Source organism: Camelus ferus, chromosome 7 (assembly GCF_009834535.1).
Source record: "Camelus ferus isolate YT-003-E chromosome 7, BCGSAC_Cfer_1.0, whole genome shotgun sequence".
Taxonomy (NCBI): Eukaryota; Metazoa; Chordata; class Mammalia; order Artiodactyla; family Camelidae; genus Camelus; species Camelus ferus.
Window position 1 is genome coordinate 76,866,395 of NC_045702.1, and position 111,772 is coordinate 76,978,166.

The 111,772-nt window shown below is 38.7% G+C and overlaps 1 protein-coding gene and 2 long non-coding RNA genes across 4 annotated transcripts; 1 reads left to right on the forward strand and 2 right to left on the reverse strand.

Moving 5' to 3' along the window:
* The first annotated feature begins 339 nt into the window (after positions 1-339).
* LOC116665040 lies at positions 340-33,233 on the forward strand. Of its 2 annotated transcripts, XR_004321627.1 has the most exons (4): positions 340-440; positions 20,786-20,836; positions 24,199-24,373; positions 29,428-33,233. It is a non-coding gene; the product is annotated as an uncharacterized LOC116665040 (long non-coding RNA). The 2 variants fall into 2 exon arrangements; XR_004321626.1 differs by lacking the exon at positions 340-440 and having other exon boundaries at positions 20,649-20,836.
* Positions 7,587-45,684, reverse strand: NAMPT (nicotinamide phosphoribosyltransferase). Its single transcript, XM_032484208.1, has 11 exons — positions 45,287-45,684; positions 37,046-37,202; positions 35,453-35,556; positions 33,155-33,283; positions 27,876-28,034; positions 27,193-27,329; positions 22,844-23,069; positions 21,032-21,151; positions 19,265-19,405; positions 18,150-18,284; positions 7,587-10,539 (listed from the first exon to the last, which is right to left on the reverse strand). Exons 1-11 carry the CDS (start codon positions 45,341-45,343, stop codon positions 10,429-10,431), a joined length of 1,476 nt encoding a protein of 491 aa, XP_032340099.1. The 5' UTR covers positions 45,344-45,684; the 3' UTR covers positions 7,587-10,428.
* Positions 45,685-53,392: 7,708 nt separating this feature from the next.
* LOC116665042 lies at positions 53,393-71,752 on the reverse strand. The gene is made up of 3 exons (XR_004321629.1): positions 71,741-71,752; positions 68,523-68,524; positions 53,393-53,474 (listed from the first exon to the last, which is right to left on the reverse strand). It is a non-coding gene; the product is annotated as an uncharacterized LOC116665042 (long non-coding RNA).
* Between the last annotated feature and the right edge of the window lie 40,020 nt (positions 71,753-111,772).

Below are 111,772 nucleotides of genomic sequence, written 5' to 3' on the forward strand. Positions count from 1 at the left end.
ATACAGAGAATGGAGGTGAAAAATATAAACGTTGGCAGCTAAAGGGTTCAGTCAAAAAATGAACAGCAGGCATTGTTTCTCAGAGGCATCTTTTCCTGCACAGAAGTGTCCCCTGATGTTCCCAAATGTGGCTTCCCGGGCATCACCACAATCTGAGAGGAGACAGAGCTCTTTGCCAGGGGCTCATACTGTCCCCCAAGCTTGGTAAATAAAGCTCCGAGCCCGGAGCTGGAAGGCTCTGTTCCCTGTGAGAGCCACACTTTGTTGGCACTGCTCTGGAGCCCAGTGATGCAATGTGCATTTTCAGCCTGCCTTGGTCAGAAACCCCAAGCAAACGAGTCCTCTGATTTAAAGGAAAATAGCAGCAAGTATTTTTAGTAAAGTGTTACTTTTAAAAATATTTTCAACTTTTGGCAGCTTATAATTTAGATGTGTCTCTTGTAAGTAGTAAACAGTTGGCTTAAAAATATCATTCTGTCTTTTGATTCTGCGTGTAGAGGATATATTTATGTATTATTCATATATGTCATATATACTGAATGTCACGCATGTTATTATTTTGCTGTTTGTCCCACTTGTTTTTGTTTCCTTTTCTCTCATTTTTGGCCACCTTTTGAAAAATTTTAACCTTTTCTTGTTAGTTTGAAAGTAACATACTTTGTTCCTATTCCTGTTAATTCAACAAACATACTTAAACCAAAGTCTAAAATTGCTCAGTAAGTTTAACCTCCTCCTGACAACTCAAGTGCCTTAGAACACTTTGACATCCATGCACCTTGCTCCTGACTTACGTCATACCTGGAGGTTTTAAATATTGTTTAATTTAAACCTACAGGACATCATCATAGCTGTTTCATGGAGTCAGTTTCCCCTGATGTATTTACGACTTCTGTTCTCTTCATGTTTCATTTCTTAGAATTTTCTCTAGTGGAGGTAGGCTAGTGGCAAACGTACAGTGTTTGGTGATCGGAAAATATCTTTATTTTCCTTCTTGAAAAATATTTTTTGTGGGAATAGGGTTCTTTGTTGGCAGTTGCTTCCCTTTAGGATGTTGTGTTGTCTCCTGGCTTCTGTTGCTAAGTTCAGCTGTCAGTCTCTTTCCTTAGAATGCAGTCTTTTTCTCTGGCTGCTTTTAAGACACTTTCTGTGTTGTGGTTGATTTGCGGTTTCACCGTATCATGTCTGGGTGTGGATTTAAAAAAAAATTATCTTGCTTGAGAGTCACTGAGCTTCTTTACTTGTCCACTTGTTGCTTCTTACCAGTTCAGGTATATTGTGAGCCCTTCTCTTTTGAAATCCAGCCTCTTCCCTATTTTTGTTCCTCTTCTTCTATAGCTCTGAGGCCCATCCCCCCTTCCATGTTGCTTCACTTCTTTTTGATTTTGTCCCTTTGCTTTGTGCTGCGTCCTGAATGAGTCCTCCCCACCCGCCTTCCCTTTGGTTCCCTCTGTGTCTCATCTGATTGTTAACCTCAGTTTCTGTACTTTTTGTTTTCACAAATTCTACTAATCCCTTTTTCAAATCTCTTAGGTCATTAAAGCGTTTCCTCTTCCCTACAGGTATTTTCAACTTGTTTTACTTTAAAAAGACATATTGAGCATGTTCTAGAATGTCCCAGAATTTCAATATCTGAAACTTTTATGGACTCTTTTTTTTCCTGCCACTCTTATTCATGGTGCCCTGTTTCCTTGTATGATTACTTTGTGAGTTGCTCATTTTCCTAAGAACATTATTTTGGGAATTCTTTGAGGTTTAGGATGAAACAGTATCCTTTCACAGAGGATTTGCATTCTGTCAGGCATTTAGGGAACTCTGCCAGTCCAGTTTTATAATCTAAATTTGTATCTTGAGGAGTTTGCAACATGTAGAGGGTGTGGGTTTGGACTGCAGTGAGGTGCATGGGCTAGCTTGCAGTGACAGCTTTTTAGAGAGTTTTCTTGAGCTGGTCTGCCCGGAGCTAAAGCATCTTTTCTCACAGCGCCCTGGTGGAGCAGGGGTTGGTCTACCACTGGGTCCTCCTCATCCTTAAGTCCAAAGCCTTAACCTCTCAACCATTCTGGAACCTCTCTGGTTCCTCCTCAACCTGAAGTAGCCTTTGCAGGGCCTGCTTTATGGAGGGTCTTGGATTTCTATTCACATGTCCTGTCAGGACCTGAAAAGTGAAGCTCATACTCCCCAGGTTTGGTAAATACCCCAGAACAAAAGTACCTTCAGTGCTTGGTTCTCAACCCTGGGTCCCATTTTCACTTGGATTTTGACCTAGTAATTTCTTACTGTCCTGTTAGTGCAATACTTTAAAAAAAAAAAAAGTTAACCATTAGTTTTTGTTGTTTTCAGTGGGAAGGTGGTCAGAATTACCTAGTCTGTTTACATTTCTGGAAATAGAGTTGTCTAATTATAAAAACAAAGAAAGCTTTTGTTAAAAGTTTAGTGTTGCTGGTTTACATAGAAGATTCTGTTACTCCATCTGTAAAAAAGGCATTTAAATAGCCATCAGTTTTGGAATCTGCATCAGTAAAGTCTGTAGAAACCCTTGCGGGCTGAATTAAAATGATACTTATTTACTTTGCCTTGTTCCAGAAACAATTTAAGGTGATTAAAATCTTAAAATTTCTAAGATCACCACTTAGAAAGTAAAGAGGGAAGGGCATTTGGTGGCGCACGCCCTGAATGCTAATCTCTGCTCTGTAATGACATGCGAACCTCATTTTACTGCACTTTGCTTTGTTGAGCTTTGTAGATATTTTGTTTGTATAAAGTGAAGGTTTGTAGCAACTCTGCATTGTCAGATGATGGTTAGCAGTAAAGTTTTTTTTTTAAATTAAGGTACATACATTTTTTAAAAAGACAATGCTATTTATTGCATTCTTAATTGACTACAGGATAGTGTGAACATAACTTTTGTTGTAGGCACTGGGAAAGCAAAGAATTCATGCGACTCGCTCTGTTGAGAAGGTCACTTTATTGAGGAGGTCTGGAACTGAACCTCGGTACATCTCCCAGGTCAGCCAGTAACTAGAGGAGTTCTTTCTCAGAGTTGATTCTCTGACAACTCCCTTAAGTTATATGCAAATGGTTTTACTTGCAAATGAGAGTTTTTCTGTAACACGGTCCATAGCTTGAAGCAAATTCTCAGGAGGTTTAAGACCCAAGGAAGGTTATGAACTACTGAAGTCTGTACAAGGACATCTTAGGTAAATAATTTATCCCCTGTATGTTAGTTTTCTAATCTGTATTTTGATGAAACACCATACTTCATGGATTTACTGTAAGGATTTTTCAAAAAGGCAGTAATATGTGAACATGTCTTGAAAAAGTTATCCATCTTTTAGAAAAAACTTAGTAAAATGTTCTAGCTTTTTGTTAACACTGATTAAACTGTTCAGGCTATTAGTGTGACAGAGGGTACCAAAACACTGTAGAAAAGTGTTTATCTTAATGACATTTATTCAACAAACAGTCGAATGCCTACTATGTGCCAAGTGCAGGAGGTCCAGTGAATAAAACACTGTCCTGTACTGCCTCGTACAGGACACAGGTCCAGGGATTCTCTGTGCTGTTTTCAAAATGCACTCGGTGCCTGTGGAGGCCGGAGGAAGGGCACGAGGGTGGGAGGCAGGTGAGCGAGCTGTTCCGTGACTCTTGGAGGTGTTACCACCGAACACCAAAGTCAGCCAAAGGCAGCCTAAGCAGCAGTGATGAGGAAACAGTGTGATGTGTGTACTGCACGGGTGTGTAAAGGCAGAGCAAGTCGGTGGTGATGCTGGCACAGAGAACAAAGGGCAGGGCCTAAGGCTATCTGTGTGGCAGGGGCCAGATCAGGGAGGGTTTTGTGGGTTGGGCTGGATTCTGGGCATTATCAGCGAAAGAGGACATCAGATGCTTTAAGCAGAGGATCGAAACTATTAGATTTCATTAGAACACTTTGGTAGCAGACTGGGAGCGGGAGAGGGCTGAGAGGATAGGAAATCTAGTTAGGTATTTTTTGGTATTGTTTCAAAAGAGATTTGTGTGCCTGAAATGGGAGTTGGAGAAAAGATAGATTATAACATTGCTTAGTAGGTAAATCAACATGATTGTCAAGTTGAGTACATGGGTAGGGTGATGGAGAGGGAAGTCTCACTTGGGTGGTGGGCTGAACCCCCAAATGACATACAAAACCAGGAGGAATATGACGAGTTTGGGCTTGTTGCAACTGAGTGGATATCTGGGTGGAAATGCATCATAGGTAGAAAGGTCTGGGCTAGAGATTAAATGCATGGAGGCTCTGGTAAATAGATGATTGCTGAGACCATGTGAGTGGCTGAGATCAGCCAAGACAAATATGGAGATGAGTAGGGCATGTCAGCATTTGAAAGGTAAGTGTGTGAAGAGCCCCAGAGAGAGAAGGCACCCACGATGTTACAACACAGGAGATGAAGTAGTTTCAAGGAATCAATTATTAACCCTGGCAAATACAGAGAGATCCTCTGATAAGATAAGACCTAAACATATTTGTTGGACAATCAGGAGGCCTCTTTTTTATTTAATGAGGGATGGGAACCAGATGGGAGATGAACAGGAAGGGAGGCAGTAAATGGAGAGGAAGTGCACACAGCTTGAGAAGTCTGGGTACGAAGGGGAAAAGGGAGATAGGGCTGGTATTAATTATCAAAGGAGTTACTATTTTTTCAAAAGGACAGGAGAAAAAGGAACGTTTGTTTATAGGCTGAGGAGGAAGGAATAGAAAGGGAGAGGTTGAAGATCAGAGTTGTTTTTTTCCCAGGATCAGAAATCTGGTAGAAATCTTTAGGCTGTTCAGGAAGACCTAACGAGAATTTAACTTGTAGCCAGTTCCTCAAGAGAGCTCTACACAATCGCTGATCCATCAATAAAAACTAGAGAACTTCCCTAGAGAAGTCAAAGAAGTAACAGCTCAGTAGGCAATTACAGAATTATTTAAAAAAATAAAGCAGGTCAGGATAATTGTATTGTTAATTGTAGTTTGTTGCCAACCGAAGAAGCTTCTTTTCTCTGGGATGAACATAAATCAATGTAATCCAAAATTGTATTTTTCTGCAGAGATTATGTTACAAACTGGTAGGAAAGTCAACTGGTGGTTTACTCTACTCACCACAAGAGCAGCATGAGCTCCGGAAAGTGGTGAAAGCTTTCGGTCCCTTGTGCATATGCCAGTCAAGTCACCAAGAGTCCTGTGTACCAGTAAGGCCAGGGGTCAGCCAGCCCACGTGACGGCAAGCAGGCAAATTCCTGATTACCAAGGACCTATTTTTATATTCGTTAAAAAAAAATTTGGTTAAGTTGATAATTTGAATGATTCTAAAATTCCATTCAAGAATATATATATACATACATACATATATATATATATATATATATATATATATATATATGTGTGTGTGTGTGTGTATATATATATATGCAATTTTTTTTTTTGCAAGGGGTAGGTAAATAGGTTTATTTATTTATTTGATTTTTCAGAGGAGGCACTGGGGATTGAACCCAGGACCTCACGCATGCTAGGCATGTGCTATACCACTGAGCCATAACCTCCCCCCTAAAAACGTATTTATTTCTCCTTGCTGGAATAACTTAAATTTTAATAAGTAAGTTTTAATGCAGTGAAGAACTGTGAATCAAATAAAGACAGAGTCATCTCTGGGGAAACATAATAATTAGAGAAACTTTTGAATAAAATAATAATTTAAGGTAGGGTAGGAAGAACCTGAATACCCGAATAAGAGGTGACTACTTTTAAATGGCTGCAGAATGCTCTGGCTGGTTTCTTTAAAAAATAAAGTGTAAATCTTAAAACATTAAAAATAAAACAAAAATTCAAAAATGTATTTAAAGGCTTGAACCCTTGGGACTTTGTCAGTGAAAGCGATATCTGTAGCAAGCTAATAAAGCCAAGAAAATTTAAATCTAGATTATTCCTTCATTCCATCCATTCACTAAGTCAACAAACGCTGCTTGAGCACCTGGTAAAAGATCTCAAACCTGGCAACACACAGAGCACTTTTTAATCGGTTGCTTGTCCACTCATGCTTGGACTCTTCCAAGAGGCTGTGCTCCTCCTGCCACAGGCTCGCCTGGGCAGTGGTCCTCACCGCCTCATCCCTCTTAGGCTTGTGTCACCCTCCCCTGTTGCTGCCTCTGGCTGACCTCCTGGTCCCTTTCCTTCATTCACCGACTGCTTTGGCACCTTAGTTTTCCTCTCCGCTACAACTCTGGATGATTTTAATGTCCGCCTGTCCAACTCAACTTGTCTCTTCAGGTTTCTTGATCGTTTGGTTGCCAATGACATTCTTTACTTCACTTAGCAAGGTCACGCCTTGGGTCATCCTACACCATTGCTCTTCTGAGATCACTGATCCAAGCATCCTGGTCTCAGGCGAGCACTTCTGTCCTTCCAAACCTGCTTGTTCAACAACTCCCAGCAGATCAGAGCTGTTGTCGGACAGTCCATCGGGCTCTCTGCTGTCTTCTCAACACTTTGTGTTGCCTTCATGTCCTTACCTATTCGGTTTAGATACTGCAGGACCACTTTCCAGTAACTCAATTTCAATAATTATTCAATTATTGTCCTTTGTTCTATCAGACTTATCTGGCCAAACCCCAAGTATCTCCATTTCTCCATGTCTGTACCTAGGCACCAGTGTTAGGAGAGGGGAACAAAAATAAAACCACAGAGGGAGACACACTATTGCCTCATTCCCTTTTCCACAGCCAACAGTTGTGTCAGGTAGCTTCTGACATCTTCCTCCTCCACTACCTGGAAGGGAACGCCTCCAAGCAGTCAGTTACTCCCCGGAGGTCGGATCCCATCCGTGCCTTTGCGTCCCTGGCTCTACTGGATCTCTCAGCGGCGTTCAGCACCTGTGCCAAAAGAATGCCCTTCCCTGGGCTTTCATGACTTTCCTCCTGGTCTTCCTTTCGTTTCTTTAGCTACTGCTTGTCAGTCTCCTTTGCCTGCTCATCTTCTGCCACTTGACTTTTGAGAGCCCCCATGGCCTTGCCTTAGGCCATCTTTTCTTTATAGTAGAGATCGGCACTTTTCTTCTTCTTTAAAGGGCCATGTAGTAAATTATTTTAGGCCTTGTAGGCCCTAAGGCCCATCACACCTGCGCAACTCTGCCACTGCAGCACGAAAGCAGCCATGGACGATAATGAATGAGCTGCGTTCCAATAAAACTTTATTTACAAAAACAGTGGGCTGGATTGGGCCTATGGTATGCCACACTCTGTACTCTCCCTAGAGAAGTATCCTCTCTTGTGTCTCCAATGACCATCTACACACCAAATTCACACACAAATCTGTATATCCAACTACCTAAAGTTCACATTTATATGTCTGAAAGACATCTCAAATCTTAACTGAGGAATTGAACTCTTTGCCCCCAAATCTGGTCTCCCGCCAGTGTTCTCTCTTGGTAAGAGGCACCACCATTCACACAGTTGCACAAGGCGGAGAGGAAGAGCCATCCTTGATGTTTCTCCCTCTCTCATTCTTTAATTCTTCGAACTGGAAGAATACCTAAAAAAGGTAACTCTGGAAATGCCATTATTTGAAGCACACAGTCAAATTTAACATTTCACTAATAGAGCTAAACTTTATTTCCATGTTTATTACATGTGTATCTTTGATGTTGAATACATATTAGAATTGATTTAACATACAGCTTGGGAGAAAAGCTGACATTCTCCACTGAATGGGTTAAAAAGGAATGTAAAACTATAAAATACTTAGTTTAAGTGTTGAATTCTAAATTATGGCAAACAGAACAATAATTACCTTGCCATTTTTTTCTTTCTAGTTTTCCAAGATGGATTTCATTATAAAATATTTTCATAACAATTTATCTCAAGAAAGGAAATAAGGGATAATCGTTAAAATCATTTTAAGTATAGAGTACAAATAAAGAGTCTTAACACAAAAATCTTATCTCCTATTTAAAATACAAATACTTCATGATATTATGAACTGAGGGAGATTAACTGATGTCAACTGCAAATCTAATGAGTTAATAAGCCATTTGCTTTCGTCTGGAAGAGTCAGGCTGGCTGAAGGGAGACAGCACAGTTCTATTTGTTATCTGTGTTAACCAGCTGCTGCTCAGAATGGGGATGGCCACATACTAAGTGCTTAAGTGATGGAAATTCAGGATTAATCAGTTCCAAATGGCTAAGAACTAACAGAATTAGTCATTCCATTCCCCCAATCTATGGCCATGTACAAATGTACAGATTTCAGCATTCACTGAAAGTTTTAAAATAAAACTGCTAGATACTCTGAAGCTGCTGAAATTCACAGTGCACAAAGAATACTGTCTGTAGTATAATTCCAATGTTTAAACAAAATCATTTGAGTGGTTATCAAAGTTATTACTGGTAATAGTCTCTTTTACTTCTCTATAAGCCCCTTAGCACATTTTGTGAAGAAAGGTGTGTAATAACTATTCTTTACTTAGATACATTAACAAAAATCAGCTTAAAATTATTTTCTACCAGAGACTGCAGGGTGAAAACTTCTCCAACTATGAATGATGCTTCTTGTTCTCATTAAACAAGTACTCAGAATCATCTGCAAAAACCTATATTCTTTTTAATGATGCTCACAAAAGATGTTTAATAAAGATAACTCACCTCTAACTAGGTTACTCTAGTGACAAAATTCTTTTTTATTTAACTGTTTAGGACAGATGATTTATGGCTTTTCAATTTTTAAAATTTCACATGTAATGTCACATTGTTTAAGCTTTTAAGTCTTCCAATGTCAGATTCTTAAGAGAATCTTAATGAGAAAAGAAAGGACAAAAGTGAGACAAACTCTGTATGAAGGCACACTCCTTTTCCTACAACAGGGGTCAACAAACCTTCCTGTAAAGGGCCAGATAGCAAACACGTCAGGCCCCGTGGGCCGTATGGACACTTCTGCAGCAACTCAATTTCTGCTGTTGTGAGAAAGCAGCCATAGACAGTATGTATTTACAAAAAAAGAGTATTTGGAATTTGGCCTGCAGGCCATCGCTGGCCAATCCTTGCCTTAGGACAGACTGAAATATAAAAGATCATCTTAAAAACAAAAACCAAAACCTGGTCTCTAGTTGGATGTGATGACTGACTCAGGATGTAGCAGTGTAATCAATCTAGAACATGTTGATGCTGAACACTCTGAATTTAGCCCAATTCCTGCTTTTGGTTAAGATTCTTCTATTCAAACTCATTCCATCATGCTTTTCATTGGGCATAATTTATCTTCATTTAAGAACTTGAGTATTATTCATTGAGGGATTCAGTTTAAAATTAATAATGATGTCCATACAATTTAATATCCAATTTAATATTTGAAAAACTTAATGAAAAATATAACAGAATCAAAACATTTAAAATTAGTACACTCACTACCCATTCCAGTAATTCATTTAAGTCATATCAACTATAGAATAGGAAAAATAAATTCAGAAGTGTAATTACTTTAAAATACACTACTTCCATTTCTGTCAATATTTTACATTTATGTATATATTCTATAGTGTAAGCAGAAGTCCTTTCTAAAAATCTTAAAACCTTGAGGTGTGTATTAGAGCCACAGGCAATATCTGATATATAAAATTGCAGTACAGGCCTTTCAAATTTGGCATTTCACTGGTACATACAATGACCAACATACATAATCACTGTACAGTCCTAGACATTCCAGTAAGAACCATTATTTCCTTTAATGTAGAATGATTAATACATGGTCTACAAGGGGCAGTGAGGTTTAGTAATTCTATTGGGTATGTCCTGACATAATTTTCAAATTGTACAATAACACAAACATCTTTGTTAAGGCCATGTTTTATTTGCTGATTAATGGACAAAAGGCAATGTAATTTATTTTCAAGTATTTTCTTGAAGTCTGTGCTCATAAAAATCATGAAAAGTTGGAAAGACTGTTAAATCACTGAAACTTTAAATATATCTTACACAATCTTGTTTGTACAAAAATACAAGTTAAATATAAACACAAAGCAATCATGATAATTTTATGCAAATCTGTTTTATGTGATCTTCAGTTACATATAAAAGTTTCTCAGTTCTGTTTGTGAAAAGATCAATACCAGATTGAATTACTATCTATTGGCAAAGGGCCCTAAAAAGCTTACTTTAGCAATTATCTTTTACATGGTTAAGTGCATTTCCTAATTTGAGATCACCTAAACACTGCAAAAAGAAAAAATGAAAGGGCAGTATGTCCATAAACCAACAAATAATTTGGCTGTAATGTATCATAAAACACAAAGAAACCCCACACATCTGTACAATAAACATTATGCGTTACATTCTCACACACACAGCATGTGCACACACGTGTGTGCATGCACGTAAACACACGCGCGCGCGCACACACAGGCACACATACATCCAGTCATAAAATAAAGCCTAATGAGGTGCTGTTTCCAGTTCGATATTCAGCTGTGCATTTTTTCTTACTTCATCAAATGAATAGCTTTTTGTCACTTTCCCATTCTTGAAGACAGTATGGAGAAGATCCTGCACAAATATACCAATAATAAAATTTAACGATTATATTAGACTATCAAAGCAACATTCTTAAGTAATGCTTCGATGAACTATGTTGACTAGTCAAATCCACAGAGATGGTGATAGTGTTCAAATTCTGAGATGATTTTACGTAGAACACTGGTGCAGCAGGCAGAGAACGAGGCACAATCTAAATCTGGGATGTAGAGATATTTAACTTCTTTTTTTTAAAGGAATGATCTAAATATTACACTCTTGAAACAGTTCTCCTTAAAGGAAAAACTGACCCATCTCTGACCCATCATCAGACCAACAAGGAAAGCCTGGCCAGACCTTCCCTTGGTCCCAGCCAAAAGACTCAACACTGATCAAACTTATAAATCTGGAACTTAATAAACTTGCTAATCATGAGTTCTGGCCTTAAAACAAACCAACCAGTCAACTCTGAAAACTAGAAACTAAATCCAAAACAGAAACATAAACAGATAATTGATTTCTTGACTAATGCATAGTCACTAATTTAAAGATTGAAAGTGTGTATTCCAGAAGTCACTGATACATGTAATCCATTTGATCCATGTAAGAATAACAAAGATAAATGAAGAGAATTAGGCCTGAAGTCCCTTTTGGGTCAGGTACAGCCTTTCCTCTCTCACTAAGGAATTATCTGCCTCTAGTTTCTCTTGAAAAATCCACAGAAGTGATCTACTGTGCCTAAGTTTTCCATCTCATCTGAAAGTAAGGCGCATATAACATTATCTAATTTTTTTCATTATATTGTTCCCTTTTTCCCCTACATTAAAAAAAATTGAGGTATAGTTGATTTACAGAATTAGTTTCAAGTACACAACACAATGACTTAGTATTTTGTACATTATGTTCCATTTAAAGTTATTATAAAAAACTGCCTACATTCCCTGTGCTGCAGGTTATTTTCTACACAGCAGTTTGCACCTCTTACCCCCTGCCCCTTGCCATCTTGTTTCTCCCCACTTTGGTGACCACCAATTTGTTGTCTGTATCTGTAAGTCTGTTTTGTTATATTCACATTTGTTTTATTTTTTTGATTCCACATATAAGTTATAACATACAGTATTTGTCTTTCTCTGACTTATTTCACATAGCACAACCCTCCACGGTCCACCCATGTTTTGCAAATGGCGAATTTCCATTATTATTTTAAGGCTGAGTAATAGTCGTGTGTGTGTGTGTGTGTGTGTGTGTGCGTGCGTGCATGCGTGTGCGTGCACATACTTTTTTACACACTCACACACCCCTATATTTATCCACTCATCTGTTGATGGACACTTGGGTTGTTTCCCTATTTCTGCATCTTGGCTACTGTAAATCATGCTGTTATGGACACTCGAGTGCGTATGTTTCAAATTAGTGTATTTATTTTCTTCGGATATATACCCAGCAGTGGGACTGCTGGATAAATAGGGTAACTCTATTTTTAGTTTTTTGAGGGCCCTCCATACTGTTCTCCACAGTGGCTGCATCAATTTACATTTCCACCAACAGTGTTACAAGGATTCCCTTTTCTCCACATCTTCGTAAATATTTGGTATCTGTGGTCTTTTTGATGACAGCCATTCTGACAGGTGTGAAGTGATATTCATTGTCATTGTGATTGGCATTTATTTCTCTGATGATTAACGATGCTGAGCATCTTTTTGTGTGCCTGTTGGTCACCTGTATGTCTTCTTTGGAAAAATGTCTACTCAGGTCTTCTGCCCTTTTTTTAATCAGGCTTTTGGGTTTCTTTTTGATACCTACTTGTATGAGCTGTTTATATATTTTGGATATTAACCTCTTCTCTGTCATATCATTTACAAATATTTTCTCACATTCAGTAGTCTGTCTTTTTGTTTTGTTGATAGTTGTGCAAAAGCTTTAAGTTTAATTAGGTCCTACTTGTTTACATTTTTGCTTTTGTTTCCTTTCCTTAGGAGACAGATGCAAAAAAAAAAAAAAAAAACATTGCTATGACTTATCTCAAGAGCCTGTTTTTGGTTTTTGGTTTTACATTTATGTCAACCCATTTTGAGTTCATTTTTGTAAAAGGTTTAGAAAATGTTCTAATTTCATTCTTTTACATGTAGCTCTTCAGTTTTCCCAGCACCACTTATTGGAGACTGTCTTTACCTTTTGTATATTCTTGCCTCCTTTTTCATAGATTAATGGATTATAAGTGCATGGGTTTATCTCTGTTCTAATGATCTATGTGTCTGTTTCTGTGCCAGTTTTAAGTACTGTAGCTTTGTAGTATAGTCTGAAGTCAAGGAGTGTGGTAAACACTTGATTTGTTCCTCTTAAGACTGTTTTCACTATTTGCAGTCTTTTGTGTTTCCAGACAAATTTTAAAATTATTCTAGTTCTCTGAAAAATGCCATTGGTGTTTTGATAGGGATTGCACTGAATGTGTAGATTGCCTTGGGGAGTATGGTCATTTTAGCATTTATTCTTTCAATCTATGAACACAGTATATCTTTCTACCTGTTTGTGTCATCTTCAGTTTATTACATCAATGTCTTATTGTTTCCAAGTACAGGTCTTTTCCCTCCTTAATTAGATTTATTCCTAGGTAATTTTAATCTTTGTGATGCAGTTGTAAATGGGATTGTTTCCTTACTTTCTCTTTGTGACTGTGCTTTTGGTGTACAGAAATGCAACCAATCTCTGTATATCAATTTTGTTTTCTGCACCTTTACCAACTTCATTGATGAGATCTAGTTTTTGGTGGTATATTTAGGATTTTCTATGGGATTGTATGTCACCTGCAAACAGTGACAATTTTACTTCTTTTTCAATCTGGATTTCTTTTCTTTTGTCTTACTGCTCTAAGACTTCCAATACAATGTTGAATGAAAGTGGTGAGAGTGGGCGTTGTCTTGTTTCTGATCTTAGAAGTGCTTTTAGTTTGAGGTATCCACTTTGTTAACAGTTTCTATCATAAATGAATGTTGAATTCTGCCAAAAGCTTTTTCTGCATCTATTAAGATAATCATATGATTTTTAGTCTTCGTTTTGTTATCATGGTGTATTACACTGATTGATTCGCAGGTATTGAATTATCCTTGCATCCTTGGGATATCTCTCGCTAAGTCACGGTGTATGATCCTTTTAATGTATTTTTGGATTTAGCTTGTTGTTGAGTGTTTTTGCATCTAATGTTCAGCAGCGATACTGGCCTGTACCTTTTTGTGTGTGATATCCTTGTGTTTGGCATCAGGGTGAGGTGGGTCCCAGTAGTTGTTGCTTATCTGTTTTATATATAGTAGTTTGTTAACCCCATATCCCTAACTTTCCACCCCCATTCCCACCTTTGGTAACCAGTTTGTTTTCTATTTCTGTGAGTCTATTCCCATTTTGTATATAGATTCTTTTAATTATTTTTAAGATTCCACATATCTTTCTGATTCATTTCCCATAGCATAATATTCTCGAGGTCCCTCCATGTTGCTGCAAATGGCAATACTTCTTTTTTATGGCTGAGTAACACTCCATTGTGTATGTATCTATCTACACACTGCATCTCCTAAGGTCATCTGTCCATGGGCACTTGGGTTGCTTCCATGTCTTGGCTACTGTAAACGGTGCTGCTGTGAACACTGTCATACATGGATCTCTTTAAATTAGTGTTTTCATATTTTCTCTGGATATAGCCTCAGGAGTGGGACTGCAGGATCCTATGGTAGCTCTACTTTCAGTTTTTAAAGTAATCGCCATACTGTTTTCCATAGTGGCTGCACCAATTTACATTCCCACCAACAGTGTAGGAGGGCCCACTGTTCTCCACACCCTCTCTAGCATTTAACATTTGTACTTTTTGATGATGGCCATTCTGACTGGTGTGAGGTGGTATCTCATGGTGGTTTCGATTTGCATCTCTCTAATAATTAGCAATGTTGAGCACTTTTTCATGGCTAAATGTCTATTCAGGTTTTCTGCCCATTTTTTGATTGATTGGATTTTTTTTGATGTTGAGTTATATGAGCTGTTTGTATAGTTTGGATATTAACCCCTTGTTGGTCACATACTTGCAAATACTTTCTCCCATTCTGTAAGCTGCCTTTTTGTTTTGTGGATGGTTTCCTTTGCTGTGCAAAACCTTTAAAGTTTAATTACATCCCATTTGTTTATTTTTGCTTTTTATTTTTTTTTTGCCTTGGGAGAGTGAGCTAAGAAAGTATTGCTACAATTTATGTCAAAGAGTGTTTCATCTATGTTCCAAGAGTTTTATGGTATGTCTTACATTTAGCTCATTACTGTTTTTGACATATTTTGTATCTTTTTGTTTTGTACATCTGCTTATTGTGGATATAGGTAATTTTACTACTTGTCTTTTAAAATTTCTACTAACTTAGTATGTGGTTGATTTACTACCTTTACTGTATGTTTGCCTTTACCGATGAGGTTTTCCTTTTATAATTATTATATTTCTAGTTATGGCCTTTTCCCCCCTGTTTAGATTACTCCCATTAACATTTCTTGTAAAGCTGGTTTGATGGTGCTGAACTCTTTGTTTTTCCTTGTCTGGAAAACTTTTGATCTCTCCATCAAATCTGAATGGAAGCCAGGTAGAGTATTCTTGGTTGTAGGTGTTACTCTTTTATCACTTTAAATATATTATGCCATCCCTCTGGCCACCAAGTTCTGCTGACAATCAAATTACAGCCTTATGGCTGGGGGTCCCTTGTACAGGACTTGCTGCTTTTCCCTGGCTGCTTTTGTTACTCTCTTTATCTTTAATTTCTGCCGTTCCAATTACAATGTGTCTTGGTGTGGTCCTCTGTGGGTTGATGATCATTTTGGGATTCTCTGTGCTCCGTGGACCTGGATATTTGTTTCCTTTCCCAGTTTAAGGAAGTTTTCAGTTACTGTGGTTTCTAATATGTTCTCTGCTCCTTTCTCTTCATCTTTTCCTTCTGGGTCCCCTAGAATGCAAATGTTAGTATGCATGATGTACTAGAGGTGTCTTAAACGTCTCATTTCTTTTTATGCTTTTCAGCCTCACTGATTTCCATTACTCTGCCTTCCACTGATCCATTCCTTTGTATCATTCAATCTTTTGATTCCTCCTAGTGTATTTTTAGTTTCAGGCATTGTATTCTTCATCTCTGGTTCTTTATATTTTTCTAACTCTTTGCTAAAAACTTCTAACTTCTTATTGTCTGTGTCAAGATCATTATCTTGAACTCATAGATAGTCTATCTCCACTTCACTTAGTTCTTCTGAGGTTTTATCTTATTCCTTTGTTTGGAACATGTTCCTCTGTTGCCTCATTTTGCCTAATTTGCTGCTTTTATTTCTATGTATCTTATCTGGTAGGTTGGTTATGTCTTCTGATTTTGGAAAGGTGGCCTTTTATTGGAGACATCCCATGCAGCCCAACAGCACATCCCCTCCGGTCACCAGAGCTATGTGCTCTTGGGCTCCCCTACGTGGGTCCTCCTGCTGTGGCTGACTGACTACTGTTGGTGGTCTGGAAGACATGGCTGGCCCCCAGTCCGGTTGTCTCCTGTCACTAATTTGCAGGGCTGAGTCACGAGGCTGCTGGCTGCAGCATTCAGGATTCCTGGGGCTAGTGACAGCCCACTGGTAGGCAGAACCATGTCCTGGGGTCTCAGGACTCAAGCGTCCCAGAGCTGATAACAGACCACAGGTAGGTGGGGCCAGTCCCTAGCTGGCTGTGGGGTCCAGCATGTCCTCAAGCTTGTGTTGGCTTGCTGTTGAGTGAGGCTGGATCCCACGGCAGTAGGCTGAGAGGCCAAAGGTGTCTCCAAGGTCAATGAGTGGGTCTGATCCAGGCTCCTTTGAAATTAATTACTGCTTCGGCCCTGGGTCCAAAGCATGCGTTAGTGTGTGCCCTTTAAGAGTAGGGTCTCCTACAGCCCTCTGCGTCTCCTGAAAGTAAGCTCTGCTGGTCTTCAGAGCCAAACATTCTGGGGGCTCATCTTCCTGGTGCAGGACCCCTGGGCTGGAGAGCCCAAGACAGAGCTCAGACTGCTTGCTTCTGTGGGAGAACTGCTGTCACTGTAATTACTCTCCTGCTTGTGGGCTGCCAACTGGGTCTGGGTCTTGACTATACCTGTGACTGTGCCCCTGCCACCCATCTCATCATGGTTCCTTCTTTTTATCTTCAGTTGCAGAAGATCTCTTCTAGTAGATTTTGGTCTTTCTCATCAATACTTGTTCTGTAAAAGGCTGTAATTCTGGTATGCCCATGAAAGGAGGTGAGCTTAGGGTCTTCCTATTCCGCCATCTGGAAACAATCTTCTCTGTCATTGTGTTGTTTCAAATCACCCTGCTCTTGCTGTGGCATTTTCTTTTATGAATTCAGCTTTATGAAAATGTAAACATAATCTATTGAGGAATGGTGGTTCCTCTTCTTAAATCAAAATGTCTAGATGATCATACATTGATTACTGACTCAAATGTTCTAGGATGTTCATATACTCTTAAAATCAATGCTGTTTTGAAGTCTTAGTTATGACCATGTCTAAAGTGACTTCAGTCCATTCGGCTTAAACCAATTCAGCAGGTCTAGGTAGCTACAAGAGTTAAGCAAAGGCTACTCAAAGAATGGCGTAACAGGCTATGTAAAGGGATCTAATTCTTAATGTTTAGGAACTTACGTATATTTTTCATTAAAGACAATACAATAAGGTTAATTCTGGCTCAAAGTATAAAAGTAAAATAAGCAGAATATTTGATGTGTTATTAAGAATTTAAAGTTAAATACACCACTTTATTACTTTATATTTTTTATGTTTAGTATAAACTTTGCTAAGAGTATGAATATTCATGAGTAATTTCCCTCTAAAAATGAACCTGTATATTTTTTTCAACTCAATAGCTTAAAAAACAAATTTTGTAACTTTTGAGTTCAGGAATATAAGTGTACTTTTGTATGTTAATGACCAGACTACTTGCACATACTATAAATGTTTCCAGTTTGGCTGACTTACAGCATGAATCAAGTCACATTTTTTTCTCCAAATCTTATACTAAGATAATTTACCTTTTTTAGCCCGTAGAGTTGCTGCAAGAATCAAATGAGACTAAAGAAAACCACCTGAACTGGATTCTATTAAGTTTTGAAAAATGGAATTAACAATATTTTAGAATTTAGATAGCCCTTCTTTTATCTGTGAAAATTACCAAAGTTTTACTATAAATAGCTCTAAGAAGCCTAAGAATAGCATCCTTTCAGTATTCTTAACTATTCCTGGTCAGAAACGTACCATTGCTAATAGGAGTAAGATCAAAAATACACGAGCTTGTTAAAGTTCATCGGTCACCACCCTGCTGGTCACTAAATGGGAAACTTTTTTTTTTTGGAATGTTGCAAAATATTTCACCCCATGTACACATCTCCCATTTATTATCAAGCCACTTCTTGTTTTTCATCTTATTTTGGTAGGTAAGGGTCAGCAATTGTAAACATTGTACAATAAAACTTTGTCCTCCAAGAAAAAATTTTTTCTGAAAATAGTTGAAGAATATAATACCCCATAAAGCCTCGTTCCTTAATTTGAAGAGCCAACCTACTGCTGTTTAAAAAACCAAACATACAAACAACAACAAAAAACAGTCAGCATAGATATACATACCTGACCATATTCCTCAAGGTCTCCTTTTCCTTCCTCGAGTGTAACAAAATTCCCTGCTGGTGTCCTATGTAAAGATAATCGGCCCTTTTTGGACCTTTTGTTGGGATCAGCAACTGGGTCCTTGAAGACATTAACCTGGAATCCAAATTAAGAAAGTTAGAGAAATAGAAGACTGTCAGAACTGTTCACTCAACTGGTAAGGTATCTCCTTTTCTTGTTTAGTTTAAAGGCCATTGCCTTTAAACATATCTAGGTAGAGCACATGCCTGTTATTGAAAAATAAATCTATGTCAACTCTGATATATAATCTGTGGCAAGGGACCTAGGATTTACTAAGGTAAAGGCTTTCCTACTTCATAACTTTTCCATTTTGTGACTTTTTACTCTATTACCTTGTTACTGCCATAAGCAAAAAAGACCCAGAAAACCTGAAAAGAGCAGAATGTTTCAGGATCAGAAAGGAAGGAGGCAAACAGTGATGACGGTAATAGGAAAAGCAGATGCGTCAGTACCAGAGCTCACCCAGGAAAGATGGAGATGAAGTAAGGGAGGGAAGCAGCGCAGGTGTTCCCAGGATCCCCTACGCCCACCCTTTGATACAGACTCTCACGAGCCTATGAAGAGCTAGGGGGATTGTCAGTCAGCTGCCTACCAGCTTAGGGTCCCCTGCTTTAAGGTTACCAGAACATGATTCTAGTATCACAACTTCAACCTCATAGTCCACCTTCCTAAAACATGTTTGACAGTGTTTATATACTTGCTTACTTTCAGACATGTTGGCTAGGTTAGCTGACATTCCTGCTCAAATATGGTCAACTTTTTGATTCAAGAGTATATACTGAAGTAGTGAGAAATGAATTGACTTGCATTGTGTCTTAAATAATCCCTCATCTTATTTTTTCCTCCTTTTCCCAAGTCTCCCTTTTTCTCCAATCAAGTTATTTGTCACCTCCTGTCTTTTCTTTCCTTGTTTCTGAGTCAGGGTCTCTGGTACCTGACAACAGAGTAACATTCAGGACCATATTATCCTTTGACTATTACTTTCAGTAACTTCACTCCACCTAGATACATAAAGAAGGTAGTAACAACACAGGAGTAAAAGCTGAAGCACCTACCCCAAGGCCATTGGTTACAACATAACTACATTTAAATGAACAGTTCAAGAGATCTCTCGTTAACTTCTGCAGCAAAGCTCCACCAGAACCGAAGGAAACATTTTCAATACTCCACTTTTTTTGCTTCATGCCTTCTACAATCTAGATTAAAAATAAAAAGAAAATAAACTAATAGTTTGGAAGAGGAAGGAGGTAACTTTCCATGGGCCATATGATAAGTAAACCATCCAAAGCTGTTTTAGAACATAGTAAATAATGAGGTAAGAATAATGTCTATTACTATTTCATTCTCTCACAATTCTGTTTAAAGTTTCACCAATGCCAGAGACTGTCTGACCACTGAACTTCTTGTTCATGGCGTTAAAAAACAGATTTGTTTTGAACTGATTCTCAACTTTGAAAATGCACAAGTTCTCAAAGTTTATTTAAAAAAATAAATAAATAAAAGAAAAAGGAAAGCCAAATAGCTTCAGTTTTTAAAGGGAAGTTCAAATACCTGATTGAACAACCCAACTTAGAGCTGCCCACGGGACCAAGGAAGGGCAGGTACAAGCAAGGGGAAGAGCACTGGGCTAATGTGCATCCTGAAATCGGCACTGTGCCCACCCATGTTTCTTCATCTGAAAGGGGTGTGTGAGGGTACCTGCTAAAATGGACGTATGGGTACTAGTTCTTAACTGATACCAGGTCAAACCTTCAATGCAGCTGAGCTAAAAGACAACAGCAATTAAATATGCCAGCTGAGATTCCTATGCCTAGATCCTCCTCACTGCAGACTTTCCTTCTATTTCTTCCTTTTCACATCAAAGCCCCTAATGTCCCAACACCAAGTATCTTGGAAGAGCTGGGAAAGCTTCCACTTTTCTTAGGCAAGGCAGTTTGGGAGAGTAGGGGGAAGAAACATCATTTCTGTTATTGCAAGAGGTCTATTCTAGACAACTGATTTTGGAACTCTACCTGCATTATCACCACAGAAGTACTGTTAGTTATATGCAGTAGTTCTTCTTAAGTAAATCTTCAGAAAACAAATTAGTAATTTGAGTACAGACCTTACTCTAACCACACCAAACTCTTTCAAATAGAAAATTATTTTGGTTACTAGGTTACAAGTGGATACCATCTGAAACTAGTACACATTAAAATATCAGTAATTTATAAATAGTAGACAGTCTACATCATGATATTGGTGATGGCTTTAATTTTTATGATTTTAGATATTAAAATTGTAGCTCCTTAGAAGCTTATATGGGAAATGAAGAGGCAAAAGCTTTAAGATAATACCAAACATGCTATTTGGCTGAATCTAATAGTAAGAGTGATGAATCAATGCTTAATTTAAAACAGGTAACAAAACCATTCTATAATTTTTTGATAAAGCAAAGATTAATACCATTTGAGCTTCATATTCTTAAGAGTATGTGCAAGCTCCATTCTGTTAAAATTGAGACCTATTTGTGCAGTGTCAAGACTTTGTTTTATACCCAAAGAATATTCCTTGACTGGCATTTTCTTGTTTCACAGTGATGCTTCTTTGGGTTCATCATCCAGAGTGGCCCATGAGGACTGGGAGCAGTAAGTGTGGTTTAGGTGGTACTTCTATATCTTAAGTTGCTAATATTTATAAATTTTAAGCAATTAAAAGAAAAGACACATACCATCTTAAACACTTATGAAAAGAATCACGACTGTACTTAAGTTATTAATGTAGTAAGAAGGAGCTTAATTATAAGGATTGCCTTATTAGAACTTTAAATATAAAACACATACCTCTTGTAAGGTATTAATATCTACTCCATCCCCCTGAATAACTCTAAGATAAGGTGGCAGCAACTTGTAGCCCTTTGAGTTCTCAGTAACCGGGAACTTCTTACCTAAGATATCCAAAACCTGTATGGAAAAATACACACCCAAGACAAAATAACTAAAACTGAAAAGAAGTGTAAAAAAGTTTTCCAAAGTTAATCAAATTACTTAAATTTTAGAATACCACGTGTAAGCCTTCTAAAATTCAGTCTCAAGTGCTTTTGATTCTGTTAGAAACAGGCACATAATTTTCTGTCAAGTCAATTTATAATGTAAAGTGGCTCAAGACACAAGTTTACTTTCCCTCACATCTTTCAAATTCAATTCAGGAAAAAACCTTTAACATTAGGAGCTTACAAAGGTAAATACAGTATTTTTAATGTACATAAAACATCATGTAACAAATTCATGAGTATGCTTTTGATTTTTTTCTGCTCACGCATAACAGTTTTGTTTGGCTTAACTTGTCTGGTATAACTTAAATATGAATCCACTTGAATTACAAAGTTCAGAGAAATTATGATATGCAGATGAAGCTGGAAATGAAGCATATAGAGCCCATAGTTTCTCTGATCCCTGAGGTTCTTCTCACTTAAAGATGACACCCATTTTTTTAAGCCAAATTGCTTAATATGCAAGTTGTCCCACTCGTTCATTAACTACTAAAAAGTTTTGTAGCAGTGGAAATATCTAAACATTAATTCAAAATTTCTCAGAGAGGTTGGTCAGAGATTCAGAAGATCTACCAGACATATTCCCCACCCAGCACTCACTCTCTTTTCTTATAACAACGAGAAAATTCCATATTGATGACTCAGTTTATTCTTAAAGCTAGGTTTGTATACTTTTTAAGTTAGGTAACATGAAAAATATGAAACTTACTAAGTTTGCTAAAACCAAATCTGTTGATATTTCAGACGAAGATAAGGCCTTCAGATTAGCCTATTGCTTAATAGGACAGAAAAAGACCTTGGTTCTACATCCCCCTTTAGGGGTAACTCATTATCCAGTCATCAGCTGGGAAACAGTGTGGTAAAGAGGGAAGGTGATACCCAGAAAGATCTACACTGGACACTGGCTTATGTTACGTGCTGTGTGACCTTGAGCAAGTTTCCTTTAACCTCTCTAAGCTGGCTTCTTGTCTGTACATCATAAGGTTTTCATAGAGATTAAATAACAGCTGCTAAAGCACAGCACAGAGCACAATATTTTTCTAGTAATAAGCACCAAATAACTTGCTCGGATTAGTAATTTTCTAAGAAGGCAAACCAAATCCTAAACACTAAAAAAAATGCAACAAGGCTACACTGAGAATCAATAGTATCTCTAAAGAATCACTACTTGAAAAATCTTCAGATTATTTTTATTCCCCATTACCTTGCACTTATTTCTTTTGCACTAAAAAATTCAAAGGTACGGCAATGACTTGTGATAAAGGAAAAGAAACAAACCACAGACTTGGTACCAAATCACAGGACTGGTTAAAATAGTAATGCTATTAAATAATTTCGAAAGCAAGTAGAAAGGGAAGTATCCTATTCCACAGTTCTCAACTGCCCACTTGACAGTATATACACAACCCCTGACTTGCGGTGTCCTTTCTGTTATTCATGTGTGACCTTGGGCAAATCTATTACTCTCTCTGGGCTGCAACTCTAAAACAAGGGGACTGATCCAGGCAGCTCTGAAATGGAGTGCGCACATCGTAATTTAAAATGGCATTGATGCAGCTGGTCTATAGGCATTTTAATAATCAAGTTACATATTAAAATTTACCTTTAATACAGTGTCAAGAGGATTTCCAGAATCAGGTCTGATTATTAGTGGTGCCTCTGTACTTCTTGATACTATTAAATGTCTTAGATCTTCACCCCATATTTTCTCACACGCATTATAAATGTCATAGCTATCGCTGACCACAGATACAGGCACTGATGAAAACTGTGTTACTATATGTTCAAAAGCATCTTTTTCATGGTCCTTCCCCCAAGCTGTTATGGTACTAGAAAACAAAATGAAAATACAGATTTACTCAGGCAGACACATTATCTATTCCTGAATCACATCCATGTTCACTATACTACACCGTCAACACTGCAGAAGTTTAATGGCCATCAAAAGGTTAGTTAAATATTTGAGCCAAACCGCTCCTTGGCCCATTTTTAAGACTAAGTAATCTCATCCCTCTCCAATAGGTATTTTCTCTTAAGTCACATTCAACCAATTATAAGCTACGTTATTATTTCTGGCATTCCTGAGTCCACTCATTCAAAACGAGTGAGGTGAAAAGCACCTGCTGAGCACACTCTGTACACTATGCGAGACGTGAGAAAGAGTAAACACACTATTTTGCAGGGCACTGCAAGCACTTGGCTCCCTTCTGTGAATTTTCGAAACCATGTACCAATAATAGCAGGAACATACACTGTGTCTTTTTTACCTTTCAGAATCTTACAGTTAGAGGCAATTATTTATACTATGACATGCATATGTATAGTCAACTAACTCTTTACCTGTTGTATCTTCCACTGGCCGGTAACAGGTAGTCATTTGTTTCACTTATAGATCATCCACTATTAATTAATACATACCCAGGGATTAAGAACTGTAATATTTAGTTTGAGCAACTCATAATTAAGATGGGAAATCAAGTGTGAGATATGTAATGTAATAATATGTAACCTAAGTACTTGGTGGTTAACTAATATAAAGAATTTTAAAAATTCTTAAATAGAATTTAAGAACGAACTTTAGAATTGTCACCATTTTCTTGTGCCAAGCAATTTTTCTTTCTAACTTGCTAGTCTTCGCCTCTACCCCGTTTTCCCAAATAATGGAAAGTAAAACCCATTTATTTATTATGTAACCCCATGCAGATATAAGTTCATCTCATAACTGTCTGAAGAGCCATTCTAATTAACAGTTGTTTTATTCTTAGAAAAAAAATAAGAGAATGGAGTAAACAACTTTGGTCATGCTGTCAATGGTCATGCTAGCAGTCATGCTAGCAGAGCATGTACACTTCAGAGACATAAAGACTTAGCTACCCAGACTACTCCTGTCTGAAATGGAGAGGTAGCATATTTATATAAATACTTATTTATACTGAATATCCTTTCTAACAACTGCAGGGGCTGCTGGTAGCTATGATGCCAATGCTTCACTTCATGCAAGCCTCTGCAGGTGAAAGGAAAAATTAAAAGACGTGGACAAAGAGAAGCACCTTCATCCCAAGAACTGCTACCGTCCTCTTTATAAGGGAGAGAATTAAGCTCAAAGAGTACCAACACGGGAGAGCTGTGCAATGTAAGCAAACTCTTAAAGGTCATTGTTTATGCAGCTGTTTTTCACTAGCATTGTATCAGTACAGTCACCTAACTCTGCTATTTGTATCATGTCTAGCAAATATGATTGTTCATTTTCAGTCTTTCTCTTGCTTGCTTTCTCTATGCCATCTGAACTTCTCTGAAGCTTCCTTTCCCATGACGTCAGTGACATCTCCCACACCCTGACTTTTCCCCCTACCTCTATGGCTTCTCTTCAGGCTCCCCCCGATGCTGGGCCTGCCTTCTTCAATCTGACCTGCGCACTTGTCTCTCTCTGTACGTCTATGTGAAAAACACTCAAAGTTTTTAAAAACTACCCAGGTTTTTTCCTGGACTCCAGATCCATTGTTATGGAGGAAAATGAACACCTTCATCTCAGCATCTCACGGACATTTCTCGTAGCCCCCTCCACACAATCCAGCCCTAACACCTATGCTTCCAGTGCAGTACTTGATATACAGAGACCATAAATACTTGTTCAATGAATTCTACTTAAGCTATTATTTAAATTTCCAGCATCATATTAAATTTGATATCCTTTCCAAAGTCGGAGGGAAAAGTTATGTAATTGACTATTTCTAAGTCCAAATTCATACATTAAGAAAATACGACAATGGCAGTGTTCTAAATTTTAGAGTTTTCTTATTTTAAAGCTATTTTAGCTGTGAGCTCATTTTCACTCAATGACCTTCTGATATTAAAGACGTGAAATTTTAGCTCCTCCTTTTGTTGGGTTGAAGAGCAGAGCTGGAGAGCAGAGAGATAAATGACTTGCCCAAGGCCACCCAGTGTGTCGGCTGTAAGGTCACTTAGATTTTTCCCAACTTTCAGTCTACAGCTCTTTACACTATGTTATTGCTTAAGAGTCGTCTACTTAAGAACATCTGATATATTAACTGAGTCAAATTGCAAAAGCAGTAAATATTACAAGACTATAAAAATACAACAGACTTTCAACCTGTTTTATCATGAAAGTCCTAACGATATTATCCTTGTTCTCAGATTTACAGTATCATACTCATGTTATTACTTTGAAACAAAACCATCAATGAAGAATCTAATATATGAATACTACAGTAAATTTTTAAAAGATGTAAATACATCTAAGTCCAAAATAAAAATACTGCAATGCAAAAATCTTGATCTGTTAGCGACACTTATTTTCCCAGTTTCACTAGTCTTGAAACTTTTTTGTAAAAGTATTCAACACAGCCCTATTAATGAAGCACCGCTAATAAATGTTAGTTGAATCTACTCTCTACTGAGCCCCAATTCGAAACATCAAGTACAAGCTATTTCATCTCCCAAGCTACTGCTCATGTTTACCCACTTCCTTCCACTCATTCAGCCACTTGGTTCCGAACCTTGTCATCTCTCAAAATTACTGCAATAGCTTACAGCCTCCAAACTTCTCGTTTCTCTATTTTTCAATTCATAAGATGGCTCACTATCAAAATAACCTTTCTACAGTATTTCTGATGACATAGCTTCTTTGTTCAAAAACTTCAATGCCCACTCCTGTTTGAAAACGGAATTAGAATAACCTAGCATGATGGGCACACAGTTAATATTCAACGTCAAAATAAATCTGAGGGCCTTTACTTTGTCTTCACAGACTAGCCTACGCTCCCTACAACATACCTTTCAGCCCTTATTCCTAAACATATCCACACTCTCCTCTTTCACTCTTGCTCTTTCAGGACAATGCTGGATGCAATAAATACCTGCTCAAGAGAATTAATAATCCCCCGATGACTGCCATTAAATTATACCATTCCTTCAAGAAGTCAAGATTTAGGTAACATCTCTATAAAACCTTTCTTGATCCTACCAGTAGAGTATGACCCACCTCTCCTTCTCTTGAACCCCCTAAAGCACTTTAATTGTGCCTCTTTAAAAATACTTAACAGAGCAGAATGTTGCTACTGGACTATTTTTATCCAGAAGATAGGATTAATTACACACACACACATACATACATATATATATATATCTATGTATATATATGTCTTTTTATCCCTTGTAGTACCCAATAGATTGCCTGAGATCAAAGCTCAGCTTTATGCTAAACTCACTGCTGGTTTTAGCACCCTGCAATATTCAAGTATGAGCAGAATTTAAGAAACCTCTCCAAACTGATTGCAGTAAATAATTTTCATTATAAGATCCAGAAATAAGTTTTGGTACATTTTAAAAACTCCACTGACATTCAATAAAATTAACTCTCAGACAGAGCAGCTGCAGCCTAGACAATAAGAGTCTTCTAGTTTAACTCAAGATGGTTTAGTACAATCAGATAAGGGAGTGCAAGAGGAATCTGAACACCCTTCCTTTCATCAGAAGGGCTAACTTGCTCATCTACAGTTGAGAGTACTGGGGTTCACAAGGCAAGTTCCAGGGCAAAGAAAGTGAAGTCTTGTAGAAGAGCAGGGAAAGGGACAACGGTGACCAGTTTTACAGTGAGTGCTTCTAGACTTAATGAATACAACTTATCTGCATATGGCAATAGAGCAGCTGGAAAAAAATCCTTAAGATAAAACCCATAGAGCAATGTAAGACTTGAAGAAAAGCTCTTAAGTTGTTTCTATTAAGATGAGTAAAAGTTCTCTACCTCCCTGATACCAAGCTTTATACAGAGTATAAACACTGAACTTGTATTGTTTAAATTCATGAAGATTTACTATGATATCTGGCTCTGGAGTTAAACAAAACATCACTGAATTGCAAATATAAGAATGAAAAAACTTAAGTTATAGGAAACAAATGTTGGATAATGGGAGGATAAAAACAGAATTTTACCTGTGTTCTGCTGCTGGAACAGAATAGCCTGGAACAGGATCTTTTGTTCCATAGTATTTTTTAATTAAAGCAATTCCTGCTACTGTATCTGTTCCTTTGAAGTTAACCAAATGAGCAGACGCTCCTATGCCAGCAGTCTGGAAAATAAACCATAAACCAAAATCCAAAAAAGAAAAAGACAGACCCATACTTGAGGTATAGAGCACAGTTCCCAAAGGACTACTGTCTTCAGCTACCCTTGAAGTTATTTAACTATTATCAGAGATAACAGATTCTTATGGCAAAGATCCAGTTTTTCCTAAATATTTAAGGATTTAACTGTTACTCTTCAAAGAGATCTATTTAATAGTGATCCGCCCCAGCATTACATCACCCTCTTTCCCCTTACTCTGCCTTGTGCATTACCTGCTATCTGCTATATTTATTTTGTCTGTCTATCCATCTGTCCATCCACTCAGCAAATATTTAAAGAACAGGGACATTTACTGAAGGCTGTATTTCATGTATTTTGAACAGAAGCTGACACACGTTAGGTACGTAATATGTATCTTTGAATCTCTGAAATTTCAAAATGCGGCCTTCTTAGAACCAAGATAAATCCCAATTACTTCCCAAAAAGTTTATAGTAGTAATCTACCTGACAATCCACATTTTATTAATTGAGGTTCACTTCAGTTTCTTACCTCTTGGGAAGAGACTCCTCTGTAGCCAAAATCATGTAACTTGTATTCCAGACCATCTAAGTTACCAGCTGTTTCTAGCAAATATTTGGCCAATATTTTCTTCTGCTCTCTAGAATTTGTGGCCACTGTGATTGGATACCAGGACTGAACAAGAATAGTCTGTAGTAATAAAATTAACCACAAATATTAATACATAAAAAATTGGGTTCTTTCTGAGGAAAATCCTAGCCTTCTCTGGAGGTATGTCCTGGACTTCCATACTACTAGAAATACCAACTGGTCATTTCAACTATACAGCAGGATGCCTACCACATGCATTCCAGATACAGTGCAGAGCTCAGCTCTCAAATCCGCAACACACAGGATAAGCACGCCCAGCCCTTAAGAGCAGAGGATGTCAAAGTCAAACCACTTATTTTCTATCCAAAGCTCCGAAGAAGCAAATAATGCTTAGAAAGATTATTTGTGATGAAGAACCAGTGTATTTTTCATTTTCAATCTATCATGGACCAATAGTTTTATACTCACTCTTGGATGCTGAGGCAATTATCATAAAAGTTTCTAAATGCTTATGCTTGATTTTCTGTATTTAATGTGGACCTGCATCAAAAGTTCATGGACCAACACTGGTCCATGGACTATACCTTGAACAGTATACATCTAAAGAAGTTAGCTCTAGGTAGTACTGGATCTAACTGTCCCTTGGATCTAGTATGACTACTGGTAAGTTATACACTTGAGATACTTTTGCTTATCACTAAGGCAGCTCTATTCATTGAGTTATGCTTTATGTCCTTGGCTTTTACCAAAAGTCATCACAAAAAAGCCACATGAAACATTTCTGTATATGCTGGAAAATTATGAGGTCACTGTCTATTTTGTAACTCAGTTCCTATTACGTAAGTTACCAAATGAGGAAATGAAAGAATTGCTAGGTTCCTACCTTCCGATAAGACTGTCCCTTGGTTCCCGTTCCCCCTTTTTCCTTGGCTGCCAGGTAACTCCAAAAAGTTTGATGCTTAATTAGAGCAACTAATTAATTATTAAGAGCAACTACATTAATTATTATGGCTTAGGAATTCACTCCTTCATTGTAGAATCACAATTTTCTATTTTTATTTTGTAAAGCAGAAAGCCTGCTATTACAAGCAGCTTCAAATTTATTTTAGAAACAGCTGCTAAGATGATAATGTCTGAGCTCACTCAAAGAACTATTTACTTTCTCAATTTTACAAAACAAGCTTTTACTGAATACCAGCTAAGTGATCAATAAATAAGTAAAAACAAACAAAAAGATTATTTAACCTTGGACTTCCCAGCCCAATTACCTAAAAAGAAAAAAACTGCAGCATTACACTCCTGTGATTGATTAACTATGGCTCCAAATTCTCTGCAGCTCTTCCCATCAAGAGATGGAATCGATCTCTTCATCCTTTGATTCTGAGCTGTACTTATGATTTGCTATTGACCAACAGAATGTGGCGGAAGCCATATTTATGACTTAACAAGCTTCTGTTTTAAGAGGTTTTGCAGCTTCTACTCTTTTTTCTAGAACCTCGAGACTGCTGTGTTGTGAAGAAGCCTAAGACATGAAAAGAGGTCCAGCAGTTCCAGTTGCCCGAGCTGAGGCCCAGACATCGGAGTGAGGCCCTTTTAGACTGTTTGATCCTAGCTGAACCCAGACTCAGTAAGTCCAAGCAAGACCAAGTGGAGCACCATCCAGGCGACCACAGAATCATGAAAAATAACTGCTGTTTTCCTTTGGGGTGGTTTGTTATACAACAAGGGAAAACTGATAGAACTCCTCACTTGAACTCTACGACCTCTAACCGTTCTGCTTCTAAAATGATTCTTTTCTAAGTTCCGGTGATTCCATTGCCAGTGCCTGTGATTACCCTGCTTCTAGTTTTTGGCTGTTCTGACTTAGTCTTCACACTGCCACCAGTTATCATTCTAAAGCAAGTTTTATTCAGGTTGCCTCATTCCTTAAAATCCTTTAATGGCTGTCTGTTGTCCACAGGGGAAGGCGGCCAGTTCATGTTGACATTTGAGGCCTCCTATAATCTTGCCTTGTTGCCTTGTTTACCATCTAAGGGTCTCTCCCCTACGGTATTTTCCATTTTTATGCTGCAGTCCCCCTAGGGCTACTTGCCATTCTAAGAATACCTCAGCTCTTCCTGTCCCTTATTAAAAAGCTTATTTAGTTTTCATTTCATGATTTCTTAGACAGAATTACCTAAAAAAAAAAAATTTGCTACCGATTCAGCATTCTTACTTATATTATTGGTTAGTTAAGAATCAACTGCTCCTCTTCAAAAGGCCCTTAAATAATAAGACATATCTTACTCTAATTTCTGGGCCCAGTATTTTTTTGTACATAGCCAGTACTCAAATGATATTCATTTGTTGAATTTAATTTGATCAACTGTCACATTTTTTGTTTAACTTAGAGTGATATTATCTAGGAGTATGAGATAGAGAACAATGCAAAAAACTCTAGTTGAGTTATAAAGGTAGAAGATTGACCTTACCCCTCGAAAAATGCCAGGGAAGGAGAGAAATAACTATGAGACACAGTGATCCTTCACATCACCATTTCCTTTCCATAGTCCAACAAAATCAGCTTAAATTATACTCTTAATAAAATCACTCCCCTTTAAAAAAGATCACTGTAGGTGTAAGCAAGGGAAAAAAAGGCAAGTTAGTTTGGGTTAATCCAAGGTCTAATAAAGTAGGCCTTGTTGGAAACTTCCAAAACAGCAATTTGCCCACATAAAGCAAGATAAAATTTTTAGCTGAAAACTAAGACTAGAGTAAATCAACCTGCAAAATTCATTTAAGAAGTATTCATTATAATGTTACTGTGAAGGATAAGGAATTTAAAGATTAAGAAATGGTGTGGTATAGTAGAAAGGGGACTGGACCTAGTCTGACTAGTCCATTCACCTGTCAAGGCTCAATTTCCTCATCTGTGAAATGAGGGCATTTGATCAATGTAATAGTTTTTAAAGTCACCTTTTCTTTTCAACAGCAAAAAAAATTTGTTTCATTTTTTTGGTAGGAAGAGATGGTTAAGTTTAGCCCAGTATGCTCACTCCTCAGCCTCTCCTAAGTCGGACACCTCTGCAGAACCCTTAGGCCCGTTTACGCAAGTTCTGAAACCTGGGATTAAGGCTTCTTCTAGCATCTATATTGAAACTGATAAAGTAATTCAATAATTTTAGTGGATTTTAAAATTCGTGCATGGTGAATAACAATCAAAGAATGTAACTAACAACTCTAAACATACAGTGAGAGAAGGAATTGGAAGGAATACTATTTAGTACTATTATTTAAAAATTTTTAAATCAAAGATTTCCTGAAGAAAATCTTCAACATTTAAAAAAACAAGCTTGGTGTATTTGGTAACAGATCCTAGTTACAAAGTGGTAAACCTGAGTTGGAGATGGATATGAGTAATATGAACCTCCTCTAACCCCACACAAGCCCACCAAAGAGGCAAAGTGACTGAAAGAAGTGTCTTCTGCAGACCTGGTATTTAAAGTAAACACAATTTTTTATACAAGATCTATCTGAAAGGAGTTGTTTCAGAACATACGTTTTTATGCCTTACATAAAAATTCCTACCTAGGACTGAAATTATTTATTATAATACATATTATAACAGAAGGTAATTTCAATAAGCAAATGAAAAATAAGGAACTATGTACTTTTTCTTTAAAATCTGTCTCATATTGGATTTTTTATGCTTAATACTTTTTAAATTAAAAAATTTGATAACTGCTAAGATGTCCATATATAAATTTCTTTTACTTTATGATTTTTTTAGTGAAATACACCAAAATATGATTATTAAAATAGATACTTAAAAGAAATTTTTTTACAGCTAGTGTTTTTTACTTTCTGAAGATAAAAACATACATAAAAAGCAAGGTAGATCTGGAACTAGTTCTCCATGTCCACAAATATCTTTTTTATGAAAGTTCAATTCAACACAAGGGAAGAGTACTTACTGGCTAAATTCCTCAAACAGAAAATTAAAAAGAAAAAATGTAACATAAGGTTATTTATAGATGATGATTTTCAAAATTAAGATTTATCTGTTTGTGATCTTTTGGCCCTGGAGGTAAAGGATACATTAGATGATGTGGTTAAGAACTCTTCTACTCTTTTCATAATATCATCCTCTCAAAATAAAATATTTGCCAGTAAAATGCTATGATGATTGTTAATAATATGTTTTCTTTTACTTTGAGTTCACAGTTAATTCAAAGTTTTAAGACATAGCAATAAACTATTTACAATCTTTATTTTGGGTAACTACATTTTCTTCAGAGCCTGTCAGGCTATTAGTTGATGGCTCATCAAAAGTCTAAAAAGAAAGTTTTAAATTTCCAATAGACTTAGCAAAAATGTATTTCATTTTCTTGACCTCTTACTTTTTCTAAACATTTTCCAGTCTTTATAAATGAACCTCTAATGTATTATTTTATAATACAACAACAAATTAGTTTAACCAACAAACTAATAAGATAAAGAGTACTAATCACAGAGTAGACACCTGTCAGATGGGGGTGACATTTCTATAGCCACTTACTAGAATATTTCTCCTTAAGGATAAAAATCTAATTAAACTGTTGATAAGCTAAATAAACTATTAATATCAAAACTATGAGGATGTGAAAACATGACTGGTTAAGTATAGATACAAGGAAAACAAACAAAAGCCTTGCAATATAAACTCAGAGCTATAAGGTACCTTCCTTTTAGGCTTAGACATTAAACAAAATGATCAATGAATCAATGCTGAATGTATTAAGATGAGAAATACCAGGTGGTAGAGTCTAGGCCATAAACTGATTAGATAAGAATGAAGAAAATAGTTATTAAAAATTTGAACAAACTTCCTTTAGTCTAAATGGAATAGAATATCCATAAAATGTTTTAAAGTTATTACAAATGTACCTGTGCTGTTTTATAATGTTTCTCTATGACAGTATTTAGGATTGCAACAAGTAAGATGGAGGCCAACTGAGCTTTCACAGTAATAATTTTTAATAATTTGATTTAAAAATCTCAGAAGATTAGATTTTACTGGAAGAAAATTTAAAGATTACGTAGTCCAACTGTCATTTTACAGGTGAGGAAATTGAGGCCTGGAAAGGTTTCGTGAATTGTAGATTGTTAGTATTAATTTTTAAAATAAAATCCTAGTTGAATGGTTTTAACATCTACAATTAGTGTTAAATAAGAAGTAAAAGCAAAAGAAAGCAATTCACCTCAATCCAATTTGTAAGCCAGTAACACTCTGGATCTGTGTTTTCCACTGTGAAGAGAACATTTCCTCTGGGAATGACAGAGCCCTCAGGAACAGCTTTTACTTCTATTGGAAGATGCCCATCATATTTCTGGTAAGAAACAATAAGGAAATTATTCATTCAACAGATGGTATGCCATTACCTGTTTAAATAAGGTTCTTTGTATTTTACAGAAGCTAAACTTACTGTCACAGAAATGTCAATTGTAGATCTTATTACATTGCTAGTAATCTGGTCAGAATATCCTTATCCTCCTGAAATAAAATTAGCTAAAATGATTAATAGTTTAGTACCGGTATTAATTTTTAAATTTTATGCTATCAAAGTACTTCTGCTAAAAACATTTATCACTAGAAGATACAGATAATTTCAAGCTGATCAAAACAAAAAGTTATTTTCCTATTCTTTCAAAGAAAAAGTTTATTCCAACATATTTCAAGTGCACTATCTTTTTTTTAAATAGGTCATTTTCATAAAAGAAGGGCTAAAGACTGAGAAGTAAAATAAGGGACTGCTATAAGACAGCAAAGTAAAACAAACCATAAAGAAAAGAGAGAGAAGAATCTTAAATAGGTTTTCTCTCTATACTGGTAGTAGAACTGAAGTCCATTTTGGTAGTGAGATAGACCAATCATAAGTGTACCTTCTAGAGCTCTGGCAATCAGTACCTACGTGCAACAATTCTCTCCGAAATTAGGCTGACGATATAGTGACTACACGGTACGTTACTAGAAATTTAATTATGCCTCCCCTCTTTTAAAGTTAAAAGCTGTGGCTGACTTTTGGCTGGAAAGGTAGCTTTTTTCAGAAATCCTAAGAGTTTACTTGTATGACTTGGGAAAAGGTAATCAGATAAAAGAAAATCCATGATACAAATCCATGATACAGCACAAATTATACTGCCTTAAAATCCTAACCTTGGATGCAAAAACAGGTAGTGGACTGTTGGCAAGTCATTTTGAATCTCTAGGTCTCAGACTCTATGTCTGTAAAATGGAGTTATACAAGATTATCTCTAGAGAATCTATGAATCTCTAAGATTCTCTGAATATAAAATGAAAAGATTTACCACCCTTACCACTGAGAATTGTATTAATGAGAAAGGATCTAACTTATCTTTAACTATTACCCTCATAGCAAACCAAACGGATTAAGTGCAGGAGTTAGCTAACAGATTTTAGTGACCTTACTTAAAGATGAGGGAAAAATACAGCAGAGTGCTTACTCAACTTTGTCAAAGACTCATAATTACCAAATAATAAAATTCAATAATACAATATAGGCATGAAAGTTAAAGTATTTCTAATTATTTTGTGTTTGATAGTCTACAATGAAAAAGACATTCATTTTTAAGACATAAATTAATTAACACTTAACATGCCAAGATGCTAATAGATCCCATTTCCAACTCATCTTTATAATAAAGAAAAACACGATGGGACATTCAACTCTTATAACTCAATTCCCATGTCTTTGGATGCCCCAATCTTGAGTAATGAATCCGAACATGTCACACAGGAATATTACAGTACAATAAAGAATGAAAATGAACTTCATGGATCTGCACCAAACCATTCTAACGATTCACTAAGGGAAATTTCCTGCAATTACTGTCTAGTGATAGACTCACAACATCTATTTTCTTACATAATCTACAGTCAAGAAAACAGACTTAAATTTTGAAACTGCCAAATAACCATCCTTTCTTAATTACATTTTCAAAGAAAGGATTAAATCACCTTTCTGAAAAATGCTAGTTATTCAATTATACATATACATATATGTTGTATATACATATACAACAAATTACTTAGACATGATATATACAGACTCTGGATACCAGAAATGATTTGTCACCAGAAAAAAAAAATTAAACATAACTTTTCATGAGAATGTCTCAACAGCCATTATACTTGGGTCACAGACAGAAAAAAGTTGTAATTACAGCTGACCCTTGGACAATGCAGGGGTGAGGGGCGCCCATCCTGCACGCAGTCGAAAATCCATGTATAAGCCACAGTCAGCCCTCTGGAACTGCGGCTCCTCTGTGCCAGTGTTTCGGCAGCTGCGGATTCCACCAGCTGCAGAGCACGGAGCAGCAGTATTTACTACTGAAAAAACCCATATGTAAGTGGACCTGCACAGTTCAAATCTGTGCTGTTCAAGGATCAACTGTACAGTCCACTCTTCTAGTCAAATTCCATTGCAAGAAGTTTTGAACTAAGTATGTAGATCAAAACATGAAACCATTTTTTTTACCTCAAGAATGTAGTTCCACCCCTTTTCATTAAAGACATCATCTTGGAAATGCTCTCTGTACACCTCTTTGGCTTCTTGGATCTTCTCTTTGGTCACTACTTTACCTAAAAGGATAAACATCTCCTGTTTACATTTCTAAAGGCATTCTGTGAACTGTTGTCCTAGGACTAACGTTTCTAGCTATTTCACTCATTCTATGGTTTAAAAACAAGAACTGAGAGGTTAAATGATTTCACCCAGAGTCAACAGCAGAGCCATAAAAGGAATCTGCACTTACAACCACTCACACAAACGTAAATTTCTTATTTGAAAAGCAGATGTGCAATAGAAATTATTACATTTACAGTATTTTTAAGAAATCATAGTGATAAGTTAACTTCTAGGAAGATTTTTTTTTAATCTCTATTAATTTATATAGTCTTCAGATTTGAAAAAGTAAGCCTTTGATAGGCGATTTTCCAGGTGGACCTCTCACTTTAATCATAAAGGATGTCTTCAGGGATGATAATCCATACTTTTCCTAAGTTTTTGCCCCCCCCAAATACACTTTAAGTTATCTTAATATGTAAAATGAGGCTAACAGTAGAGTGCCTATTTACAGAGTGGTTGTGAGAACTAAATGATTAAGACAAGTGGACTGAAGCACTTAGAATAATGCCGGCCTATAACAACCAATATATTTTAGTTATAATTAATAACAAATAACACTGTATAAAATTTTTAAGCTGTAGGAAACTGAAAAGTGATACCAGTCTTGGGTAACTTTCTCTACATAAGATCTCTAGTAAACTCCCTTAAATATCTTAGGTAATCTTGTTGCAAAGAAGCACTTTTGATATTCAAGTAGATTTTCAATAGTATAATGTATCTGAACTATCTGATCTTAAAATTGCCAAGGTTATAAAAAAAGGTTATTATCTGCATAAAATTCAACTTATCTGTATTCAATTCTGAGATTATGTTTATTTGAAAAGGTTAGAAGTGAAATTTTCCAAAATGTATAAAAACCTTAGGAACTCTTTTTTTCCCCAAAAATGCCATTATAAAATAGACTAGAAATGGACTTTCAAATAAGCATAGAAATTATTTTGGGGATTTTTTTCTTCTTTAAAATTCATTTGAGGGTAAGTCCACAGTAACAGGTAGTTTAGAAAAATAGGCCTTTAAGGTAAAACCGACTAGCATAAGCATAATTCTAAATATAATTGCTACCATAATTCAAAATGAGTTCCCAGGTCAATAAAAAATCCTTTATTTTGAATTAGTCACTATAGTCTACTAACAAACCAGATTAGTCTCAGAATATGATTCACTTTTCTAAATTGATTCCAAACTTATTTGTTTTAGAAAATCTTTCTCATGTCAAACACCAACCACATACAACAAATTGTAAGATTTAATGCTTTCAAATCAACAGATTTCTAAAAATTCAAATTTTAGAACCCCTCAAGTAATTAAAATAATTAAATATATATCAGAATTAGACTATTCAAAAAGTTACTTCAAATAATAGAACACAGTAATATAGGAGAAAAACTATGACAAGCACAAACTATTTAAAAGCACTGTTAAATGTATCAGTAAAAGTAATACCTTTTAAGTACTTATTAAGAATGTACTGCAACCCATAAAATACTGTTTCCTCATATTTCACCTTCCTTATTTTGGAGTTTTCTGTCTTCTTCTCCCGACATTCAAAGTAGGAATAAACTTTGCTTGTGTTGGGTGGGTATTGTTTATAGTGAGTAACCTACATAAAAGAAACACTTGAGTTGGAAAATACCAGGACATAATGTAAATTACAATAAAAATTATTTAAAACCAGAAATTATTTAAAACCAAAGAAACTATACTTATTTGCTATTGATCAGCTTCTTTTCCTGGCTATAACAAATAAAAAATAAGTATCATACTTTTTTAAGGTAAATTTTAATAGTTCAGTATCTTAAGTTCAAAACTGCAGTAGTATTAAATTTTATAAACAAACAGACTGAACTTAAGGAAGTACAAGGCCTCTAAACTGGACACTTGGACTAAAAATACAAAGAAAGGATCTCAATTTGCTCTTGGGGAACAGTGTTCATTCGGGGGAGAGAGAAGCAGCTGCCTGGGAAGCAGCGCACACATGATACAAAAGAATGAACTGAAAGCAGAAACTGTTACTATCTAAAAACAGAACGTTGGACAAGCCAATAGGCAATGACTTCCCATGACTCCCTTCATCTGTACAATGAGGTACTGCAATGCCCCCTCTAGTCTTCACAGTGACTCTGGGAAAACCTGGATGAAAGCAACAGCAGAAGCAGCAGCAGTGAGAAAAAAAATCCTATTTTGTAATCTTTCTTTTTCTCAATTTACCTCTGAATTGGGAATAAATGCCTATACAATGCAACATCAAATCCTAATGAATTTAAAAATATGATGAGGTATTATTACAAATTTCTTTTCAAGAATTTGGGTAAGAGCCACTGTTGAAAATTTATCTGTTTTTGTTTTAAGAAAAAAATGTTCATTATAATTTGAATTTTATTATATTTAAATATGGTTACAACATTTTACCAATAAAAAATAACTGGAAGAATAATGTGTATTTGCCCACTTGAAAGAACATAACTAATAATGCCTTAAAGCTTAAGAATAGGGTGGTGAATCAGGGTAATGGAGAAATAAATCTTTACAGACCAAGTTTCATGGATGACCACTGTGAACATAGCCATTTTTCATGTTTAGCTCTGTTCTCTAGTTTAGGAAAACCAATGTTTTCCCTCTTTGGCTGCATAATCTCAATTCCAGTAAAACCTGGCTTTAACCTAAAGAATCTCTGTGGCTTAGCACAAACATTCTAAAATGAATACAGAGCAAAAAAAAAAAAATTACAAATATTTAAAATATGTTTCCCTTCCAACAGAAGCAACTTGCAATTCTATAAAAAATAGTACCCTTATGCTACTTAATCTTGGAGATGAATCTTTTTGTTAATATGTGGTCTGATTATGTAAGTCAGGTAAGAGCCTGAACTTCGTTTTGCTCAGCTACAACAGGTATGTATACTACAAGGTATACGGAGGCCTCATCAAAACCTAGAGGCATATGTCAGTTTTTTTTAAGTTGGAACCCAGGGTCTGATACCACTGCAAGTTTAAGAAGATTTAAGAAGTAGCTAAGTGAAATAGCTAATACAGATTCCAGAGTAATTAAATCTATTAGCCAATTCACTAAAATGCAAAAACAATGTAAATATATACGAATGATTCTATAGTAATAAATGATTACTACCTTAACTACTTAAGAAATAGATTAGAAAAAGGTATCACTACCTAGAAATGTACCCAAGATGTACAGAAAAATGAAAATGTCTAGTTTATAATCTAAATAACTCTACCTCCTTTAGTGGAAATAAGCACTGATGTGGAAGAAAAGTCAATTAAGATGAAGTAAAATTTGAATAAAGAAATTCAGATTCATAGTTGTGACTCTCAATATTTCGTCTGACCTTCTTCACAGTCCAAGTACTTAATGGTGCATCTTTATAAATTTACTTTTTCTATATCAGATTTAAAAGTATTAGACAGCAAATAAAGTCTTTTCATGTTCTAAGTAGACCAGGCAGTCAAAGCTGAATGGAAATATCCCTAAGCTAATTAACTCCATCTTGGTGTAAAAGTGTACTAAAAATTTTCCCTCATATAAATACAGTTCCAGTTCTGGACAATAATTAAATGTTTATAATTTTAAAGCTTTACTTCACCTATGTTCTTTAATTATGGTACTTAAAACCTTTGCTTAAATATTCAGGATGCTTCCTCTGAACACAAATGTCATTAAAAACACAAAATTGTCTAGGCTTAATTAGAAATGAAGTATGAATCTTCTTTACAGAAATGTAAGAGAATTGCTTTAGAATGTAATTACAGAATCTAAGTCATCTAAGACAAACTCTCAGGCAACTAACCATGAAACGTAACTTACTATTAACCACCTACTAACACCCAATATGTTTATAGAAGAAAAAAATAATATATTCAGATCTATCTATGTTGGTATATACACATTGTTTCAATGGGAAAAAAAAGTTTAAACAAAACTTCTTAGTAAATCTTATGCTAAGAACATAGCCAATAGATAATTCTAGTTTTGCTAGGTTTACTGTCCCTTCATTTTACTTTCTGCTAAACTGGTCACTCTGAACCCCTTCAAACTTTCACCAGAAAATGAGAGGATATAGCAGAAATTCAAATCAATAAATTGCTATTTTATAAACAGCTCATTCATTCACAAATATATATACTCTGTACCTACTGTGTATCAGGCACTGTTTCAGACGGTGAGGATGAGAAAGCAAATAGGCTGACATGGTCCCTATTCTCATAGGGCTAATGAGGGCTGAAAGGTCAGAGAGAAACAATACATAAACAAAATAATTTCAGATCCAGAAGGATGCTGTGAAAATTTAAAAGACGATGGACTAGACGAAGCCTGGGAGGCTACTTTAAATAGGAGGCCAGGAAAGCTTCTCTGAGATAGTGACGGGTGAGCAAGATCTAAAGGACAAGGAGACAGGAAATTTCTAGACTTTAGCGACAGAACAGAATGAAGGCCAGTGTGCCTGGTACTCAGAGAACGGGGAGGAGGAGGTACACTGTAAAGTCAGAGGCAGATGCAAGGACAAGATCATGCGAGGCTCACCGGCTACCCAGAAGCCTGAATCTTATGTCAAGTGCAATGCGAAGCTGTTAGTATGTTTTAAGCTGGAGCAAACATGATCTGACTCACATCTTACACGGATCACCCTGGCAGTGAGGTGGGAAACAGATTACGGGGTGACCAGAGTGGAAGCAGAAGCCTTAGTTAAGAGGCTACTGCCAAAGACTAGGTTAGGTGAGAGACTGGCTCAGTATCTGTGGACAGCTAGGCTGACAGATTAGATCTGAGGGATAAAGAGGGGAGGAATTAAGGATGTCTCCCAGATTTCTGGCTGGGGCAACTGGGTGAATAATGGTGCCATTTATTGACATGGGGAAGGCCACTGAAGGAATGAGTAGAGAAATGAAGAACTTAAACATGTTAAGTAATACAAAAAGTCTCAGAACATTCAAAATTAAAATGAACTACAGCAAAGGAGCTCTTAAATCATGGTAACTGTTTTTCAGCACTGCTTTGACTTCATCACTATAGAAAATGGTTGTACAATAAATTTAAAATTATTCATAAGATGAAGAGAAAATAACAGATTTTTCATAACATACTCAGCAAACATTATCCCTAAAAATGTTTCCTAAACTGGTGTAGCCTTCCTGCAACTGACAGAGCACCGCCAGTGCATAAATATGTGTGTATTAAAGAACAGAGGCACCCGGGAAAATGTAGTTCTTCTAATATAACTTAATTTCACAGTTATGCGATTGATTTACTTCATGAAAAAAATAAAGATCTAAACACTGTAATCCCAAGGTTAAATATCCTTGCATAACAGTTAAAGAGAAGTATAGAAGTACTTAAGTTGCATAGAATCTCTCTGTGAGAGCAAAGTCTAATTTTCCCCTGAGCTACTCTAGATTTCCCATAAGGTTGACTTGGTGCTTTTCCAAGAGCTTTCCTCCCACAATGGGATCACATGACCAAAGGCAACTACTACTAACCTACTTTTTACACTTATAATCTTATTTTCACCTGCTAAGAAATAATCACAAGCCAACATCTTACCACCACCACATGTATGTAACAGCACATAGAGTAACAGACTGAAGGTCACAGACTAAGCAATTTCCCTATATTATACCTAACAGCACTCAGAAGAGGGTCCATTCAGCCTTACATTGACTGAGACCCTCTGCCTTTTCAAAGACAATGTGCTAGAAACAGCACAAATCGCAACTGATTTCTTCTACCTTGCGGTATTAAGATTTCTCAAGCCCTGGACTTCTGTTGCCCCAGAAAATAGTCCATTGCTATTTAGCTTTTGAAGCAATAGTAACGTCAAAATATAACTTAAAGATATTTGGATTATATTACTTTGGAGAAGAGGAGAAATCGTAAAACTAGCCATAATCATTATGCCGCCTTTCCTTAAACCTCCTGGTAAAGAGTTCCTGACAACTTGTACTTTTTAGCCACACCTTTAAGAGACATTTCATCAACTGATAAAAAGATACCAGCTTGTTTTGCAAGATACAATGTATTACTGACCTAAATAAATCTTCCTATGAGGTATATTCATAATTTATATATAGGATTTTACTTCTCTTGCCTGAGTTTTTCCTGTAATTTATAATATAAAACTTACTGGAAGAATTGCATCATAAGAATGCACAGGTGCTCTCTGACACACACAGTGCAGCTGTATCACACGTCTCACAAGGCTCAGGCTGCCATGGGAGCCACTGTGACCATACCTAAGTGTCCATGAAGAAGCAGTGAAAGAGAGGCAACTATGAAAAACAGAAACAGCTCAGAGAAGACACTGGGTAGCTAAAGACTCAGGCAGGACTAACTTGCCCATGATTCTCATCTCTCCCCAAATCTTCCCCTCCAAAAAGCCCAAACTTATGATTTGTTATTCTGCCATTAATGAGGAAGCAAACTTTTTTTTTTAAAGCTGCTTTTGGTGCTTAATCCCCATACATAAATTACACAGCCTTTTGTAACTTCTCTAAAATCAACTTTTACCCATCCTAGATTGTAAGGGACATCTTTTATCTTTTACAATACCTAATAGGCCTCCAAAATTTATTAAATTAATGGGCGAAAATGTGCTGAGTTCTATACAACCAGTTTACAAATGACTTTGTGAGAAGCAACCCACACTGGACAGCACATTTCATAATTAACGTGTGATGTGGATTAAACTGTAAATTACTTAGGGATTACTTTTGTATGTGATATGTTGTATTTTCCAACTAGGGCTCAATTGACAACATCTTCCATTTTAATCTGCTAATAGGTAAAATGTTCAGAAATGTTAAAACTGTTCTGTTACAGTTTGTTACAAATATTATCTATATACAAGGGGAAGGAAGAATGGAACAGAGATGAATCTTCCAATGATCCAGTTATTTGGAAACTGATCAATGGCTATCTCAGAGATAAGAGGGAAAAAAATGACAAAAAATGTTTCAAATGCTTTTTAAGCACTGCAACGGCTAAGGCCAGCCCAAATGCACCTTTCCCTAGCTGGTTTGGCACTATGTAAATATAACCCAATATATTATTTTGCTTTAAGCCATTTTGAAAATACAAATGATTAACACTTAAGATTAAGTGTCCTTTTTATTTGTAACAAGAACCCAGGATGAAAATAGAAGAAACTACCACACTTCCCTATTTTTTTAGGTCATCTTTATGCATAAAAAAAAATGAGATTACAGAAATGAACATTTATTTTAAACACCCCTCCTTTAGTCCAAACTGTCCTGAAACCCCTGGAGAGGATACAAGTAAAAACAAAATTCCCACGTATGTTGTCATGTACTTGGACACTACCCCATCTACTTGCAAAACATCTTTCTGTAGTGCCTAAACAGCCAATTGCCCTTTCTTCAGTTCTAGAAAAAAGAAACAAACAATATTCTGCTCTCTTCCAGGAACATATCTAAAGCTACACACTCCCTGCTTTAACTGGCAAATAGTATGTAAGTACTGATAAGGATATAGGTATGTAACATTCTCAAGTAACTTCTAGACGTAAGATTACCATTTGTCTCTTTTTCACTGAAGAAGACAAAAAGGCAAAAATGGAGCTGTAAGGACCACTAAAAATGTAAGGAAAATGAAACTTACAGACTAAATTGTGAGTGTGGAACACAAAACCTATTCTACTCTACTGCTGTAAATCACTGACATAAAATCCTCCTGAGGGGATTTGGGGTGGGGTAGGAAGTGAGAAATCTTACTAAGATGAAAATCTTCTAAAAAGGTTTTATATTAGAAAGGAAATAAAATATATCAGTCTGACTTGAAAAAGGACAAGAAAGAATAAACTTTATTAAATAGAAGCAAATCCTAATAGTGCAGTTAACTTTCAGGTAATCACTCTAATTAAAAAGCATCCCAGAAAACTGATGTTGAAGCAATTTTACATTCCTTACATATTATGGCTAGAGGAACTACAAACTAAAAGAGCCTTCATGTCATTTTAAAAAGTTGGACAAATCAACCTCCGTTTACATTCCCCAATTTCAATAAAATCGTAAGTTACTACATTAGAAAATTTTAAGTTATTTTAAAGATTTAGTTAAGAAAAAATTCTTATGAATATGAATAAGACTATGAATAAGACCACTCTTGAATCACTATTAAAAATACTCAAAACACTATGACTGAACTAAGGGACCACAGGAGGAGAATAAGTAAATCACCCCTGGTAGTACTATGATCTCCTTGCAATTGTGTAGATCTCCACTTTAAAATTCCATTTAAAAGACCACTTGTTAAAGAAACTTGATTCTACTTTAAATAACAACCCATCTACATTAACATAAGTAGACTCTTAAAACAGCTGGGAAGAAAAGGACAACATAGAACTTAAGTAAAATGGGATTCTCTGAAATACTTTTATGGAATATTTTTTAAAAAGCAAAAAAAAAAAAAAAAAAAACAAAAAGCCCCCCAAAACCCCACAACAAAAATAAAAAACTTAAAACATTATGCTTTATCATTATATTGCAAACCATCATGCAGCTCAAGTGAAAACTAAAATTTATTTTGCCTAAGTGGTGTTTCTGGTCTGACATGTCATCTTTTAGGTGTTTTGGCTAACAAAGCTTATTAGCAAAGTACAGTCCAGTTTACTTCAAATATTCTGGAAACTAGGGGAAGGAACATTTGCCAGATTTTTCTCTAATCACTCTTTACTACTGTGTGTGAGTTTCAAATAAAATGAACGGGGCAGCTACACATGCAAATGTCTAATAAGCGTATTAACACAATATTGTGCCACTTCTCTCTCAACAAATTCTCCAAGATTAACTACAGTTCATTTAACTCCTCGTGTTTCACTTTCTCTTTCACAGAAATCCTGTACTAGTCGTAACGGAGTTAAGGGCAGATTGGCCTTTGCAACTAGGGATGAGGAGTAAGAGAGAGTACCAGGAGCAAAGGAGTTTGAAAAGGGGCCCAAAGGAGTGGGACGGGAGAATCCAGCAGGGCTACCAGGGGCAGACAGCTAAGTGTCCTCAGAGCCACAGGCAGAGAGGAACGTGGCTGGCCCCTCCGGCACCCCTGCTAGACCTTGCCCACTCCTTCCTGGGGAAGGGGCGTACCTGCCCAGTAAGGGGTGAGCGCACCCGACTCAGCCCAGCGGGGAAACCCGACTTCTCAAACCCCGCTCCCTCTATCCACCGCGGAACCCCAGGGGCCGTTACTTAACTGACCCACTCCTCTGACGAGCCCTCACTCAGGCCCGCCCTGCGCAACCCGGCCCCGGGCCAAAAGGCCGCGCTCCTGGCGAAGGCGTGCGCTCGGCCAGTGACGCCCCAGCCACCCGGCCGCGGGCCCGCTGAGCCGCCCCGAGCCCGGAGCCCCGGGCGGCCGCAACACCCGAGGGCAGGAGGCATCGCCTCGGGCCCGCCTCAGCTCCACGCCGCGCCCCCCCACCACGCGCCCCCAGGCCCCGCCTCCTGCCGTCCATCCCTCCATCCCTCCTCCATCTACCTCTTCCCCACTGCGGCGCCAGCCTCACCTGCCCCAAGCCGCCGCCGCCGCCGCCGCCGCCCGCGCCTTCCCTCGGGGCCGCCTCGCGCCACGACCCCGACCGGCCGCCCCCCGCCCCGCAGCCTCGCGCTCGTGCCCGACGCGCCCTCTTTTCCTCGGGCACCTGCCTCCGCCCCGAGCCTCTACCTTGTACGAGTCGGTGGCCAGGAGGATGTTGAACTCGGCTTCTGCCGCAGCATTCATCTCGAGCCGGAGCGTGGGGGCCGCGCGCCGCGGGCTGCCCGGCGCGGCTGCGAGGACGAGAAAAATGGGCTTCACCGCGCTCCGTTGCTTAAGTCACCGCTCGGTCGGAGGGGGAGGGGGAAAGGAGGGGGAAACGGAGAGGGGAGGAGTGGCCAAAGAAGGGCGGGCCCGGGAGCCGTGACGCGGCGGGGGTGGTGGCAGTGGTGGAGCGGCGGCGGCGGTGGCGGCGGCGGCTCGCGCGCTCGCAGGCTAGGGACTCCAGCGGCCTCCTCACCCCGGCTCCCCGCCCCCGGCCCATCACCCCGGTGGGGACGCGAGGGGCGGGGCGCGGCCGCGCGTGCGCAGAGCGCAGGGGGCGGGGCTGGGCGGGGAGGACGTGAGGCACGCGCTATTTCGCAGAGACGCCCACCCCGGGAAGCCAGAGGCTGCTGGGCCGCACCGGCCCGTGACCCCGGCGCCCGCTTGGCTTTCGTTTCCCGGCCCGGCGCAGCGGGGCGTGGCCGGGAGGGGGCGTTCCCAGCCTTGCCACTCCTGCGATTTGCCGGTTCGCCCGCCCCGCTGGCACCTTCCTATCCTACCCAGTCCTGGCCCGTTTTCTGAGTCCTCCAGAAGTCACGCCACTCGGCTGGGGGCCGAGGAGCCTCCCTCTGCCCGTCTTCCTGGCCCCCTCGCGCAGCTACTCACCTTTGTCTCCGGCTTGGATTAAGGATCGAGCCTTTCGCCTCCATCTGTGGTGTCCCTCCTGGTCCTCCTAACTCTCTTTAAAATCTGAAGAGCTGCGGTTAGGAATAAGGTCGGAGGGTCCCCTTTAATCTGACGCATCGACTCCGCTTTCCTCGGGCTCTGTAGCTGAGCTCTTTGCTCCTTTGAGGGATGTTTTGGCTTCCCCCGAGAAAAGAGCCTGCGCCCAAAGTCGGGGGTTGAGTTAGTTCAGTCCTCACAATTAATGAGAGAACAAGACCTAGTTGAGTCTAAAAATTGCTGAGAAGTAAATGACAACGGGCCAGGTCTTTGACAGAGTGCGATACTGATTCATATCACTGTGTTAATCAATCAGTCTTTGGGAAACGGGTTGGCAATCTGGAAAGAAAAAAACAAGTGAAACGACGTCACATGACTTCAACGAAATGCAGATCATCCATTTGCGCAGCTCTCCTACGAGGTTGTATTTTTGCATAATACTAACATTCCCTTTGTCCCCATGGTCAATAGCTTTTTTTTTTTTTAATTTTAAGATTTAGGTTTTAGAAGATACAAGCAGCTGGGAAAAGGCGGTTTAATTAACTGGTACAGGAACTTTATAAATTGCGCTTCAAGTAAGCGGAAGTTTCATTTTATGGGGGTGGGAGGCAGGAATTAAGAGACATCACAAGAAAACTGAGACCTTTTCAACTATAAGCCACTTTAGTTCAATTTCTTGGAGTCAGTACAGATGCTTGACAATCGCCTCCGTCCATAGATAGATTCAGAGCAGGCAAACATTAAAGAAGCGGCACTCACCAAGGTAGTAAATAATACTATTTCTAGAATTATTTTCAGCAACAAGGTTTAAGACAAACGGGGCTTTTTTGGTTGACCTTATCTGTGTTTCCTGGGTAAAATTACTTTTAAAATATTTAAATAATTAAAATATTTTTAAAAATTTATTGGGAGCGATTTTATTAGTTCAAGCAGTACAATTCAAAGAAAAAAAATTGACCCTTTTTGTCTCCTAATTTGGTGCTTTTTGTCTTCATGTAAAATTTCATAACCTACTTTACTTAAATGGCAAATGCTTTTTGCTTAGCTTCCTGGAATCCATGTATGCATAACTGACATTGTTCTATGCTGCTTTATGCAGGGAAAAAAATAGGATTCTGATAACAAAGTGGGCTTTGTTTATGGTAGCATTTTTTTAAGCAGAATAAAATTGAACTTGCCATCTTCGAGTTGAATTTACAATTTTAAGGTGAAAAGGCTTAATATCAGTGCAAATAAAATTTTTAATACTACACTGACATTGCCTGTTAAAGGCAGAGATAGTCATAAAGGCCTGCACTCACATTAGCAACTTAAACCCTCACAGCAGTCTCCAGAGGACAAGAGGGAAATGAAGTCGTGTTACCAATAGAAAAATCACTATTTGCCTAAGATAGAATCAGGCCCACCATTGTATGCAACTACATGGTTTAGCAGGACCAATTTTGAATTAATCAGGTTTTTGAACTATGAAATTGTCACCAGAGAGTCAAGATTTCATTTTGAAATGGCCTCCCTTGAAAGACAATTTAACAGCTACCACTGAGTATGTTTATCTGTAGCATGTAAAAAAAAGATCTGAGAAACTGTCTCATAGGTCCCCACAACATGACAAATAATGACTAACACAAAGACTCAATGGGCCTCCCACTTTATCCAAAGCCCTGGATTAATCTGCCATGCCCACCACATAGCCAGTCAGGCAGGGTGACTTTGGCATCCAGCTCCTTGTTGATTTCCCTCAGAGCGCTATGAAAGGTCTGAGACGTGTATGTTTGATCAAAGTGGGTGTTACTCCACCACTCCTATTTCCACACATCCTTCCAGACAGCCTTCGGTACACTTTTGTATTTCAAAGTTGCCTCAGATATTCCAATCAGACCTGAGTTCACCGCAGTAAAAACACTAGAGAAGAAGGTGTGGGACTCACCCACCTGAAACTCCTAACAGCGGCTCTGTCTGTCACCCTTCCTAACTTTCTCTAGTCTTAGCAAGCAGCAACAGTTGCCACAAAGACAAATACAAAAAAAAAACCTTTTCAATTAAACCTTTTTCCTATTCAAACTTCCACGGCACTTTGGGGACTCCCCAGACTTCTAATTTCCCAAGGACAAAGCCTCATCTACAGAAAGACATGGATCTTCAGGAATCTGATTATCAGGGCTGCCAACCCCTAAGCACTCTTTAATGACTCAATTTGCTGGGTTCTCTAAATACACAGACGCAGGGAAAGCTACTGAGTCTTAGTTTGAAAGTACACAAGTGATAGAATAAGTGTAACCCACATACAGGAATAATGAGCACACACGCATGGGCTGCTCATAGACGTCCCGTTACAAAATGTTCTTGCACACATTCTGTGGTGTCCTTGTGGTCTGTGCTACACCCTCCTAACCAACTATTTGTCTGGGCAAAGTAAGGTTAATGTGTGCATGTCATGATGCTGTGTGTGGGGATTTGGGTGTCATTATTATAAATTTTGCTGATGGTCACTTTGACTCAAGGGCCAACATTAGAGACTGAGAGAATGAGATTGTTAGAATAATAAAAGATTGTCCAGATCTTTTCATGTGGTGTTTTCCTAAGAGAGGTTTGCTTATCACTACTGGTAATATGGGATATATATCAGTGGTACTCAGATAAACATTTTTAACTTCAATTATTACTTTTAATGAGTTTTAGAAAAATATAAGTAGCACATAAAACATTTATTTTCTTGGGAATTTTTACTTAGAATGAAGTTGCTCAGATGGGCACTTAGACTGGTGAACCTTATTATTTCCCTTGCTTTTCCTAACCTATAAGCTGCTTTCATACCCTCAACACAAGACTGGTTTTTTGCAGGGGGCGGGGGGTGTGTTTTAACGGAGGTACTAGGACCCAGGACTTCGTGCTTGCTAAGCATGTGCTCTACCACTGAGCTATACCCAATCCCAAAGACTCGTTTTCTTGAAGAAGCTAAGCATGATAGACTACATACTGTATGATTTCATTTATGTGAAATTCCAGAAAGGCAAAACTATACGGAAAGAAAACAGATCCATGATCGTCAGAGGCTGGAATTTAGGGAGGCAGATTGACTGCAAGGGGGAATGAGGAAACTTTTGGGGGTAAAGGAAATAATATATGTAGTAGTGATTATACAACTAAATACATATGCTAGAATTACTTGAATTCTATACTTAAAATTGCTGCATTTTATTGTGTATAGATTATATCTCAATAAAACTAAAGACTGGTTTTCTTGAAATCATTTGACATATTTCTTCCCTCTCTTCCCATTCTGTTTTCTTATGTTTCCATTTCTTATTGTTCTCATCTTGAAATGATTTGGAGATAAGCACCATTTTGCTCTCCTCAGAAAAAGGATAGCTGTTGAAGTTGCTGAGCATTTTAAGAAACCCAATGTCAACAGGAGTTTCCTGCTACGGAGGAGGAAGCAGGAAAAGGAATCAATCCTAATATGATTCAGTTTAATAGGAATGTATAAACACCTAGTATAGACATAGTCATGTACAAAGAAGCATTGGAGACTTCAAAAAGAAATGTCATATTTATCCTCCATCCTTCCAAAGCAGCTATGAAGTGACTGGGATCTGAAGCGGGGGGAACCAAAGCATTATAGGTAGTTAATTCATTACCCCTGGTATATTCAGTGTTGGATTATGAAATCAAGATCAGATTGTGTGTGGATATGACCTTTAAGTGCAAGAACAACTGAGGAACAATCAAGGACTGAATAAAGATCAGCCCCCACCCAGTGTCCACACCCTGGCCTTTTTCTGTACCAAGAACTGCTCCACCTGTGAAATCTTAAAATTGCAGCCTTACATTCTCTGGTCATTATATCCTGCCTTTCTAGTTCATTCAGTCTCCTCACAACCTCAGCTCTCAAGACCTTTTTCTGCAGCCCAGCAATTGCCCACGTGACTTTACTTTCCTCCTCATCTGGTCCTAGCCTCCTTCCTTCCTATTGTCCACATCAGCGCTGGCTCCCTTATCTCCTAGCTGGTCCTCAGACCTCATCTTTTTTGCTCTTAGAGTGGCCAGGCTGCTGAGCACTGATCGGAGACATCACACAGCCAGGAATCTGCCATCCAGAGCGGGACGATGTGGTGCTGCCTGGCAATTCTTTTATTTCCCCATTCAGCATTCTTTCCCATTTTGCTCAGCAGTTTTTTGAAATGTTTACCTCCTCAAACTCCTTACCCACAGAGACTCCCTCCCTCTTAGCAGATGCCAGAGTCCTCCATGTCAGTAAGAAAAACCAAGGCCATCAGTTGGAACTCCTTAAACTACATCGGCTGTGATAGCAGAGGTCTGTCTTATTTAGAGGCCTAGTCTCAGAGCCAAGTGTCATGCCAGGCAAATAGCAGCAGCTTAGGAAATACTAACTGAATGAATGGAGCTATTTCTATCACCAACAAAAGCGGGATGGGCCTTGCAGTAGACTGTATCGCTTGCCCATATTCAGAGCCTCTCTATTGTACTGTTCACACGTATTCATAGCCCCTCTTCCAGGTCCCTGTTCTGTCGAACTCAGGGGTGACCACGGGAGTTGCCTTAGCCACGCCACGTGGACTGCACTGATGTGCATCACTTCCTGCACGAGCTTTAAGGACTCAGGCACGGTCGCCATTCTCTCTCTTTCTGCCACCAAGACTGCAGTGTTTCAAATGTGAGTTGAACCCTGAGCCTAAACCCTGAAATATAGGTGACACAAAACTGATCAGAGCTGACTGACACTGGACATGTAGTGTGAGTGAGAAATCAACCTTTCTTGCTGTAAACTGTAATGATTTTGGAGGTTGTTACCACAGCATAACCAGGTCTATCCTGAGAGATAAAGTCCTCCATGCGCAGGGAAAGAGGTGCCTCTCCTGCAGCCCCAGGTAAATCTCTCACCTGTGCTCTGGATCCCCTCCATCTCCTTGGGTCCCGTTCCATTAGTCATCATCCCTTCTCTCTTCTGAACCTTCAAAGCCCCCTTTCTGCTGACTTCTCCTTGGCATACAAACATAATTCAATCCCTCCCATCTTCAAACAAGACCAAAAAAAGACAAATGTCCTTTTTCCAGTGGTCACAATATCCTTCTGGAAAAATGCCTGCACCTCCCATCTCTACTGTCTTTCCTCAGTCTGTGTGGCAGTGACACTTTGGCCATGGAAGCTGGAAGACCCAGAGGTTATATTTCACAGATACTGCTTAGTAACACCAGTGAGAACAAAAAAGTCTTCCTCTCTTCATGTAATCACTATGCCTCCTGTTTTTCCCTCTGACACCAAAGTGAGAGCATTTTCTCCGAAGGAAGTCTGCATCTGTTATTTCAAAGTTCCATCTGCCATGGAACAGGAAGAAACTACCTGTTATCTTAAAATTTATCCGAACCTGGGCTAGTTACCTCTTTTTTCCCCCAGCAGTGAATTTCCCATTCACTTACAGTTGTTAATCAGAGGCTGGGGAACATTTGAATCCTATCTTTGTCCAGGGGTGCTAATCAGTTAATCATACTATCCTGGGGCCAGCTATCAGTCCCAAAGAGCTTTTCTTAATTTTTCATTGTGGCCTGCTCTGAAATTCAGAATTCTGGAGTTTGCACATGGACTGAATTCCCCACAAATATTTCACACTATAAGGTGCATATAAGGAAATTGATCTGCTCTTCAAATTCAAATTCATCCAGGCTCAGTAAGAGTGAACAGGAGTCACTACCCTGAAATCTGAGCAGCATATCTCTTTATACTATTTAATTAAAGTAACCCAATTTCATTAAAGCCTATGGCTCTTGCCAAGGCTTTTTAAACGTTCTATTCTGTTGAACCACACCTACAATATAATAGACACTCGTATAGTAAGTCATCGTTCTAGATTTCCTTTTGTTTCTCCAGGTCACACCAGCATTATGGGAAACAAAAAAAAATGGTTTAGCATTTACAGTCTTCTCTTCCGCTTCCAAATTATCCCAGCTCCTCCCTTCCCAAGGTTTCTAAGAGACTCATTTCAATGCACTGATCACACTTGGATTTTGGAGGCATTCTCTCCGCTCTGGGCTCTGAAGCATGGTAGCCTCTTCTAGCCTAATTGTCATCCTCCTGCAGCCACATGTCCTGCAGTTGTTCTCAAATGGTAGCTTTGACCTTCTGTAAAACTGTAGTGCTGAGCAAGGTGATTGGCCCACCGGTGATTACAGCTCATAATACTCCTTTAAAATGAATTCTGGCTTTCACAGTCCTCTCATTTCAGATGCTTAGAACAACTTTTCAAGGGCTTATCCAGGGGATGCTGAAATAGTAACGCTGTTTTAATAAAAAGATCTCCCCTCACTTTTGTCAGATAGGACACTTTTTGTTGCACATGATACAGCTGCCGTTCAAGGTGGCTTAAGGAATAGCAGTTTAATTTCAGCTACAACAGACAGTCTTGGGGTAGGTTTTTCTAGGGTGGGTTCAGTGATTCAAAAACATCAGGATTTTTGGCTCTTTTCTTTCTTTCCCCCCCCTGTTATCCTCAATGTATTGAAGAAATGTCTTTGTCACCCAAGTCACCAGATGACTGCTACAGTTCTAAGTATCCTGACCTCACACAAAAACATGCAGAAGTAAGAAGAGAAAGTGGGGTTTTGTTTTGCGTGCGTCTATTTTTATTAGATGGGAAAACCTTTCTCAGAAGCCTCCAGCAGACTTCCCTTGGGCCCTACTGGCCAGAGGTGTGTGTATGCCATGCCCTAGCTGCAACGGAGAATAAAAAGGTGAGAATGTGGGCCTATTCAGTTTCTAGAATGGGAGGAAATTTGCACCATCAAAGAAAGTATTAGAAAGGGCTGTTGCATGGATAACAATAATCACCACATCACTACCAGCTAGGAGCCCAGGTGCCTCAGGGGTCTCCTGTCTCAGAGTGAATTCCTTCTGTCTGCATGAAGCAATCTGCACCTAGACTTGGCCTCTTCTGTCTCTTCCTTTATTAGGGGGTAACACTCACCATTCCAAGTAGTTCCATCATCCCTAAGGTTCTCTTCATAATTTCTTCCAACAGCCCAAGGCAGTTTTAATGTAAATAGAACTCCTTGTGGCCCTCCTGGTACTCCAGAATCAACCTGAGCAAGATAGGGAGGTTAAAGTTCTATCTATGCCACCTACGTCCCTATCCTCACCCACCTCCGGCCCACTCCCCTTTGCTACTTTAAAGCAATAGGAAGCCGTGTTTACTCCCTACACAAGCTCAGAAAAATGTACGCGGGCTCACAAAAAATTTTTTTCTTTTAATCTTTTGTTTTTCCTTTACGGGGAGGTAATTAGGTTTTTATTTATTTATTTTAATGGAGGTACTGGGGATTGAACCCAGGACCCCGTGCATGCTAGGCATTCTCTACCGCTGAGTTATATCTTCCCCCTCAAATTGGATATTTATTATCGATATTTTCTTATTTTGAGAATAAATATCTACTGCCAATGAAGACAGAAGCAAAGGAGAAGCCACTATATTCTTAATGTAAAAAATAGCTTAAGGGTATCTCCACGGTCCTAGAGCAGGTCCACAAATAGTTCCATCAGGCCACTTACAGCTGATCAATCCATAGAGGGTTGTGAAACACTAATCAAACTGAGAAACAACAGATTGGTCTCTCAAGGGAAAATTTAATACATTGCAACGTGAAATAAACCTGACTTGACAATGGAATCCTGCTTACCTGTACACCAGATTCCCTGTGAAAACCAGTTTACCTATCAATAATTTGCGTGGCAGATACAGAATAGGACATAAAGTGTTAGATGCTCTCAGGAGATATCTCCATTAAGTCATCTAAGTCCAGGAAATCAGCTTTCTTTATTCTGGGGATATTTTTATTCAGATTAGGGCTGTTGGTCTTCAACAATCAAAGCACCTTCCTCTTGGAGAGTATCAGAAAGCAGTGACAAGTTCCACAGGTACCATTTCAATGTGCCAGGTAAGTTACAATGCAGTTGGAGAGAAGGAACACTTTCATTTTATAATAGCGGCATTTGAGCCGTGTCTTCCTGACACGGGGATTGGTCACTTTCCAACTCTACCAACAACACATTGGTAAGCTGTCTCTTCAGTGACTGGTGTGCTGATTACAGTCCATTTTCACTTTCAGAGGATGACTTTTTCCTCATTCTATTCCCACATTCTGGATGCTCTAGAGTAGCCCTTCTTGTGCCAGCAATATCCGAGTTTTAAGAATGGCTGTAAAGCTGTGTGCCAGAACCATTACATTTACTAAGAATTCACAAAGCTTCTTCCCAATGAAATTATTCAAACTAATTATTGATGTGTGTTAATCTACTGAAACATGTTGAGTTACATAATTTGGGAGGGCATACATGCCCCACAGGCCCTGAATCCCAATTAGTATATGGATATGTGTTAAAAATCAAAGAGGAAATACATTTATACAGATCATATTTATTGTAGTCATTTTTGCCCATTTAGAATAAGTTTGTACTATTTTTGATCTTGTGACGAAGGCTGTGCTGCTAGGGATATAGCAGCGGAGAGCTGGAAAATGAGGCCATAAATTTGATCCTACAACTTGTTGATCTTTTGTGCATGACTTACTCTTTTTAAACTAAATGAGTATTGAACACATAAATATCTTAAACATTTATAGAATTCAGAAGTATCGGGGGGAGGTGGGTGGGAAGGGACAGGCTGGGAGTTTGAGATTGGTAGATACTGACAGGTACATATAGAATAGATAAACAAGTTCATACTGTATAGCACAGGGAAATATATACTAGATCTTGTGGTAGCTCATGGGGAAAATGAATATGAAAATGAATATATGTATGTTCATGTATGACTGAAAAATTGTGCTATATGCCAGAAATTGACACAGCATTGTAAACTGACTATAACTCAATTGAAAAAAAAAGGAAGTATATAGGGTAAGAAGTGTAAGTTGATTATTATGTTCTGGTTTGCTATAAATTTCTGTTTTTCAAACACAAATGAGCACTGACTTTTCCAAAATACTATTTTCTCCTTTAACCTTTCAGTGCAGTAAATTACATAGAGTGATTTACCAATCTTAAACCAACCGTGTTTACCTAGAGTAAACCCTTCCTTATTCATGTTGTATTATCCTTTAATATACTGCTATACTCAATTTATTACTATTATACTTAGGACTTTCACAGTGTGTTCAAGAATGATATTCACCTAGAGTTTTCTTTTCTTTTTTAATACTATGTCCTTGTCTGCTTTAATATTAGTTATACTAGTCTCCAAGGATGAGTTGAGAAGCTTTGCCTCTTTCCCTATGTTCTAGAAAATTTATGCAGTTTCTTGTCAGAATTCTTCCATAAAAGGACTTGGCCTGGTGCATTTTTGTCGTCTGTTTCTTTTTTTAATAGCTTTTTTATTATTGAGAATTTCAAATATATACCAAGGTAGAGAGGATGACATAATAAAACTTGATGTACTCATTACACAGCTTCAACAATTGTCAACTCAGGGTCAGTCTTGTTAAATCTAGTACAGGCATAAGTTACGGATACTGTGGGTTCAGTTCCAGACCACTGCAATAAAGTAAGTCACGTGAATTTACCTGGTTTTCCAGTGCATATAAAAGTTATGTTTTTACTATACAGTAGTTCCTGAAGTAGGCAATAGCATTATATCTAAAAAACAATGTACATGCCTTAATTTAAAAATATTTAATTGCTAAAAAATGCTAACCTTTATTTGACAACACAGGGCTATCATGAACCTTTGATTTGTAAAAAAATGCAGTATCTGCAAAGAGCAATAAAGCAAAGCACAAAAAAATGAGGTGTGCTTGAATTTTAAAATTTCAAAGCAAATCCTAGACACCACATGATTTCATGTGTAGATATTCCAATATGGACCTCTAAGAAATAAAAGAACTTTATTAAAACATATCACTGTATCTTTATCAAACAAAATATAACAATAATTTCTTGAATATATTCCCTGAATATTATTCCTCGAATATTGCAAGGAATATTATTCTTTGAATAACAATAATTCCTTGACTATTTGAATATACTCCTGAATATAATCAACTCAGTGCTCAAATTTCCAGTTGTCTCATAAATCATATTCACAAATAAAGTCCACGTATTGCAACTGTCTGATATATTTTTGAAGTCTGTTTTAATCTCGTTTTTTTTTAAATGTCTATTTTTCCTTGCAATTTACTTGTTGAGGAAATCAAGTTGTCATGTAGTTTCCTGTGATGTGAATCAGTGTGATCTAGTAGAGATAAAACCAGAGCCACATGTGTGACTTTCAAATTTCCAGTACCCACAATAAGAAATGGAAAGAGACAGGTAAAATGTATATAAATAACAAATTATCATTTCATCTTATAATCAATATAAAAATTATTAATGAGATATTTTACATTCTTTTTGGGACACAAACCCAATGTGTATTTTACACTTACATCACTTCTTAATTCTAAACAGTCATATTTCAGGGGCTCAACCACCACAGGTGACTTGTGACAACAGCATTAGACACCACAGGTCTGGATTTTGCTGAATGCATCCCTATGTTGTAGGTACACATCTTCCTCTAGACTCTGCAGTTCCTGTAACTTGGTGGCTCCTTTAAATCTAGAGGCTTGATCCTTAGATGTTTTATTTAGTGTCTTGGCAAGGCTACCGCATAGGTGGTATGTTCTTCCATCAGGAGGGACATATGTCCTGTCCTCAATCCTTTGGTGATGTTGGCAGCGATTGATGCATAATGTTTACATCTATTAATTCACTTGGGGCTCATACAATGCTGATGTTTTATCACTCTTTTCCATCTATTAGCAGAACTATGTCTATAAAGGGAAACTTTTTCTCCCATATTTGGGTATCTGGATATATTGTTCATATCAGAAAAGCAGAACACATGTTTGATTCTTTTTTATTTACTAGTTTTCCAAATAATGAATTGATATTCTAATCCCTCCAATTTAGATCAATGTTTGATTATTATTGTCTTCTGAATAAATTATTATTAAATTCATTGTTGTATTTTAAAAATCACTCTTGAGCTTTAAAAATGTTCTCTCTTTCACTTTCTGTAGGTCAGTAATTCAGGAAGGACTTAGTTCTGAGTTCTTGGCCGAGGATCTCAGATGGAGGCTGGAGTGGAATCAGTGGAAGGAAGCAGCGCTACTGAGGGTTGGCTGGGCACTTCCTGCTCTTCTGTATCTCAGGGCCTTTTCATGTGGTTACTCCCCATGAGCTAATTTGAGCAACACACAACGTGTCCACCTTAAGGCAGCCAGACTGCCTAGATTGTGGCTTCCAGAGCGAGTATTTCAGTGAGCAAGGTGAAAAGCTACATTGTTTTTTATGATCCAGACTTCGAAGTCAATGTCATCACTTCCACCATCCTTTCCCTCAGGACAGCCACATTAGTCTTCTGGTCATGTATGATTTATCTATTGCATAATGATATTACCACACGTTTACCAGCTGAAAACAACATGTATCTATTAGCTCACAATTTTTGTGGGTCAGAATTCTGGACGTGGCTTAGCCAGATCCTCAGCCTCGTGGTCTCATGATGCTGTGATTAAGGAATTGGCCAGGGTTTCAGTCTCATACGAGGCTCGGTTGAGGAAGGACCCAATTTCAAGCTCATGGACTCAATTTTCATGGACTGACTATTGAACTGATTGATGATTTCAGTTTCTTTTTTTCCCCTCCAGTTAGGACAGCACTCAATTTTCATGGACTGACTATTGAACTGATTGATGATTTCAGTTTCTTTTTTTCCCCTCCAGTTAGGACAATTTTTAAATCAAAATTATTTATTCATGTAGAAAAATCTTCTACATACTTTTTTTTTTTGCATGTGAGTTCTTCAGTGAGCACCTTTCTTCCCCCATGTAGATTCTGCAGTATCAGTTGTTAAGTAAACAACTGGTGAAATTAGGTCCAAACAACAGAAATTTAATGAGTAATTTTACAATTACAGAGTATACATGTCATACAATTAGAAAATTCTTTTGGAGGAAAACAATTTGTTTTGAGACCTGGATTAGTAACTTAAGCTGTCTACACTGATCAAATCAATCTGGTCGTGTTCTTTTTTTTTAATTCAAGTATAGTCAGTTTACAATGTTGTGTCAATTTAAAAAAAAATACATAAATGAACTTATTTACAAAACAGAAACAGACTCACACACATAGAAAACAAACTTATGGTTACCAGGGGGAAAAGGGGCAGGAAGGGATAAATTGGGTTGTGTTAATTTTAATTCTCCTCTTCACCTTATACTGTGCAGAGAGAGAAAAAAAGCTGATAAACTAAAGCAGTGAGTTTAATTAAACTATAAAGACTCATATTTTTAATGCCAAGTTTTTTTTTAATTGAAGTGTAATTGACTTATAGTATTTTGTTACTTTCAGGTGTACAACATGATTCAGTATTTTTATACATTATCACCATGATAAGCCTAGTTATCATCTGTCACCACACAAAGTTATTACAATATCGTTGACTATATTCCCTATGCTGTACATTATATTTCCACAACTTACTTTATAACTGGAAGTTTGTACCTCTTAATCATCTTCCCTTATTCCATCCTCTCACCCCTCCCCTGTGGTGACCTCCACTTTGTTCTCTAGGATTCCAGTTTCTTGCTGGCTATTGGCTGGGAGCTACCCTTACTCTTGGTCACATGGGCCTCCCCACTATGGCTACTTGGCTTCCTCAAAGCCAGCAGGGAGAGAGTCTCCTAACAAGATGGGTTGCAGTCTTATGGAATGGAGTCACGTCCGTCTTTGTCACCTTTGCCATATTGTATTAGTTGGAAGCAAGCCCAGTTCCCACCCACGTTCAGGGGATGGGGATCACACAGGGCATTTTGGCTTTCTTTCAATTCCCAGTATATGGCATGATCTGTCTGTCTCAGGGCATTTGCATAAATTATCCCTCTTCCCCAGTTGCCCTGTTCTTCTCCCCAAGTTTACCTAGTTAACTCCTCCTCCTCCAGCAGATGTCAAGTCTATCCTAGTTGCTATCTCTGATTCATGGGAGGGATTAAGGGAGATTTAAAACTAGGCGGCCACTGTCATCTTCCGCCAGAGCATTTTTTTTAAATAGATTTTTTTGATACCTTTTAACTTTTTTCTGTGTTTTTTCATCTATGCTCTTTCTGTCTCTGTCTCTCTTTAAAAGTTTTGTTATGTATATTTTCCAACAGATCATTCACTTCATAGAGTGATCTTCACTTAGTAATCTTCAAAAGTTAAACACATCTCCTCCATCTCTCTAGTTGTCTTCCTTCCTGATGTGGTTTATTTGGTGTTTTGCTTTTACCATCATCACATTTGCCGAAGATCTATTTCATTGCTCTTTCAAGGAAATAACTTGTAATCTTACTGAACAAGTTACATTATCTATTTAACAAGTTTTTGATAGTAGTGTTTTATTAATTGCTTGCTTTTTGCTTTTACTTTGAGTTTTTTTTTTTTTAATTTTTGTTTTTGGGAGGGAGGTAATTAGGTTTATTTCTTTTTTCCTAGAGGAGGTAGTGGGGATTGAACCTAGGACCTTGTGTATCCTAAGCATGTGCTCTACCACTTGAGCTATACCCTCCCCTCTGAGTTATTTTGTTTTTCTTTTTCTAGTTTCTTTTTTTTTTTTCTTGCTGTGGATTAGGTTTAATCAAAAGTATTGACTATACTTCAGTAAAAAAAAGAGTATTTTCTCTATCGAAGTAGATATTATTAAGTTTTTAAACCAGACGAAAGTACTAGTGATCATACCATACTGTAGTAGCTTCTCCTAATAAATTTTCCATATAAAACTATTTGTTGAAATCATCAAAAGGATGTTGTTAATCCTACTTTGATATTGCTGCAAATTTTTTTCTTTTTTTTTTTTTAATTGAGTATAGTCAGTTTACAATGTGTGTCAGTTTCTGGTCTACAGCATAAAGTTTCAGTCATACATGTACATATGTATATTCATTTTCATATTCTTTTTCATTATAGTTTACTACAAGATACTGAATATAGCTCCCTGTGCTATACAGTATAAACTTGTTGTTTACCTATTTTATATATAGTAGTTAGTATCTGCAAATCTTGAACTCCCAATTTATCCCTTCTCACGCCCTTCCCCCAGGTAAGGGGAAGTCTGTTTGTCTGTGAGTCTGTTTCTGTTTTGTAAGTAAGTTCATTTGTGTCTATTTTTTTAGATTCCACATAAGTGATATCATATGGTATTTTTCTTTCTTCTGGCTTACTTCACTTAGAATGACGATCTCTAGGTCCATCCATGTTGCAGTAAATGGCATTATTTTATTCTTTTTTATAGATGAGTAGTATTCCGTTGTGTAAATATACCACAACTTTTTTAACCAGTCATCTGTTGATGGACATTTAGGTTGTTTCCATATTTTGACTATTGTATATAGTGCTGCTATGAACATTGGGGTGCACGTACATTTTCAAATTAGAGTTCCTGCCATATATATGCCCAGGAGTGGGACTGTCAGATCATATAGTAAGTCTGTTTTTAGTTTTTTAAGGAATCTCCATACTGTTTTCCATAATGGCTGCACCAGTTCACATTCTCACCAACAGTGTAGGAGGGTTCCCTTTTCTCTGCACCCTCTCCAAAATTGATCATTTGTGGACTTTTGAATGATGGCCATTCTGACTGGTATGAGGTGATACCTCATTGTAGTACTGATTTGTATTTCTCTGATAAAGATATTGAACATTTTTTCATTTGCCTATTAGCCATTTGTATGTCTTCACTTGGAGAATTACTTGTTTAGGTTTTCTGCTCATTTTTGAATTGGGTTGTTTGTTTTTTGTTATTAAGTTGTATGAGCTGTTTATATATTTTGAAGATAAGCCCTTTCAGTTGCATTGTTTGTAAATGTTCTTTCCCATTCTGCAGGTTGTCTTTTTGTTTATAGTTTCCTTTGCTGTGCAAAAGCTTGTAAGTTTAATTAGGCCCCATTTGTTTGTTTTTGTTTTTATTTCTATTGCCTGGGTTCTTTTTCTAGTTTATTGAGTTAATTTACTTTTAACTGTTCTTGACTTTTTTAATGTATAATTTAAGTTGATACACTATCCCCTAAGTATTACTTTGGATATATTACTTATTTTTATATAATTTTTTCTCATTTTCAGTTTATTTAAAAACAGTTTGTAATTTTAGTTTTAATTTCCTCTTTAAGAGTTAGAAACATTTTCAAGCATATTTATTTTTTTAATTTCTAATTTTATTTAATTGATATCAGAGAATCCAGATTATAATTTCTGTTTTCAAGAGTTTCTTAGAATTTGAGATATTTCTCTTTAACTTGGTTTATGTTCAATTTTTATAGCTATTCTATTGGTGTTTGAAAACAATGTGCATGCTCTTTTTTTGTTTTTAGGGGAGTTAAACAGATTTTTGATCAACTTTGTTAATTATATTATTACAATTCTTTACATTCTTTAAGTTCTGTCTACCCGATCTACTAATTTCTGATATATATGAGCCTCCCACTGTTTTGGGCATTTGTCAATTTCTTTTTGTATTAATATTTTTATTTTATATTTTAGAAGTTATGTCACATAAAAGTTCTGACTGTTCTGTTTTTGTAGCTTGTTCTTTTCATCAATATAAAATAGTCTTCTTCCAAATCAAAGATTTTTCATCTTGAAATTTATTGCATGTGAAATTAATGTCACCATATTTGCTTTCTTATTATTAGCATTTACCTTGGATACTTTTTTTCAAAAACTATTTCAATTGTTTGGAGTCATTTTGTTTTAGATATGTCTCTTATAAAAAGCATATGACTGGACTTTAAAAAAATTTTTTTTTTCTGTCTATTGATAGAGGAACTTAATCCATTCATATGATTGGATCCTGTCCTGATATTTCCTTTTACGTGTCCTAGCCACTATTCTTTCTTGTGGATTTGTCTCTTAGGAGAAAATCCTAAAAGTTCCCAGAGTAAAAAAGAGAGGATACTTACAAAAAATTATGAAGCAGAATGCCCATGGATTTTCTATCAGCAATACAAGATAGTAGAAGACAATACAAAGTGTCTCTGGTTCTGAGAAAAGAGTATTTTTACACCAGAATTCTATAATCAGCCAAATGTGACTGCATTCAAATGTGAGAGAAAACAGAAAAGACATTTTTGAACATGTCATGATTCTACAGGACTCGGGAAATGCTGCTGCTGCTGCACTGCTCAGTATGGGTGGGGAAAACCATGCTGAAAGGGAGGATCTCCTCTGGTCCAGCTCTTTTTACTGCAGTCTTCTGTATTCTTGCCCAGTTTTGTTCCTTGTATTTGTGGGTCCTGAGCTTGGGGCAGGGGTCAGCAAACTATGGCCCTCAGGCGAAACCCACCCTGCCAACTGTTCTTGTCAATAAAATTTTATTAGAACACAGCCATGTTCATTCATTCACATATCCATGGCTGCTTCTGCAATGGCAGAGTTGAGAAATCGTTACATATACTGAATGACCTCCAAAGCCTAAAATCAGAGCTGGGACTAAGGTGAGGAAAGAAAGGTGCTTAGGGCGCAGGATTAAGTAGGCTCACCTTTTTAAGGCTGACACTGCACCTGATCTTGAGCGTTTTAAGTTTTGCTCAATCACAACTTCTCCAGCCTCACTCTGTTCCCCATCCCACCAAAAACATTTACTATGTGGCCCTTAACAGCAATGGTTCTCCTGGCTTAGAGTATCTCTGAAGTTGCATTTCTGGCATAATCTCCTGTACGTGATATCGATCAAGTTTTTTTAACTTTCTACTGTCTCTGTCAATCATATGATACATGCTTTTTATTTTATGATTCATTATTTTTTTAAATATATTTTTTCTAGGTATTTTAGGTAGTATAGGAGGGGAAGTAGATTTTACAGAGATTTTAATGGCAATTGAGTTGAAACTACAACATTTTAACTGCTATTCTTCTCTTGTTCCTTAAAAATTTTTTTTTTTTTTTTTAGTTTTCCCATAGAATCTATTATTGGGAAGTTTACCTTTTCAGGTTAAACCTGACAGCACTGCAGAGGATATGGCATAGAGTTATAGATCCTTTCCCAACCACCTTTTGGTCCAGTTCCTAAAAGGCTCATAAATATGTCACTGGAAATTTTATTCATATTGATTTTTTTCCTCCTCTGAGTCCTTTTATATTTATTACATGAGGCACAGAATTAATCCTTCTTTACTTTTCTCACCTACCTTGCACAGCAAAACACCATTACTGACTTGTTTATTCAGCCTCTACTTGTGCCTCCTGCTGTCCTAGGTGCCCGGGTACAGTGCTGATGGAAAAACTGATACTGTTTCTGCTCTCATGGAGTTTACAGTTTAGTTGAGGAGACAGAGATTAATCAAAAATTGAATTAAATATCAAAGTATGCTGTGAAAGAAAGAAACAAGAGGCTGTAATAATGTCTAAGAGATGGTCCTGACCTGGTTTGGTAGTTCTGGGAATGGTTCCCTGAGAAAGTGATGCTTGAGGTGAAAAGCTGCAGGAGGAATAGGAATTAACTAGGTAAACTAGGGGAGAAGAAAGGAGTATTTAGGGGAGAAAGAACACTTGATGCAAATGCCTTGAGGCAGGACTGAAGATAGTATGCTCTGGGGATTGGAAGAAGGCCAAAGTGACCAGAGGTCTGACAGTCACACTCATGAAGGAGAGTAATGAAAAATGAGGCTGGAAAAGAGGGCCAGGGGTCACATTCTATATATGAGAATTCTGCTCCTAAACTTTAAGCTGGGAAATGACATGATCATATTTAGGTCAAACAATCCGTTTGCCAACAGAACAGAAAACTGGATGGAGGAGATAAGGTGATCAGTTAAGAGGCTGTTATGGTGGTCCAGGTGAGAGTTGGGAGTAGATTGGACTATGGTGGTAAGAGATGAGATAAAAGGAAATTGACTTGATTCAAGGGATAGTCAGAAGGTAACATGAATAACTCTGTGATGGTCTGAATGATGGAGGATGACTAAGTGGTGAATGGCAAGGACAGTTCCCAAGCTTCTGGCTTGCTCAGTTGAATGGATTTTGGTGCCATTTACTAAAATAAAAAACATCCTAGATGAACTAAGTTGGAGGGACAGATCACGTGTTTAATTTGGAACTCTCTGAGCTTTCTGGACCTGAGGTGTCTATTTCCTTCCCCAGCTTAGGGAAGTTTTCACTTAATATTTCTTGATAATGTTTTCTTCCCTCTTCTCTCTCTCTTCTCCTTCTGGGACTCCTGTAATGTGAGTTTTAGTCCATTTGTTGTTGCATAAGTCTCTTGAGTTGTTTTCCCTTTGTTTCTTATTTCTTTTTTGCTGCTCTGATTGGGTGAGTTCCTCTGCCCTGTCTTCAAGCTCACTGATCCTTTCTTCACTTCATCTAGTACGCTCTTGAATGCCTCTAGTATATTTTTCAGTTCAGTTATTGTGTTTCTTTAGCCCTGTGACTTCTGTTTGATATTTTTTATCTCTTGAAGTTCTTACTGTGTTCGTCCATTCTTCTCCCGAGTCCAGCAAGGATCTTTATGATCATTACTTGAACTCTAATGTCAGGCAAATTACTTATCTCCATTTCATTAAGATTTTTTTTTCTGACGTTTTATTTTGTTCTTTCATTTGGAACATATTCCTCTGTTTCTTCATTTTGCTTGACTCTCTGTATTGGTTTCTATGCATTATGTGGAACAGCCACCTCTCCCAGTTTTGAAGGGTTGGCCTAGAGTAGGAGATGAACTTTATCATTCAATCCTGCCCTAGCTCTTGGTTGTCTTTCAAACCTTTGTGATTGCTCAAGCAGCGTATTTTATTTTCAATAACTCCCAGTGATGGAAAAACTGGGAGGGTGGGCCAAAACCAGTCAGTGTCTCAAAGGTGATGATCTCAATTAGCACCTAGATTCAGGCTGACTGGCAGCTAGACCCTCAAGCAGTGTCTTTTGAAAAATGCAAATATATACAGTCTAATGGGACCACCAGCACAAGCTCCATTGGCCACTAGAGCCAGGTGATCTGGAGGTGTCCCCAGGCAGCAGTCACAAAAATCAGGGCTCCAGATAAATGTATAAGTTCCTTTCTGGGAGATACTGGTAGGCTGTAGTTAGACAGAGGGAGCACACAAAGATAGGGTCCCCCAGTCTTTGTTCCCTGAGGGCAGCTCCATAGCCCCTAGATATGTGCTAAACCTGAAGCCTGCCCCTAATGTCAAAGCTCCAGGACAAGCAGTAAGAAAGACTGGATATGTGTCTCAGTTTGCTGTCTGTGCAAAGCCTTGGAAGTGGTCGCCTGCCAAGAACTGTCTCTCCAATTGTGATAGTTCCATGGCACTCAGAAACACAACCCTCCCCCAGTCCAGCTTTAGAGCCAGGTGATCAAGGAGTGTCCCCTGGGTGGCAGTCACAGAATTGGATCACCAGAAGTTTGTAGATGCTTGCCTCTGGGAGATGCTAGAGCTCTGGGGTGTGGGAGAGGGAAGCACAAAGATGGCTCCCACTGGCTGAAGAGGCAGAGGGGGAGGGCAAAAATGGCACCTGCCAAAAAGAGAAAGAGAAACGAAGAAAGAAAAGAAAAAGAAGAGGAAAGAAACATGGAAAAGAAAAATAATAGGAAAAAAAGTTGCTGCCTACCAGCTTTAGCAAGGCAGAGGGAGAGCAGGAAGATGGTGCCCACCATTCTCCATCCCTGGAGAGTATCCCAGCGGGCACCTGTTCCTCAGACCAGTGCTTTAAAACTAGCAAATGAGTCTGTTTCACATACAGTCTGGACACTTTTCAAAGGGCTGCTTCTGCTCTGGGGCCTGGGAAGGATTAGTCTGTGTGCAAGCCCGTAAGAGCTGTTTCTCAGTTTGCCACAGCCTCAAGTGTCTTGTGGACGTGAGCCTCATTGATCTTCAAAGTCAGATGTTTTGTGGCCTCATCTGTTAGGTGCTGGTCTTAAAAGTTAGGGTGCCTGATGTGGGGTCTAAACCCTTCACTTCTCAGGGAAAACTATGTGTTTTGAGTTTCCTCCTGATTGTTGGTCACCATGCTAGGGGTGGGATTTATGGTGAGATTTTGTCTTGGCCTTTCCTGCCCACTTTGATATCATTTCCCTCTTGTTTGCCTAATGTGAAGGGGTTGCTCTGCCAGTTTTTACATTTTTTTAAAGGAAGTTATTTTATATATAGCTGTACATTTAGTGTGTCCATGGGAGGAGCTGACTTCAAGATCTTCCTACATCGCCATCTTGAACTGGAATTCCATGTGTTCGATTTGGGGTGTCTGAGTGAGAAATGCCTCTGAAATATGCAAACAAATATTCCACACAGGCATTTTGGTCCAGAGCTCAAAGGAAAGGTTCAGGATAGATACACATTAAAGGTATCTTCTATTTAAGTGTGGGTATATTTGAGATTGCCTAAAGAGGTAGTACACAGAGGCTAAAACTGAACTTTGAGGAACTTACAGGCAGCATAAAAGAGGATGAGCCAAAAAAGAGGATGAAGAAATAGCAGTCACAAATGAAGGAGAAAAACCAGAAGAGCATGATCTCATGATAAGGCCAAAGGATAAGACTGTATCAAAAAGGGACTGGCCATCAGTGTGGCTACTGAATGAAGATGAGGACTAAAATATTTATTCAATCTGGTGATGAGAAAATTATTAGTGATCTTTATAAAAATGGTTGCATAGTTTGGTAAGGGAAGACTCTAGATGGGAATACATTTGAGAAACTGGTGGCAGGTAAGGAAACAGTGTTGGCAGATGTAAAGGATTTCTTTGATGGTAAAGGGGAGTCTCCGGAAATGGGATAGTTTATTTACCTTTTCCTTTTCTTTCCCTTCCCTGCTTTTATTCTTTATTTTTTATGTGAGAAAATTAAGTATGTTTAAAAGAGACACACCGATTCAGAAGAGACCAATAAGTAAAGATTCTGGTGGAAAACAAATAATGAAAAACATAAGGTTCCTTCTTAATTCAAAAAGATACATGCACCCCAATGTTCATAGCAGCACTACATACAATAGCCAAGACATGGAAACAACCTAAATGTCCATCGACAGATGACAGGATAAAGAAGTTATGGTATATTTATACAATGGAATACCACTCAGCCATAAAAAGAATAAAGTAATGCCATTTGCAGCAACATGGATGGACCTGGAGAATGTCATTCTAAGTGAAGTAAGCCAGAAAGAGAAAGAAAAATACCTTATGATATCACTTACGTGGAATCTAAAAAAATGAACTTATTTACAAAACAGAAACAGACTCACAGACATAGAAAACAAACTTACGGTTACCCAGGGGGCTGGGGGAAGGAGGATAAATTGGGTTAGAGATTTACAGATACTAACTACTATATATAAAAATAGATGAACAACAAGTTCATATTGCATAGGACAGGGAACTATATTCAATATCTTGTAGTAACTTATGGTGAAAAAGAATATGAAAGCGAATATATGTATGCACATGTATGACTGAAGTATTGTGCTGCACACCAGAAATGACACAACATTATAAGCTGACTACAATTCAATTAAAAAATATATGTATATAAACCAAAAGAAACCCCCAAAAACCAAAAAAAGTAAGGTTTCTAAAACAGATAGAAGAGTGTGGAATCCAGAACACAGTGCGCCTTGGAGGCCCTGGAAAGTCATTGACCTCTCAGTCTCAAATCTTCTCACGCTTAGGGTGGTTACATCTTCTGAAGTACTGCTCAGGTGGATGGATGTGGATTGTTTTCTGTTTATTGTGTTTGGCTCAGTGAATGACGATGAAATGGAACAGGACCATTTAGGTCATTCTCTCTTGACATCATTATTCTAACATTATGTATACAACCCTTCTCTTTTAAAAATGCATTTGTGGCATGTGCTTTCTTAGATGAGGTCCTTCTTATCAAGGACTCCTTGCCAAAATTGTTAGTATCACATGGAAACATCTGACAAGTCCCTTACTCATAACCCAACATGGGAAGGCCAGATTGATTGGGAAGGTTAAGCTGTGGTTTGGAGGCCATTTAAGGTTCAGACCCACATCCACCAGGGCACCTTTTCCCTCACTTGCCCAGCGCCAGTGCCCTTCCATGTCTGCTTCTCTCCGTTGCCCAGAGGCAACCACACTGTTTCTCCCACTCTGTTCCCAAACGCCCATGGGAATGGTGATTCAGTTGTGAAATCAACAAGGTGGCCTGGGACTCCTCCCATGCTGGGTTCCTTTCTCCTTCCTTGGTGCCCCCTTCTTCCATCTCAAGGTTCCAAGATCTTTTGGCTGGAGGCAAAATCACTCACCCCAAAGGATTTTTTTCCGATTATTTATATTTGATCTTAATCTCTGTTCTAATAATGACAAATTTTTGCATAAAATACTCAGGGCTTGCTTTGTGGTACTTTGATGTGGTAATCGTGGTATCATATGTTTATTATTTTTAACCAGTGTGGGTGTGGCCAGACTCCACTGCTGGGTGTTGACAGAGCACGATCACCTTTCCCAATTTAGAGCAATGCAAAAGCCCATTTCTACCCAGCATTAACCTGGTGCGTGTTGTTATGTACATGCATGGATCATACGCCAGGCATCGCGTAGGGTACTTTGTATGTGCTGTTGCATTTAACGTTCACAGCCACTTTGGTGTCTTTATTAGCCCCGCTTTAAAATAAGAGACTAAGCCAGTTCTTTCCTCTGGGGCTACTCAGTGTTCATTTCCTTCCTCCTCTTTTGAACATGGGTTTTCCGTTTATCTGTTTTTAAGACAAGGATTGTTCCCAACAACAAGAACTATAATGGCTATTTACTGAGCACTTACTACATACATGGCATTCTAGCAAATATCCTATAGAAATTACCTAATGTACTCTTTATACCAATCCTTTGAGGTGGGGATTGCCTTAAAACAGAAAGATGAGAGATTTTGCCCTGAATTACCCATCTAGCAAGTGATAGAGTAAGGTTTGAACCTAGAGCCATCTCACTCCAGCTCCTCCACATCACACTCTCCCTAGTTTCTATGTGGACCAATCAATACAATGAGGAATGAATTCACTGAACCTTCAATTTAAAAAAATAACGTAGAAAATAAAGCATGCCATGAAAATCACTTCATGTTGGCTAACTGCATAACAGAACATCTGAGGAACTGGAAAAGAACAATTTAAAGTATTGCAGACAGTACCTAGTAAGAAAATTGCAAACAGCACTGATGATTTTATCTGAATTGAAAACACACACAAAAATCCAGCAGTGTCTTGGGTCTGGTTGCATCCCTTCCTGACTGGTCACTTCCCTCAGGGAAATATTAACAAAGTCTCCTACAGTATCTCCTTAAAAAGTGGTTTATCCAGTTGATTCTTGAAATTCTACATAAGAACACTGAAGGCTAATTAACTGGCTGCTTGCCTTATTCGACTCTTTTCCTCCCTGCCAGGCACAACACTGATGTTTATAAATCTAACTTTGTGCAACCTCCACCAGAGATAGGTGGCCTCATATACTTGGGAAATAGGACGTCTTAAATTGAATGGGCCTCTTGTTCTGTATGTTTTATGCTTTTCTTTTCTTTCGGTTTCTCTTTCTCCAAAGTTTCTTTTCTCTTCTTCAAAAGTTCCTTAAATTTGTTACTCAATTCTTCTTTTCTGCTTCTTCTCAAATCCTTGTTCACTTCCTCAAAAATAAAATTAGAGCCATTCCCCAAGTGTTCTTCCTTGGTTCTGGGTCGGTAATTCCATTTTAAGTCAGTGGTCTCTTGAGTAAATTCCCAGATCCTGACTCTGACTCCCTAGAACAAGATCTTCACTCTCTTTTCTCTCTCTGTCTCCCTTTTTTCTTATTTTTCATGTCATCAGTTCTTTCTGTACATGTTCATTTGTATTTTTCAACTTTTTTACTCCACTCTTATGATACTTTCATTGCTTCTGCCCTTTTGGTTGGCAAGACTCAGTAGCTCAACTATCACATGACCCAGCAATTCCTCTCCTGGATATATGTCCAAAAAAACCAAAACACTAATTGAAAAAGATACACACACTCCAATGTTCATGCCAGCATTATTTACAATTGCCAAGATGTGGAAACAACCTAAATGCCCATCAACAGGTGAATAGATAAGGAAGACGGTGTGTGTGTGTTTGTATGTATGTGTATGTATACACACACACACACACACACACACACACACACACACACAATGGAATACTATTCAGCCATAAAAAGAACAAAATTTTGCCATTTGCAGCAACATGGATGGACTTGGAGGTCATTATGCTAAGTAAAATAAGTCAGATCCAGGGAAAGACAAATACTGTATGATATCACTTATACGTGGAATCTAAAAAATACAACTAGTGAATATGACAAAAAAGCAGCAGACACCAATACAGAGAACAAATAAATGGTTACCAGTGGGTGAGGGGAGGGCAATACAAGGGCAGAGGAGTGGGAGGTACAAACTGTTGTGTATAAGATAGGCAAGAAAGGTGTATTGTACAACATGGAGAATATAGCCAATATTTTATAAGAACTGTAGATGGAGTGTAACATTTAAAAATTGTATGCAAAATAAAGAAGCTCTTAACAAGAGGAGCGAATAGGCCATTTCTGCTTCTTATTTTCTGTCTGACCTGAAAAAAGAAAGTATTGATTATAAGCTCAGTCCCCTTTCCTTCTCTCTCTTCTTCCCCCAAGGTTGGAGCTTGGCTCCTGTTGGCTTACAAAACCTTTGTTTCTTCCTGCATGACTGTAGAATAGTGGTTATCAGACTGACCCAGGAAATTTTCACAGATAAATATATCTGACTCTTCCCATTTTTTTTTACCCTTATCCTGATATTCCAGGAGGTGGGTAGCAGGGGAAATAGAGAGCCAACACATGTTTGGACAATGCTCTACATGTGGTTTTCTTGCTGTGATCGTCTACTCTTCTGTCCTGCTGCTGATTGAGAGCCTCCATTCTAGAAGGTTCCACTTCCTGGGTCAGAAATAGAGACATTTCTTTCAGGCAGTATCCTGTCAGTTGACGAATGGGCCATCATTTTAGTAAGCAGTGAGTGGAGTGCTTCTAGGGGCAAGATGTGAGTGGCATGGAAAGGATCAAAAGCTTCTTTGATCTGCTGCAGAGTAATTCTACGTGCTGCAAGAAACCTACTTGTATCTTGATTGAAGACTTAAAATAAATTTCTGTTTTGAGTTCATATCAGACCAGGTCTCTGATTCACATATAGTGTTTGCCCTAAATTTTCCAAGAATTGGAAGTCTACTGAGTTCAAAGAAGAATACTGAAACAAAGAATCTTTAAGCAATGTCTAGAGGTTATTTACTGGTTAGGACTCAAAGCCATGGGTAGAAGTGAAAAAAGGGACCTTGTCCATCCCCAGTGAAATTGAAGGAATCAGTGTCTGTACCTGATGAGGCATCAAATCAACTGTGTCCTCCAGAAGAACAAGAATAACATTTGGTTTTTTAGTTGAAGAGATGCAACAAATAGAAAGATGAAAAAACACACTTACTGCAACTTACAGACTGGGAGAAAACACTTGTAAATGATGCAACTGACAAGAGCTTAATTCCCAGAGTATATAAACAGCTCCTGCAAAGCAATAATAATAATAATAATAAAAAAAACCAAAAGAAAGTTGGCAGAAGACCTAAACAGAGGTTTCTCCAGTGAAGACATACAGATGACCAATAGGGACATGAAAGATGCTCAAAATCACTAATTATCAGAGAAAAGCAAATTGAAACTACACTAAGGTATCACCTCACACTGCTCAGAATCACCATCATCAAAAAGTCTACAAATAACAAATATAGAGAGGGTGTGGAGAAAAGGGAACCCTCCTACACTGTTGGCGGGAATGTAATTTGGTACACAGCCACTGTGGAAAACAGTATGAAGGTTCCTTAAATAATAAAAATAAAAATTGACTTATCATACAATCCAACAATCCCACTCCTGGGTATGCATCTGGAGGGAACTCTAATTCAAAAAGATACATGCACCCCAATGTTCATAACAGCACTATTTACAATAGCCAAGACATGGAAACAACCTAAATGTCCATCAACAGATGACTGGATAAAGAAGTTGTGGTATATATGTACAATGGAATATTACTCAGCCATAAAAAAATGAAATAATGCCATTTGCAGCAACATGGATGGACCTGGAGATTGTCATACTAAGTGAAGTAAGTCAGACAGAGAAAGACATATATCATATGATACCACTTATATGTGGAATCTAAAATAAATGACACAAATGAACTTATTTATAAAACAGAAAGAGACTTACAGGCATAGAAAACAAACTTATGGTTACCAAAGGGGAAAGTGGGTAGGGGAGGGATAAATTAGGAATTTGAGATTAGCAGATACAAACTACTATATATGAAATAGATAAATAACAAAGTCTTCCTGTATAGCACAGGGAACTATATTCAGTATCTTGTAATAACTTACAATGAAAAAGAATATGAAAATGAATAAATATATATATAAACATATACATATACATAAACATATAAACTGAATCACTATGCTGTACACCAGAAGTTAACACAACATTGTAAGCCAACTATATTTCAACTAAAAAACCCCCACACATTTACTGATTGGTCTGATAATGATTCAAATTGTAAAATTGATGACCAAAATTTAAATAAGATTTTGATTATGAGTGAGACACCACTTTTCCTGAGAAAACATCCTGGATGAGATCAAACAGGCAACCACAAATCTTGGGCAAAAATTCATCTGAACTTGCTAAAGTTATCATTGATGGTCTGTATTATAATTAACAGGATTTATGCATGGAAATAGATGGAAACAAACACACAGCCATAAAAAAAATTGATAAGATGATCTGAAGTTCATAGGAAATTCAAGGAACTCAGAATACCCAAAATAATCTTGGAAAAGAAGAATAAATTTGAAGGATTCACATTTCCTCATTTTAAAACTTACCACAAAACTACAGTAATCAAGACAGTGGTACTGGCATAAGAAGAGACATTTAGATCAATGGAATAGAATTATAAGTCCAGAAATAAATCATGTGCTAAGTTGACTTTCGAAAAGGGTGCCAAGACCATTCAATGGGAAAGTAGTCTTTTCGACAAATAATTATAAGAAAACTGGATAGCCATGAGCAAAAGAATGAAGTTGAACCATTATCTTACACCGTACACAAAAATTAACTCAAAATGGATTGAACTCTGCGATATTATGATTCATAATAAGAAATATATATTAGCCTTCACCTCATATTCTGGCACAGAGCTCTAAAACCCCTGAAATTTCCTAAGTGATTAAAACAATAAAGGCATTTTTTGTTACGTGAATGAGGTGAATTTCTGACCTCATCTAAGGGTGGGACCTGTTTGCCATGGAGACCAACCATGTGATTAGAGGGCTGAAACTTTTAGTCCCACTCTCTGACCTCTGGGGAGGGGACAGAGCCTGGATGGTGAATCAGTCACCACTGGTCGGTGATTTAATCAATCCGAATATGTAATGAGCCTCTGTAGAAATCCAAACAGGACAGGGTTTGGGGAGCCTCCTTGTTGGTGAATACATGGAGGTGCTTGGAGAGGGCATGGAAGTGCTGAGCCTCTTCCTGCATGCTTTGCCCTAAGCATCTTTTCCATCTGGCTGTTCCTGAGATATGTATTTTTATAATAAACCAGTGATCTAGTAAGTTATAACGTTTCTCTGAGTTTTGTGAGCCCTTCTAGCATATTAATCAAACCTGACGAGGAGGAGGCTGTGGGAACCTCTAATTTATAGCTAGCCAGTCAGAAGTACAGGTAATAATTATCTAGGCTTGAGACTGGCATCTGAAGTGGGGGGCTGGGCAGTCTTCAGCCCTCAACCTGTAGGATATGATGCTGTCTCTGGATAGAGAGTGTCAGAATTGAGCTCAATTCAGTTGAATTTTTGGACACCTTGCTGGTTACAACATAAAAACATGCTAAGTGAATGAAGCCAGTCACAAGGATTACATTATTGTATGAAACCACTTGTATGAAATGTCCAGAATAAGGAAAGCTGTAAAGACAGAGGACTGGTGAGATAGGGGAGGGGATGGTAAGTAGCTCCTAACTGGTACCAGGATTCATCTTATGGTGATGAAATATTCTAAAATTGATGGTGGTGATGGTTGCATAGCTCTGTCTGTCTATCAAAAACCATTGAATTGTACACTTTAAATGGGTGAATTGTACACAAATGAATTATACTTTGATAAAGCTGTTATAAAAAAGAAAAAATAGTATTCTGTTTGTATAGAATAAATTCCTTAAAAAGGGAACTATGTTCAATACCAGTATCTTGTAGTAACCTTTAATTAAAAAAATATTTGAAAATGAACATATGTCTGTATATGCCTGACTGGGACATTGTGCTGTACACCAGAAATTGACACATTGTAATTGACTGTACTTCAAATAAAATTAAAAAATCAAGTTCTGAAGACATTTTTCTGCATAGAATCTCAAGTCAATGCTCATGACAGGAGGCTGACAGTGAAATACTGGGGGTGTTACACTAGAAAGATGGTGGAAGTTTAAGGAAAAGGGTAAACAGAGTATAATTGAAAACGACCTCTCTCTGATGTCACAAGAAGTTTCTATTCTCAACAGCAAGATTTCCTTTCTCAATTTTCTTACTTATGCTTCATGAAGTATAAGAAATCAGAAGAATAGAGAGGAGAGTAGAAGAGCTATTCCATCATAGTTTGGGGCAAAGAAACTTTTGCATCAGACACACTTGTGTTCAAATCCAAACTCAGCTCATTGCGGGGCAACAAATGACAAAGTTATTCATCTAATTGTAGGGCTATAGCTGAGGAACACTGGTGAAATCTGTTTTCTCCTACATAGTCAGGGAATAACTGGGTATTTGTGTTTTAGCTAGCTAGTATTCATTGACCTTTCTTTTGACACCAGGATCCAGAAATTTCTTTGGGGGAAATAGTCTCCTCAATTCCTGTACTTTTGGTGTATTTGAACAAATTTCTGGTTTTCCATCTATGTTCCTCTAGTCTGGCTGATCAGCACGTTTCATGGGTCAGGGATGGGGACAAATCAAATTCAGCCACTGGGATTAAGCTTATGACCTTTGTCTGAATTGTTGAAGTGGAGTTCCCTTCGCTGCTGCTGAACTGAATCTGACAGTGTAAATATCTGGAGCTGCCCGAACTTTTTGCACGTTCATAGCCTGAAAGAGTGGGCAGCATGGAGACAAGCGGGTGGAGAGAGGCAGAGGGTCTGGGCCTTGGGGAGATCATACATGGCCCTTGTTAAAAGCATATGAACATCAGCCCTGGGCTTTTCAGTTGTATAAGCTGATACATTTGTCTTTAAGTTTAACCAAGTATAAATTAACTTTTCAATTACCCAAATGAATCCTAGAAGTAGCATTATCTGTTGTCTAGTTACTACAGCTGTGTAACAAATGACCCCCAAATTTCATGGTTTAAAAGAAGAAAATGTTTATTTTGCAGAGTCTGGGCAAGGGATTGGAGGGGGTAGTTTATTTCTTCTCTATTCAGCATCAGCTGTGGTGATTTGAAAACTGAAGGCTGGGATCATTTAAAGGCTTGTTCACTTGCATGTCTGGTGCCTGAGCTGGGAAGACTCAAACAGTTGGGACTGGAGAAGCAGGGGATACTTTCTCTTTCTCTCTCTCTAATTCTCCTTCCCTCTCTCTCCTCTCTCTATGTGATCTCTACAGCATGGCAATGTCAGGAGAGATGAAGTTCTTACATGTCAGCCTCAGAAGTCATGCAGAGTCACATCCACCAGAGACCAAGGCCCACTCAGATGCAAGAGGAGCAAACACAGAAGGAGGACTGTCAACATTGTACTGTAAGAAGAACATACAAGGTGGATATATTGGTGTGGCCAACTTTGAAAATATCATTGGCCACACTTTGTGGGATATTTGTAAGGATTAATTGAGAAATTTTCGAAAGGCTACATTACAAAGATGTAATATAGAACTGAAGACCTGAATGGACTGAGGGACCCTAAGGAGACAGGTGTCAACTGGACATAATTCTCTGGCCAAGCCAGGAAAAGGCTAGTGAGAAGAGATCAAAGAGGAAGACGAGTGGAGAAAAGAATGACCCGAGTTTTACCATGTTGAGCTTTCAGGGCAATACCCAGAGATATGCGATAAAGGAAATGTGAAAATAATATTTATGTCATACATCTGTTGTTGTTCCTACATATGCTGTTTTTTTTTTTTTTACATATGATAGATTTTTTACTAAAAATTGTTTATTTACTTATTTTGCAGTCATGCTTGAGTCATGAGAGAGGGTGGGAAATTGGGCAGCTTCTTCTCTTGGTTCAATATTCCTGAGACTGAAATTTTACTCCACTAATCCCATGGCTGGAGCCAACCACTGACATCAATGTTCCTAAAATGTATCTTCAATGCTTTTTTGAGAAGTCATGTAAGTATTCTGGAAATCAAAAATACATAAAATTAAAGTTACAAAGTGTGAGCCAATGTTATATGAAATATGAATCAGACTGTTGTTCATTCTGTTGTTAGAACAGAATGATAAAATGGATAAGACCACAGCAAACATAAAATTCACTGATGAGGCACCTGTAATTAAACTGACTGACTAAGCTATAGTAATAGAAAAAAACCTACTTTTAGGTATGAAGTCTAAAATATTCCAAAGGAATTAGCTCTCCAAGTTTGTAAAAGCCATTTTGCCTCCTTTAAATTTCAGTTTCTTCATGGACAGAATGAGAGGGTTGGATGAGAGGTTCCTGACTCTTGAGGGGAGGCTTTCAGACTTCTTTCATAATCAGACAAAAGTTCTAACCTTCTTCCCAGAGAAAATGCAGACACAGACATTTTCCATATGATCTCAGGGGTATGGCCTCTGAGTCCAGGTTTTAGAACCCCTGGACTCCTCATGTTCTTTGTCTTCTTTTAAATTCTGTGATTGAGGATAGTTGATTCTGGCACAACTTTCATACCTTCCCAGCTTTGGAAGGACTCTAAGGCCTTCGTTGAGCTTGTCAATTCTGTGACCCAGGGCCACCTCCGTGAGCTGTTACCTGTGCAGTTACATATGGCCCCAGAAGAGCCTCACGCTTAGTTTAATGCTCTACTGTTGCCATCTTGACATCCTTTTACTTTTTTGACGAGACCCCATATTTTCATTTAGCACTGGGTGCCACCAATGATGGAATGGTCCTGCTCTGGTCACCCTCTGAGTCTTAACCCTCCATCTTCATATTCCTGAGATGTGGTCATCCAGTCTCTCTGTGGACTCATAGACCAAGGAGGAACTCCACATTTTTCAAGGCAGCCTGTGTCAGTCCTAGGCAAACCAAAGGGTTAGACATTTGTGTCCACGTTGTGCTGACATCTGCCTCTCCATAGCTGTGTCCGCTGACTGCAGTCTTCCGTGTCTTGTGTGATAAGTTTGTTTCAACATAAAAATGCTTTACATCTTTTAAGACAGCCACCATTCCCTACTACCTTAGAAGAAATCTAATACATTAATGAATCTTTCCTGGTTTGAATGATCTGTGGAAAAAGAAAGGCTGCAGAAATCTCACATGAGATAGAAGAGCATCCAAAAGGGCCAAACACTAAAAGGAAGTAAAACGAGTAGGACTGACGCTTTAGGATGAAAAAGCACCCTAAGAAAATTAAAGAGGAACAGCAGGGTTTGTGCTTCTGAAAAGGAAACGAGTCTTAGGTTTTTTGTTTTTGTTTTTTGCATCATAAAAAAATCCCCAAAGAATGAACTATGCTAATGCAATTTGCTCTCATTTTGAAATTGCTAGTGTTAAGGAACAGATCTCTCTCTGTGTCTTTTTGTTTTTTTTCGTAAGGAGATGACTGAGCTTCAGTTTTTCGTAAGACTTTTCTTTTTAAGTAAGTACCTTGAACAAGCAAATAATATGAATAAATATGTTTTTAGCATCACTGTGCCAAAATATGGGTATTTATTATGTGCCTTGGCAGAGTATGACCTTCTTAGGGGGAGACATATATGTTATTCACTTGTGTTTTGTTCATCTGTGTGCTCTGGTATATAGGATCATGCCTGGCCCACAGAAGGCTGTCAGTAAATCTTTGATTCTGTGGTGTATGTTTCTGTGTCTGTGGTATGGGTGGGAAAAATGATTCTCCTTTTTGAGGGGATAGAGAGGACTGTCCTGACGACCACACACCTAATGTCCCCCTTTCCCTGGGCATCAGTTCTGACCACATGCGAGGCAGGAAGGGTGCAGAAGCTGGAAGGCATTAGAGATGACGTTTTCCTTTTGACATGGTCCTCATTACAAAGAGAAAGGCAGAACCTACTTTTTTTTTTTCCCGTATAAGGGCATGGCTTTATCACCACAGACACAAAGGCGATCTGCAAACAGCTAAAATCGGAAATTTGGCATCCAAAGGACAGTTAGCAGCAACTCTGCAAAGCCCAATGGATTGGCCTATATAACACCATCCAACAAGCCAATTCACTTGGTTGTCAGGGAGGACAATGTGCAGCTCACCTTTTCTGGGGCCCCAACCAGAGGACCAGCTTGCATAAAACCACACATTTGGCAGAAGTTGTGTTCTTTTGTGGTACCGGCGACTGGCAACACCTGCCCTGGAATGGTCCAGGTCAAAATCATTCCACAGGAGTCTTTCTCAAATGTCAGTAAGGCACTTGTCCAGGCCTAGAGACAGTGAGCCAGTCAGCATGTGAGAAATGCAGTCTTGGGTACGAGTCAGCTGTTGCTAAGTTGTGGTACCAGGCAGCCCCCAGCAGCTCAGGGACTTTCAACAGCACAGCTTTCCTTCTTGCTTGTCCTCTGAGGGTCCACTGCTCCTCTGATCCTCATTTGATTCATTCCAGGCCCCAGGGTGAAGATGTGGACCCTCTCTGGACATAATGATCTTATTGCAGAAGTAAAAGAACAGCGGCTGAACCTTGCAGTGCTCTTTACAGGCTCTGCTGGATACAGATACAGCATTTCTGCTCATATTCCAGTGTCTGTGACACAGAATCGACTGCTAACATGCCTCCTGAAAGTGTTTCTGGGAACATAAATCTGGACTATTATTTAATTAATTAATTTTAATTAATTAAAAAATTTTAGTTTATATATTTTTGTTCTTGCTTTTTTTGTTTGTTTGGGTTTGGGGGCGGGTAATTAGATTTACTTATTTATTTATTTTTTTAATGCAGATACTGAGGATCGAACCCAGGACCTTATGCATGCTAGGTGCGCACTCTACCACTGAGCTATACTCTCCACCCTGGACTATTATTTTAAATTGCACCATCCTCATATCCAAATTCTGCATTTTCAAAATAACCTCTTTAATTATAAAACTTATACATAAAATCTGACCAGAAATTTGTTCCTTGTTCTTTTTTTTCCCAGCTATCTATGAATGATTTTACTATTAAAAAAATTTAATTAATTAATTATTTGTTTATTTTTGCAGGGGGACGGTAATTAGGTTTATTTATTTAGTTGGTTCTTCAGTGGAGACACTGGGGATTGAACCCAGGACCTTGTGCATGCTAAGCGTGTGCTCTGCCACTTGAGCTAAACCCTCCCCTCGATTTTACCATTTTAAATGTTTTAATGAATTTGAGTTTTTATTAGGTGTAATATGGGCCAAAATTTTAAAAATGTAAGAATATACAGTAAAAAGTCTCCTCCTCCCCACTGCCCCCTGGTCATCCAATTTCCCCCATAGGCAACCAGTGTGGGAGCCCATGATTGGGTTAACAAATTGTAACAATCCCAGCCACTTATCTCCGTAAAGAAGATGTGCTTAGTAACTGCCTTGAAGTTTTAGCAATGACCCAGGCCCCCCGGCTATAAACACTGGGCGTGCCTGCTGTTAGTCTTCTATCCCCAAAACAGCCTTGGGCTGGAATGGTAAAAAGCTGCAGACTCAGAGGTGAGAAGGCTGGTTAGCCAATGAGGGGGCAGCCTAAGACAGGCACAGTGGCCTGAGTCCAGGAAAATCTTGTCAAGCAGCTGATTCTCATACGTTCCGCCCTGATAAGCTGAAAGGCTCAACACGATTATGATTTACCAAAAAGGGTCTTCTGACCTTGAGCCGAACACCAACGATAAACAAAGCCTTTGTACTCATTGTGATCCCACCCTGTCCTTCCCTAAATTCCTGCTTCAACTGTACTCAATAAATATGAGAGATTTGAGAGGCTCGTGGAGTTGGCTCCCGACTCCCTCTCGCTCTCTTGACTTTTCCCCAGAGTCTTGAGTAATTCATTCCGTCTCGGTGGGACTTCTGCTGGCCAGAACCCACAACTGGTGACGAACCCACAAACCAGCATGCTTAGTTTCTCCTCTATCTTGTTGTAATCTTTTGTGTGAGCATGAACAATTAAATCTCAACTCATTTTCATTTTACTAAGAAGGTGGTGATGATCAACATGGTTGTGTGTGTGTGTGTGTGTGTGTGTGTGTGTGTGTGTGTGTGTGTGTAGGGGGGCGGATCTTAGCCTTGTCTTCCTTTTTGTGATTTTCTGCTTCAATCTCCCATCCTCAGACTTGCACAGCCAGTCCTGAGCAGCCAGTGGTCCATCGCCACTGCGTTCTTTATCCCTCTGTCCCAAGAGAGCGTAGCTCACCATGCAACTAAGTCTTTTCATGAAGCCACAATAAAACAAATATTACTGTACTGGGGCAGGACCTCTCCAAGTTATTTTCCATCCCTTTCTCAAATACTATTAATCTTCAAAGTCACCATGGCAAGAATTCTTTCTGGCAAGATATCAAGAATTGAAAATTGTAGTTTGTCCCTTACTCAAATTAGTGGGATCTGTCTCTTTCTTGTTTCCCTCTCTTCTCTGTAATGGGAGAGAATGTTGCTTTTTAAAAAGTTCACTACCAAACAATGATTCAGATCTTCTCAACTTTCTTGTGAAGAGCGTTTTCTATTTTTCATGTCTCCCCACACTTGTCCTCACCAGGGATGGAAGAAAGTCCTTGAGTGGATTTGAGGGTGGGTTGGACTTCGAGAAGGATTTTACCACTGGGTTGCTGACTGGATTCTACTATTTTGCAGGCCCAGAACTCATCCACCTCCTTTTCTGTGTATTGCCTTTTCCTTCTAGAAACTATCCCTGCTTCCCGATTATTCACATGGTTGATTTTGGAGTGGCCATGTTAGTTCAAATGTAGTTTAGACCCTGGCCACAACTGACTGGTTCAGAGGTGGACACCAGACCCAGCCTGGACCAACAGAGTTTTTTCCCCAGGGAATTTAGACTTTGGTTTGAGACTCACATCTGTCTCTTTCCAGATCGCTGAGCCTACCAGTGACATGTAAAATTCAGGATCTTTGGGTTATTTTTACTGTCGTGAGGATGGAAGAAATAAAGGTAGATGGTCTAAAAAGAGGGAGAAAAGATAGAAGCAGAGATGAGATGGAGAGCTACCGACAGCCTTCCTGTCCCTAGCTCCAGCTGTTTCTGTCCTTGTTTTCCAGGAGACAACTTAGTCTTCTTTTGGGATAAGCTATTTCAGCTTGGTTTTCTGTTATGTGTAACCAGAGTCTAACAAATACAGAGGGGTACAGCAACAACCAGCCCTACTTTCTACTGGGTAAGGCGTTGACATGGACCACCATTCCCTCCAGCATTTTATCCCCTCTGCCAGCTAAAAGTTTATATGCTTTTGAAAGCTTACCTCAGATCATGTTTCTAATGGAAATATTTCGCTGAAATAATTTTTTTTTCATAAATGTTAAATTTCAGTAGACTATCATTGATGTGTTGTCTCTGTGGCAGGAAAAGTGTTTTTTGGGATTTTTTTTTTTTTTTGAAATCTAAGTATTTCTCCTTTTCCTACTCAAGCAAAACCTCAGTAACATAAAGACAAAAGCTACACTCAGACAAATGAGTCTTACATATGCAAAAACCTGAGCCCCATAAAGGAAGTGGTAGTGAGAACTTTTGGGGAAATTTATTGACGCTAAGTAGGCATGTTCAACCCTACTGCAAGGGATCCACAAACGGGAAACTTTATCAGGCAGAGCCCCTGGGAGATGGTAAGACCCCAGGAGAAACATGCCCAGAATGGTCTGGCTGGGAAGACAGGCAGCTATGACATCTTTGCTAAGATTTGCATGCCCCAGAGAGGCAAGGAAATAACAAAAGATGCCCACACCCCAACTCATGTCAGGAAGTAGAAAAGAGGGCTGGATATAAAGGGGCTATGAAGACAGGAATGGGGCATCTCACCCCCGATCTGTGAAGGCTATGCCCAAGACCACAACTCTGTGGACATGTGTGGAGACAGAGGGCAAGATGCCACCACCTCCACCAGCCCACCCAATGCCTTAGCTCCACTGAAGGCTCCTGGAATTTAGGACAAACCTAGGGAAAAATGGAGACTCTGATAAGAAAGCTTCCACCACCCTAGCAGAAGGTAAGCCAGAAAGAGAAATTAAATGGAATGATAGAAAAATAAAAGTATGTTTTGTGCTCACTTGAGTTTCTGGACTGAGATTTGCTCATGGCTACCTGTTATTACATTGCTTTACTTTATATTTAGGGCAAACAATGTATTCCCAAACAACTATATTCAGTTAAAATCCGCAATGAAAATCTAAGAAACTGCTGTTAGTTCTTTTCATAGTAAATCTTGAGCACTTCCACTGTGTCAAGCATTGCATTAAGGACTTTAAATGCATCACTATATTCAACATTTATAATAATTTTAAAGGGTAGAAGTTCTTTGTTAGTATTTCATAGATGAGAAAAGTGAGTCCTTGAGAGGATAAAAACCTTGCTCATTCAGGACTTATAAAGGATTCCATCCCATTTGTAGTGATGACTTCTTTCAAGAGACTATTTAGATGGGATATCTATGCCAGAATCAGAGTTCTGCAGGGGTTCCAAAGTAACTACACAGTACATGAAGCCAAGATCACCATTAAGTAGCTTTTGTAAATTGCTCATGAGCAGAGAGAGGCATTTGGAGAGGGCCGATCTGAACTAGAAGTTGTGCCAGGAACTTGAGTTAACCATGGCATCTTTTCCTTCAGACAAACCTGGCCGGGGTGAAGTCGTTAAAAGGCTTGTCAGGAGACAATCTACATTTAATTTCTTGAGCACACTAGCCATTAAGTCAGAAAAACATAGTTTTCAGAACTTAAAAGGACCAGCAAAAATCACTTCAGCAAGTCAGTCTCAGACGAGCAAGGTACCACGGTAATATTTCTGCTGGTGGCACCTGTCAAGGCCCTGAGTGATTAAGGGGCACAAGGGTGCTGAGTATCTTGTCTTTTAAGATGGTCCTCGTTCCGCCTGCCACATGGTTCCCCATTTCCTCCAGGAGAGAATTAATTCTTTCACAAAAACTTTTGGGAGGGTTCAGATTACATGAGAAAACAAAAAGCAGAGAATGGATTTATACTACTCTATAAAGGTATTGGGTTCAATCACAAGACAATGCCAGTGTATTAGGGTTCTTCAGAGAAACAGATATAATAGGAATGTGTATATGGAAATAAACACACACACACACATATATATAGAGAGAGGGACAGAGAGAGAAGGAGAGAGAAACTAATTGATTGATGGGTTGATTTTAAGGAATCAGTGCACAGTAATTGTAGGAGATGGCAAGCCTGAAATCCATAGAGCAGGATGGCAGCCTGGAAATTCAGGTAGGAGCTGATACAATTTCAAATACAAAAGACACAGAGAAGGCCACTGAGGCTGGAAACTCAGACAAGGCTTCTATTGGCAGCCTTGAGGCTAAATCCCTTCTGGAAACCTCAGCCTTTCTTTTATGCCCTTCAACTGATTGGATGAGGCTCACCCACACTGTGGGAAGGTAGTCTGCTGTACTCAAAGTCTACTGGTTTAAATGTTAATCACATCTGAAAAATAACTTCACAGTAACATCAAGACTGATGTTTGACCAGGCCAACTACAATTACAGGCCCATAAAACAGAAAAGCTACAGGTTCCGTCAAAGACAGACTATATGGAATTTTTAGTAACTATTCCAACCCCAAAGTTACCATGCTCAGCATTTCTTGTTTTAAACAACATTGAACACTTTTATTTATTGATGAAAGTCTTTATTATGCTTAATATACTAGGAATCCCCCAAGTAGGGGCTATAGTTTGCAGTGATCACTGGTTTATATAATTATATAATCTTTTCTTGTATGTGGAAGTCATATCTAAACCAGTGTTTCTTTTTTTTTAATTGAAGTATAATTGACTTATAATATTGTATTAATTTCAGGTGTAAAACTGATTTGACATTTTAAGATATTCTGAAATGATCACCAAGATGTATCTAGATACTATCTGTCAACATATAAAGTTATTAAAATATTATTAAATATATTCCCTATGCTATGCATTATGTCCTTATGACACTTATTTTATAACTGGAAGTTTGTATCTCTTAATCTTTCACTTATCTCACCCATCCCTCCCTGCTTCTCCTGGTGACCACCAGTTTGTTCTCTGTATCTGTGAGGCTGTTCTGTTTTTGCTATGTTTATTTGTTTTGTTATTTTAGGTTCTGTTTTTAAGAGAAATCATATGATATTTGTCTTTCTCTGTCCGATTTATTTTACTTAGCACAATACCTTCTAGGTCTATCCATGTCGTCAAAAATGGCAAGATTGCATACTTTTTAAAATATTCTTTTGTGTATGTACACACACACAAAATACCTATATATTATTTTGTGTGTGTGTGTGTGTGTGTGTGTGTATACATATATACATATGGCATCTTCTTTATCCATTCATCTATCAGTGAGCACTTAGGTTGCTTCCATATCTTAGTTATTGTAAATAAAGCTGCAGTGAATCTAGGGGTGCATATATCTTTTCCAACTAGTATTTCTGTCTTTTTGGAAAAATAAGAAGTGGAATTGCTAGACTGTAAGTTTTATTTTTAATTTTTTGAGGGAACTCCATACTGTTTTCCACAGTGGCTGCACCAATGTACATTTTGACCAACAATGCATGAGGGTTCCCTTTTCTTCACATTTTCACCAACATTTGCTATTTCTTTTTTTTTTTTTTAAATAATTGCCATTCTAACAGCATGAGATGATACTGTAGTTTTGATTTGCATTTCCCTGATGTTGAGTAATGTTGAGCATCTTTTTATATGCCTGTTGGCCACGTCTTCTTTGGGAAAATGTCTATTCAGCTCCTCTGCCCATGTTTTAATGGGTTGTTTGACATCTGTAGATTGCTTGGGAGAGCATGGCTATTGTAACAATTCTTCCAACCCAGTAGCACGGTTTATCTTTACATTTATTTGTATCATCTTCCATTTCTTTCATCAATATTTTACAGTTTTCAGAGTACAGTCTTTTTTCTTCTTGGTTGAATTTATTCCTAGGTATTTTATTCTAGGTATTTGATGCAATTGTAAATGGTACTATTTTTATTAATTTCTCTTTTTGATAGGGTGTTAGTAGTGTATAGAAATGCAAAGTATTTCTGCATATTAATTTTGTATCCTGTGATTTTACTGAGTTCATTTATTAGTTCTAACAGGGTTTTGGTGGTGTCTTGGTGTAGATCTCTTTGGGTTCATCTTGTCTGGGACTCTCTGTAATTCCTGGATCTGGGTATCTGTTTCCATACCCAGGTTAGGGAATTTTTCAGCCATTATTTCTTCAAGTAACTTTTCTTCCCCTTTGTCTCTTTCTTCACCTTCTGGGACTGCTATAATGCAAATGTTAATATGCTTGATGTTGTCTCAGTGGTCCCTTAAACTATTCTCACTTTTAAAAACTCTTTTCTTATTTGTTTATCTGATTGTATGACTTCCACTATTCTGTCTTCCATATTGTTGATTCATTTTCTGTATTATCTAATCTGCTGTTGATTCCCTTAGTGTACTTTTTATTTCATTTATTGTATTCTTTATCTTTGCTACATTGTCTTCTTTTTCTAAGTCTTTGTTGAAACTTTCATTGTATTCCTCCATTCTTCTCCTGAGTTCAGTGACCATTACTTTGAACTTTGTATCAGGTAAATTATTTATCTGTTTCATTAGTGTTTTTTTCCCTCCTGGGGTTCTATCTTGTTCTTTTGTTTAGAATATATCCTTCCATATGAAAATGAATATATGTATGTATATGTATGACTAAAATATTATGCTGTATACCAGAAATTGACACATTGTAAACTGAGTATACTTCAATTAAAAAAATCCAAAAAAAAAAAGAATATATTCTTCTGTCTCCTCATTCTGTTTTACGTTCTGTGTTTGTTTCTATAAAGTAGGTGGAAAAGTTACCTCTCCCAATCTTAAAGCCATGGCTTTGTGTTGGAGTGTCCCCTGTCTAGACTGTGCATGCGGGGCAGCTTTGGTAGGCTCGCTGGAGCAGGAGTAGGCTTGGGCTGCGGGGATCCTGGGGCATGCCATATTTGGGCCACCATGGCAAGATGGTATGTTACTCAAAGAGGAGGCTATCAAAGTTAAAAATTAATAGAGAAATATCTCCCAAAGCTCTTTCCCAAGAGAGTAAACCCTTCTTCTATTCTTTTCCCCTGGCTATTGGCTTGGGCAGAGGATTTAAAAGCTATGATTTCAGATTTGATATATTCTCCTCCAGGAATAGACATCCTCCCAATGTGTGAATTTCTTAGATTCACTTTAATCTTTACATTATAGCTTCCTGGGAACACTTTGGTGATCCCATGTCAGATAACATTATCTAATAACCCTGTTTATATTGTCTTTTATGATAGAATCATCGAACATAGGTGTCAGCATCTATTTGATTATATAGTGTGCCTCAATGATCTAAAAAACTGTGATAGGACTGAACCATATACTAAAACCATAAAATTACCCCTTAGGGCCAGACTAGGAATACAAACAGATCAACATTTTGCTTGAAAATGGTTTGTGGTAGTCTTTCAGAAACTAATCTTTAAAGTTAGGAGATAATCACTGTTGTACCCCGTTTCTCTTTATAACTGTTATGGACTTGCTCCCAAATCCTCCTACGTCTCTTAAATTTATCTCTTAGGGTTAAGAGAATCTACATATTTAATATGCACAGTATAAATCCATTCTTGGTGGGGTTCTTCCTCCTGCTTTCTACCTAAGGCCATCATGGTTTCTGAAAAGTGCAGCACAATAGATGCTACAGCCATATGCGCGTTCTTTAACCTGGTGTCGCAGGTTGGGTTTCCTCCCAGCAGAGCCTGCAGCAGTGGTTCTTGCACAAGTGATTTACTGAGGAAGTGATCTCTGGTGAAACTTGTATGGGAGTGAGGGCGGCAGAATAGCACACAGAGGGATGCTTAGTAAGGTGTAGTTTCAGCTGAAGTCTAGCTTCAGTCTGATCTGATGGGGAGGTCTAAAGCAAGAACTGTCAAACATTGAGGCTGGGGGGCTTTTGCATCCCTCTGTCTTTCAGGTAATGGCTGCAGATCACCCTGAGGGAACAAGTAAACTCTCAGTCAGTGCTGGATAGGGAGGTACCACAGCAGTTCTCTGAAGAAGGATGCAGCAGCTGGAGGAATTCTGTACTGGTCCAGTAAGCTGGATCTAAGTAGGTTACCAAGAACAGCTATCATTTCTAAGCAGACTTACTGTCCTGAATCTCTGCTTCTGTTCTTATTCTGCTGGCCTTAGCTTAACAACCCAGAATGAACATTCAAGACATCATATGCTGAAAAAGCCAGTTCTTGGCAGTCAGCTCCCTCCTGCACCTTGAACCATGTAACCCAAATATCAACTGGATTTCCTAACTCTGAATCCCAAAATTTACCCTCATATCTTCAAGACTTGAAACCCTTTGATATTCTCAATTTTATCAACTCTTTACTCAACAGACAGGAGTTGAGTTTCTACTCACTACCCAGACTTGTTCCTGGTAGGGAAGTGTATCTGTTATCTATTACTGTGTAACAAATTACCCTAAAACTTAGTGGTTTAAAACAGCAATAGACATTTATTGTCTTATAGTTTCAGTGGGCTTGGCAAAGTGTTTTTTTTTTTTTTTTTTTTTTTTTGGCTTAAGATTTTGTTTTGTTTTGTTTTTATTTTGATGAGTTTTATGTAGATGTTGACTGGGGCTGCAAGCTTGACTGGGGATGGAGAATGCCTTCAAAGGTAGCCTAGTCACATGGCTAGCAAGTTGGTGCTGGCTGTTGGTGAGAGGCCTCTATTTCTCCCATGTGGTCCTCTTCACAGAGCTGCTTGAGTGTCCTCATGGCATGACCACTAACTTGATCCAAGAGAACAAGGCAAATGCCCCAATTGACTTTTATGACCTATCCTAAGAAGTTGCATATAGTCATTTTCATCAGTTGGCCATACAATCCAGCTCTGATTCAGTGTGGCAGGAGACTGCACCAGGTGTCCACAGAAGAAGCAGGGATCACTGAGGGTCATCCTGGAGGCTGGCTCCACGGGGTAGTATATTCCTATATTCCTTCTCAGTATGATCCTGCCTTCCCACTCTGCCTGCTTGGCAAGGACATGTTGACTCCTTACCTTTCTATCCATAGTTTCTTTATTTCATATCCTTGATATTTCTCAAGACTCCTACTTTAATCGGGTCATGTAGAATGTGATACCAAAAGCCTATTTATATTAATATATTTGCAGCAGTTTCTAAGCTTTCAGAGATGTCTACTAGCATTTCAGGAGTTGGTGGCCAAGCCCATGCTCTCCTCATTTCTAATCATCATGATTATATAGTCTTCAATTATGCCTACTACCTGGCTTCACCTTTCCCTGCAGTGCCCTCTTTTATAAAACCTATTGTCCTCCTATAGCTACACTCTGTTCTCTCCTTGGCTCTTCAGCCATTTGTTCTGGTGCTTTATCTGCTCAACTACAAAGATTCCAAAAGGAAATTTCCTTCCCTCAAGGTGGCAACCCTGAGGCATGGTTATTTAACCTGAGTTGGAATTGCAAAATTAAACAGCTTGACAGAGGAAAGCTAGAACCAGACACCAGAGGGGCCCAATCTCTAAAGAAACCAAAGCCTTTTGACTAAATACTACCTTTTGTGATGTTAGATGTCAAGGATTTTTGCTTACATATCATAGAGTTTTTCCATTCGGACTGTACAGAAACACCACACAAAGGTTACACAAAGCTCTCTGCTTCTCCATATGGGGTTTGAGATTTTAATGAAAATTTGGCTAAGCCTGACCACTCTGCCATCTGTGGGCCCCATTTCTTCTTCACTTCTGTTATGCTCTTCATTTGTTCGGAGACAGAAAAGCTCTGTTCCACTGATACAGAAAATACTCTGACCTTGCCAGCTGTCTTTAAAAATCATTGGTCATTAGAGTAAATGAAGGAAGCATATATACTTCTACTACAGTTCAAAACAAATCTCAACTAGAGATAGTAAATATTTCAGGTTTTGCAGGCCACACATGACCTCTGTCACATACTCTTCTTTGTTTCTGTTGATTTGTTTACAACTCTTTAAAATCTTAGCTCTGAGGACCGTACAAACACAAGCCTCTGGTGAGATCTGGCCCATGGACTGTTGTTTGCCAACTACATCCAACAACTTAAAAATACAGAAGTAGCACCAACAAAATTGAAAAAAAATTTAAAAAGCACTTAAATACAAGTCACAGCCATCTGAGAAGCAAAGGTGCTGATTAAACAGTTATTAGAGTCTCAAAATAAACATTAAATGTCTTGCTAAATAAAAGTAGGCACATTCAATGAAAAGGACCAGAGATGAGTTATTTAGTAGCAGAACCTACCGCCCCAAACAGGAAGCCACAAGACTGGTAGGATCCTAGTAATGTGATCAGGTACAGTTATTGTAAGTAAAATGCTAGGACAAGATGCAGCACAAGAAACTGAAAAGTTTCTACATTCTCAAACAGTGTGATAAGTTGAAGTACAGTCATCCCTTGGTATCCAGAGGGGACTGGTTCCAGGACCACCTGCCCACCTCCTGTGGATACCAAAATCCACAGATGCTCAAGTCCCTTACATAAAATGATGTAATATTTGCATACAGCCTAGGCACACCCTTCCATATACTTTATATCATCTCTTGATTACTTATATTACCAATATAATATAAATTCTATGTTAATAGTTATAAATACAATGTAGATACTATGTAAATAGCTGCTGGCATGTGGCAGAGTCAAGTTTTGCTTTTTGGAACTGTCTGGAATTTTTTCCAAATATTTTTTATGTGTGCTTGGTTGAATCCACGGATGTGGAACCCACAGATGTGCAAGGCTGACTGTATTGATGACATGTTACATGAACCTGAAGAGGTTTTGTGAAACAAACTGAAAGACCACACAGCTTCTTTATCTAGATTGAGTCAGCGGATTTCACCAGTAAACATGACACCGCAACATTGGTGAGACTTTCAAGTGACTGTGAAATCAAGAACACAAAGAACTGCCCACAACAAGCAAAGGCCAAAACATAATTAATGTTTGGCCTTCATACCTATGAACAAAAGGTGTGTCTTGGAAGAACTGTGTTCATTTCCAAACTCCTAGTACCTTGGCAATAGTTGGTTTTATGAGAGCTTTGGTATCTTGTTAAAATTAAAACTTCCTCACACATTGTCACAACACTGCCTTCTTCATACAGAAGTGCTGTTGTCAAACACACCTAGAGATAAAATGAGAGAAAGTTTCGCGTGATGCTACAAGATGGCCAACTCTGATATACAAAGACTAATTAACTTTAGAAAATTTAAAACTGTAAGAAAACCTGGACAAAGACTACATAAATATTCTGCTATACACAGAAATTCCATGGCTTACCAGAAGAGCTTTCAGCAGAGATTTTGAGCATAAAGGGGAAATTTAGAAGAACTTGCAAGATAAATTGGCCAGAGTTTGCTAAGTGTTTTGAAGATGAACAATGGCTGCAGAAAGTAGCCTTCTCAGCAGATACTTTTCATCAGGGGAACTAGTTCAACAAGTTTCTGCAAGGCCCTAGAGAGTGTTTTGACTTCAAATGACAAGATGCGTGAATTTAAAAGATAACAGGAGAATTTCTGATTCAAGTGATGATGGATTAAGTCCCTCCTGGAAAACTCCTGTGTGGTGAGCAACTATAAAACCTGAACATAAACCAAAAAGCATTGACCTGAAGGCACTGGAGAGAGAAGAGAAGCAGACAGACACCGGTGAGAAGTAAATACTTGGAGGAGGGGAGCTGTATGAAGTAAGCTCCTGTGTCTGGGACTTTTAGCCTGGGTGCACGACCAGTGCATGGTGCTGAAGGTGTCAGGAGAAAAATCTGTGGTCTCTCTGGTTAGGGGATCCACAGGTAATGGCAAGAGCTGGAGATTCCCAGAAGAGAAAGAGATAGAGAGGACTTTCTCAAATTCTGCTACCAGTTTCTCTGACTAATTCCTGAACCATACATGCGTGAAACAGACTCAGGGCATCATAGTTAAAGACACATGATCCAAATTGAGACTGGAGTTGCCATGCGAGAAACAGGGTTGCATAAGCAAAAGAAAACCATGAGTTAGAGAAAAACAACAAAATCAAGAATTTATACAACTTGTCATTCACAAAGCCCAGGATAGAACCAAAATTTCCCAACAATAAAGAACCAAGAAAATGGAACATGTCCTCAAGAGAAAAGAAAATCAAATGAGCCAGAACTTTAGAGGAACTAGATATTAGTGTGAGCAGACAAGGACTATTAAACAGCTATTATAATGATTCTCAATGAGATTAAATAAACGATGAGCACAATGAATGAAAAAATGGAAAACTTCAAAAGCAAAATAAAAACAAACAAAAAACAAAGCCAAATGGACAATATTTGAATAAAAATTATAATATCTGAATTAAAATTTTACTGAATGGTCTTAAGGGTTGAATGGTTGAATGGAAATGATCGAGTAAATGAACTCGAAGAACAACAGTAATCATCCAATGTAGAGAATGAGAGAAAAAAAGGTTGGGGGGAAAAAAAGAACAGAACTTTTTACATAAATATTACATATTCCAACACATGTGCAATAGAAACCCCAGAAGAGAGGAAAAAAAAAATTTTAACAAAAAAAGTCTCCAAATTTGAAAAAAGATGGAAATTTACAGATAAAACATGCTCAAAGGACATCAAATAGAATAAATATAAACAATCCTACATCAAGGCACGTGACAGTCAAACTGTTGAAAACCAAAGACAGCAGAGCAAGTTCTCAAAGCATCCAGGGAAAAACAGCACCACAGTCTTTATAAGGGGACAATAATTCAATTAATGGTTAAGTTTTAATCAGAAACCCTGGAGAATGGAAGAGTAGAACAATATTTCTCAAGTGCTGAAAGAAGTACAGCTCAGATTCTGTATCCAGAGAAAATATCCTTCAAGAATGAAAATAAAATGAAGATATTTACAGATGCAGTAAGACTAAAAGTATCATCACCAGCAGACCTCAACATGCTAAAGGAAGTTCTCCAGGCTGAGGGTAAATAATTCTATACGGATATTTGTGTCTCCACAAAAGAATAAAAAACATAAAAAGTATAAATGCAAAAGAGCCATTTTTTTCTTTGCTTTTTTTCCCATTAATTGCTTTATAGGAATCACACAACTATTTAAAGAAAAAATACAATGGTGTCTTGTGTAATATATAACAAATTGAGGTGTATTATGTATAATAGTTATAATTCACAGAGGGCATATGGAACAAATGGCTCCAAGGTTTCTATATTTTATTTGAGTGGTACAATATTAAATGTAAGTGAGCTATGAGAAGTTAAGGATGTATACTGCAATCCTAGAGCAGTTACTACAATAATATTACAATGCCTGAAAGAAGTAAAAAGCCAAAAAATATATATATATAAATGTCATGACACTGGGTATCAAAAAATAAAAGACAGTGATCTCTAAGAGATGGGAAACAAATGAAATAAGTCCTACAATTACCCTGGCTAACTGTCAGAGAGTTTCAGGTAATGATGCAGTGAAGGGGAAGCGAGGAAGAACCGAGCTGCTCCCTGAGTTGAGGACTTGGAGCTGGAGAGTGGAGAGATTAAGGCAGCTAGAGTTTGCAGGGCTGGGTACCAGAGAGGAAAGAGTGAGAGGTTGTGGGAGAGAGAGAGGGAGGGAGGGAGAAAGAGGGAAAGAGAGAGCTCTCTCTCTTTTTTTTTTTTTTTCCATCTATCTATTTATTTATTTCTTATTTATATGGTAGTATAGTTGGTTTACAAGAGCTCTTTAGATAAGCAGAGAGTACCCTTGAGTCAACAGCTGAGTACTAGATCAGCGAATGCATGTATCTGAAAAACTAGCCAAATCATTAAATAAAACCACCTAAAAGAATTAGCGAGAACAATACCTGGAGTCAACACAGGGCCCAGAAAATTTCCTGTTCCCAATAGCCAGAGTGGAAAATCTCATTATGGAAAAGTAAGATGTTTGCCTCAGAAGTCAGGAAAAAATTAGTCCTGGATTAAACACTGCTCTGGTTCTACCTAAGGAATCTTAAAACAACCCCTGAAAGCATCAAATTGTTGTCAAGTAACCAAACTGTGTCTAAGGACAAAGATCAAGAATATCTATAGGAATACAGATTAAACAAGTTAAAATGAACAATACCTGGCATACAGTAAAATATTACGAGGTGTATTAATTTTCTATAATTGCATAGCAAATTACTGCAAACTTCCTGGCTTAAGACAACACCCATTCATCATCTCACAGAAATGTGGGTCAGAAGTCTGGGCAGGGCTCAACTGGGTTCTTCTCTCATAATCTTACAAGTTTGCAATCAAGATGTTGGTCATGGCTGTGATTTCATGTGGGGCTCAGGGTCTTCTTTCACATCCATTTGACTACTGGCAGAATTAATTTCCTTGCAGCTGTAAAATTCATGGAGACTGCATCATCTTCAAGGCCATAAGAAACACATTTATCTGACTACCTCTGTCTCTGCCTTCTAGATTCCTCTGTAAGAGCTGACCTAAGTAGGTTAGGCTCACAAAACCCAACTTATCTCTTAATTAATTCAATTGATTTGGGACTTAAATTTTATCTCTTTAGATATATAATGTAATGTAATTATGGGAGTGATATCTTCTCATTAGCTAGGGGGTTATAAAAGAGCACTGGTCATTGGAGTCATCTTACAATGTGCCAGTTACACTAGGCATGAAAAGAAACAGAAAAATATGACCCATAATGTTGAGAAAATTCACTGGATTGAAATCAACTCAAGAATGATACGGATGACAGAACTGGTACAGGGGGATATTTAAAGAGTTATGACAGCTATATCTGGTAAGTTCAGGAATCTAAAGGAAAGATTGAACATGTTAAATAGGACACAAAAATATTAATTTAGCTTCAAGGCATGAAAATTACAACAATTGAGATAAAAAGTACACAGGATAGAATTAACAGCAGATCAGACTTTGCAGAAGAAAAGACTAGTAAGTTGAAAAACAAACCTTTATAAATAATCCAAAATAAAACACACAGAGAAATAAAGAATAAACAGAGAAATAGGAAAACTTTAATAGACTTAATATCAGTGTAAATGGAGTCCCCAGATTTAGGAGGGGAAGCAGAAAACTTGAGGAAACCATACCTGATGAATATGGCTAAACATTTTCAAAATTTGATAAATACTGCAAATTCATGGATCCAAGAAGCTCCACGATCCTCAAGAGTAAGAAACATGAAGAAAATTACACTAAGGCACTTTAAAATTAGGTCATTAAACCCAGTGATAAAGAGACAATCTTAAAACCACCCAGAGCTAAAGACACGTATAGAGGAACAAGGGTAAAAATGACAGCAGACATCTTGGAAATAATGCATGGGAGTAGACAACAGAGCAATATCTTTACTGAAAGAGAAAACCTAACAAGCTAGACTTCTATACCCAGCAAAATATCTTTCAAAAACTAAAAAGGCAAAATAATGCCTTTGCTTCAGATATGCAAAAGTGAAAGAAGTCATCTCCAGCACCGCTTAAGATATTTTAAAGGAAGTCCTTCAGGCAGAAAGACAAGAATGCCAAATGGAAATTGGGATCTACACCAAGAAATCATTACCAGTGGTAACTAGGTAAATAAATATAAAAGAATGTTCACTATTTAAATTTGTTTAGAAGACCAGACTGCTTAAAACAAAAATAAAAATAGATCATAGGGTTTATAAAATACAGAAGTAAATGTATGGTGATAACAAAAAGGCCAAGAGAGAAGAAAAGGAAGCTCTTGTAAGGTTCTTATTCTTATACTATGTGTGAAGTGGTACAATATCACTGAAGGTAGACTGTGGAAGGAAGTTAGAAATAGAGATACTATAGACCCTTAAACAACAACAATAATAAAAAATCAATTTAAGTGATTGTAGATAGTAAGCCAGCAACAGAGATAAATGGATTCATAAAAATACTCAATCCAAAAGAATACAGAAAAATTGGGAAAGGGACAAAGAACAGATGGGGAAAATAAAAAGTAAATAGCTAGATGATAGATTTAAACCCAATCATATCAATAACCAAATTAAACGTAAATGATCTAAACACTGTAATTAAAAGGCTGAGATTGTCAGATTGCATATAAAAGCAAGCTTCATCTCTATGCTGCCTGGAGGAAACCCATGTTAAGCATAAAAATGTAAATGGGTTATAAGTATAAGGTTAGAAGTATATGGCTAGAATTAGATATACCATACTAACATTTCAAGCTAGAGTGGCTATACTAACACCAAAGTAGATTTTAAAGGAAAAGAACCGTACTAGAGAGAAAGAGGGTCATTTCATAACGATAAAAGGGCCATCAAGGGGATAGAACAGTTGTAAATATTTACACACCCTAACATGGAGTTTGAGAAATGCATGAAGCAAAAAGTGACAGAACTGAAAGGAGCAACAGACTAATTTACAATACAGTAAGAGATTTCAAAATCCCCTGCAAAAAACTGATAGAACACTAAAACCCAACTGACCTCATGGACCTTTATATAAAGTGTCACCCAATAACAATGGATTACACATTCCTTTCAAGTATACAAAAATCACTGCTCAAGGTAGGACATATTCTAGGTCATAAAAAAGTCTTCTTAAGTTTAAAATGATCCAAATTGTACTAAATATATAGTCTGACCACACTGGAATTAAATTAGAAATCAGTAGTAATCTATGCGGGAAAGACCTAAATATTTAAAAACTAACACACTACTACATAACTCATGGGACAAAGGAGAAATCAAGAGCAAAATTACCAAGTATTTTGAACTGAACTACAAATGAAAATACAACGTATCAAAATTTGTGGGATACATCTGGACAGAACTTAATGTGAAAGTTATAGGACTAGACACCTGTATTAGAAAAGAAGAAAGGAATCTTAAGAAGTTAGAAGAGGAGCAAATTAAGCCTGCAAGTAAGCAGAAGAGAGGAAATAAAAAGGATTAGAACATTAACCAATGACTTAGCAAACAAAGAAACAGCAGGTACAATCAATGAAACCAAAAGCAAGTTCTTAGAGAAGATCAATAAAATTGATAAAATTCTAGACAGATTGACCAGAAAAAAAGAGAAGACACTAATTACGGATATCAGGAATGAAAGTGGTAACATAACTACAAAACCTAGTTATTACAAAGATACAAAGGGAATATTATCCATTCTCTAAATACATTTAACAACTTAGATGAAATAGACAAGTTCTTTGATAGACACAAACTACTGAAGTTCACTTAAGAAATTAAAAACTTGAATACCCTCATATATGTGTTAAAAAACTGACTCTATAGTTAAAATATTCCAACAAAGAAGAACCCAGCACCAGATGGCTTCACTGGTAAATTCTATAAAATATTTAATGAAGATATAATATTAATTGCACAAAAGCTCTTCCAGAAAAGTTAAGAGGAAATCAATTCCAACTCATTCTGTGCTCTAATGAAACATCTTATACACAAATATTTTACAGTTTTGTGCATATTTCTGTAGGATAAATTTTATAAGAGGAATTGCTAATTCAATTATAAACAACATGAGGGTAAAATTTTTAAGCAAAAGGCAGACAGTCCCTAAGTTCTTTTTGTCAGAGAGGGTACTGTTCTTTCCAGCAGCACAACAAAGGAAATAATTACTCACAGGATTTAATGTGCCCGTAAGGGGAGACCCTCAAAGGAAAAGCTATCTTTGGGGAAATCAGTGGAATGAGCACCAAAAAGAAGCAGAGCTCAGTCAGTTCAGGTGAGTCGACCAGTTATAAAGAGAGAGGACCTGACTCCCTTCCTATTTTGCAGGAACAATGGTTGTAGTTTTCTGAAAAGAGCTCAGGCTGGGGGCTGAAGTGTGGGAGGTCTCTGCCATTCCCCCAGCCTGAGAGCACACACCCTGTTGAAAACTTGAGGATCACATAGCTCTCCCATGTATACAGGAGGTGTTAGCAGTGTGGAGGTGTGAGAACAAGATTCAAGGTAGTCAAACCCTTTCCTCAGTATCAAAAATCAGAACAGTAATTTCTGACCAGGAGATATGATGCTACATATTTTCATAAATTATAATATTTAACTCTCGCCATACTTCCAGCAGGAGGCATCATTATGTCCATTTTATAGACGAGGCACCAGAGGAAGAGAAAAGTGAAGTAACTTGTTCATAGCCACACAGCTAGAAAATAGGCAATTTAGGACTTAAATCCAGACCTGGCACAGAAAGCACCTACTAAGTGTGCTCTCAATGAGATGGTGAGACTTGCAGATGAGGACGGGCCAGGGATTTTGACAGTGTGGGGGGTTTGGAGTAATGCTACAGCAACCTGGTAGGGGCAGAGAGTCAGATCCTCACCAGCACTCAGTGTAAGAACAAGCGTCCATAGTGTGCCTGTCCAGATACTCGATAAACTCTTAACACGTCAGGAGCCAGGAACTGAGGGTCCAGTGAAGAGATCAGGCTCATTTTACATCAATGAACAGAAAGAGAGGGTTGGCCCTTTGATTTGCCTTCCTTCTGCTGCTTTGCCCATCTAGATGGTAGAGGACATAGATTCTGAAGGGTTCATGACTAGACTACCCACTCTGGGGATTACTAAGCCATCCTCTGTGTGTGGCCACAGAAAGACCCCATTGTCTTTTGAAATACTGCAGCCTCCACTGTTCATTTCTTTTTTTTTTTTTTTTTAATGGAGGTACTAGGAATTGAACCCAGGACGCTGTGCATACTGAGCAAGTGCTCTACCACTGAGCTATACCCTCCTTCTGTCCTTGTTCATTTCTTAAAAGTCATGGCTATGCCACATCATTCTGAGAGTTTACTACATGCTTACAGTTCCCAAAGAGGAGACAATCGCTGGATGGAGCTCTGCTTTCAGGCTACAATAAAATGCACATTCTGATTTTTTTTTTTTCTGTTTTGAAGATAACTTTGATGGGACTAGAAGAGTCACTAATTTTTAATGCCACTGAAGGCAAAATATACAGTGCGTGAATTTAAGTCTTTGCATCATTACCGCTTTGCTAGTTATTTTACTTTTAATTTGATAATTTATTAATTCCTTTCACAAGAATTTACTGGGTGAGGGCCAGGCTCTTTGCTGAGTGTTGCAGATACAGAAATGAGACTCAAAGCCCAAAATTTCACACAAAAGATCTAGCAAGGCTATGAATTCAACAGGCAAGGTAATTCTGCAATCTGGAGGATCAAGTTATGCTTCTAGTTCTCTGCTCCCTCTGCTCTAGAGTTGCAAGGGATAAGAATTTCGTTTTGCATTGTCATAGAAAAAGTCCCTAGTTTCAGTCCAAGTCATGAGCCTACAGTTTAGTCATTTAAGTCTGTCATTCCCTTTCTTTAAGCTGCTTAGTCCTTAAAGAATTTCATCATTCTCAAATTTCTCACGTCCTTTAAACCATTTGTTGGTGGCAGCAACTTAGTTTCCCCAAAGCCATGCCTTCAATGCATATTTGATTCCTGGTGAGCACAGATACTAATTCAGTTAGCAACTCCTCTCCCACACACCACAGGGTGCCAGTTAACCCTTCTCTGACTAGTGATGGGGTCTGGAGCTGTCTTCAACAACCAAGACAACCAGCCTCACATTCCATGTGTTTGTTGTTTGCAATCCACTCTGAGAACCAAGTCTTATTTTGTCTTTTCTTTCTTTCTTCCTTCCTTCCTCTCTCTCTCTTTCTTTCTCCCTCCCTTCCTTCCTTCCTTCCTTTTTTTTAGCATTTGAAGAAACTAACTTTATTTACTTCTTTTTGATTTACTAGAACCAAGTTCTTTCAACAGGGTTCTTGGTTGCAAAAAACAGAAACAAACTCTGGTTAATTTAAAAAGAACAATGCTATCGTAGTTGAATATTTGGTAGCTCCTAGAGTTCCTGAGAAGACCAGAGAGCTGGGTTTAGAAAATGGATAGGAATGGAGGCTGGGCTGCTTAGGTAGGAGAATCTGTTTATAAAGTTAACTCAGAGACGATCACCACCTATCCTGGGTCCTGGCTGCCACTTCTACCACAGGTACAAACCCTAAATATTCACCTCTTCTTTGTCTCTTTTGAACTCAGTTTCAGGCAGGAGCATCGGAAAAAGGCTCCTGGTCCAAAAGTCGCACAATGTGCATCATAAAGCAGAGGCAGTAATAATATCTGTCTCAAGAGTGGTTGCCAGGCTGAATGAGTCTGAAAATATACAAAGCACTTAGAATAGTGCCTGACACTATTCCGTGCTCAACAAATGTTAGTTACTATTATTAGCTATTATCCATCCAGTGCTCAGTTCAATTATTTCCATGAGTTTGGGGGGTTCACTATATCCCAATGAAAAGTTTGATCTGACAAAAAACAAAACAAAACAGAGCTGTCTTTGGCAGTTAGGGTCTACTGGTCATACTGTCCACCATGGAGAAACGTAAACCAGCCTGAGGACAGCCACTTAGAGGTGCTCATACAGGCGAGACAGAGCACCGCTGAGCTGAAGGCAGCATTCTAAAACATACCGACCGAGAAAATGACCTCTGTAGATCTGATTGAGACCATAGTCTATAGTCTGATTTCACTTTGAGAAACTGCTAAATTCTAAGTCACTTATAGCAGGGGAATGACACAGCATTCTGAAACCTCTGCTCTAGCATGAGCGAGTCAAACAGGTTTCTTACATAACATGAACTCTGGCATCTCACCCAGGGCTTGGCTCTTTGCCAGCTCCTCCATCCCCTAGAAAAAGGTAGGAAGGTACGCAGACAGCTGGGTCTGAACCTAGCTCAGGGCACAGGGCAGTGTGCAGGCCAAGGCAGGCGGAGGCCAGTTCTACTCTGGCTTAGAGAGACTCTGGAATACACAAGGTTGGATCCAAGAGGGAGGCAAATGCTTAGAAGACCCCTGGTGTTCCCCTATCCATCAGGGTATGCCTGGGGGAGTTCTGGGTTTTGACTTTTTTGGATCCAATGGAACCTTCAGAACTCACAAATCTCCTAGGGTCTCCTGAAGGGTCTTCAGTTCTTTATCAGCTCGTAAAGGTTAGAAATACTACCAAGAGCCTTTTTCTGATGCTCAGAACCAAGAGAAGCCGTGTGTTACATGTCCCCACATTGCACAACAGGTCTAACTTTCTTAAAGGAAGGAAGAACTCAGGGCCAAGAACGATAAAGATCAGCTTTCAAGTTGGGAAAGAAATATCCTTTTCTACAGACTAACACAAACACAAACTAAAAATTTACCAAAACTTTCAAAACAAACATTCCCTTCATCTTTCACCCTGAACTGCTCGGATAACCCTGGGACACTCACATTGTGCTCAAGGTCTGACTGGAGAGAGCTGGCCAATTCTATCAAATATATAATCTCTCTACTTTTCTGAGTTCTCTTGCTCAGACAAAATTGGCTATGAGACTGGATGGATCCTTGCTTCTGGGGTATGATCTAAAATTTTGGGTGTTTTTATCTTAGGAAATTAATTTATCAGCATAATGCTAATTTTGATATTGCCTTGAAAAAGGGAGACAAAATTTAAGCTTCATATCAAGAGGACAAATCCTCCATTTTATAATAATTTTTTTCTTGTAGTTTTAGTGGTAGGAGTCTTATTGAGCAGGCAGGATATTTCTACCTTAATTATGAGGATTGCTACTACTCATTATCAGGGACTGTCCATGGCACTTTGCACACGTTGTCTCCAATTCTCATCATAAACCTGAAAGGTAGGTATTATTGCTCCATTACAGAGATGGGGAAACTTGGGTTCTGAGAGGTTACTTTGGCTAGTAAGGAGAAGGCTTGTTATTTACTGCAAAGAACCAACTCTTTTCACTGTCCTGTGATCTCTCTCCCTAAAGAAAGGAAATTGTCTTAGAGTGAAAATGCCTCCTGGTCTAGGTGATTCAGAACAGACCCAAATCTCCAATAGAAACTTGATTTAACCTTTTGCCAAATGGTAGGTACTTTAGGTATTTTTCCTTGAAAGGTCAAGATTTTGTGTTTTTCTTTTTGTTTTTGTTTTGCTTCAGTGCAATCAGTCGGAGCAGGTTGGCATGGATCTGTGAGCAGCTCCTGGACAAATGCACTGCAGCAGTACCCGGTCCACACAGACCTCATCCTGGAGGCTCTTTCTGAGAAAAGCTCCATGAGAACTTGCGGGAACCTTTGGGGGAGTTCCTGCAATTAACTACACAGTCTTTCTCTCTCACTTTGTGCAAAGAGACCAACCCATCCACCAACCAGCCCCCACCCCCTTCCCACATGGGGCCTATCAACAGATAGTTCTGGAGGACAGACTTTATGTGATTTATCTTGGTACCTCCCAAACAACACTGACTAAAGGACTTATGGCAGCCAAGGCTCTGTGATGTCTGTTGAGCTGACAGGTGGATGTGAAACAAGATGCTCCAAGCCACAAGGAGATGAGGGCACCAGAAAAGTCATGCTTCCCTGTTCTCAAGAAACTGATATCCTAATGGGGTGACATGAAACCATCAGAAAAAATATCCAGCTAGTATTTGAACTGGGGACCTAAGTGACTTATATGGTAAAGATGACAAATGCAGCAGAGAGCACTGTGGACTAGAGTCCTCAGGGATACTTCAAGCAAGAAGAGAAAGCTGGAGGATGGAGAGGATTTGGGTAGGTGAAGAGGCAAGGTGGACAAGGAAAGCAAACACAAGGTGTAGGGGACATGAGAGAGAAAAATCATGTTAGGTGGAGGAAACAGCATCTGTCAGTGCTCCTGCTGCCTTCTTCCTCCCAGTATTCCTCGGGGCATCCATCCAAGTTGGACCTCTCCCCATGCTTTCCCTGTTACTACTCGGGAGCCCCAGTGATGTGGTGAGATGTGGGGGGTGGGCAGCAGGCTGCAGTCCTAGGATTAGGACTCAGTCTTTGCCTGAGGCTGTGCCCCTAGGCTGTGACCCTCACAAGTGCTTCTCAGGCTTTTCCCCCTTGGAGGAGACAGGATGACTAGAGTGGGCAGAGCTGGGTACTTCCCTTCCTCTAGGTTGCTTAGGCTCTTGTAAAACCCCAGTGGACTGGATTCTAGACAATAGTTTCCCTTGAGGGAGAGCCTTATTAAAAACAGAGTGCTCTGGTATATTTCAATATGGCTACTTTTCCTTCTCCCTGACGAGAAACTGGAAGTCAGGGGGGATTTTTCTCCCATTTTCACTGTGAGAACCTGGTAGGGCTCCTGGAGGTAAAACTTACAAAAGTGTGGGAGACCCCTTAAAGGTTAAAACCTCCCCCTGGAGTTTTTTTCTTTCCAGCTTGTCTGCACGGAGCCTCCAGCAATGCATCCATTACAGTTCAGATTTTCCCACAGCATTGGTTTCCAAAGAGGTTTCTGCTCTGACAATCTGTGATTCTCTGTATCCACCTATGTGCCTTCCTCCAATGTTGGGGGCACCAGTTTACCTCGTGATCTCATTCTCTGATGGATTATAGTTTTTTAGTTTGTTCAGCTTTTTGGTTGTCTTGAGTATCAGAGACATGACTTCCAAGCTCCTTAGGTGTGAGACACAACTACATGTTTCTAAAGTAGTGTTTTCCCACAGTGTATTCTGCAAAACTGAATTTGACAGAGTTCTACAGAATGTTAATGATGTTTAAACATAGAAGGCACCTGTGTTCAAGCAGTGTTGAGAAATATGGAGTTTCTTTATAGCAAGTCTTTTCTGTGCCTTTATTATACAGTTCCTATATGTAAATTTTTTATTGATCTATTTTATGGGACTATAGATTGTATTGTTTCCTAAATTTATCTGACCATGACATCCTTTTGGGAAAAAGTATTTCATAAGACTATGTTCTTCAGAACTCAGGAAATGCTTTCAGATATTTAGTCTTTCAGATATTTCAAATACTTCTCCTTACTTACAGTTGCCCCTCCTTTGTAGGTACAGTTGCCATAATCAGCCCATTTTATGTCCATTCATCCCACAGATATCAATTCTCTGATGTGTGAAAGGCAAAATGGTAGCTCTGGTGGGTGGGTACTAATTGTTTGGGACATGGTGCCTTTTAGAGTTTAGAGTTTGGCATGGAAGGTGAGAAAGACATGCACAGAAATAACTAATTCTAGAGACTTCAAAGAAAGAAAAGCCCCTCACCCCCAACATTTATTTCTGCTATTTACAAAATATGAATCAAATTAAGCCTAGAAAGTCAAAACTGAAAGCAAACTTCTTCTGATAAAAGCTGTTCACTTCTCACATTTCACTGAGGTGCTATGTTGGCTTCAAGAATGAAAAAACCATGAGTCCTGTTTCTGGGCAGGTCTTCAGAATGTCAGTCTGCACAAAGCTGCTCTTGGCCTGCCATCTTGTTTGCTGATCAGCACTCACTGTCACATCTCCTTACTATGTTCTAGGGGTCGCTGTGGGCAGAATCTGCAGGCAGGGAACTATTTGGGTCGACACGTTGCAAATAATTATACTTCAGAGGAATTAAAGGTGGAAATTGTGGCACCAATAACCAATCAATCTCTTGCCTGACCTTTGAACGCAACTTTCTCTGGCTAAAGGACTCATCTTCCAGAGCATCCCCCCAGCTCCTTGTTATTGACAATGCAAGAAAACAAAAGAGAGGGCTGCTTTTGCACAAGCATCAAGAGAAAAAACAAAAATTGGCAGCAAGTAACCAGCGTATCAATAAAGCATATTGTAAAGAGAAGTGATCTTATATTCATTCAGAAAGGCAATTCAGTGCAACCTGAGGCATGAGAAGATGCTGTCCAAGGTTTTTCCCTTACCTGGCTCCTTCACTCAGATGTAGCTATGTCCGGATTCCACCCTTATGCAGCTTTCTTTGGCTTAAGCAGTTCTCTGGAAATCACCTCTTCAGAAGGCACATACCTAAGGAGAGAAGCATATGACTTTATTTTACAGCCTTTGCATGGATATTGTCAAAAGACAACTTCTTGGGATAAAAGGAATCAAAGGCAAATAACTTCATCTCTTGTTTCTCAGTTTCCTTGTCTATAAAATGATAAGGTGTGAATTGAGAAAGTTTTGTTATGTTTCCATTTTATGACTCATTAGGACTCCCAGAACTGAGATAGCATGAAAGCACTGGTAACTCGGGGAAAAGGGATGTCACAGACATGAAATCCAGTTAGTAGACTGTAGTCTGCATTTACTTTCTGCTGCTAATGGAAGAGAATAGAGAATACCAGATTATATTACATGTAAAAAAGTATTATTTTGTAAATTCTATACACACACACACACACACACACACACTATTCATTGGCGTTCTCCAGAGAAATAGAACCAACAGAGAGAGAGAAAGAAAGAGAAACTGATTGATTTTAAGGAACTAGCCCACACAACTGCAGAGGCTAGCCAGTCCAAAGCCCCACCAGGAGCTGCACAAACAGGTTCTTTGCAGAAGGGGAGATCTGTAGGCCCATCCTGAGCTCCCTAGGGCTGCTGGGACAAACACTAACTCAGCACGTCAAGGAGTGGGAACAGTGAGATCCATTCCCCCCAACTTCCAGTCACATTCAGCTCCATGCTACCTGAACAAGCAGGTGATGTTTAAATGCCCCTAACACTGACATATTCCTTGGGTATTCCAGGAAGCCCTCAGTTCCCTCAATGTAGTCAAAATCAGAATGGGAGTGCAGTTTTCAGCCTAGGAAGGTGCCTCTCCTTGGTGCCTAGATGACCTGTCACAGCACTTTTATTGTCGACTCATCACTTTCTCAAGGACTAGACCAGGAGCTCTTTAAGAGCAAAATATTTTACTGACATCTGTCTTCCCAGCGCCTAGTACAGGGTCTGCAACATAGGAGTCACTTAGGAACTTCTTTCTGAATGATAAAATCTGTAGGATTTCCCCCTGATCTTATATCTTATCACCATCACCAAAAGACCTTGCTAGAGAGAAGAGCATCCGATAAGGAGGCAGGAGGCTTGTGGTTATCTCCTAGCTCTGGGATCAACCAGTTATGTAACCTTGGCAACATCGGTTTATTCCTGGACCTCAATTTATTTATCTGAATGGACCACAAGTTTGGATTCAAGAAACTCTAAGGTCCTGTCTGGTTTAGCATCCTAGGCTTCTGCAGGTGAAATGCTCTGCACAGAGAGGGGTGAGAGGAATGTGGCTCCTGCCAGATCTGATTTTGTAGCCTAAGAGTAAGAACTTGGACACAGATATACCGACAGGTCCCCTGTCCCCTCAGCTCTGGAGTTAATATCTATGGGAAATGGCTGGAAAGGGGGTGGGATTGGGGGCGACAGCTTTCCAGAGCCCTCGGGGAGGTGGCACTGGAATCTGGGCCCCGCACCGTGGTCGTGGCACCTGCTGACAGGATGCCCGCATTAGATACCTTGCCCTGAGTTCCCCACGCCTTCCCCGCCACTAGTCTCTGCAACCCTGCTGTCAGAAGATGACGCAGACTCCTCCCCTTGGGCCATACGCTTGGGAAACACATCCTTCTTAGAGAGACTCCCGGGGGAAAGGAACATAACTCTTTGATCTTGATCCCTAACAAAGAATTTGTCTCGGGATCTTTGAAATCTTGGGAGAAAAAAAAAATACACTGGTACTTTCAAAGCTTTCCTGGTTTGATGTATTGTAAAACAGGGGGACAAATATTCCCCTCTGGGGTAAATATTCCTTTGTTCTTGGAAGACACCACAATGCATATTTGGATATCAAAAGGAAAAGTGAGTATTCCAGAATGCAGAAATTCAGACCCTGCCTTTCCAAGGGGCTCACAATATTGTGTGCCATCAACAATAATGTAAGAAACTGTTTTCATCAAGGGTGGAATTGCAGCTCTGCCAATGGTTTCCTATGGGAAAATGTTTCATCTTTAAAGAAGGTTTAATGTTCAGAGTCTCTGAAAATTATTCCCTGTCCTTGGAAAATCTGTGGCTGTTCTTACTGGAGTACCGGCTGGAAGCTAGGACGGGGCGGGAGCCTTGGAAACCCCTCCTCACTCAGGCTGATGGAGGGGTCACCAGGAGGGCCAGCCTGGGCATCTCAAGGCGCATCTGCTGGTTTTGGTTTGTCAGAAGCAATACCCTTCGCCACGTTCTAGATGCTGAACTCTGCCTTTGGGAAAGGACAATGTTTAATTTGCTGCCTTCTGGTTCACTGTCTCGTGAGGGGCCCTAAAGTCCTGCATCTGAGCAGCTACTACCACACTTGGAGTCAAGGTCCTTTCCTGGTTCAAGGGCTGTGCTTCCTCTTGCCCTAACGTGAAAGGGAGAAGTCTGTAGACCTTTGCACTCAGAGTGCCCTGATCTTCAACAGGGGAGCCCATGCACACAGCCTGGTGGATGCCTCTCCTAACTTATGGAGGTTGTGCTGAACAAAATGGGTAAGAACTCCCAATCGTTTTAGCATCACGCCCCCCCCCCCAAAAGCCCCTGAAATTCATAAAGTTGGACATCAGATATCATCAGAAACAAGCTGAAATCCTCTCTAGTCCTACATAGTCAAAGATTCAAAAGCAATTTCCTTCAAAGAATGATGAGATCACCCACTTATCAGTTCTACTTTGGTATCTTGTTTGGGGATGCTTATTCCATTATCTTGGGGAGGGAAGAGGCAGCAATAGGAATGACTGAAAGTAGAGGGCAAAATTCCATACTAGGCTCACCCCTAATGGAAAAGTCAGTGCCTTATCAAATGAATTGTCTAGTGAGAGTTTATTAAGAATGCCTTTGGTTAAACAAACAAAGATGTACACATCAAAATGCTTGAGATTGTATTAAAAAGGAAAAATAAATGCTAGAAAAATCAGGAGCACAGCCCAGACATTCAAATCTGCAAAACTGCACCACCGGGCACCATGCCCACGAAATCCCAGCTGCCCCACAAAGAGCCACCTTACCACAGTAGTGGCAGAAGGGTCAGTAGCAGGAAGGATGTTTAGGTCAGCAAGAGCCTGAGTCAGGGTGCAGTGAAACAGCTTCCACTGACTTAGAAGTTCTTTTTCCAAAGAACACTCATAGAATACAAAGACAAATCTCATTCCTCCGATCTGCTCGTTCTGCAAACTTCCACCTCCCACAGCACAGATTAAACCAACAATAAAGGAATCATATGATTGCACAAATATGCAATGTCTGCAGATGAACAGGCAATGTTTCATGGCCTGTTCAGCAGATCCCATGTATTTTTCAGCTTTGTAATCCTCATACCAACCCTGTGGGGTGATGTAGCGAGCAAAACCATGTCATTTAAAAGTTGGCTCAGAGAACTTATATTCTAGTTGGGTGACAGACTGTATACCAACCAGCCAACCAATAAACAATATTTCAGGTAGGATTGGTGTTATGAAGAAAAATAAAGCAAGGTTAGGGGGTTAGGGAGGAAGACAGGCACTCTTTTTTGGAAGGTTGGAAAACCCTCTCTGACAGTGGTGGTTGGGATTAAAGTGGGAGCAGTGAATGTCATGAGAGACTCTACATTTTTAAAATGTAGAGCCTGTACCTTTGTGGAGGAAGGGAGGAGGGCTGCGACAAAGGTGACTCTTAGACTGAGGCAAGAAGGTGTGAATATAGAGGATTTTGCTAATGACAGGCCTTGACCAGAAGACAAAGGTCTGGGGGATTGGGGTTAGCTGTGACATTGGGTGAGACTGGGAAATGTATAGGGCCATGTGATGATGACAACTGGGATGATGGTGATGGCCTGGGACTCCTGGGCTGCTGGTGGCGACTGATGTAATCAGGGACATAGACCATGACAGATTTGTTCCTGGTGGTATCCAGAGCAGGTTTCGATAACAAAGTTGTTAAGTGATGGTAGAAGTTGAGGGAAAAACTCCCAGAGACACAGGGCTCTGTGGGACCCCACCTCAGTTGCACCAACATGGTGTCCATTTTGGTGGAAGGGTGATGGTGCTGGAGCAAGCCAAGCTCTGTGGGTAATTTTTGCACCAGAGCTACCCTTAGGATATGTGGGCACCGAGGCAAATATGTTTTTGTTGGGCCTCTTTCTATATAAACAGCTTGATTTAAAAACGTTTCACAAAATTCATGGGTCCACGGGACTGTGGGAGTAACGATCTATTCATGAAGATTTAGAATAGTGGGCAGGGATGTGGTACTAAAGTATTTTTAAATCTTCCAATCAGAACATGTGATGGTTCTTCATAGTGTTCAGGAACCATCTCTTCCTCAGGTCCATCCATGTTCTACATCTTTTTTGTGAAATGTGCTTTTCCTGGCTAATTTCATATTTCCCACCACAAGGAAAAGGAGCAACACAGTAATTACTCATGATGCCACGGCCCTTTGGATCTCTGAAATACTGTGAATCTTCTTGGCTCTGCTGATCTCTCATACCATCTACTTAACACTGGTTCCGCCATAACTCATGGTGTGGCATCTTCTTTCATGTCACCCATCAACACTGGCTTGTCTGACTCTCACTATGCGTCTTTGATGATGACCACAAGTGCAAGCCTTGCCCAGAATGTGGAGAAAATGATAATTTTCTTTTCGGTCATGTTGAATTTTTTTTTTTTTCAATTTGTAATGTTAACATAGAAAAACACACCTCGCAGAAATTCTCTTGAACTCTTAAGGCCACAGTCACCGAATTCCTAGAATATCATCTCTTTCAACATTGGTTCAGCTGACTTCCGTGTGGCAATCAGTGAGGAGGGCAGGACAGTGGCCCATGGGCAGAGCAATGAGAGTGGTTCCACTAGCCAATGCATGGAATCTCCTATCCTTTTCCCTCGGGGGTTAGGACAGACCTGAGACATCGTGAGGTCATGATGCCATTCAGATACAAGAGAGGACTGCAATTAGAAGAGATCGCTGGCATTGCTGAGCAACGGTTTCAAAAGCCCTCAGGGAGGTAGGTGTGAGCACCCACAGAGCTGTGCTGCCAGCCATGGTGGTAGGGCCTGCAAGACTGTGGGGTGATCCTTGGTTCTTGTGACAGAGGGGACACTGGGTAAAGAATGCCTGCTGCCATTCATGCCATCTTCAGGGACTGTTGCAAGCAGCACTGTGGTCAGAGCATAAAAAGGCAAGATCTGACCAATGGCCTCACATGAGTGGCTCAAGCCTGTGGGTCCAGAGCCCTGGAATTGTCCTCTAACGTGAATGAAAACCACCCCAAATCAGCGTGTCAGTCTGGTGGTCCCATCTCCAAAGGCAGGCTCTCTGGTCAGCAGGAGTGATCAGCCGACCTGGCTACCCACCTGGGACACACCCAGGTAATGGGACCCCATTTAACCCCATAGGTGCAGGTCCTGGTGCTTCTGCAGGCATCGGATCGACCTCAAACAGGAGGCACTTTAGAGAGATGCAAGACAACTGAAGAGGAGAAGCAAAAAACACACCTGTGCCACATGGTTCCCTGCTGAAGCTCAGGTCCCCTGCCTGGATGGCAGCCACGTGGGGAGGACATGGACTCCAAAGTGGGCCCCCTCTTTTCTCCCTCCTCTGTGCTGGCCCAGGTCTAAGGATGGTACTGTCTGGCATCACAGCTCAGAAACTAGCGAGCTCAAATTTAATTTTACTTTAGACTTTTGCCTCCACCTTATTAGCAAATCAGACCTGTGTTTAGTCCCTGGATTATAAACATTAGGGAATCTTTCCATATTCTTATCAGCACAAAGAAGGCATTTACAGCAAAGTACCTGGCTAAACAAGGTGCTTTTTAAATCCAAGTGATTTACTTCTCAATTTCCTTTTAATTAGAGTCGACTCCCTTTTTGAAGAGAGATTTCAATTTTGATATCATATTTTCCTTTTCCCAAGGAAGGAGACTGACTTACACTATTCTTGTCCTGAGCTAGAATGCAGATCTCCAGTACTAAGACAAAGGTCGCCTAGGACACACAAAACACACCTGTGTGCTCTTGTAAGTACTAGAAGCCATGCGCATCAAGGTAGGAGTGAACTCAAGTCCCACTTCGCCTCTGCCACACCCAAATCTAAAGCCTCAGAGGGTTCTCCCTGGCCATCCTCTCTGTCTACGGCTGAGCACTTTGCTGGGAGTCCTGCCCAAGTTTAGAATTTTTGGTCTACGTCACAGCTTTGTATTTTGCTCCTCTCCCAGCTCTACTTGTTTCGAGTGCCCTTGTTACCTGAGCAGAGTCCAAGTGTACACTTTTAGGGAAAGAAAGAATATTCACAAAGTTTTGTAAAAAATTAATTTTCTAAACTTAAGTATTAACTAAGGCTACAATGTCCGCAATGTTTTATCTTTTGAGTTAATCTTGACATCAGCAGCGACTGTTCCTCAAAGAGATGTGGGCGGTCCTTGCCTTTCGCACAACTTTTACATGGCCTCCCCACTCTCCCCTGTGGGGTCTTCAGAACTCTGCTCATCAGGGCTTTTATACCCACGCTGACAAACCCGTGTTAAGCCTTTGTGTGCTGGTTCTGTCTGCCTCCCAACGCTCTATTTTTGGCAATTGTTGTTTGTGGGTGTTTATCCAATTCTTTCAACATCAATGACATTTTGCTTTTGTTATCTTATAAAAATGAATGGACGGTGACTAAACGAAGGTGCCAACACCAGTGATAACGCAGTTCGGGGTGCTGAGGGCTGGTCAATTCAACCTTCAGTCAGATGCTCTGTGGACATTAATTGGTTGTCTCTGGGTGTAGTTGCAGAGGAAAAGAACCAGCTGAGACTACAGAGGACATGCTGAAATACCGTCCAAGGCAAAGGGTGTTGATGGAGGAACTGGGGTGCCTGTTAAGTATGGACTGAGAATGAGCAGTGACCCAAATGCAGCTTTCTTGCTGACTTCTCAGAGAAGATGGCTAGAGTTCCATTTTCTCTTGAAAACCATTTTAAGAAAACTTATCTGACACAATTCAGCAGGATTTCTATCAGCAACCCCTTCCTCCAGCTTTGCATAAGTTTCTTCTCCTAAGAAATTATTTCAAAACACATATTCTTATTATCTATAATGTTTATCATTTCAACATATTAAATACTATGTCCACATTTCATATTCAGGCAAAACATGATGTCTTTAACCACAGTTATGAATTTTATACTGTCCTGGGCTCTCGAGAAGCAGAAACTTCTCTGTGCCTACTGTTGAACTCTCAGACACTTGACTTTCAAATACATTTTCAGGAATTCATTATATACAAATGTAAGGGACTTCAGCTATATAGGATTTATTGGGAGATGGTCTATCTCTTTTGTTCAGAACACTGTGGTGTTCTTTTGAAAAAGGATGTTCTCTCTTATAATGCACATGTTGAATCTGTTTTCTGTATGTTTCCATAAATAAATGAGGCAGACGTGCCCTTCAGAATCAGGGTGGTCAC

Coding starts and splice junctions, on each gene's coding strand:
- NAMPT (XM_032484208.1), bottom strand. CDS start 45,343: ATGAATGCTGCGGCAGAAGCCGAGTTCAACATCCTCCTGGCCACCGAC. Junction 28,035..33,154: donor GGCTTACAAATTGGATTGAG/GTGAATTGCTTT, acceptor TTATTACTACAG/ACTATTCTTGTTCAGTCCTG. Junction 21,152..22,843: donor CTCTTGACACTGTATTAAAG/GTAAATTTTAAT, acceptor TTTTCCATACAG/GTTTTGGATATCTTAGGTAA.